General features: G+C 49.7%; 1 protein-coding gene across 3 annotated transcripts; it reads right to left on the bottom strand.

The window, feature by feature from the left end:
* Positions 1–46584: 46584 nt before the first annotated feature.
* Positions 46585–101827, bottom strand: ADCYAP1R1 (ADCYAP receptor type I). Of its 3 annotated transcripts, XM_058527800.1 has the most exons (18): positions 101553–101827; positions 89963–90102; positions 88300–88405; positions 74399–74509; positions 72957–72977; positions 71874–71915; positions 69365–69474; positions 68636–68733; positions 68023–68155; positions 66969–67122; positions 66496–66556; positions 65838–65907; positions 62025–62116; positions 58998–59081; positions 54610–54693; positions 51248–51377; positions 49881–49922; positions 46585–47752 (listed from the first exon to the last, which is right to left on the bottom strand). In XM_058527800.1, exons 2-18 carry the CDS (start codon positions 90011–90013, stop codon positions 47564–47566), a joined length of 1578 nt encoding a protein of 525 aa, XP_058383783.1. In that variant the 5' UTR covers positions 90014–90102; positions 101553–101827; the 3' UTR covers positions 46585–47563. The 3 variants fall into 3 exon arrangements, with proteins under 3 accessions (XP_058383783.1, XP_058383764.1, XP_058383773.1); XM_058527781.1 differs by lacking the exon at positions 54610–54693; XM_058527790.1 differs by lacking the exons at positions 54610–54693; positions 58998–59081.
* Between the last annotated feature and the right edge of the window lie 41999 nt (positions 101828–143826).

Below are 143826 nucleotides of genomic sequence, written 5' to 3'. Positions count from 1 at the left end.
GAGTTGAGCAACATTATCTTCAGTGGTCCTGATGACCATTTGGTAGTACTTAATGAAATTAGGGATACGAATACAGTAAGTCCCATCAATGCCATTTATTTGTATATAACCCAGAGAAGCTCTTTCATAGTCACATAGTGACATAGGATTTTCATTGTAGCAAAGTTTATGGAAACAAGGAATTGGAAACCACTTTGAGGTCTAACAACAGGAAAATAGATAAAGTAGGATTATGAACAGGATGGAATACAATGGAGTAGTCATAATAGACTAAATTATGTACAACAATTTGGACAGATTTAAAAAATAACATTGAGTGAAAATAAGATAAGAAAAAAGTTTTAAAAAGTAAAAAACAGTAAGATTTCTAGCATGGTACTATTATATAAATTTTATAACTACAAAATCAAACAACCCTACATTAGGAAGGTGGATCGAAAGGATATAACTTGAATATATCAGAGTGGGTGCATGTGAGGTAAAGAGAATGGGACTGGGGAAAATGGTGAATGGGTGGAAAAATAAAATAAAACCAAACAAAAGAGATGTCTCGCCTGGACCAGTGATGTTCATTGCCATGAACTCAGGAGTACGATTAACTCAATTCTGTTCACCTGAGGTCCTTACCGCACATCCTTGCAACAAGAGATAACGAAGCTAAGAAACAAAGGGGCAGAGTGAGAGAGTGGGCAATTTGTCACAAACTCTTTCCCTCTACAGGCCTCACCATCCCTCATCTCCCTCCTGTCCTCCTCTTCAAGGTCAACTTGATCTTTCTATAAGCACTTCTGGTCAACCACACCACCCTGGTGTGTCCTTCCACCTTTGTCCACTTCAGACCTCCTTAGACTGTCCCCCAGGGGAGGTTATTCTCTCTCTCTGAGGGCCCCCAAAGCACGCTCTGTGTACTGTACTTTTGTTATCAGTCTTTATCAGAGTGTATGTGACTATCTGTTTATTCCTCCACCTGCCTGCTTTAGAGCTGCACCAGAGATTTCAGACCCCATTTAGGAATTTTCCCAAAGATTCTTCCAACATTTCTGTACTAATTAGGAATGCCATAGGCTGTTTATCCTTCAGCTTTTTGCACAATGCCTGGCATATCTGTAGCCATAATTGAATTTTAGGTTTATGGAGTGAATGTTTGAATGAGGCAAAATATATGCCTCAGATGGACAAATTAATAACATTGTAGAGAAATGAGATTATATCTTCCTTTTAAAAGGTTTTATACTGTCGTGTTTAATAACTTTTAAAAAGTGATTTCTGAGGGGAAAGAGACAAATTTCCCATACAGAAGAATTCCAAATAATATAAAAAGACACCTCTGCCCGGAGGCAGGGGGAGCATAACTTCCCCTCCTTAGGTTACACTGCACATAGAGGTTTGGGGAAAAAGAGGAACTTTACAGTGGTGGAATCCGACAAACACTACATCATCAAAGTTATCAAGGTCAACATCAACAGTCACAAATCGTGTCGATAGTATGTACCTTTGAAATGGTGTAATGAAAATGGCACTTCACCCCTGTGAACTTCCTCCCCAAAACACATAGCCCCGGTCTCATCAAGAGAAAAACATCAGATAAATCCCAGTAGTGGGTCATTCTACAAAACACCTCGCAACTACTCCTCAAAACTCTCAAGGCCGTCAAAAACTAGGAAAGTCTTAGAAAATTGTCACAGCAAAGAGGAGCCTAAAGAGACATGATAACTCAATGTAATATGGTACCCTGGATGAGATCCTGGAATAGAAAAAGGACATTAGGTAAAAACTAAGGAAATTTGAATAAGCTATGGACTTTAGTTAATAATAACACACCAATATTGGCTCATTAGTTAGAACAAATACACCATACTGATATAAGGTGTTACTAATAGGGGAAACTGTGTGTGTGTGTGTTGGGGGGCATATATGGGAACTCTCTGTACTATATTGTTGAGTTTTCCATAAATGTAAAATGGCTTTAAAAAACAAAGTCTATTAAAAACAAATTGGATTAAAAAAAAAAAAAAAAACTAATTGCCAATACTGTAAGAGCAGTGGCTTATGTGTTTTCTATTATTCTTAGCATTATTGGCCCATGGAGCAAACCATAGGCTACCCCCTCCCCACCCCCACCCCCCATCAAACTAGTTAAGCCCACAAACTAGTAAAACTGGAAAAACCTAAAAAAATGTCAAGAATTAGGTGCTGAGGAGACAAGCCGACCCTCTGGCTCATAGAACGTAGAGCAGAATTAGGCCTTGGAAGTGCCCCCGTCTCCAGTGAGTGTGTGAGGTGAGTTGCTTCTCAATGGAAGAAGAGGTCCCACTTACTTTACACACTAGTAGCAAGGGAGATGCAGTCCCAAAGAGAGAAGCTGTGAGAGAGAGACGGAGAGACAGAGATAGGGGTAGAGATAGAGAGAATGTATTAACCAGGGTTCCCCAGAGAAACAGAACCAATAGAATATATGTATATGGTCATTTTTTGCACATTTTTGCAAGACAATCACCTAATGCAATATTTTGCTGAGAAAAATAAGACATTTTTTCCGAGCAAAAACATGTTTCATTAGGATTAGAAGAGATCTGAAAATGAGAGCAGTTTATACACTGTGATAAACTGTTCATGTATCAGTTTTATCTTTCTACCTTATTAGCCCCTTGATGTAATCAACAGAACCAATGTACATTGATCAACAGCCTCATAGCTAACAAATCAAGAACTATTGCTGGTAACAACTAAGAAACCTCAATTTGCAAAATTGAGGAAATATTGCATATTGGGAAACCCAAAGCAGGTTACATAAGGGAGCTTTCAGCAAGTTAATGTAGAGCAGTGATGGACACTTAGGCAAAGGGGCCATCCTTCCCAAAGGGATGTGAGAATTCAGCAAGAGGAAAAAGCTGAGTCAGAAGAAAAGTGATCTTTTTCATTAGTTAAAAGTATTTGATTTCATTTCTTTTTCCTGGGTCGTTTCCTGCAAGAGAATGGACTGTTAATAAAAAGGCAAAATGGGATTGGTATTTTATGTAGTGTTACTAGAAATATGGAAGTGTTAATAGAAAGTGTTAATAGAAATAATGATTCCATTAAATGCTTAATCATTTAATGCTTAATACAAGACTAGTTAATAAAACGAAATCCTCTTTCTCCATAGCTTTTGCAAAAGTTTTGTTCCAAAGAACAATCTCAACAGATAGCACAAATGAACATGTGGTTGGGCTGGCCCCATGGCTTAGCGGTTAAGTGCGCACGCTCCGCTGCTGGTGGCCCGAGTTCGGATCCTGGGCGTGCACCGACGCACCGCTTCTCTGGCCATGCTGAGGCCACGTCCCACATACAGCAACTAGAAGGATGTGCAGCTATGACATACAGCTATCTACTGGGGCTTTAGGGGGGAAAATAAATAAATAAAATCTTAAAAAAAAAATGAACATGTGGTTATTATGCAAGGAGAGTTTTATTCTCCTGCAGTCATCTGGCATCAAAAGCATTCAGCGAGAATGGTGAGAGCGTATTTGGATGCTCAGAGACAGAGATGAATTTTCCTACTTGGAAATCTGAATGCTTTTGATCTATGCGGTTTCCATTTTGTTGCCTGTGTTTCTGCTGCTGTGTGATGCTTGAGTGTGTTAGGCAAGGATTGAAGGTCGGAAAAATGAAGTTTTGTGGAAACAAAATGATCATTCAGAGACTCCACTGTTGAATATTGCAAAACCCTAGGGGAGGGGTACTTAAGAAAAGCCAGTGAGTAATCCTCATTCCCCCATCCAAGCCAGTTCCTGTTCTCTTCCTGTATCCCCAACCTCCTTTAGGGAAAAAGAAACATTTGTTAAATGCCTCTCACAGAGTCTGAAACACCCAGTAAAGCGAATCCCAAAGGTTAAATCTAGAGGGTTCCTACAATCAGAATGAATTGCTTTAATAACTTCAGTTGTGGGAGATTTTGTTTTGTTTTGCTTTGCTTTTTTAAACTAGCTGATTCCTGTTTGTGAATGAAAGTTTCTATCCGGATGAGCTCTCTTTTCTGCACAGAAGCTATAGAAGGCCTTAAAGCAATATTTCTTAAACTTTTGTGAGGTTATGGGTCATCCTTTTAAGAACATAATTAAAGCTACAGGATCTCTTCATATAGAGTGATACATGCGCATGAACACACACACGCACACATACACGCACACACAGACACATAGATGTCATGCAAAAAAACCCTTGCTCTAAATGATATTCTGCAGTTCCTCACATTCCTACAGTTTCATATGTTTGGTGTGCATTCACATGAGCTTATGCAAGTTGTAGCAAAATTAACTCATTCCCCAGAATCCTTGCAGGTCTCATTCCTGGCAGGCACTCTAGTGCAGGTTTGAATTGTGCATTAAGAAGTGACATAAAGTGTCGGTGAGCGAGGCAGCACATGAGCCCTGGTTCCCATGCTAGTTGACTGCTGTGGTACTTTGGGCAAGTTACTTAGCTGTCTTCTAAGCAGTGAAAAGGAGATAAAATAGTACTACCTCCTAGGACAGATACTTCCCAGCACTGCCACGCACTTGGTAAACTCTCAATAAAAATTAGCGATTATTACTTATGCTTTAATACAAACCATGCTTCCTTTATTACTTGGCTACTCTGTCCTCTTTCTTCTCCCGAATCTTATGATTCAGAAACTCACAGATTCACTAGAGGTGGAAGGGAACAGAGAATCCAGTCCAAGGACAGCCCAAACAGGTGGTCATTCTGTCTCTACCGGAATCCTTCCCATAGGACGTCTAAGACCCCGTCATGCTAAACTCTCGTGAGCCACTGCAACAGGAAGCCTTGCTGTCTCTTGAGCAGCCCCTTCTATCTAGGGACTGGTCTGTTTATAAAGACTCTTCTCCTTTTATTAAACTGAAACCATCCTGTCTTATAGCTGCCACCATTATTCCTAATTTGCTCTTTAGAAGCATGCAGAATCCGTTTCCTTTTCCTTCTCACATGAGAAGGGTCCAGAAGGCAGGACATATCGTTATTCATCTTCTACACATCCCGGGGTCCATGCACAGTACCTGGCCCTGAGTTCATGCTCAGTTTGTTATTTAATTCATTAAGGCTTTAATTATTTGGAAGCACTATGAGACACCTCCACAACCTTAAATGTCCCCTCTTGAAAGCTAATTTTCCCCTATTTCTTCCAAATTCTTCATATAACATGGCTCCCAGATAGTCACGATCTCAGTGGTCATTCAGTTTGAGCACAATATTCCAGATGCAGTCTGACCAGGTCAGAGAGGGAACATCATCATCCTTGTTCTGTTCACTTCATTCATTCATTCACTCTTTAACTCGTTCAACAAACAGCACCTTCTATTCTTTGTTTTTTTGTGTGAGGAAGATCAGCCCTGAACTAACAGGCGTTGCCAATCTTCCTCTTTTTGCTGATGAAGATTAGCCCTGAGCTAACACCTGTGCCCATCTTCCTCTATTTTGTACACAGGATGCTGCCACAGCATGGCTTGATGAGTGGTACATAGCTGCGCACCCGGGATCCGAACCTGCAAACCCCAGGCCGCCAAAGCGGAGTGTGTAAACTTAACCACTATGCCACTAGGCAGGCCCAGCACCTTCTATTCTTGATCCTAGGAAATTCTTGGAGATTTAAAAATGGGAATTGCATCTAACACACACTCAATACACTTGACCATTGACAGATTATTACATTTTCCTTTAGGGAAAAGCTATGCTGGGCCGGGCCCATGGCTTAGCGGTTAAGGGTGCACGCTCCACTACTGGCGGCCCGGGGTTCAGATCCCAGGCGCGCACCAACGCACCGCTTCTCCAGCGATGCTGAGGCCGCGTCCCACATACAGCAACTAGAAGGACATGCAACTATGACATAGAACTATCTACTGGGGCTTTGGGGAAAAAAAAAAAAGGAGGAGGATTGGCTGTTAGCTCAGAGCCGGTCCTCCTCAGCAAAAAGAGGAGGATTGGCATGGATGTTAGCTCAGGGCTGATCTTCCTCACAAAGAAAAAAAAAAAAGCCATGCTAGTTTTTTCCAAATCTGTTGTGGCCCTAATTTCAGCTCACATGGACCATCGGAATATTTGCTGCTCCTCGCTTTGGATACTGAGCTTCTTTAACTTTCCTGATTGACCTAATCTTTCTCCAAAATTAATTTTAAGAAAAGAAAGTTTATTTTTTCTTCCTCTCACAGTTGTAAGTTTCTTATTCCTTCTAGCAGCTTCCAGTGACTGTTAACATTTCTGTTTCTCCCTTCACTCAGTGGCCAACATACATCTCTTTCTCCCTTTGGACCTATGTACTTGTAGAAGAACATTTTGGACATTCTCAGATGCCAATCACCAGGAAGCACAGGGGCAGGGGAAATAAAAGAAGAAATATTTTGCTAAGTAGAGATTTGAAAAAACAAAACATTGCTTCCACACTTCTTCAAGCAAGTCAGCTACACAAATGTCTTAAACTTTGTGATTCTCCCAAGGAAGAGCCGACAGGTTTAATTTTAGCACAATCCTTGAAAGAGCTTAGGGATTCCAGGATAACTGATTGTACTATAAATTCATGATACAACAGGACAAGAGGGGTGTGCGTCCCTTAATAAACATTGATACTGGCTCTCAGATTTTCATATGATAACTGTTTTCAAAGGGAGAGTCTTTTATCTGAAGGATCAGATTGACAGGTAATGATTTGAAAGCTCTTTCATCAACAAAATGGGTGGAGAAACACTAGCATAATTAACTCTTCTAGCTGCTATTTTTTTTTTAAGACCTGTGATTTCACAACTCTCAATTCACTATTCTCTTTCTGAAGGAAGTTCCATCTCCCAGGTGGTCAAGGATGGTCTAAGAACTTCTTCAAAGTCAAGGTCCAAACCGGTGGGTGAGTTGAGGTCAGGCTGCCCCTGTGTGACTGTGGCTGAGTTAGAGAGAAGCACCAAGTGTGGCGAGCGTGACCCTCTGCGGGGCAGGTGAAGACCCAAGAGAGTCACAAGAGGGGCCCGTGTGGCGACCCAGAGGAGATGAAAATGGTTGTTCTACAGCAGGTTCCTAGTCGTTTGTGAGGAAAATGCTACCAAAGCACCTCAAACCACGGACTGTTCCCACTAACACAGTTTCACAGAGAACAAACACAAAGCTGGGAGAAACCTGGAGAGCAACCCCAGGGACCTGACTAGAAAACAGAAGGGAGTTCAGATGGTGTTTTCGTCTCTTCTTCCCTAGAAAGTTTTGACTCTGGAAGAGAAAGGAGGCTGGAGTAAGTGGCCAGATTACTGGGTTGGATTTTTAAGGTACGTGTTACAACGCCAACATGATGACCACTGGCATGAGGCAGAGCCAACGAGAACTGAGAAGAAATTTCTGACAAGACACTTCTGAATAAAGCAAGAGGGCTTTAAAGCGCACAAGAGAGAAAAGTGCCCACATGAAATGGTAAAAACAGAATATGACAGAAGACAAATCAACATTAATATATAAAAAGAAGAGCATTTGGCTTCTTCAGAGCACATAAAAATCCTAAACTCTTAATATTATTATTCTTATTAAATCTTTGTATAAACCATTGATAGTATGAAATTCATGACTTGAATTCAGCATTGGAACAGTATACATTGTCCCTCTCAAATGAACTTTATTTTAACAGAAAAATGAGATAATGCATACAAAGGCCTGTCAGTTAAAACTCTATTTATTCATTTATTGATTCTATGAAGATTTACAGATGAGCAAGTCGATGTCAGATCTTGTGCTACAGGCATTGCAGCTGTGTAAGTCAATATAACCACTTCTTGCTCTTAAAAAACTTATTAGCTAGTGAGCTCCCCATAGTACACATTATATCAGAAAGAGCTATGATTAAAGTTGAAGAGGGGGGAGAAATATTCTAATAAAACATCATGTGGAGAAAAAACCACAATGAACAGAGCTAAAGTGAGCAAGCTTACAAGCAAGAATTAAATGCAGTCCAGTACAATGATTAAGAAAGTGGGTTTACCACTACCTGGTAGACCTAGAAAGATTATTTAATCTGTGTGCCTCATTTTCATTATCTGCAAAATAGGAATAATAATGCCCATTCATAAAGTTGTTGAAAGAAATGAATGAGAGTATGTATATAAAGCATATGGAACACGATAAGTACCTGATCAATAGTGGTTTTTTTTTAAATGAAAGAAATTTTTCCTTTCTGTTTTATGTATTTCTGTATTATTTGTATTTTTACAATAAACACGCATTATGATAATAATCAGAAAAAAGGAGGGAAAAGGGCCCTACCAAAATACAGAAAGTATGCAAATTAACCCCGGAGATGAAGGGGAGGCCTGTGCCACAGAGAGAGGAATGGAGCTTCAGAAGACAGTCCTTCAACTCAACCAGCACAGACTGGTCCGTGTGAATCATTCAGAGCTTTAGATGTTTTATACATGCCATGCATTTGAGTTTTCCAAATACTCTGTATCTTGTAGTGGAAAGAGTAGGGCTTGGATTCAGACAGACCTACTTCCAATCCTCTCTATCACGTATTAATGTGTGGTCATCTGTAGTTTACTTCACTATCTGCCTCTCTGTACTTGACCATAGAGGCAGGGGTAATACTACTTGCTTTGCAAACATCTTGTGATAAATAAATAATCTTTCAGTCTGTGAAATGTCCTAACCAAATGTGATTGAAATAGTAAATGCTTAATAAAATGTGGCTATTAATACCTGGCTTTCTGGATTATGATTACTTGATAAATCAAGTATATTGAAAATTTGCCCAATCTTTACTTAAATTTGATTGTGTGAATTGAATCAGAGATAGTGGTATGGACAAAATATTGGATGTGGCATTTTATGGCCCCAGAATAATAACCACTGATTATTAAGAACTGCTGGCCTGACTTCTTTACACCTCTTTATACAGACTTTATTCATATTTCTTTTTTCACAAATGCAGATGATTAAATAGTAGTAGCTCCCAAATAGTTTTTGTACATGGACCACTTTAGCAAAAGTGATGAAATTAGAATGCTCTAATTGCTTCCATCTCTTGTCACCAGAAAATTCACTTCCTTACAAAGGTCATTGTATAGACATAAGCTATCTCCCGTGGGTGAAGATGAAAGAGGAAAAAGGGGTCTTTTCAACTTAACAGAAATCTTTCTATGTGCCCAGCATTATCCAGAATCACAAGAATTACAAGCATAAGCGAGATGTAATTCATGCTTTTGCACACCTTATTATAATGCAGTGGTAGAAGCATATATGCTCACAACTAATAATTTAAGACAAAACTGAGGTCTGATAAGAGTACCTTGGTGGAGCACCACCGTGTTTACTAATAGCACTCAAATTTTTAGGAGTATATTTCCTAGGTTTGTCCCTTGAAAGGGTCTAGAAGCAATGACATCTCAATGACAGTGAGTATACCCAATTAGTTACCCAGATCTTGGATTCTAATATCAGGGCTCCTTGAAGAATAGCTTTTCTCACATCTGGGGCAAGGAAAGTAGAAAGTGAGAATGGAATAACTTGTGCTATAAGGTAAGGAAAATGCACAAAAAGAGTGGGGACATATCAGCAGGACACAGGAGCCAGCTTCAAGGGGCTTCCACAGGTCAAAACTGGGACAATTTGAACATCACAAAGGATGATACTGATGACTTATAATGCATTTAATTTTAAAAATAATAATAACTCCAATAAATTCATGATGACACTCAAAAGAAGGGGGAAGGTGGAAGAAGAGAAAAGAGAAAGCTTGTCTTTACAAAGGAATTCAAACTATTAAATGTAGAAAGAATGGCAGACTTTTAAAACGATCATTTTGCTTCCATCCTATAATAACTGATTCACATAAGGATCATCAATGGATGAGAAATCCCTTAGGCGAAAGCGTAGTGGGGAACCGGATATTCACGCAGACTCTAAGTATCATCTTTCAGTTTTAATTCACCACAAAGAGGAAAGAAGTAATTTTACAATGAAGAAATCTGCCGAACACCACTCTAGCCGAGCGATCACAGTTAACGTTAGCAATAATGGGCAAACTGACATCGCGTGACTCCTGAGACGATGCACTGAGAAAGTTATCTATGTAACATTCTTGCCAAAAATGTTTAACACTGAATTATATGACGAGAAACAATTTAGCAAATCCAAATCGAGGTGAAAACAAGTGGCCTGGACTCTTTAAAAACGTCGATGTCATGAAAGAAAAGATAAAGTTAGGGAACAGCATCAGTACAGGGTACATCTCATTGGTCTATTGTAACTCCGTGCTTGTCTCCAGACATGGTTGGAGCAATGGTTCTATGACAGATTCCAAGATAGACCAGGGGAGAACCTGTATCAGCTTGGCACCATTGTTTTTAGAAAATGTGAAGAGTACCCGTTTACAACTGGTTTTATTATGTTCTCTTGGCTTCTGCTGTTGGGCCTGGTCATGCAGACTGGTTTTGGCTGTATGATCACAGAGCTATAAAAGACCCCCGTCAGATAGACTGTGGCACATGAGACCAGGTGTCTCGCACGTAACTGGTGATTTATGATTGGAACATGAAGCACGCACTATGACTACGAAGGGGGCCTGGGAGCTATGCCTGCAAGTCTTGCACCCCTTTGATGTTCACCTGTGCTTTCTCTCTCGTGCTGCACTATATCCTCTACTTTATTAAAGTCTTAAGAGAGCATACCCTATGGAGTTTTGTAAGTCCTCTCAATGATTCAACCTTGCGTAATTGATGCAGGAACTGTTCTAAAGAAAATTTAAGAAATGCAACAACTAAATGCAATGTGTAATCTTTTGTTGGTACCCAGATTGAAAAAAAAACTATTAAGAACATTCTTGGACAATTGAGGAAATTTGAATATGATGACTATATTAGAATACAGTATTTTATGAATGTGTAGCATAATCATTGTTTTGTGCTAATGTATGAGAATGTCCTCATTCTTAGGTGATACATGGTGAAATATTCGAGGATGAGATATCACCATATCAGCAACTTGCAAAAGTTTGGGCAAATATAAATAAATAATATATACACACTTATAGACAGAGATACAGAGCAAATGTAGAAACATGTTAACAATTGGTAAATATAGATGAAGTGTACATGCACATTCACGTTAATATTCTTTCAATTTCTCTGGACGTTTGAATTTTCTTAAAATAAAAAGTTGGGGAAAACTTTACTGAAACAGTAAATTAAAAAATGTAAAATTCCAGGGGCTGTCCCAGTGGTGTAGTTGTTAAGTTTGCGCACCCCACCTCGGCAGCCTGGGGTTCGTGGGTTCGGATCCCTGGCACGGACCTACACACCACTCATCAAGCCATGCTGTGGCAGAATCCCACATACAAAAAATGGAGGAAGGTTGGCACAGTTGTTAGCTCAGGGCCAATCTTCCTCACTAAAAAAATTTAAAAAAATTCCATAATGAAAGGACACACTAAATATTGGGAAAATTTATCCAGAATGGCCAACACCAAGACATAGTCTAGTAATTTTACCAAACTTTTAACAAAAATGAATTATCTTTTGGATATCTAGACAAAAAGACTAAGTCACTGGTAGGGGAAAGAAAACCAGTTTGTCATTTTATTTTTGACAGTAATGTGATATGCCAGAAGATAATAGAGAAACAATTTACATACTTCAGAAAATAAAATACGAGCAACAACAAACAAACACATGGAGACAGAGATTAGATTGGTGGTTACCAGAGGGGAAGGAGGGAGCGGGGAGGGTGAAAGGGATAATTAAGCACATGTGTGTGGTGGTGGATTGTAATTAGTATTTGGGTAGTGAGCATGAGAACGTGATGTAATCCATGCAGAAATAGAAGTATAATGATGTACACTTGAAATTTATACAATGTTATAAACCAATGTGATCACAATAAAAATTAAAAAAGAAAATAATGCAATGTGGGATCCTGGATTCAATCTCAGAATATAGAAAGGACATTTGTAGAAGAACTGGTGAAGTCTGAATAAGGGCTATAGCTTGGTTCATAGTATTGTATCAATGTTAACTTGCTGTTTTGATAATTGCACTGTGGCTGTGGAAAATGAGAACATTAGGGAGACCTGGGTGCCAGATATACAGAAACTCTCTCTATTATTTTTTTTGCAAGTGTTATGTAACTGTAAAATCATTTCCAAATAAAAGTTGAAATTTCTGTGCACTAGAAAGATAACAGCATCACTTCTCTGTATTCTTGCCAAAAATGCATAACCTCAATGTAATCATGAGAAAGCATCAGACTAACCCAAACTGGGAGACTTTGTATGAAACGACTGACCAGTACTTTTCAAGAGTGCCAGAGTCATGGAAAAAAAGAAAAGATTGAGGAATTGTCACAAATTGGGGGACACAAGGGGTACGTAACAACTAAAGGCAGTGTGGGATCTAGTGGTCTCTACTGGGTTTCTCCACTATGAAGTTATTCTTTTTCCCTTTGTAATTAATAAACATCTTGGGGAAAATACTTTGAAACTAAGCAAATATCCTGTGTTTCCTCGAAGTTTTGTTCACTGATTTTAGCATCCATTGGAGGATCTTGCCTACAACAAATAGTAGTGGAGTGTTTGCCTATTGGTGACTTTGTATTTCCTCATATCTTCTATATGTTTAACTTAATATTCTTCTATAAGCAATAGCTATCCCTCCTTCTACCTTTTTAATTTGCTCAATGATTTATTTATATATGTATAGGTTCATAGATATTTATTTTTTCCTGTGGGTTATAATCCCAATATTTTCATTATTTATTTTGTTGCTCAAATTGTTTTAGTTGTGGATATTGGGAACACCTTCTGATTGGCTCATGTGTCCTAGAAAAAGACTTCTTAAAAGAGATATAAACATCACTATTAAAGAAAAGATTTAAACACTTACCATTACAATAAGAAACAAAAACCCTGATGGCCTAGCAGTTCAAGCTCGGCACACTCTGCTTTGGCAGCCTGGGTTCGGTTCCCAGGCGCAGAACCACATCACTCCTCTGTCAGTAGCCATGCTGTGGCGGTGACCCACATAGAAGAACTAGAAGGACTTACAACTAGAATATACAACTATGTACTGAGGCTTTGGGGAGGGAAAAAAAAAGAAAAAAAATGCTTAATGTTATCAAAAGAAATCATTAAGAGAATGAAAGGTAAGCTACAGAGTAGCAGAATATTTTTGCAATATGTATAATATCCAAAATAAGTAAAGTACTCCTAAGTCAATAAGAAAATGTCAGCTGACCAAGACTAAAAGACTTGAATAGACATTTCATGAAGGAGGAAATTTAAATGACTAATAAACATATGAAAAGGAGCTCATCCTCATTAGTAATCAGGGCAGGGCAAACTAAAAACACAATGAGATGTCGCTATGCACCTGCTGGATTGCTTTCAAGTGGAGTATAACCATTTTGGAAAACAGGTTGAATTTTTCCAGTATAGTTGAAGATATCTGTAAACTGTTATCTATCGATTTTATTCCTAGGTATTTACCTCATGCAAATGCATGCTTATGCATACCCATATACATATATAATAAGATTCATAGAAGCATTATTCATAATAGCCACAATAATTGGAAATAACCCAAATGTTATCCATGTAGAATAGATAAATTATGGTATCTTTATTTAATGGAACATTGCATAGTAATGAAAATGGATAAACTATTACTATACACAACAACACAGGTGAATTTTAAAAACAAAGCATTAAGCAAAAGAAACACAAATAAATATATATCAGTGGTGATAAGTGCTATGAAGAAAAAAATGAGATAAATCACAAAACAAACTTTAGAAAATAATAAAGATGTAGAAAAAATAGATCAGCAGTGAGCCCTGAAATCAGTTAAAATTAAAATGTTTAGTGAATTATACATTATAAATATGGTAGAAAACAGAATATAAATTCAAATGATGTTCTTAAAAGAGAAGATATATATTGCAAAAAATTAATAATCGTATACTGAGTGTAACATACCCTACAGTAATAACAGACCCAGTAATTCCCATATAAGTATATTTTACTTACTATGATTTTATATTTTAATAACAAGTTGAGAAAGCCATTCCCCTCTATTTCTCTTTTTTTTTATTTTTTAAATTTTTTTGTGAGGATGATCAGCCCTGAGCTAACATCCGTGCTAATCCTCCTCTTTTTTTGCTGAGGGAGACCCACTCTGAGCTAACATCTATTGTCAATCCTCCTCTTTTTTTCTCCCCAAAGCCCCAGTAGATAGTTGTATGTCATAGTTGTACATCCTTCTCGTTGCTGTATGTGGGACGCCGCCTCATCGTGGCCAGAGAAGGGGTGTGTCGGTGCGTGCCCCGGATCCGAAGCCGGGCCGCCAGCAGCGGAGTGCACGCACTTCACTGCTAAGCCACGGGGCCGGCCTCCTATTTCTCTTTATCAAAACTTTCTCAGTTAATTTCCTTCCATTTATTATTATAAATGACTTTCAGCATCATTTTGTCACATCTAAAAATGGCATACATTTCATAAAGTTTTCCAAATATATTGGCATAAATCTGCTCCTTGAATCTGGTGGCCAATATCCTTTTTCTTATTTGTAATTCTGTGTCTGTGTTTTCTTTTTTTCTTGACAAAATCAGCCAGAGACTCATCTACTTTATTTTCTCTTTCAATGAAAGAATTATTGGGCTTATTTCTTGGTTTTCCTTATTTTCACTAAAAAATGCTAGACACACAAATACGTATCACAAGATTTAAGTGATATGAAAAAAGATAATAAAGCTAGGTAATAAAGAAAAGAAATTAACAGTGAGCTCTATTTTATGTGATGATCAGATAAGACTCATTGGCAAGGAGCTCTTTGGACAGAGACCTTACAGCTGTGGCTCTGTGATGGCAAGGTGCCCCAGAGACAGAGAATAGCCACTGCAAAGGCCCTGACATGGAGTATGCTTGATGCCGGAGATCCAGTAAGGCGGCCAGCGTGGCTGGAGTGCAATACACAAAGGTGAAGATTGTTAGGAGAAAATGTTGGAGAGACAGTATTGAACCAGTTATATGGGGCCTTGTAGGCCCTTTTAAGGACTTTGGAGAGTTTTAAGGAGAGAAGTATTACGGACTGAATTGTGTTCTCCCCAAATTCATATGTTGAAGCACTAAATGTGATTGTATTTGGAGATAGGGCCTTTAAAGAGGTAATTACAGTCAAACAAGATCATAAGGGTGGGACCCTAATCCAATATGACTGGCGTCCTTATAAGAAGAGGAAGAGACACCAGAGATGCACACACACACAGAGAATGCCACGTGAGGATATAGCGAGAAGCAGCCATCTGCAAGCCAAGGAGGTCTCAGGAGAAACCAATCCTCCTGGTGCTTTAATCTTGAAATTCCACCCTGTAGAACTCTGAGAAAATAAATTAATTTGAGCCACCCAGTCTGTGGTATTTTGATACGGCAGCCCTAGCAACTAATACAAAGAGCGACATGATCTGCTTTCCATTTTTCCTTCAGGCAGTCCTTTCTTCCCAGCCTCTCTCCTTCAACTTAGGATGTCTTACTATAACTCTGCCAGAATCTTCATCTCTTGCACCCAAGGATCTTGGGTTCCTTGGAATGGTCCAAATATGGACTGATTCTTTGTTATCTCCTTTCAATCTGGCATTTTAAATCTTGCATAAAATTCCTTCACGTTTCTGGCATGGGGAGGCATCTTCTCTAGTTTCCAGTTCTGTCGTATTTTTGCCCTATTCTATGTTCAAATAGCCATTTCACTGAGAATCTGCAACTATGGTATTATATACACATACTTCTTCAGCTCTCTAGGAAGTCTGGTGAACAGCCTTCTTAAATGAATATTGGCTACAGTAACAGATTTGTTAAAGATTTCTTGATGTAGCAAGGTTATGCATTTAATAGTCTTTCTAGTTTATGAAAATCTTTTAACCGACCTGGTAATGAAGCAGCAGACAAACAACATCTGGGCAGATATTTATCTTGTTAAGTTAAACATGCACCTGGCCCCTTAATTATCAACTGTAATTGACAACTTCATCATTGCAGAGCACTTTTCTGTCCATGCCACAGTGGTGCAAGTAATTAGGTAATAATTAATGATTCTTTAAGTGCATTATTTCCTATGAGTTCAGTTTTCACTGTATGTATATTTAAAGAGCAACAACTCTGTTTGTTTTACCCATATAGACAAATGTTAGAATGAATGAAAATCACTGTACTTTTCATGGGTATCTCAAAGGATCATCTATAATCATTTCTGACCTTTCTTCTACTCCATGCTTATTTTATTTTCATTCAGCCTTACCAAAGAACTATAAAGTTTTAGAGCTAATTATAGAGACCAAATGAATATACATTCACAAAGATACTCATCATCATGTTACACATAATAAGGAGATATATAAATGTATGTGATCAACATTAGGGAAAGGATAAGTAGATTATGGTACATGAACTAAACAAAATATTATGCAAAATCTTAAAATAACTTTGAAGATTATGAAAATATTAAAAAGTTATATTAATAAAAATAACACAAAAATTCTCTGATTATAAGCATATAAAATATATATATTGATAGACAAATAATAGAAGGAAATAGGTAGTTAAGTAATGCCTACAAATGAAAATTATTTCATTAGCGTACAGTAAAATGTATGTTTTCTTTTTAAAAATATTTCCTTTACATTTTTGAATAGGTAACTCATGCCCACAGTACAACATCCAAAAGAAGGATATGCACTGACAAGTTCATATCCATCTTGGACCTGTCTCCCAGCGACCTTGTTCCACTCCCTAGGAATAACTTCTTTAGAAAGTAGTAACTTTCCCTAGTTTTTATATATTATTCCAAAGGCAGTTCACGCATTTATAAAACTATGTATACATAATTTTCTTCCCATAAATGGTAGCAGTAACAGCACACACATTGTTCCACACCTTGTTTTTCTCACTCAATACGTCTTGGAATAGTTCCATGTCATTACATAGAAAGCTACCTAATTATTTTTAATGGTTATGATGTTTTATTATATGAATTTATCATAATTTATTTAACCATCCTGTATTCCTCTACATTTAGGGTCATTCCAACTTTTGCTCTTTGAAATAACGTCCCAGACAATAGCCAGAGTGATACATTTAAAATGAAAATGAGATCAGACATCCAATATGAAGATGGCATTATAAAGTTAGAATTTTTCCCTTTATTTCCCTGAAAGTCTTTGTAAGGTAAAAAGAAGAATGGGAAATATAAACACAGAAATGATAAACATTTTCTTTGAAGCAGCAAGGAAGAAGAAAAATTCCACTGGATATGTCTATGCAGTTCATAGAAGAGAAAAAAAGTTAAATGAACTTACATTGGGAATATGTTTTTAAAATACATATTTGAAGATATTGGAGAACTACAAAGGTAGTGAGAATTTGAGGCAACAAGAGCCTGAAGAGAAGGAATTTACAAACAGGTGAGCTTGGCATGAATTTCATACTGCTTTTCTCATCAAGGTATTTGATGATTCACAAGTGGTAGCTAAGCGACAGAGAGGCGGAGCAAAGATTTCCTACACTCTTACAAGACTTCAGGGAAATAGTTGGAGGAGGGGCCCTAGTAAACACCCCAGGATTTCAGTTGAGAGCCCTAAAGGACCTATACTGTAGGAAGAGGGATGAATCAGAAATAGATCATCCCTTACAAAGACTGAAGCCCAACTTTAAATTAACTCAATATCTTATTAGATTAAAACGACTGTATCCTACCCTAACTGCCTACCACAGGCATAATAAACCCTCTCTAGGAGTACATAACACCATTCATAGCATCTCTAAAATGTTTTATATTCGATATAGAGATTTAGTCAAAAATTACTGTCACATCAGGAAATAAAACCAAGTGGTTTAAATCAGGAGGAAAAAAAAACAGATAACAGACATAGAGCTAGAGGTAATTCAATACTGGTTTTATCAGACATGGTCATTAAAATACAGTTGGCCCTCCATATCTGCATTCCATATCCAAGGATTCAACCAACCACGGATCAAAAGCCCTGTGATAGTTGCATCTGTACTGAACATATACAGACTTTTTTCTTGTTATTATTCCCTAAACAATACAGTATAACAACTATCTACATAGCATTTATATTGTATTGGGTACTATAAGTAATCTAGAGATGATTTAAAGTATATGGGAGGATGTGCATAAGTTATATGCAAATATGATGTCATTTTATATAAGGGACTTGAGCATCCTAGGATTGTGGTATCTGTGGGGGGTCCTGGAACAATCCCCCAAAGATACCGAGTGATGGCAGTGACTGATTATTATTCAAGAAATTAAATTACAAGATGGTAGATTTCATTAGAGAATTGTAAACTGTACCATAGAAAAAATAGAATTTAAATGGCAAAGCTGAGTTAAAAAACTCAACAGATGTGTCTAACAGCAATATACATATATATTATGTATATATGTATATGTAGAGATTTCTATCTCTATCTATCTATTGATATCTATTGATAGATAGAGATAGAAAGAGAGAAAATTAGTTAACTGGGAATAGATCAGAAGAAAATATCAAAAGTGAGGCATAAAAAAGAAGGAAGGATGGAGTAAAAGACATATAAGACATAGCAAAAAAAGTCAAATATATATAATTGTATTCCAGGAGAGAATGTAGAGAATGAATGGAATGAAGCAATATTTTAAGTGATATTAGATAGAAATTCTCTAAAACTGATGAAAGACATAAAGCCACAAGTTTAAGAAACACTATGAACCCCAAGCAGGAAAATACAAAGAAAAAACACACCTGGATTTATCACAGGAAAACTACTGAAAATATAAACAAGGAAAATGTGTTAAAAGTAACTAGAGATAAAAGGAGACATTTCCTTCAAAGCAGCAAGATAAGAATTACAGCTTACTTCTCAATTAAAATAATAGAATCCGGAAGACAATGGAATAACATCTTAAAAGTACTGAAAGAAAATAACTGCTAAACTCGAATTCTTCCCCAGCAAAAATGTCCTTCAACAACAACAAAAATGACATTTCAAAGCATGAAAGGCTGAGAGAATTCATCAGCAGCCAATCTATAGTAAATGGAGTAACAAAGGCAAATGGAAAATAATCCCAGATCAATCATGGAAATGCAGAAAAGAATAAAGAGTAAAAGAAAGACCAATACGAGAGTAAATCTAAATAAATATTAATTGTATGAAAATAATAATTATTTATAGGGATTAATAGGTGTGTAAAATTAAAATACATGATAACAATTTTAGGGTCTTTGCATTAACAGAGAAGTGGTTAAAGTACTAATTTACATTCCACTTTAATAAGTCAGCATTTGCAGATGACATGATTGTGTATAGAAAATTTAAAAATTTACAGATAACTTATAGTGCTTAATAAATAAACTTAACAAGATTGTTTAATGCAAAAATTAACTGTATTTCTTTAAACAAGCAACAAAAAATTAGAAAACAAAATTTTAAAATATTAAAATATTCCATTTTCAAATATATCAAAAAGTTAAATATCAGAAATAAATATAAGAAAAGATGTTATCTCTTCACAGAAAACTATAAAATATTACTGAAAAATATTTTTTAAAAAAATAAATGGATGAATATTACCATGTTTATAGATTGGAAGACTCAATATTGTTGAAGATGTCAGTTACCCCAAAATGGATTCATAGATGCAAAAGAATTTAAGTCAAAATCTTAGCTTGTGTTTTTGAGGAAACTGACAAGCTGATTCCAGAATTTATAAAGAAATGTAAAAGGGGGTAAAAAGCCAAGACAACCTTGGGGGAAAAAAACATTATTGGGAGAATTACACTACCCAATATCAAGATATATAATAAAATCACTACATAAAATCACAATAATATGACAATGGCACAAAGAGAGACAAATAGACCAACGGAATTAGATAGAAAATCCAGACTCATATATATGGACATTTAATCTATGATAGTTGGTGACGATGGTAGGCTGAAAAATGCCTCCCCAGAGATATCAAGGCTTAATCCCTAGAACCTGTGACTGTTACCTCATGTGTTGAAGGCTTTGCAGATGTGATTAAGAACACTGAGATGAGGAGATTATCCTGGATAATCCAGGTAGGCCCTGAATGCCGTCACAAGTGTCTTTTTAAGAGAGAGGCAGAGGGAGATACACACACACAGGAGAAGGTGACACGAAGATGGAGGCAGAGATTAGAGTGATGTGGCTGCAAGCAGGAATGCTGGCAACCGCCTGAAGCTGCAAGAGGCAAGGAATGGATTCTCCCTTAGAACCTCTGGAGGGAGTGCAGCCCTGCCAACACCTTGATTTCAGCACAGTGATACCGATTTTGGATTTCTGGCTTCCAGAACTGTGAGAGAATAACTTTGTCTCTTGGTGCCTTAAGTCACCAAGTTTGTGGAAATTTGTTACAGTAGCCACAGGAAACTAATACAGTGGCACTGTGGAACGCTGAGGAAAGGATGGTTTTGTCAATAAATGGCACGGGGTCAACAGAATAGCTGTAGGGAAAACAATGAATGTTGATCTTGACTTCACATTATACACAAGAATAAACTTGAGATGAATCAAAAATGTAAATGTAAATCATTTTTAAAAGAACATCAAAAAGATAACATCGGGGAACATATTCACAAACTTGAGGTAGGCTAAGACTTCTTAAGTAGAACCCCAATAGTACTAACCACAAGGGAAAGATTGATAAGTTGGACTACATTAACATTAAAAACTTATATTCATCAGAAGATTACACTAAGAGAGTGAAATTGGAAGCCAGATAGTGGGAGAAGATATTAACAAATATATGACTCTCAAGAGATTTGTATTCAGAAAATATTTTTAAACACCTCCAAATCAATACAAGAATGACTGTCAACTCAATAGAAGAATAGACAAGAGACTTGAGCAGACATTTGACGAAAGAGAATATCCAAGTGTTCAAGTAAATATATGAAAAGATGCTCAATGTCATTATTTAACAGAGGAATGAATATTAAAACCATAATGAAATAAACTATTACATACACAGGAATAACTAAGACTTAAAAGGTTGATAATATTAAGTTTGGTGAGTAAATAAAGCAATTTTAAATTTCATATACTGCTGATGGAAGTGTAAAGCTGTACAGTCAACCACTTTGGAAAAGTATCTGGCAGTGTCTCCTAAAGCTTAACATATACATGCCTTATGACCAACTGTCTGGGCCCTGTGGTCCAGCCAAGTTGACACATAAATTAATCACACTTTCTAATAGTGAAAAATCCTAACATTATTAGAATAAACACACATTAGTTGTGGAATATTATTTGCATTAATCTGCTACTGAATTGTGTCCACTATTTTTTACACCAATATTCAAAATAAAGATCAGTTTACAATTTTCTATTTTCTCTTTGACAGGCATGATATTAACATGTTTTTCACATCATAAAATAAATGTGGAAGATTTCCTTTTTTTCCTATTCTATGCTCTAGAAGATTAAAAAGCACTGGAGTTGTAAGTTCATCAAAGATATGGAAAATATTTCCATGAAACCATCTGGGTCTGGTGCCTTTTGTAGGAACTGACGGTAGCTCTTTGGCAATTTCTCTATTTCTTCTCTTATATTTGGTTTATGTATTTTCTAACTCTTCTAGGATTGGTTTTGTTGCTTCATATTTTCCTAGAATATCAACCAATTTCATATAACTGCTCAAATGTATCTGCATAATGTTGAGCAAAAATAGTGTTTTTCTGATTCTTTTAATTTCCTCTGATTTTGCAATTACTTCTACCTTATTCCTAATATGTGATTTTGTGTTTCCTTTTTAAAAATTAGATTATGTAACAGTTTATCTACTTTTCTAATTTTTCAAACAACAAACTGATGGATTCATTTAGACTTTCTAAATTTTTGTTTTCCAATTTATTAATTTCTTCTTTTAATTCTTTTTATTCTGCTTTTCTTGGGTTCATTTTATTCTTTTCTTCTAACTTTTGAAACAATGCTTAGGTCATTTGTTTTCATTATTTATTTTTTATGACCATAAGTATCTGGGGGGTAGGAAGTTTTTTCAATTTCTCTCAAAATATTATTGGATTATACTATTTAAAAATAAACACACATGGCAAAGTTTTCCAAGAAAGTACATGAAATCCATGGTCTATTTTCAAGGATACTGCAAATAGAGAAAAGGTGGATGATTATGACTTCCCATTACTCTTTGAAAATATGGCAAAATAGTATAATGACAGTATAGCTGATGGTTAAGAACTTGGGCTCTGCGTCTTGCAGCTCTGGGTAAAATCTTGACCTGATTACTTACCTTCTGTGTGATATTTGGGAGGTGACTTATCCTCTCTCAGCTTCTGTGTCATTTTCTGAGAAAAAACAAGGATTTAAAAACAAAAACCAAAAAGTCCCTATTACATACGGTTGGTAAATGGATGAAAGGTAAAAATCTTTATGAAAAGCTTAGAACAGTGCTTTGGTATGTAAATGCAATTAATCTGTTTATTTTTCTAATCAAATAAATGAGTATGATTACTTTTAGTTTACTTCAGAAGGATCATAGCATACCAATATTTCTTCTACAGAGATCTAGACAAGAAGGCCTGGCTGAAACCAGTGACTGAAATTGTGCCTGTTCATTCACTAAATATTTCCAAGCCTCCACAGCTCTCACCAGTGACTCTCAGTGACCCTTAGAATAAAGTCTCCAGTGGCTCCCAGGGCCTCAAGAACTCTCCATCGGCCTTAGGAGACAGTCTGAACTCCTGAGCACAACTCTGCACACTGGGGTCTGCAGCCTCATCCCCCCATCACTTCTTCCCACCATAATAAAACTCTTCTAGTTCCTCAAAAAACCCGTGTTCTCTCACCCTCTGCTGCTTCCTCGATCACAGGGTTTCTCAACCTTAGCACTGTTGACAATTTTGGCTGAATAATTCTTGGTTGTGGGGGCTGTTCTGTGTGTTGTGGGATGTTTAGCAGCATCCCCAGCCTGTACCCACTAGATGCCAGTACCACCTCTCCCTCTCTCCAAGTTGTGACAACCGAAAATATCTGCAAACCTTGCCAAAAGTCCTCTGTGGGGCAAATCACCCCTAGCTGGGAAGCACTGCTCTGTCGAGAATGCTTTTACCCTCATTTGCCTGGCTAACTTCAACTCATTCTTGAGACTTCAGGTTAGATGTCACTGTTGCATCCCAGTGTCAATACCACTGCTGTATCCAAACACAGAGGAAATCATCAAACAGCAGCAGCATCCAGTGCAAATGGTGAGGAATGGAAGGATGGAGGAGGTAGACATGAAGTGGAGCAACACTAACTGGTAGCAGGTTGGCTAGGAGGGTGAGAGTCGTGTAAGAAAGTAGGCTGGCTTTTAGGTGCCTGAAATGATTGGGTCACAAGAGTGTGATAAATGAGGAAGGAACTATACAAAGAAGAGTAGATTGGGGTGGGAGAGGATGGAGAGAAGGGATTCATGAGTTCCGTCTTTGAAGTGGTAGTTTGAGGTGCCTGCGGAACAGCCCAGAGGGGATGCTCAAGAGAGGAGAGGGCTCTAGATATGAGAATAGGAAGCAGTTGCTGTTCCTACTTTCTCACCCAGAGTTAAATCTGCGCCTTTCGAAGGGCCATCCAAAGCTGCTTTGGAACCTTCAAATTCCCTCTCCCTCCGCCGCCACCACCACCATTCCATACCACACCCCACCCCCCAACACACACACAGGCACACACACACACACATCTCCTCTGCCTTCAAAATTCTGCAAAAACTGCTGCTAGAAGAAAGCACATTTTTAAATGGGGTGGGGATGGGGCGAGAAGATGGAAAGAGAAGTGGGAGAAAGAGAAGGACAGCGGCAGAGCGGAGAAGCAATCTTCAGACCCTGCCTTCGCTCACCAGGGAAGGACCTACGGAGCTAGCTCAGTGAAGCGCTTATAGCTGAACAGCTGGTGCCATCTAGTGGCTGATCCCTACCACTAGTGGAAGTGTTACCTACCGTGAGGACCAAAGCCCGCAGAGGCAGCCAGCGGGGAGGGACGGGGGAGTTAGGGAGGCAGGGAAGGAGACAGGTAATGATTGGAAAGGCAGATATGGGCTGTTCTTCTGGGACCCGGGATTCATACATCCAGCTTGGACCAGAGCGCCCTGAACTACATTCAGGCGGCCTGTTGGCGGCCCTCCATCTGCAGCGGCCCCTCTCCTGGGAGGCGGGCGTCTCAGAGCCGTTATCACTGCGCCTCAATCCCTCCCAGACCCCTGGTCTCTTTCCGTTGCTTGATCAGAACATCCCTCGTGCCTGGTTGATGTTGTCCCTTGCTGATGTTTTTTTCCTGGTTATTAGCAGGCTTTATTACTTGTCCTGGATATAGTATTTCTTATTTGGAAATCCAACAAGCTTTTAATTAGAGAAACAACAGGAAGAGATATTAAGCTATATTAATGCATCTGAAAACCCAGCACAGCTAAAAGAAAAATAATCTCATAGATAACAGCACTGTTGAAAATTACAGAAACAGCTTCCAGTAAATAACAAAATGGAAAATCCCAGAGAGAGTCAATTGTTGTTAGTTAATATTTGTAGCAAAGTACAGCACTTAATAATGTGGCTGTTTCTTATCTTGGTGGGAGGCAAATAACAAGAGTTGGGATTTCCACTTTAGATCATAATTCTGCTTCATTTTTAAGGGCCCCAGATGCTACAATAATGAATCTAATGAAAGTTTGTCTCAGAAATAATTCCTTCACCATCAACTCCCAGAAGAAGGGTCTCTAGGATGCTTCTCTTTCCAAGAAATGTCACAAAATGACTTTATATCAGGTCATAAGATAGACCTTGAAATAGATTGTAAAAATGGCCACAATTATTCCCTTCCCTGTATTTACTCCTTGAGTCTGGGCTGGCTCTGCCTTGTTTTGTCCAATAAAATACAGTGGAAAACATTTGCAAGTTCTGAGTCTGGGCCTCAAGAGGCCTTGCAAACTTCAGCTCAATCTCTTGGAACCCTGCCAGCTGCCAAGCAAACAATTCAGGCCTGCGTGATGGAGCAGGCAGGACACACAGAGCAGAGACAGGTCATCCTAGCTAGGCACAGAGACATGCGAGAGAGCCCGGCCAAGATGCGCAAAGCCATCCACAGATGCATGAGATGGCCCAGCAGAAACCAGAAGAACCACCCAGCTGATCCCAGCTCACATTGCCGATCTTCAGAATCATGAGCTAAATAAACGGTGATTGTTGTAAAGCTCTAAGTTTTGGGGTGATTTGTAACAGAGCAATAGCTAACTGACATAAGCATTATGGCCAGATTACATCTTAGAAAATTTAAATTTCCTGACTGAATAGGAAATCACGATACAAAAAGAGGGGGCACATTTAAGGGACAGACCAGATGCAATTAAAGAGATTGGGCCTTCTCATGTTGCGGGTCAGAGGACTCCTGATCTGCCTTTGAAGTCATCTCAGCCTGGCCTTAAGTAACTCTAGTCAATCCTTAGTATGTTCTAGTTAAGCAGAGATGAAATTTTAACAAACTGCAATTCCTGTTGTTACCACACTTACCTAAATCCTCAATTATTTCACACCTAATTTATCGTTACAGTTGATTTTTCTTACTCTAGATTTATTTCTCCTTCCATTGATATTGTTGTCTACAATCGGACCAAGTTTTTTTTTTTAATGTCTCTTTCAATATGTTGCTCCCCTGCTCGAAATTCTTTAAAATCTCTCAATTTCCTATTGCATAAAAATCCTCTGAAAATAAAAGTAGCAAACTAAATTTTAGAATTGATAAATTGGACTTTATAAAAATTTTAAAAGTCTGTTCTTCTAAAGATATTAAGAAATGGAAGACAAGCCATAGACTGGAGGAAAATATTTGTAAATCACACATCCGATGGGTTGATATGAAGAATTTTTTTAACTCTCACTACTCAATAAGAAGAAAACAAATAACCCAATTTTTTGAGAAATAGGTAAAAGTTGTGACAGACATTTAACCAAAGGAAAGCTCTGAGCAACAAATATACATGAAAATATATTCATCAGTATAATTCATTAGGGAAATACAGATTAAAGCTACAATGGATATCATTACACATCTATTAGAAAGGCTTAAAAAAAAAAACTAACACCAAGTGTGGGTAAGGACGCAGAGCAACGGGAACTGTCATACGGTGCTGGTGGATATGCAAAATGGCATAGCTACTTTGGAAAACAGTTTGACAATTTCTTACAGAGAGTAGGGAGAATTATTACCTAAACTTTAGTGCATTCAGACCTTAAAATTGTATACTGCCTTTTAAAGTAGCTAATTACAAAAGCTAAATTGAAATATTAAAAAAATACTGAAGACAGATTAAATATAAAAGATAGAATCTATTCTATGATAGTGTTTATTTGCATAAAAACAAGTGCAATTTAAGTTGAATAAAGATAAGGAAAACTAAACTTTTAATGTTTACATTTATTGTTGTTATTACTGTTATTATTAGTTAAGCCTGAATTTACAGATCCTCCCAAATATGTCTGTCTCAAATGTATTCAAAGCTACTCATAACAATGTTTTTCTTTTTCAGTGGTGTTTCATTTTTTAACTTTTTAAAAAACAACTTTATTGAGATATAATCCACATACCAAACAATTCGTCTATTTAAAGTATACAATTCAATGGTTTTTAGTATATTCACAGACATTTTCAACCATCACCACAGTCAATTTTAGAACATTTTCATCATCTCAAAAAGAAACGCCACACCTTTTAGCTATCATCCCTCTATGCCTCACAAACCTCCCCCAGCCTTAAGTAACCTCTAATCTACTTTCTGTTTCCGTAGATTCCCCTGTCCTGGACATTTGGTATGAATGGAACCGTATAATATGCGGACTTTTGTGACTGGCTTCCTTCACTTAGCATACTGTTTTCAAGTTCATCCATGTTGTAGCAAGTATCAGTACTTCATTCCTTTTTATGGCTGAATAGTATTCTATTGTATGGATATACCGCATTTGTTTATCTATTCATCAATTGATGGACATTGGGTTGTTTCTACCTTTGGCTCTTATGAATAATGCTGCTAGAAACATTCAAGTACAAGTTTTTGATCATTATTCTATCTTAATATAGACATTTACAGCTATAAATTCTCCTCTAAGGACTGCTTTAGCCACATCCTATAAGTTTGTGATATGTTGTATCTTCATTTTCATTCATCTCAAACTAGTTTCTGACTTCTCTTTTGATTTCTTTTTTGACCCAAAGGTTATATAGGAGTATGTTGTTGAATTTCCACAAATTTCCCCATCTTTTTCCTGCTATTGGTTTCTAATTTCATTCCGTTGTGACTGGAGAGCATACTTTATCTTATTTCTGTCCTTTTAAATTTATTGAGGTTTATTTTGTAACCTAGCATATGGTCTATCCTGAAGAGCATTCCATGTGCACTTGAGAAGAATGTATATTCTGTTGTTTTGTTCTATAGATGTTGTTAGGTCTAGTTTGGTTTATAGTGTTGTCCAAGTCTTCCATTTCCTTATTGATCTTCTGTCTAGTTGTTCTATCCATTATTGAAAGTGGGGTATTGAAATCTCTCACTAATACTGAATTGTCTCTTTCTCCCTGCATTTCCATCAGTTTTGCTTCATGTACTTTGGTGCTCTGTTATTAGGTGCATATGTGTTTATAATTGTTATATCTTCCTGATTGATTGACCCATTTATCATTATTTATCATCATTATCTTTATGTCTATTTTTTCTGATGTCTGTACAGGGACTCCAGCTATTTGCAGGATATATCTTCCTTCACCCTTTTACTTTCAATCTACTTGTTTCTTAGAATCTAAAGTGTGTCTCCTATAGGGAGAATATAGTTGGATCATGTTTTTTAATCCAGTCTGACAATCTCTGCCTTCTGATGAAATTGTTTGCTCTAACTTTTTATTGTAAGATACAGATGTAGACTAAAAAAAAAATGTACAGCTTTAATAAATTATGATAAGGTAAATACCCTCATAGCCAGAACCCAAATCAATGGAACTTTCCCAAGCCACTTCAGAAGCCCCTCTATGTGGCATCCCAATCACAGCCCTGTCCCTGTCCCCAAATTAACAATCATCCTCACTTATAGTCATCACTTCCTAGGTTTCTTTAAAGTTGTATTACACCAGTATATATCCCGAGATACTTAGTTTATATATATCCCTTATAGTTTATACATCCCTAGATAGTTTAGCCTCTCCCATTTCTTTTTATTGTGTAAGTTTCTTTACGAAAGTGATATGGTTGGGCTCAAGCTGGCCTATCTGAGATGAGAATGGAAACAGGAATTACCCTTGTTAAGAAGGTCTATAAAGTCTAGAATCAGAGAATCAAACATTGTACAGAACTGCAAAAGCTAAATTTCTGCCGAGTACTAAAGCCTGTATGAACAGAGGCAGAAAGTGGAAACAGGGCAGGAAATAAGATTCAGGCTAGAGAGGAGTCAAAGAAATTAGAGAAATGAGATCGCCAGTCTCCTCCCACCCTCTGCTGTCTGCCAGAGATAATGCCTGTTGCCATCATGGAGTGCTAGCCAGAAATGGAGTCCGGAGGCAGGGAACAGATGAGTTCTACCCTCCACCACCAAACACAAGTCTGTTGTTTAACTTTGGGAAGCAGAGGTCAGGAAAGTAGCCACCCAGCTGAGACCCAGGATAGATCAAGAGCCTGCTGCTAAGAGACAGGTACTGTAAGGGCAGGATGCCAATTCAAAGGCCACAATCCAACACAATTTCTGAAGTTGGAGAGCAGAGCACAGAGTTTTTAAGTATCAGATTATCAATCAGCCTTTCAGAGAATCCCAAAACTGGCAAATGGGGGTCAGGGATTACTTATCCCCAACAGCATCCTCTGGTTCCCAAAACAATGGCAACAGGAAGTGAGCTGCTGAAGCATAGCAGCACCTGGTGGAGGAGAATCCTCCTGAATCTTGCTCTCAAATGTAGCCATGGAAAACAAGGCATGAGGGAAATCCCTCCAAGGTAAAGCTGGAGGTCAGCCAGGTATGGTGAATGATGGGTTGGGGGAGGAGGAGAGCACAGAAGGCCACAAGAATCTGGGAACACCGTCCTTTCCAGAAGCAGCTAAGAACATGTGCTGCCTGCAATGTGCTCCTGTTCCCCATGGACAGCTAGCCTCAGCTTAGCCAGCCCAGCCCAGGTATCACTATCTCTTGAACCAAGTTCTGGCCATCTAAAACTGGGAGTAACAGGGGCTGGCCCCATGGTGTAGCGGTTAAGTGCACGCGCTCCACTGCTGGTGGTCCAGGTTTGGATCCCAGGCGCGCACCAACACACCGCTTGTCAGGCCATGCTGTGGCGGCATCCCACATAAAGTGGAGGAAGATGGGCACAGATTTTAGCTCAGGGCCAGTCTTTCTCAGCAAAAAGAGGAGGATTGGCACGGATGTTAGCTCAGGGCTGATCTTCCTCACAAAAAAAAAAAATTATAATAAAAAAAATAAAACTGGGAATAGCGGGAAGGCACTGAGATGGGGTGGAAACCCCAGAGATCATCATGGGGATGGGAAAAGGAATTGTGTGATGAGTTCCAACAACCAAATGAGGAAAAGTTAGGGATGATTGGGAAATATCCATGGCGTTTGAGAGTGCTGGCCTAGAGGGTATCTGCCTATCCAGCCCTCTGGGCACCACTGTGCTGCCCTGTATCACACGTCCTGGTGCCACCATCAGTGATAGAGTCTTGGAGGATCAGACCATAGGAGCAATCGTTCAGCATGTGCTAATGAAGAAAAATCAGCTTCACAGAATCAAGTTTAAAAAATCAGCTCAAGAGAGTTAGGAAGCTACTTTTAACCAACTTAGTGCTGGGTGGTGTTAGGCAGCCTGAAGAAGAGTAGAGCAGCATCCTTCTTCAGAAAGACTTCAGTGCTTCTCAAGGAGGGAAAAACCAGCCTCTGAGGGCCACTTTGGAAATTTTGAGGTGGCCTGTTTGATCATCACAGCAATTGGAGCTGGAGTGCAACTAGCATTTACTAGCAGGGGCCAGGGATGGTATCCAGCCTGCAGTCTACAGGGCAGGTCCACACTATAAAGAATTGTCCCACCTCCTGCACGACTTGCCAATATCCTAACAGATCTTCATGTAGGTAAAAACATGTAGGATTTTACTTAAAACCTGGGCCAAGTGTAGGTTACATTTAAACCTGGACCACGAACACAACTCCTGTTTATAGTTAAATGCAAAGTATTTGGGGCATAGTTTCAAAATACATTGCATTTTCCCAGGAATGCAAATCTTTGTTAATCAAGGGAGGATTAAACTCTCATCAAAAACTTGATGAAGATTTGTTCCTATTTTTAGACAATTGTGTCAGTGATAACAGCACTGTTAGTGGTGTCTGGGTTCCTAGCACGTCTCTAAGGGTCTTCACTTGCAGCTGCTGTATTTATGTGATCAGATGTATAGGAATAAGCACCTACTTCTTTATATCTGCTCGTGTTGTCAGCTGAGAGCATTTACTTACTGAATATATATCATTACAATTTACTGCCCCTTTCTTTCCCCTTTATATTTTAGTTAGACCATTATGTCACTTTTAAAACAAAATTAAGTAAATATATATGCATGTGCATATAGACACATACACGCACATACATACTATAAATTTCATTTTAGGAGACTAAAATGGGTGCATCGGTCATAATGAGCTACATTATGTTGCAGAAATTAACAACTCTGTGATTTAAAATAACCAAAGTTTATTTCTGGCACAAATTACATGTCCACATTGTTCTTTGCTCCAGCAGAGGGAACGAGAACATGACAGATCTTACATGGCTCTTTAAGGCTTCAACACAAAGTGGCCTGGCTCACTTCTGTTCACAGTTCATTGGCCAGTGCATGTCACACGGCCACACCTGACTTCAAGGACCTTGGGTAAATGCCATCCAAGTCTGTTCCCAGAAAGAGATGGATCAGAATATTTAGAAAAGCCCTAATGACAACCAAAAGTGTGATGTAAAGGGAATGTTGAATCTCATAGGATTATTAACTGCTGCATTAGGAAGATCCTATCCCACACAAATCAGAGAAAAATGACGTTGGCTATAAGGTCAGTCTGTATCACAGTGATCATGGGATACTTTGTGAAGGAGGCGAGATTTAAAAGGTGGATGCTGTTTGGTTATGGAAATAGAGGAAGACATTTCAAATGTGGACTGACTGGGTGGAAGATGGGAGAGCTGGAGAATGAACTACGTTGAGCACCTACTGTGTACAGGCAGGAGCTGTGCACTGTATGCAAGATTTTTATGTAGAAGCCATTTGCCCTAAGTCACACATTTTGGGATTCCAATGCAGGGCTGGGATCCCGAAAGCCCAGGGGTTTCTTTCAGTGACCCAAGCAGCCACTGAGCAGGAGAACAGGCTGAGCAAAAGCACGGCAGCTGGAAAGAGCTTGAGGCTTGTTGATGGAGAGAGGACTATGGACTGGCTGCAGGGGATCACGAAGAATAAAGCAGGCAAGTAGGGATTAAAAAGGGCCCTGAGATTCTCTTATTTCCACAAGTGTCACTGGCTAACTCCTGTGCGATAAGATTTGTTTTGTGTCCATGGGGCATAGGAAGATGCATAAAACACACCCCTGCCTGGGAGAGCTTGCAGGCCAGTGAGAGGAGGTTTTAACTCCTAAGGCGATAGGCCTTGGGAAGGCGTATTGCACCAAAGGACACTGTGGTTCTGGGACATCAGCATGGAGAACGGGATTGATAGCCATGCAGAGCCAGTGGAGCCTGGGATCCCAGAAAGGCCCACTTACCCTTGTCCCCTGGGCCATCTGTCAGGTGGCCACAGGTATTCACCGCCAGCAATGGAGGGGCTTTCCTCCTACCCATTTACAGCATTCCTGGTCCTCTAGAGGGACTCTCTGCTCTGAATACAGAGACTAAATGAAATACTTTAGTGCTTTAAATATTATTTGGAAAATCTAGAGAATGTTTCAAGATCCCAAACACAGACTTTGCAAGTGTTTGAAAAATGTTTGGTGATCAATGCCATGGTTTAAAATGACCATCCACAACAGGAAATGAATAGGAGTTAACACTGACTGAAATCTGAATCCTTAGATGTAAAGAATTAGAACTATTGGGAGAAAGATTGAACTGAATCCCCTGTCCCCATGGGTAAGTTTTTGGAGACTTGTAGGAAAGAAAACTGGTGACATTAACTAGTTACCATGTTTTATTTTCATTATAGAACTTACCTGAATTCATCTCATTTCCATCATTTGTTTTCTTGTTTCTTTCCCTCCCCACTAGAATGTAAGTGCCAATGATAACAAGACTGTCATATTCTGTGCTGTGCCCCCAAGGCCTGGAAGAGTGCCCGGATCATAGGAGGCCCTTGTCAATGTGTGTTTGTGGAATGAATGAATAGCTCTAATGTGCTCAAATGTAACCTAACCTTCAAAGCCAGCTTTCCCTGATCCAGAAACTAGACGTCATCTTTCCTGGGCCTCTTCGATGGCTCCTGTTTTTGTCTGGATTCCCTAGAAGCAGATCTCAAATGGAGAATCTTGAGCAAGTAACTCATCGAGGAGATGCCCTTGGGAGAAACTGTAGGGGGGGTGAGGAAAGCAGGGAGGGGCAGAGGAAGCAGCTGGGCAAACATGTCCTTTCAGCAGAATCAGCCTCCTCCTGACCCTGCCGGGGGCTCTGGAGTGTATGCTCACCACAGAGGTTGTCCCACCCAGACGCAAGGGGGCTGGGCTGTCGTACCCCTGCACCCGTCAGGCACTGGCCACAGACCACTCGGGAGGGGAAGTGTGGAGGGAGTGGGGGTGTTAGTTACCCCTCAGGCATCCCATCAGCAATCTTCTGGAGAAGGGGGCAGGTGGACGCCATTAGCAGCTCACCCCTGCAGCAGCTGGGCTGGTGAAGGAGCCCGGCGCAGGCACCAACAGCATCTGCTAGAACACAACTCCCTGTTTGCCTTCTTTTAGCATATTTATTAACTTCCCTACAAACAACAAGCTCCTTGAGTCAGGATCCTCATCTCTCTCACCTTCATGTCCCCCAAAGCATGGGAAGGAGGACATCGCAAACATCTCAATGAAAATCTGAGGAATGAATGAATGGACAAATGAGTATACTCTTGTTTACAATTAAGTGCAAAAGTTCTTAGACACATATTCACTTCCTAAGTGATGCCAAACATATGCTTCTTATATCTATGTGGTCTTCAGAAATAAATTTTCTGTGTGATCAGAAAAAATTGTCAGTGTATGCTCCATCAACAGGAGACGCGAAGGGTCATACTCACTGCAAAACCCTCTCTAGGCCACAGTCTTCCCACAGCGATTTAAGATGTTAAGTTTTTCCTCCCCATGTTAATTATAGTAAATATTTCAACTTGCTCTTGCCCAGCATTATCTCACGTATGAGTCACTGTGTGGAAACAAGCCTGGCTGGCAGAAAACGCCGTGCTAGAAGAGCTATGATTTCCAGGAGGGAGTACAGGACTGTTGATAATTGAGTGACCAACAGAGGGCGGTGCAGACCCACACACTGATTTTCCTCCAAAAGAAATCAACAGCAGGGAACTTGCCCAGAGACGTTTTGGCTGGGGAAGAATTGGCTATCAGTCCCCGGGCTTTTTATATTTGCTGCTGCCTCACTTGCTGCCTTTCAGGTTAAATGACTGGTTGTGTCACGACCTGTTTTAAGCATGTCTCTGCTTGTGGTGCAAATGAATGACAGGCAGGGCCACTCACAGGCCATTGCAGAGCCCACGCGGCCTCTCTTCTGCACTCTATCTTTGTGCTTCCATGCTGCCTGCCCTGTGGGCCAGGGCCCAACCTCAGGCCGTGGTGTCGCTGGAGGCTCAGTGCAGCCTGGGTCTCCCGCAGGCCCACAAAGCATTGAGACCTCTCTCCTCAGAACTCCATGTGTGGCTCCATTCAGGGATGAGGCTCTAGTGGATCGTGGAGGTCAAGTCAAAGCCAAGGATGTGGACATTCGGGGGCCAGGGCTGGGTCCAACATTTTGATTGCTTGAGTGGGCCATGTAAGGCAGTGTTTCCTTAAATGTGACTAAAGATAAAATTCACACCGTCTTTGGCCTCGCCCCTTCCACTGCATCCTTTTCACTCCAGCAAAGTTCTTTCCTGGGGGCAAATAAGGACTGAAACATGGTGGGTCCCTTTCTCAGGCAGGGCCCTCTCTACCACCACCCCATTGCCTCCAGGGCCTTATTCTCATGCCTGGTATTCACCCCTCCTGCCTCCAAGAGGTAGGGGTGTGGATTGGGCTCTCAAAGGAGAAGTCTTCGTGGTTTCTGCCATCACAAGGGCCCACCGCAACCGATCCTGGAGGCAAGAGAAGACTCTCAGCTGAGCCACCCTGCCCAGGCCAGCTGCCACTTCTCCTCCACCCAGTCCCTTCTGTAGCCTGGTGTCAGCTCTGGAACCACGGGCAGCCTGGGGTGAAGCCAGGATTTTGGCAAGAGAGGCCTGTGGTTCCTAAAGGTGCTGGGGCCTGCCCCTAATAACCAGGGTCAATAAGGACAGCAAAGTGACCAATCCCCTTTCATGCCAGCTGCCTGTCCTGCCACCATCAGGTGACTTCTAGGTCTCGAATCCCTGGGGAGGCGGGGATGAGTCCTGGGCTGTCATGGGGGTAAGCCACTCTGGTTCCTACAAGCACTGGGGCCTATCCCTATGGAGCCTGGGGGTGACTCCTAACAGACCCATTCTCCCCCAAGCCGGCTGCTGGTTTCTATCCTCAACTTTATACGTCAGGAATAGCACTTGATACAGACAACCATTCCTTCCCTCTTGGAAGCCTTTTTTTGGCTTCCATGTCACTACATCCCCTGGTCTTCCTCCTATGTCAATGTCCTGGGTTTTCCTATGTCAACCAGAATCATCGTCGCCTCCTCGGTGGTCTCCACCACATCACAGAGAAGCCCTGAACTGCTTTCTCAGGCTGTGTTTCCCCATAAGGCAGGAGTTAGACATGCCAACAAGAGGCTCGTGCATGAAATCTGGGGGCTAGAGACGGGGAGAGGCCTTCTTTCCCCAGAGGCCCTGCAGGAAAGTGAGGGGCGGGGGCAGAGCATGAGCAGGACCTGAGAGTCTCCCGGGCAGCTCCTGTGAAAAGCCCACTTCTGCACTACGGACCACTGAAGAGAGCCAGGGGCCACTTTTCGGGACCCCCACTTTACTGCTGCAGCCTAAGACAGTCCGTGGCACTTCCCAGAGTCCCATGAAATTCGAACGTGCTTCCAGGTGAGCTCTGGGAAACCACCCATGCTGGCGCTAAGGGCTGAGGGTGTCAGGAATGTTTCCTTCATCTTTTCCAGTAGTTCTGTGAGCCTCTAACGCCCCCTATTAAAATCCCTCATATTTGGAATACCCAGAATGGGTTCTCTTTTCCTGACTCCTGACTGACAGAATCAATGACAATAAAAGTTGACCTTCATATAACAGAACACTTTGAGTTTCCTCTGCAGTCTGCTCAGCTATCCTCTGCATCTTCATTAATGTCACCACCATCCCCCGTTGCTCAAGCCAAGAACCTGAGCATCATCTTCTCTCCCTCACCATCCCCAACCCAAGAGCAACTCCTGTTGGCTTGAGCTCCAAATACCCCAAATCCAGTCATTTCTCACCATCTCCCTGCTACAGCTCCACTCTAATCTAAGAGATCATCCTTCTCATCTGGACGATGGCAGCAGCCTCTGGACCAGCCTACACTCTACAAGGCAGCCAGAGTGATTTGAACATATAAACTGCACTACTTCACTCTCCAGCTTAAAACTCTCCCAAGACTCGCCATTGCACTTGAGAAATATTCCAGATTTCTTATCATGGCCTATAAGACACTACATGATCTGCTCTCTGCCTACTTCTCAAACATTATGATCCTCTCCTTGACTTGCTACACTCATTGCTTTATCTTTGAGATCTCTCCTTATTTCCATCACCTGGAGATTTCCCTTTCTTGTGTTAGTTCAGCTATATTTCTAAATATATACATATGTATATACGTCATAATTCACCCAGCATTTGTGCGTGTTGGGAGTTGAAGGTTGCTTACCAGCCTTGTCCACCAAACATTCCATCCACACTGGTCTTTTTTTCTGTTTCTAGAAACACCAAGTTTGTTCCTACCTCAGGATCTTTGCACTTTCCAGATCCTTGCTCTTTTGATCCTCACATGCCCATCTCCTTGTCTTTCAGGTATCAATTCAAATGTCACCTTCTTGAGAGGCCTGCCCTGAGCACCCTGTTAAAATCTGCTCTATTCCCCTACTCTCTACCCCATTATCCTGTTTCGTTTTATACATAGCACTACCTGAAATCATCTTATTATTTGTTTGCCTGTGTATCTTCTGCATTCCTGATTAGAACATATTCCCTATAAAAAGACAAAATCTTACCCTTAACTCATGATTTTAGTCCCAGGCACCTAAAGCACATAGAACTTAATAGATGTGCCATTACTATTTCTTGGATGAGTGCTCAAAACTCAGTGTGGCTTTGGTACAGAATTTTATGAGAAAATATCAGAAGCATTTAACCAGATTTGGACTCATGGAAAGCATTTCAGAAGAAAGTGAAGAAGTCCTTGCTACCACTACTTTCTCTGCCTCTAATGTTGTTTCTTTCCTTTCTTCTTATCATTAATACTCAGGCTCAAGAGCAATTCTCTTGGAAAAGTTTACTTACCAAACCCCTCCCCCAGGTATATCCGATGCCTCTAACAGTCAAGACCCTGTAGGTTACAAGAGACTGAACACCAAATACTGTCTCACATGTTGGGTCACGTTGAACTATGAGCATTTTGGGGATCTGGCTAAGGGGGAGTTAAGCTAGAGATGTGTTCACTTTGGGTTACAATTAAGTAGTGCACTGCTGCTTCGTTATATAGTCAGACTGTTACTATCCATCCAGGAATACTCCTATATTCCACTCAGCATTACAGACAAAGGCAGAGGGCCAGAGATCATATCATAGTATGAAAATGTCATACAGTGTCTGCACTGTGAGAAATGATGGAGAAACAAAGTTTGACATGTATGGAGCCAGGCACTAGTCTGTGAAAAAAATCTTCCAATAATCAGATATATAAAATATTAAGTGGAAGATTCTGTTCTCATTGGTGCTGAGTCCAAACTATCAATAATAAAACACCTATTTTGATTAATTATGTAACTGAGTTATGTTTCAATTATGTGTGTAGAAAATGATATAAAAATTGTTGTCCAATAAAAATATTATCAAAGAATACACAGCCAAAAAAGTGGGCAAAAAGTATCATAGAGTAATTAATACAAATATTGTTATTTTTCTGGATTTTGTAATATTTATGACGGTTGTCAACTCTTCTCATTCTAAACCCAAAACTCATTTTTATACTTAACTTTAAATTTAAATATTTGCATTTTTTTAATTAAAGAGGACCCCCTCCCCCCTGCTTCCCGCCAGCTTATATGAGTTTCAAGCCCCATACAACATAGATCTGCCTTTGTTCATGTCAGATAAATTGGCCACTCAGAGATTCGACTCTCAAGTAGGTGCAGAATCACGGAACTGTCTGTGGTGCTGGATCTGAAGTTCTCTCGGCTCTCTCCATGGTACTTACTGCACAAGCCCCTGCCTGTGCCAGTAGGTTGTGATCGGAGATGAAGAGTTGGGAGTACCAACGGAGGTCATGGTTAATGCATAGGAATGGATGCTTTTGCCCATGGAGAGAATGTCTAAAGAGAAGAGGATTGAGGAGAAAACCACAGATGACTCCCAAGTGTCAGGGAAACCCAAAAGACAGGGGCACCAAGAGTGCATTACCTCAAGCAAAACATTGACCACCAAGCTGTTTCTGAGTCTACATCAAGGTCAGAGAGGATGGGCCAGAGGTGAAGGAGGGGAGGTAGCAAGAATAGAATAGACTGAGGTAGGGGCTGTCTGGAAGGGGAAGAGAGAGGAGAGTGACTGAGATAGGTGGGCTGAGAGAGAGCCCTGAGGGCCAGAACAAAGACTCTTCCCAGTAAGTTCATGGGGGATAAGCTGACTAACATGGAGGCTTCACTCCCAAATCCCCATGTGACAGTCTATATGAGTTGAAATAGATGTGAATGATGGTTTTTATGAGTCTTCCAGCATCCATGAGTAAGTGTGGCTGACTATCACAATATTGTTTTGGTTTGCTTTTGTTGCTGCTTTGAAATGGGCACTCAGTTTCTTTGAAAGTTGGGGTTGTTTGGACAGTGAGAGGAAGTAAGTTTCCAGCCCACTTGAATGAATTGCATCCAGTTTCACTGGCTGAGACTGGGCCCCCTAAGGACTTGGATGCTGCTGCGGGTGTTGTGATCTGGCAGGCAATGGAATCCTAGGAGTCAGTCAACTTCCCTGAGAAATATGAGCAATGCTCAAAAAGGAACATACCAGGGCCAGGGTTGGTCAGAGCTGATACATATTTTTTACTGAAACACGTTGGTGGTGCCAAGATGCAACGGTGGGTGAGAGGAGGCTGTAAGCCCCTCTTGCCCTACAATTCCATTATCAACCCCCACCTCTTCCAAATAATCTAAGTCAAAGCAATGTGCCAGCTCAGACCAGGGAAGCTTCAAACTTTCTTGCCCTTTGATGTGTATTGAATTGTGTGCCCTAAAAGACAAGTTGAAGTCCTAACTCCAGTACCTATCAGTGTGACTTTATTTGGAAATAAGGTCTTTGCAGATGTAATTAGTTAATATGAGGTCACCCCGGATTAGGGTGGGTCCTAAGTCCAATATGACTGGTGTTCTTATAGGAAAAGTAGAAGACAGAGAGACATGGACATACATATAGGGAGAAAGCCATGTGGTGACTGAGGAAAAGACTGGAGTGATGCGTCTACAGGCCAAGGAATGCCAAAAAGTGCCAGCAACACTAGAAGCAAAGAGAAAGGCATGGAACAGATTCTCCTCTAGTGCCTCTGGAGAGCATTGCCCTGCCAACACCTTAATTTTAGACTTCTGGCCATCAGAACTGTGAGAGAATTAACTTCTGTTGTTTTAAGGCACCCAGTTTATGGTAATTGTTAGGCAGCCCTAGGAAAGCAGTACACCCTTCCTTGAACATGTTCATTTATTTCATACCTCAGCACATTTATTCTTGCTGGGCCCTCTACGTGGAATGCTCTTCTCCTGGGTGTTTGCAGGGATCCACAGGACATGGGCTAACGAGGCTGGGAGGAGCAGAGTGTTCAGGCGCTCGAATGTCTGCATCTTAGACAGGCCTTCCCTGGCTTCCCTATCGAAAATAACCACACCCCCAGTACTCCCTACTTATCAATGGCTTTATTTTCTTCATAACACTTTCCTCTTTCTGAAGTCATCTCACTTCTTTCCTTCTTTCCTTAGAATGTAAGCTCTGGAGAGCAGGGCCCTTATCTGTGATGCTCACCAGTGACAGAACAGATCCTGGCACATAGTAGGCACTCCAGAAATATTTGTTAAATGAAGAGTTAGATGCTCAACAAATATTCGTTGAATAAATGAAAGGCATATACCATCCTCCTTCTAAAAAGACTGACACCCTTAAGCCTCTCCTTTATAGAAATTTAAGAAAGAATTATTTCAGAGGCCTGGACAATTATCTCTACCTGAGCATTTACAAGACCACATCCTAAAAGTTAGAAGAGCTCTTGGTGACTGAGTTTCATACGTCAAATTCATAATCGTGCATCCAGGACAGGGGAAGAAGCCATCTCTATATTCAGACTAGAAGAACAGCTGCAATGGGCATCCACCAGGGGGCAGTCTAACAAAGTCGGGAGGCTCAGAAGCACTTAAATTGAGTCCACTTGAGGGCAACTGGCAGAAATTAAAAGACCAAAAAAACAAGTGAACTACATAACTACATCACTGCTCTGATGATCCCTCAAGTTAAAAAGAGATTAAATACATTAGAAGCCATGAGGAAGCAGAATCCACTCAGGAAATGCGGTCATGAGAAAGCAAGAAGGATGGAGGAAACCAGAATTGATGCAGACATGTCCTCACACCTCACACCAGAGTAGGTTCCTATGGGTGGGCATAAGCAGTTCCTTCGATCTTGACCGGGGACCCTCTAGAGTCATTGTACGGTCCAGGTTGGAGAATGCATACCCTAGTTTGTCCCCAGTGTAGCAGAGTGGGACGTCAATGGAATCACTCAGCCTCTGGTTTTTCATAGGTGTGGATGAGCTCAGTGACCACACTACCTGAACTCCTGAAGATTTGGGGGTTTGAGACTATGGCTCAAACTACTATTTGCAGGCCAGTATCCATTCTCTCCTTCCAATTTTATTAGGGGTGCATACATTGCCTGCCTTGCAGTGAAGTGTGGCCTTGTGATTAACTGTTGGCCAGTGAGATGTAAGCAGATATAAGGCATCGTAAAAGAAAATGACAAAACTAGGAGGAGGGCTCTTTTGTCTTCTCTCACTTCTTCCTGAGCCTGGGGACATCTAGACCTCCAGGAGCCATCTTGGACCATGAGGTGACTTGAGACTGAAAGTCATATGCTAAGGACGGAGGAGCAGAAAGGGAGAAGCTTGAGTCCTTAGGGAGACCACACAGCCACCATACCAATTCCAGAGTGCCTAGCTCTGGACCTCTTTCATGTGAGAAAAATAAACTTCTATCTTCTTTAAGCCACTTTTTATAGGAGTTTTTCTTTTCTAGTCCACTGAACTCAATCCTAGTTGATTTAGAGATGGTCAGATACCTCCTTTGATTGAGACTAAATGGACATCTATGGGCTGATTTCCTCTTGGACCTTTCTGCCTCCTGTTCCTAAGACAGTGGCCTGGGAAGAAAAGTCAATTAAAGCTCATGCTGCTATGTCCGTGCTTGTCGTCCCCCTCCTGGGAAATTAATCACTGTCCAGCCCCAAGTTTCACAAAAAGGGACTGTGGTGCCCAGCAGGTGTCCTCAGGTAGAATGTCTAGAGCAGTGGTTCCTAAAGTATTGTCTCCACACCAGCAGCAGCAGCAGCACTGGGAACTTTTTAGAAAAGCACAGTATCAGGCCCCACCTCAGACCTACTGGATCAGAGAATCTTGGGGTGGATCCAGCAATCTGTGTTTTAACAACCCCTTGGGTGATTCTGATGCATGCTAAAGCTTGAGAACCACTGTGCACCCAAGAGAAATTGCTCACACTCGCAGGTGCAAAGAGCATCATCAGGAATATCCAGGGTCGAAGACATTCTTTTAAGGGGCTTGGGAGAAAAGAGGGCTAGAATAGTTGACTGATTTGGGGGAATAAATAAAGAAAACAGAATTTAATAAGTGCTGATAAGGACTAAGTAGTTTGATGACCTTCACAGTTGCCAAGAAATTCAAGTCTAATATGGAATTCAAGACTTCCTATTCATTTTTGGCTCTTTATATTTGCTTCTTGAATGTGACCTCTCTCTTAAGAATGAAACACATAGAACCTCAATTTATCATGTCACACTGGTGAGAATATTTTTCTAAACACTAGGGAAGTCTTCTGTGTGAGCAGTCAGCATAGTCAGACACACAAGAAGATTAATTTTCACCCTTTGAGGGTAGGTTCCATTTTGGAAGCAGCTCAAGATATCTGCTAAATGGGTCATATGACAAAGCCTGGTAATTTCCTTTAGGATTGAAAGAAGAGGTGAACCTGGAAAGGAAAGAGCAGGGGCAATATCAGGAAGCAGAACTAGCTAGCCTCCCAGCTGGGTAACACCCCCACAAGGCACCTGGGTGCATTTGGTGAGTGTCCTATCTTCGTAGGGCTCACATGTTATATTGGGTTGGTATTCATCTTTTCATTGGCTTGACTTCTTCAGAGTGGCCCACCTGATCACTGGAGGGAGCTGGCCTGCAACTGCTGTAGACCTTAGGTCTGCTATGGTGGGCATTTATTATTTCAGGACTTTTTAATACTATTGTCAAATTGAGAAAATTTCCAGACTTATGAGCCCAACCTCCCAAAGGTAGAATCCAGAAAAGTCAAATTTCCAGCCTCCCTTTCAGCTAGAACACAGCCATCCCAAGAGACTCTTGAGAGACTTTGATTCAGAAGTGAGCAACTTGAGGAAAGAGACTGCGTGTGGGATCTGATTTTCTGGCGAGAATGGCAGGAAAGTCATCTGCTTTCAAAAATGGTAATTGTAAAGTTGGCCCAGAAAAGACATCAGTGGACTGGGAGCAGCAGTAATCCAAAGCTTCCTCATCAGTTCCACAGCATAATATGGCTTGAGACAGCTTTTCTGGTTTCTCCAGCCTCACAATAATTCTACGAGCTACACAATATCTTTCTCCTAAATTCCTTTTCTGATTTATCAACCAAATTATCTTCTGTTGCTAGCAACTAAAAAATCCGACTAATGTAAAAATGGGCACCGGAGGGTATGACAATCAACAGAACCTCAAGGAAATGGGGATTACCTGGAATTGGTTATCTGGTCTGGCAGGAGCTGATGGCTCTGAATATCCAGAAGCCTTAGGGGTGGGGCTCTGGCAGCCAATGATGTACCTGTCGTTAGCTGGAATGAAATGCTTACCGTAGGCAAGCTTTGGGGATATCTAGTGGCCACTCTCATAAAATAATATGAAGGCCATGAGACATCAAAGACTGCGGGGTGAGTTGCTTCCATTTCTAGGAACCCAAAACATCCAAATGACCTTGGTTCCACTCAAGTTGCATGACCCTTGCAGGTCCTTTTGAGGTCAGGACTTGGAATACTTTTGCAAGTCTATTCTAACCTCATTCAGGCCCATTCTCAAACCTCTCCCTTGGAATCTAAAAGGCCACATGACCTTGTAGACTAGATTCCTCTGGGTGATCAGATTTCCTCCCCTTCCACCTCCTTTCCTCCCTCTATTTATGACAAGTTACAGTCACCAGGAAAAATGATAAGACATTTATTGAGTCATCTACAGCAGTTTGACATCCTTAAAATCCCGGACAGGTTGTGAGCACAGCATTGACGGCGGCAGCAGTAGCAGTGAGGTCTGTGGAGCTTATCTTTACGGTGGGAGACGAAGCCCAGGCAGGCCTGGCTCCCACAAGCGAGCCTGCAGCCATGTCTGGGATGCCAGGGGCTTCCCCACTCCAGCCCTCACGGAGGCAAAGCTACAGAAAACAGGCATAAGACAAGACACACGTGGCCAAGCAGACATGTCCCAGGACCTCAAGTTCAGGGAAAAGAGAAGGAATGGGCACACGGCCCACTTGAGGGATGTCCCAGATCCTTGAAGGATTCCCATGGGGGTGGCATGGAAACGCTGACATCACCCACGTGGAAGCCTCCCCATCTTAACTGCAAGAACTAACTAATCAGCTGACGGAGATAAACCTGGAATTCTGCATCCATCAGAGCCCCCTGGCCTCCCTCGTGCCCCCAGTGCTGGTGGTTTTACAAATGGGGCAAAGGTTAACCCAGGAAGGCTCAAAGCAGTTGACAAACAGCACAGAGTCCCTTTCAGAGGCCTTCACCCCAGTAACCAGCCCACACTCGTGTAGTTTCCAAAGCCCTTTCACACACAAAGGCATCTCCCTTCAACCTCATCTCTGTGGGGCAGGCCACCAATCGTGTCTTCTCATTTCTCTAGATTAGGAAGCAGAGGCGCAGAGAGGTTCAGCCTTGTAGCACAGAGCAGGTGGCGAGGCCCAGGCTAGAACGCAGGTCACCCCGCGCCACACTGACTCCACTGCTCCTCTGCAGGCAGGAGTCCTAACGACTTCTGTAGCCAGAACCCCTCTCCTGCGCAAGACTGAATGTTTTCCGTATGGAAGCTTTATTGCGAGTCTCCTTCTGGCTCATGTGCAGGGCTGGGCACACAGTGGTGGGCTCACTTCCTCATTCAGGTGTGTAAAGCACACTGGATTGCCCATCTCCAAGTAGTTTTTCATCAGCCCAATGAGGAGGTTTGACCTGCAGATCTCCAAATCTCCTCCCAGCTCTAGTACTTTGACAGTCTCCCCAAGGATACACGGGGAAGGAGTCAAGGCCAAGCAGACCAAGGCAAAGCTGGGAGAAGCCCAGGTCCCCCGCTCCCTGCTCAGGGTCTTCCAGTGCGCTTCCAGTCTCTGGGCTCAGGTAGGAATTAATGACGACAAAGCACTCACTGCTTTCACTTGGGAGTGGCCTTGAAGGGGTCAAGGGTATTCACAGAATTACAAAGAAAGCCTCTTCTGGCTTTCCTTCTGGGAAGGGAAAAGGTCAGATGAACGAGGAGAGCCAGCGCCCTTGGTGGGTGATGATGGACTCGGGTATATTTCCAGCTCCCTGGCCCCACTCCCCAGAGAAGTCGACTTGGGAAGTGGTAGGGGTTAGAGAAGGAATCACTGCAGACAACTGCATGTGTCAAGGAGGGTCATGGAGCTGCCCACTGAGACAGAATGTGGCCTGGCCTGACGCACAGTGGGGAGTCATGAAGCCCATCATGCTGGGTGCCACCGAACCCTCAAATCCCACACTCTGACCCCTCACAGGCTCCCTGACAGCCTCAGCATCCCTGATTTGGAGTCTCATTTCCCCGGGATGGAGACTTTCTTGTCACTGCCTGTTCCATGGCGCGGCAGTCATGATAGAAGATGAGATTTCTTCATTCCAAGGAGAACTCAGCCTCCCCTGGGTGAGTTCTGTCCTTTAGGATTGCATAGAACACGAAGAACCCCCTTCCTGGTAGTCATCTCCTAGAGACATGGAGCCTAACCAATCCCAAGGTCTTCGACCCTTCCCTCCTCCCTCTACAAGATTTATCCTTTCCTGGTCCAGACAACCCTTGCCTGAGGCCCACTCCCAGGAGATGGCTGGTGTTTAGACAGATAATTCCAGAGATGCAATGGGCTATACAAATCACCTAGTCTTATTGCCCATTTCACAGATTTGAAAACAAAGGGTCGGGGAGGGAAGGGTTTTGCCAGGACCTCCTGCTGTCCCTCCACTGCCTGTGGTCCTGAAGGCCAGCTGCCTAACCTCTTGGAACCTTCAGAATACATCGGGTACATCGGGTCACAAGACTGCCAATAATTCGTTCGGAGAGAAAAACAAACCCACAAACCACCAGGAACCTGGAACCTCTACGAGGCAGCAGGCCCAGGGCTCAGACGGCAACACAGTACATGGAGCTTGGAGTTGATTTTGTTTTTGCTGTTTTGCAACGATATATGTATAAAGTCAAAGCCTCTTCTTCCACAGTGAAGCAGACTTGCTGGTGGGGGCGAGGACGAGGAAACAGGGCCCGTAATACTCAGAGGATGGCTCCTAGGATCTGGAGGTGGCCACTGCCCACTCAGTCGTGGCACCCTGTCCCGGCCAGTGACACGGCTGGCTCTGCATATCATGCCCACGGCACCTGTCCAGTTGTCCCCGGCCTGATCCTTCCCTCCGGCCCAGCAACTTCCACCGTGGCGTCCAAATGGAAGAGACAGACGTTCCACATCTAAGAAAGGGATAATAAACAGCATTCCCCCTCCCTCGACACATACACAAACATACACACTTTCATACTTTCGGTGATACATATAATAAGAATGCATGTCCTTTCCCTGCCTGTCTTGAACTGGAGAATTGCTGAAATACAGAGCCTACAGAAGCATTAGCAGTCGCCTCATCTCACGAATGGGGAAACTGAGGCCCAGATCAGGGAGACCTGTGTCCACAGCCTCAGCAGTCTGAGCCCGACTGGAGCAGATTTCATGTCTCTGAATCCCAGCCTGTGGCTCCTTCCAAGCAGTTCAGGCCCCCCAAGGGTGTCTAAAACGCAAGGTGGCCAGTGGACACCTGCTTGGGTAACACACATGGATCCCAGACAAGGGGTAGGGGATCACACGGCCAGGTGCAGGATGGAGGGGCCATAGCCAGCCTGAGTCACCAAACATGCCGGGAAAGGACCGATAGCTCCCTTCCTCTCTCTGGCTTTGCCAAAGACACGGGGTCCACAGTCCTTCACTGGCCAAGGACACAGGACTCTAAACTAAGCAGCTAAGCCCTTCTCCAGTCACTTCAAAGGCCTCTCCAGAAACAGTTCCCCAAGTGCCCCAGGCCCTTCCTCTTTATAAATCTAAGCAAAGCAATATCCCCCTCGATCCAAACTCCCCAAGGATTCCAGAAGATGACCACGAGTCTGCAAACACACTTGGACAGAATGCAGAAAGCTGACATGGAATGAAGTGGGCCCCACACATGGGCCATGGCACTCTAGAACTTTCCTCCGCCTTCTCCGAACCTGGTTCTGCCCCATTTTAAATTCTTAGGCTGTGGTCTTGCAACTTGTGTCGTGGAGCCAGGACAGGCGTTGGGGTGCAGCCACTCCTCCCATCAGCGGCATCTGCTAACGGGCATGGTGGGCGTGGCTCCCCTCCCGACACCCCAGGACACCCTAGCATCTGTGGTGATTCAACATCAAGAGCACACAGAGGTGAGTCTTCACAGAGGTCTCAGAGAGATTTCAGGAGCTGGTGGCTGGGGCTCCTCATCGTCCATGGGGTTTGGGGGTGAGGGGGAGCCCTGGGCCCTGGACTTGGGCACATGGAGGTGTAAGGTGCTTCAGGATTCACTGACGTCACAGGAAGGCGGCTGGTTCATCCTAGTCATGGCTTTGACTTGAGGGGAGATGGGGAGGGGAGGGTTAGGGGCTCCATGTGGTAGGCATGGTTGGGGAGCAGTCTTTGTGGAGCATCCATCTCTCACCTTCTGCAGCTGATGCCTGAGGGTGGGAGGGGCAGAAGGGAAGCTCCCAGATGAACCCCATCCACCTTGAGTCAGGGGTAAAATAATGTGGATGATGAAGGTCTTCTTCCATAAGTCACCCTAAACTCTTCCCATCTCCTTTCCAAGCACATCCACATTTCTGGCTCTCAGTAATTTTTCTTGGGCCAAATGAAAAGCACCAGAACTTTCCCTGACCCTTAGCCCCACACTCAAACTGAAGTCTCTGATTGGAAGAGCCCTAGAGCTGCCCCACTGCCCTGATACCCAGGAGCTGGGCACCTGGACACCAAGATGTTGGGTGAGCATGAGGGAGCCTCAGATCTGGCCTGTGCTGAAGGACACTGGCCATCCAGGCTGGACCTCTGGCAGGCCTCAGGGACTGGGTCAGGCCTGAGAAGGGCCCCAGGGTGGTGAGCAGATTCAAGGAGTCCACATGGAGAGTCACATACTGTGGGGGGCTGTCAGGCAGGCCCCACCCCAAGCCCTCCAAAGCAAGGTCATCAGCTCAGCTCACAAGGCCTCACACACAGGGTCAGGCGATCACTGAGGCTGGTGGAGACGGGGTGGGGTGGAGCTGGGGAGCTGCATCAGGTGAACAGGGACACTGGGTGAAGGGGTAGAGATGGGATGACTTTTCCAAATTTGAGGAGTATTTACATGTGTGGGGTCAGAGCCCAAGGGCCCATGGTGGGTGGGGATGGGGCCAGCGCCCTGCACCCTTCTCCCCCCTCGGGGAGCCCAGCTTCTAGCCCAGGGCCTGCCCGAAGGGAGAGAAAAGGCGCAGCACGTGTGGGCCGACGCCCACCTGCAGCCCCAACCTGTGTATGGAGGAGAGGAGGGGGGACGTGGGCTCAGGTGGCCAGGTTGTCGGCCGGGAGGCCGGACATGCGGATCTGGGAGCTGCTCTTGCTCAGGATGGAGAGCTGCGTGCCGCCATTCACCCCGCTGCTGGCCAGGGACGGGTGTCGGTGCTTGAAGTCCATGGTGAAGTAGCGGTTCACCTTCCAGCTCCGCCACTTGCGCTTGATCTCCGCCTGCACCTGCGGGGAGCAACTGGGGCCGTTACTCCGGACGGACATCCTCTCCAACCTCATCCACCCACCTGCCCTGTCCAGGGGCCCTTCCCAGGCTGGCACTGGCCCCTCCAGCAGCACCTGGCTGACTCCCAAATTGCAGCTTGCAGCCCTGGAGGTCACCAATGGGAAAGGAATGCCTGGAGGAGCTGCCCTTGGTCCTTTTCCCAGGTCACCGTCTGAGCAAGGCCCTCAATGGCTTCTAGTGGTCTGTGGGCCTCTGCTCCTGGCCGTTAGTGTTCCACAGTCAAAGACCAGCCCAGAGGGTCTTCTTTAAAAAGCAGCCCTTAGAGACAGATCAGGGCAAGGATCTCCACTGTCACTGACTATTAACAGTGGGCTGCACATTAGAATCACCTGGAGAGCTTTAAAAATCCAGACGCCCGGGAGGGAGGGGGAAAGGGGTGAAGGGACACGTGTAAGGTGACAGATAGCAACTAGACTTTTGATGGTGAACACGATGCAATCTACACAGAAGTCAAGATATGATGTACATCTGAAATTTATACAATGTTATAAAAGAATGTGACCTCAATAAAAAAATAGATAAATGGAAAAACAATGCGGTATATACATATAATGGAATATTATTCAGCCTTAAAAAGGAATGGAATTCTGATACATGCTACAACATGGATGAACCTTGAAGACACTATGCTAAGTGAAATGTCAGATACAAAAGTCCACATATTGCATGATTCCACTTATATGAGATACCTAGAGTAGGCAAATTCATAGAGACATAATATAAAACAGTGGTTCCCAGGGGATGGGGGAAGGGAGAATGCGGAGTGATTGTTTACTGGGCACAGAGTTTCAGTTTGACGTGATGAAAAAGTTCCGGTCATGTACAGTGGTGATGGTTGCTCAACAATGTGAATGTACTTAAGGCCACTGCACCGCACACATTAAAGTGGTTAAAATGGCAAATTTTATGTTATGTATATTTTATCACAATAAAAAAATCATTTGGAAAAAATCATGGAAAAAAAATCGAGATGCCCAGACCATACCCCAGAACAATTACATGAAAATCTCTGGGGCAAGGCATCCATGTTTTAAAGCTTCCCCAGGATTCCAATATGCAATCAGGGCTGAGATGCACCCCTCTGGGAAAACACACCCCCATGCTGCTCTTAGCACAGTGTGTGCGGGGCATGCCCAGTTTCAGCTCCCACACGCCCCCGCAGTCCAGCACTTTGTGCAGTGCACAACTGTACGACTGGAGGCAGTAGGGGTACCCACCCCCTCCAGTTCTAGCTCCCACATCCACCGCAGGCCCTTGACGAACTCCATGTACTCCCACTTCTTGTCTCTCCCAGCCACTCCCTGCAGGGCCCCGTCTGTCTCTCCTTATCTGTCCTTATGGGACCCTCTATAGGTTGTCGTGGTGATCACTGACCTCATCTTTTCGTTTCTCACAGCCAAGACCCAAGCACTGGTGCAAGGACCCCTGCCCACCCTCTAAACCCATCCACCCATCCAGCTCCCTTCTTAGCGCCTCTATTCTGGGCTCTGCTCAAAAGCATCACGCTAACAGGCTAGAGCAGGAGGCCCCAAGACCATGGCTCTGGAGATGGAGCATTACTAGAAGGTTCCAGGCCTCACCCCAGGGTCTCTCCAAATCCCCATAATCCCCACTCTACAGGGGATGGGTTTGGGCAGGCAGGCTGGACTACTGGGGCAGTGCTGAACTTTGGCAGCTCCCCACTCAGCACCCCTGCCCATCACAGCCTCATGATCTGTAGGTACCACTCCCTGGGCCCTGCTCTTCCTCACTTTCTGTTCATGTTTACTAAGGTGTGTCTTATGGTGAGAGCCCTCCCAGGTGGGTCTGCACTCAGCAGTTGATGCCTTCATGGGTGGAGCTCTACTCCAGAGGCCGCGCCTCAGCTGCACAGCCGGCAAAATGGGAGAAATTCTGGCACAGGGAAGAGGCCGTCAGACCACTGCTGTCCCCCACATACAGGTGCTGGGGGCCTGGCAGGGCCCTGGTCTGGAGGCTAAGTCCTGTGCGGCCAGCAGGCTGCACCCCTGTCTGCTCCCCAGCATGCCCCACCTCCATCACTAAGAAGCCAGAGGGCCAGGGTCTTACCTCTCCATTCAGAAAACAGTAGAGCACAGCCACCACAAAGCCCTAGGGAGAGAGAGCAAACAACATGAGGATGCCAGCAAGGGACCTTCCACGCAGGGGCTGGGAGGGGGCAGGAGTGAGGAGGGACACCAAGAAGCAGAAAAATAGGATGACCTGGATGGGGGCCACCTGCCCAGGAATCCGGGGTAAGACAGGACAAGTTCTGCTCCACCAAGGTGGCCACACCCATGAAGCCAAGCGGCTGGTGGGAGAGTCCCCTCCCACTGACACACCTGGCTTTGCATCTCACGTTCTCTTGGTCCTTCCCATTCCCAAGGGCCAGCTCTATCCCACTTTCTACAAAAAGCCTTCCCTGAATGCCCCTGTGTCTTTATCCCCACCACCTCCCCACACTGCCCTCCCTCAGCCCAACACTCTCATACACAGCACACATAAAACACCATATGAGTAAGTGCTTGGCACAGAGTAGGTGTTTGGCTACTCTACACATATTCTTTATATGCATTCTTTGCATTTAGAATTCTTGTGCTGAGACAGGAACCCAGGCTCTGACTCCCAGGCTGGAGGTTTGTCTATAAAACTCCCAGCCTCACCAGGCTAAGAACCACAATAGATAAAATGACCTTGAGTTCAATCGAGAGGAGGGAGAGACTGAAGTCAGATACACAGAGTAACTTTCTGACCACCAAGGTCAAATACCTGTTTAAACAGTTAGGTTAGAAAGGCGCTCTACCCTGGGGATGCTCAAGGGAGCCACTGCCTTCACTGACCCACTGGTGCTCCCCTCTGTTCACTTACTCACCACGCACCAAGTCACTCGCTCCTTCACTCACTCGTCCACGACCCCATCTGCTTATTCCTTCATGCACCCACTCTCTCATTCCTCGGATCACTTATTTATTATCCCTTCGCTCATCCAGCTGTTCAGCTCATTCAGCTCTCTGCAGCCAGGTTCTGAGCTAGGGACCTCGACTTGGGTAGGACAGAGCTCCAGCACTCATGCAGTGCATGATCTACAGGCTGAAGTCAGGAAGTAGACACAGGTCTCTTGGGGACACTCCGCCCACACCCAGGCCAATAGTGAGGGATGCAGAGCTGCCGTCTTAGATCACCCAAGGGGGGCCTGGCTCAGGATGTCAGATGCAGCGACAAGAAGACAGCAGTGTCTCCTCATAGGAGCCCAGAGGGTAGACAGCAGAGGGGCTCTCCCAGCTCCCTTCTATTTTAGTACTCTTATTTCAGAGACAGAAACATGGAGGCTGAGTCTGGGTTAAAGAAATTTAAAGAAGTTTCTAGAACCACCAGCAAGTTAGGGGTCAGGGCCCTAGCTCCCTGTGGGTTCTGCCCTCCACACGTGCCACACCTACCTGGAAGGAGCCCAGCCCCAGCTCAAACACGAGTCTCTCCCTCTTGCTGACGTTCTCCGGGGAGAAGGCGAATACTGTATAGTGGATGCCAAACAGCGGGATGAGCAGCAGAGTGGACCGGGCCAGCCGTCTGTCGGGAGAAAGACTTCTGCTCCAGGGGCTGTGGGGACTTCATGCCACAGCCATGGAGGGCAGAGAACCCCAGTCCCAGCCCCCTGCTCTCTCCCAGAGCTGGAGGCCCTATTCACGGACCCCCCTCAGGATTCTCTTCCAGTGCATGGGGCCTGGGAAAGATGGTGGCTGACAGAGCCCGGACTTTCAGAACTCCCTGGGAGGTTCCGGGGGCACATCTCCCAGGCTGCAGGGTGCCTACCCCTCTAGGCCATGACAGTACCACCTGGAACCACTAAACATGTACATGTGAGTATGTGATATACAGAGTCCCCTTGTGGGAGATGCAAAACCCTTGGGAAAAATGAAGTCAGGGCAAAAAACGGGGAAGGGATTTGGAAGGCTTGAGCGATGTGAGGGTCCTCAAGCAGAGCAAAAATTCTCTTGCTCTGGAGGGAAGCTCCATGTGCCTGAAAAGAGCAGCCCCTAAGAGGCCACAGAGACAATGGAGGTGATGATGACAGGGAGGCGGGGTGGCGGGCACAGTGGGTGGACCACAGAAGGAGAGACTTGGGAGGGATCCTGGGAAGGACTTACTGACCCTGGGCATAAACAATCACCATCCAAGCAGGAGGAACCTGCCGCCCGTGAAATTGAGTCAAAGAAAGAGAAGGCTGTCTGCTCAGTGGTGCGGCGGGCAGGGGAGAAAGGGCCAAAGAGACCTCTGCATCTCCTGAGGCCAGCTCTTCTGGGGTTCTTCCGCCTGCAACTGGCTCCTAGGCCCAGTGGGGTGGGGTTCTGTTCTGAGGGGGTGGGGGCACAGATGGTAAGACGCCAAGAGTAGGCACAGCGTGTGTACTTGCGGGTCCTGCTCTGCCTGGAGGGTTGCTCCCAGAGGGTCTCCATGAGTGGGACCCCATCTCTGCCCACCCCAGAACAACAGCTCCCTCTGGATCTCCTTGAAGAGCCAGCCCTGCTCTGCAGGTGCGGTCTGTCCCCCGGGCCCTCTGAGTGGGGGGGCGGGCGAGAGATGCAGCTTCACCCTCTCCTGGCAGAGCTCAGTCCACAGGGGTGAACAGCTCGGTGTGGGGGAGACCATTTGATTTGGGGCAGTTACACCACGTGCCCCTCCCTCTTCCCCATCCTAGCCCTTCTGGGAGAGAATGTTCTGTTGAATGTGGGGGCTCCAGATTTCACGAGAAGCCAAATCCATAGAATCTAAGTGAGGCCCTTGGCTTCCCAGAGTCTACTGAGGGGGCAGGAACGAGGGAGGGGGAAGGGGAAGAAAGAGAAGCAGGGAAGGAGACAGAGAGGAAGGCAGAGGAGTAGCCTGGGGACACCTTCAGGTGAACCAAGACTCAGCTGGACCAAGAAAGAAGCTGGGTGCCCACCCATTCTCCCCCTGCTCACAGGCAGCCCATTCTGCAGGAGCCAGGGTCCCTGGATCAGAGCTGGTGCCCACTGGATCTAAGCAGGTCCCCACTCCAAGCCCAGGTGCGGTCCTGGCGTGGCCTGTCCTCCCATCCTTCCCTCATCTGTCTGTCCTCCCTCAGACCGTGGCTCCCTGAAGGCAGGCGTGGTGCCTTGTTGAGCTCTGTTATCTCCCGTGGCCAGCATGTGCTAGACACGGGGCTCACGCTCAGAACACACCTGTCCATGAAGGAATAAATGGGCCACGCAGGCCAAGCGTAAAAGCTTCGGAGTCCTGAAAACTGAACACGACCTGGGAGCTTGGGTCCCGCTCATCTCTGGGCACCCAGGGCCCAGCACCAGAAGACCAGCAGGGAGTGTTGACTGAAGAATGAAAGCCCAAAAAGAAGAGGAAAGTGGCCTGGAAATGTAGGCACGTGGACATCTTGGGGGCCCCTCGGTGACCATGCCTAAAGGGGTTACTTCGCAAGAGCAGCGTAACTGAAGGGGCTCAGGAGAGAAGGCGGCCCTGGGACACGCCTGTGGTCCCTGCCCTCCTCCCTCCCTGCCTCCTCTCCACAAATGGCCCATTTCCAGGGACTTGTCCTTGCAGTTTGAAAAGTGCCCTGGAGACCAAAAGGTCAACTCTCCCAGCTTTCGTGGTGGCAGTGGATGGGATGGGCTCAGTGTGTGAGAAACAGCGACCTTTCAGGTGTGGGCTCAGGCCCTTGCTGCCCCCAGGAGGATGTGGCGATGGCAGCAGGGGAACACCTGCTGTAGTCCCAGGGCAACACCTTCCCTCCCCGGCAGCCCTGTGGCAGCCTGGACAGTCAGGACTTCTGCTGAGGACCCAGGGCATCCAATGACCCCTTTAGTAGACAAGGCAGTGGAGGCAGATGAGGAGGTCACTAGAGCCCAGAGCTCTGGGACCTCTGTACTTCAGAGCTGACCAGAGGCCTTGGAACAGGGACATGTGAGTCTTGGGAACCCTCTTTGAGGACAATAACAAAATCACCCTGTTATCTGATTAACCCAGAGAGACAATGACACAGGGCCTTGGCCTCTGTCCTCCTGCCCCGAGAAAGCATCAACGGGCAGAAGAGTTCTCAAAAATACCAAGAAGAGCTTCCAACAGTCAGAGCTGCCCAATGACGGGGGCTCCCCCACTTAAAGGGATGTCCAAATTGAGGCAGATGCTCCAGTCAGAGACACCCTGGGACCTAGTGACAGGACTCCTGGGTTCAAATCCTCACCCTGCCAATTGTGTGACCTTGAGTGAGTCACTTCACCAATCTGCGCGTCAGTTTTCTCATCTGTAAAACGGGGATAACACAAGTACCCACCTCATAGGGTCATTGTGGGGATTAAGCCACATGACACGTGAAGTGTGAGTGAAGTTCAGTGGGCTGAGGGTCCTGTCCCGTGCAGGGGGACAGTGTACATGAACTCAAGCTCCAAGGCTCTTAGAAATAATCTGGCAGTTGCAGAGACAGAAGCCCAGAGAAGTGAGAGATTTGGGGAAGGCCACACACGGCGGCAGCAGCGGCACGGGCTTCAGAACAACTTCCTCCTCAGCACCTGCCAAGCCTCAGCTGCTCCCACAATGGCCGCAGCTCCATTCCCGCAACCTCCCCGCCCGCCCCGTGACCCCAAGGTTGCAGAGAACTCACAAGACACACAGACGTCAACATGCAACAGCCAGGAAAGGGCTCGGGGCTGGAGGCACAGGCCTGCTCTCGCTGTCCTCCAGCCCGGCGGGACGCAAGCTCCAGGCGGCAGCGGCAGCATGCGTCGCCCTCCCCTCCAGGACACCCGGCCACAGCCACGCCACGCACACTTACAGAGTAATGGTGGACAGTTCTGACATCTTGCAAGAGTGCTGCTGAGCCCGCTGTGGCTTGCAGTAGCATTTCTGCACGCAGCTGCTGGGTGTGACAAGATCAGCACTTCTGTCAGCCGGGGGCATCGGGCAACGAAGAAACTGAGGTGGGACTTAGAGCAAGATGGCTTATGGGAGGGGCGCGGGCAGAGGGGCCGAGGGTGTGGAGACAGGGCGGGCAGTGACACGGAGGAGAATGAGGAAGCCAAGGGCCAAGACGCGGTCAGCTCTGGACATAGAACTGCATGCCCATACAAGTGCACGTGTGTGCACCAACACAGATGCACACGAGCGCTCACACTGGGACCACCGACAGGTGGGGGGGTTCGAGGAGATGTATGTGTGTGGAAGGTGGGGCCAGGGCTGGGTCTCACGCAGGGGGCCAGAAGCGTCTCCAGAGTCAGCTCCAGGCTCAGAGCATGGCCTGGCTGGAGGTCACTCAGCGAGATGGGCCGCTAGAAACTCACGCCGTGGACCTCATGCTGCCTAGCCCGGGTGGACCAAGCCTGGACTCAGGCCACTTCTGGGCTTGGCTGTGAAGACCAACTTGAGTCCACTGGTCTTCCTCATCTACATTTCTCACTCTCCTGCCCGTACCTTCCTCTCTCTGACTCCCAGGCACCTCAGCGTAGGCACACAAGGGGAGCAGAGGTAGGACGGATGGAGCAGACTGTTAATTAGTCTAGATCTGTGCTATCCAATATGATAGCCACTACCTATTTGCAGCTATATGAATTAAAATTAAGTCAAATTAAAAATCCACTTCCTAGGGGCTGGTCCCGTGGCGTAGTGGTTAAGTCTGGTGTGCTCTGCTTCAGTGGCACAGGTTCACGAGTTCAGAACCCAGGGTGAGGACCTACACCACTCATCAAGCCATGCTGTGGCAGCAACCCACATACAAAATAGACGAAGATGGGCACAGATGTTAGCTCAGGGCCAATCTTCCTCACCGGAAAAAAAAAAAAAAAACACTTCCTCAGTTGCCCATAGCCACACTGCATGGGCTTGACAGCCACATGCAGCTAGTAGTTCCCATACCGGATAGCACAGATCTAGGGCACTCCCATCACTGCTGAGAGCTCTATTGCATAGCACCGGCCTAGACTTCTTCAAAGAAGTTCAATGGGCAGGGGTTGAAGGCTGAGTTGGGCACCTTTCGGGCGCTGCCCCAAGGCCTGCAGAAACAGAGCATCTGAAGCAGGCATCCACAGGTGGACCCAGGGTGCCAGCCTAGCCCTACATTCCACTGGGTGGCACACAGAGCTTCCACCTCCTCAGAGAGGTCTCAGGCTGAATTTCCACCTCTTCTAGCCCCGCATGGTCCTGCTTATGCTTGGGTTGGCACAAGCCAAGGACACTTCCTTCTCTGACAAACATGAAAGAGATGGATTAAGAGCTGTGTCATCTCGTCAGACTGCAGATGAATTGCCTACTTCACAAACCCTCCTCAGGCACCGCATGGTGCTGAGCTCCTGGCATCTGCCGGTGAACTGACTGATCTGAGAGGGATCTGATGCAAATGAGAACAGAGACACACAAAGAGACCAGACCTTTGGCATTCACTGATTCGTTACTAGTGATTCCAGCCCTTTGTGAGCAAGTCTGAAGGTTCCTGACATGTGGTGATGTGTCATTTTGCTGAGCTACCAGTTGAATCACACACTTCAAAGACGGGACCAGCCAAGGTCGGCCTAGCATCTGTGCCTCATCGGGTCTGCGGTTCTCATGTAATAAATAGCCTCCTTCAATTCATACTGCACTGTGAGGCGGGTGCTACTGACCCAGTTTACAGATGAGGGACGTGAGATAAGTTATGACACTCTGCTGCCCAGAGTGGGCTCCCCAGACCAACAGCATCAGCACCACCTGAGAGCTTCTTAGAAATGCAGAATCTCAGGGGCCACTCCAGACCTGCTGGCTCAGACCTGCATTTTAACAAGATCCCTAAGTGACATGCATGCAAATCAAGTTCGAGAAGCAACGTGGCAAGGAAGTCATGTACTTGAGAAGTTTCCTCACGTGTCCTCAATGAGTGTCAAAGGTCTGCTTCATGTACATACAAATAGACAAATGGACACATATAAGTATGTTTGTCTCAGCAATTAAAAGAGCTTAATTGGATATTCAGAAATGGAAGCTGTTCTAATCTTCAAATTTCTTCTCCACCTTGCCCAGATTGAAAGGGCGGCTATTCTCCCTATAGCCAATGGGCTGATAACTCAACCTCGACCTGAGTGAACCACAGGAATCAGGGTCCAGGAGCCCGAGAGCCCGAACCTCAGATGTCACCTCCGACACACCAGGCTTAACCCCTCACCCCAAATTCTAAAGCTTCAGCTGTTTTCCTCTGAGACCTCTCCTCCTTGAGCTCCCAAATTGTCCCTGCCCTTCCTGGGCCCTGGATATAGTACATACAGACTCTGATTTCTTTCAAAGTACACTAAAGGCCATTTAGTGTAAAGTTAGCTGGGAAATCAGGCCCCTGGTAAAGATGTGTGCCTCTGACAGGGGTGGGGAGGGACAAAGGGGGACACCTGACACCTGGGAAGGCTTCCCTGCCCCCAAACCTTCAATGACTCTGTGCAAAAGGAACACAGAAAGAGGGGTGCAGAAAAGCCAGAGACGAGGGTGAGAAAGAAAGAGATGTCAGAATCTCTGAAAAGTCACTACTATTAATGAAAAACAGAAAAGGAATTTAATCAAGAGGAAGAGATATACCAGGCTGGCCCATGAGCTCAGTTCAGATTTGGATCCAAGGGAGGATTAGAAACTCAGAGAAGGGTGCTGGGTGGGCACTGCTTGGAGAGCAGTGTCAGCCTGAATCAGAAGACTGGAGACCCCCACAGCAGGTGCAGGGCCCACGCCCACACCTGGAAGTCAGGGAGCCTGGCTCCCAGGCACGGTTCTGCCAAGGCTTTGCTGTGTGTCTCCAGGAAGGTCAAAGCCACTTCCAGGTCTCGGCACTCCCATCTATAACCCAGGGATGCAGCATGCAGTTTGTTGGGCCCCTGCTTTGGTCTCAGGCCAAACTCCATGAATGCTTCTGTGTGTAGCACTGCCTGGTCTGCTGCCCCAGGAAACACCTGACAGGATGCCAGATGCAGACCCCTGGGGGGCAACCCTTGTGGTAGCAGCCCTATTTCACTCTGATCCTAGTGAGCAGCATAGCCTCGGACAGTCTGCAGGCCCACAGAATGTCGTGGACTAAGCTGAACATTGTCCACAGGGTCCCTCTGGTGCTAAAAGGCTATGCATCCCCAGAACCCCAGCCCAGTCCCCAGGGAAGCACTCCACATCACACTGGTACCCCAGCCAGAAGCCCAGCTCAGCAGACCTTGGAGTTTCCCTGCCCACCCCTACCTCCTCGCCTACCACTGAGGATGAGCAGCCCTCTGCCCCCTGCCCAGCCTGGGGGTCAGGGCACCTGAGCTCAAGGCATTGTTTGGCCACTGGCTTGCTGGGTGATCTTAGGCGGTGACCATTCCTTCTCTGGGCCTGTGTCTCTATCTGCAAAATGGAGGTAACCATTCCCTGCTGCCAATCCCTAACAGGAGTTGTGAGGATGGGGTGCTCCTAGACAGAGGAGAGAGTGCTCTGGAAGTGGAAGATGGAGCCCCATGTGAACTGGAAGCCTTAGGCTGTGGGCTGAGTTCCTAGACTGAAAGCTTCCTGGCTGCACCCCTGCCTCACCAAGGAAGAACGTGTCTTTGGAGGTGAATGTCGTCCTTCCGACACTGGGTATGTCACAGCCCTGCTGTGTGCCTATGGCATCATGGCGTCTGTTCTCTTCTCCTTCCTTTACCCCACGGGGCCATGGAGACCTACTCTGTGGGGTCCCTGAGGGGGATACAGGTTGGGTTTCCCTCCCCCACCCCAGACCCAAGAGGCAGCTTCTAATGCCATTGCAGTGAGGAGACCTGGGAATAAAGCCAGCTCCCCGCAGGGCTGGGCCTGGGATGCTCTCAGCACAAGGGGTGTTTTCCCTGAAAACTCACCATCCCCTTTCGGAGCCAGCTGGCTTTGCACAGAGGCAAACTCTGGCCCCCAGGAAAAGGCACGCTAACCCTGACCCCAGACTCAAGCTGAGCCCTAACCCCTGCCCCAGAAAAGTCGAGCCTGAGCAAAGCTGAGCCCTGACCCAGGCCCACGCTCCATGCCTGGCCACTGCTCAAGTCCTGACCCCAGCCACTCACTCCCCAGAAGCACCAGGTGAGAGAGTGTGGGTGCTCAGTGCCACCATTCCCTGCAGGGGCCCAGCCCCCGATAGGTCCTTCTGAGGCTGGGTCAGGAGCGCCGTCTCGGTCTACGGAGGACAAACCCTTATCATCTGAGCAGCTGGAACCAACCTACAGGAAAGGGAGTGAATGCTGGTCTGAGGGCACAGGCAGGGGGTCCTCTCGGGCTTTCTTGGGGACTCTCAGGCTTAAATTTGTTCTGGAAATAGAGGAAAAAACCGGAAAGCTGTTGTGGGCAGACCTGAAGGGTCTTCTCAGCACAACATATAACTCTGGTGGCCCCAGGGGACTCAGGCACAGCCCTGAAATCTCCCTCTCCCACCATGTCCTGCCCTTTCCAATCCCCCCACAGCCTCCCCTCCCTCATAGTAGACACCTCCCAGCTCAAAGCACTCCAGGTGGGGCTGGAACCCACCAGGGCCTCTTCTCCCAGGAAGCTTTGTTTATATACTTGTTTAACACCATCTTCTCGCCTGTAAATTCCTCATGGACAGGAATGGTGGGTAGTCAAGCCTGGAGTCAAGGGCCTGCCTGCATTGTAGCTACAGCTTCACTCTCTCCTACTGGATTCATCTCACTTCACTAGTTAGATAGCTGGTTCCCTCAGCTGTGAAATGGGGATTATATGTAACAGTTGGTTACCTATCGCCCCAGATTTGCTGGGTGTCTGAAGCATTAACTATGCCTGGACTGAGTTGTGAGTGTTTTTTCAATGCTCTGTAGTTCTCAGCAGCACTGCCACTTTGATTTTCCCTCACTTCTGCCAACAGGGTCTCCTTGACCCTGGAAACACCCAAACACGTTGCTGAATTTAATGGGATCAAGTGGATCCCTTGTCCTGCATCAGCCCTTCCACCTGGCTTGCAGACCACATCCATCTAAGTTGTTAATCTTTAGGGCTTAAGACTAGCAGAGATTTAGCTTTCTCTGATAAAAAAAGATCTGCTGATATTACAAGGGGATTTTTACACAGTAGAAGCAAACCAACTAGCTGGTTCTTTAAAAGTTTGTACTTAAATGTATAAACCATGTGCTAATTACAAATGGTTCTTATCTATGCATTACGAAGGCCTGACAGGACCCTACAGCTCTCAGTCTTCAAGTGATAACTTGAAAACCCTGGCCCCGCACTTCTCTGCCACCAGACCCTGGGGGTCCTCACTGCCTGGGGCAGGATGTTTGAGCTGGTAAAGTGTGTTCCAGGGTCAGTAGAGTGTCCTTATTTAGGGTGCCGCTGAGCCCACGTGTGTCCCTGCACAGGGAGAGTGAGGGGAAGCTGGGAGAGCCCCCCAGAGAAGAGGTCCCGGGAACCTCAGAAGAAGAAACAGATCCTACCGGGAAGCAGGGGGTGGGACCAAGGCTGCTAGAGCTCAAAGGAGAGATGAGGCCGACTTAGCTACCTGCCGGCTTCAGACGTCCCAGACAACTGAGAGTGTGGCAGCCAATCCACCCTCGAGCAGGAGAAACTGGGGCCAAACACAGGGACACGGTTTCTGACACTGGATAGGGAGGCGAGGGGAACAGCAGGGCCCTGTCTTGTGGGTCCCTGAGACGAAGGCAGGGATGATGTCTCTAGGGCAGTTAGCTAGTTGCAGAGAGTGGGAACCACTGGCTCCCCAGTGCAGGGCCTCGGAGACTACGTGACTTACATGGATGAACAATTTTCAACCACATGACATACACATGTAAGCAGAGGTTGGTAAAAACTTGCAAAAACATGAAAAAACTAAGACAGTAAATGGACAAAAAAAAAAGGAGAGGGCTCTTTTCCAACGTAATGTCATCATCCTACATGTAGGGAAAACAAGGCTGACCACGTCAGGCCCTGGGCCGACCCCCCACCCCTGGGGAAGGGCGTCCAAAAGGGAGGTGCCCAGCCTGGAGAGACAGATGAAGAGCAAGCTCCCCCTCCCTGCGGAAGCCCCAAGGAGCCCAAGGGAAGGATCTGGGACTGGTCTCTGAGCAGTTGCTGCCTCTCCCTCTCCCTCTCCCTCTCCAGGAGAACGGCCAGGTGGAAGGAGCCCTCTGCTGGGGTCTCTGCTGTCCCACCTGTCCGCTGGGCAGATGATCAAGGTTCTGAGCCCCAGATGGGGGTCTCTGATGAAGGAAGGACCAAGCCCCCACTGAAGCCATGAGAACAGCTCAGCTCCTTCTAACCTGCTCTCCTCTCACTCCGAGGAAGCAACACATATGGTTTCTACCTTGCCCACGGATGGACCCCAGAGACTGCCCTCAGATTCTCTGTGCCCATCTGACCCCTCCAGCCAACCACAGACACCAACCTTCCTCCTCAGCATCAGAAGTGTCCCTACACCCTACACACCCAGCTGGTGATGCTCCTGATCACAGGGCAAGAAGGGTGGGATGGAAGGTGCTTGGTCTCATTCGGCACAGGTCGAGGGCTGGGAGAGGGGTGGGACAGAGCAAACAGGGACGAGCTGTTAGGGATGTGACTGCAAAAACTCTCGTAGGAAACAAACCAAATGGCCATGGAAGTGGACAAAACCCTACACTTAATGGTAAAAGGCTGCCCACAAACCCCATCAATCCCAAACATAGCAGATGTTCCTCTGCCCAGGGAGGAGGGAGTTTCACAAGGAGGACCAGACCCAGAAGTAGAGCTGCCTTGAGGGAAGGCAGAGAAGAGAAAGAATCCTCCCTTCCAATACCCTGACCAAGGAGAATGTCCACCCACTTGCTAGTGGGGGCTGAGCAACCTGCACACACTGGGCTGAGGGTGGGGATATCAGGCAACAGTGTATCCAGTGGTGATCAAGAGCTTCCCACAGAACCAAGATCCCCAAGGGAAATCCGACTTCTAAACAAGCAAGACCCTAACTACCCTAGGGAATCTGGTGTTTTCCATCTTGATTTTTCTAGTATGACACGGGATCTGTCAGTCTCTTCCTCTCTCCTGCTTTTCCCTTCCATGTAATGACCATAAAGATTAGGAGCTCCTGGGTTGGCTGAAGGATGGGAGGGCAACTATATTTTAAAGGCACTTTAATCAGAAAGTAATCTTGCAAATGCCCACGCTAGGTTACCCTCTCAGCAAAGCCCAGGCCTTCTCCTGCCCGTGACCTGAGGGCAGGGCCCACACAGCTGTTAGGCGTGCCTATGGCACTCACACAGAGGTACTTACAAGTAGATGCTGGACTCACTGCCTCCCATGTCTGGAGACTGAAGCTTCTGCACAAGGATGACGATGATGCCGATGAAAAGCACAAAGTTAACCTGAGGAGCAAAGGAAAAGCAGATGGAAATGATTCTGGGCAAAGACTTTCCACACTCCTGCCTCTGTTATTCCCCCAACAGGGCCCTCCCCCCCTGCTCAAGATCCATCTAGACTCATAATCCAAGATGGCGGCATGAGAACACTCGTTTATCTCCCAGCCTCCTACAACATCACTGAAATGACAGGAGAGATAGAGGAAGAAGAATTCCATAGGAGTACTGAGAAACAGGAAAGACTGTTATGAGTGAGCCAGAAAAGCAAGCAATTTCTGGAAGAGAAAGGGCAAAGAGGATCAGGGTGATGGAAACACTACAGTGCCAAACAGAAAAAAGGCTACTGCAGAGGGGAGAGCTGTCCTCTGGAGAAACTCCAAGTTCACAGTCACTGAGTGTGGGGAACCAGAATGGACAACATAAGCATTATTAATTAAAGGACGCCTGGGACTAGTAACAGCAGCATTTACCTCCAGATGAAGATAGGGACAAAAGCTCTCTAAACCAAGTGGGAAGCTGTGTGTGTGGTGAGAAAGGAGGCGGGAGGGGAGCAGATACACAGAAACGGGGCAGAATGAGAGGACCACACAGCAACATCTTCCCGATGGAGCCAGAGCAGCGCTCGGGGAAAAAGTAATAAATATCGAAAATAAAATAATCAAGCATTCAAATCAAAAGCCAGGGAAAGAGTACCACAAATTTAACTTATACAAGAAGGAAATTAATAAAGACAAAAATTCATTACAAAAAAATAGGAAAAGAAAGTAGACTTGATCAATAAAAATAAATTTTATTTTTTGGTTTTGTTTGTTTTCACAGATCAATAAGAATGATGCAGTGTGCTCCATAAGGGCAGGGGTCTGCCGATCGTGTCCTCTACTACCTGCCCGGTGTCTAATCAGTTCCTGGACCCGAGCACAGGCAATACTGCTAACTGCATGTGTTAGTCCATCCAAAAGGAGAAAATGCAATTAAGCAAATTTAGGGATGAGGAAGAAGACAAGATAACAGATATATAGGATATTTTAAATGTTAAGAGAAAATCAAACAAAATGGGAAAATATAAATTAACAAAATCAAATCAAGAAGATGTAGACCATCTGAGTACAGCAATGACCTCAGAAGAAATTTAAGAAGTAACCAAAGATATAGGCAGTAAAAGGCACTAGGCCCACACAATTTTTCAGACTGGTTTCATAATACCCATAAGGAAGACGTAACTTACATACTATAGTCATGCGTCGCTTATCAACAGAGATACGTTCTGAGAAATACATCATTAGGTGATTTCGTTGTTGTTGTGCAAACATCACAGAGTGTACTCACACAAACCTAGATGGTATAGCCTACTACACACCTAGGCTATATGGTACTAACTTCACGGTATGAAGTGTGCAGTCCATCACTGACTGAAATGTTATGCAGCACATGACTGCACTTAACTGTTCAAAAGCGAATAAGAAGAAAAGCTCCCAGGTTACCTATGAGGCTAACAAAACTCTGCTACAAAACCCAGACGAGGACAGAAAGCACACACATAGACACACACACAGGCACACACCTAAAACCAGGGAACTTACAAAGAACAATGCAAAAACTATAAACAAAATATTAACAAATAGAATTTAGCAATGTATTAAAAGAATGAACAGATCATGGCCATAAAGGTCTTATGCCAGGATTGCAAAAAAAAAAAATCTACTATTATTTGTTACATTAATAGATTAAAATAAGCTACTATTATCCCCCATAAGATTGGTGAATAGTTCAGTAATCAAAATACCAACAAAGACATGAGAAAGGGGCACTCTTGTACACTGCTCATGGAGGGCAATTTGATACCCATGAAAAAGTTAAATGTACACACACTTTGTCCCAGAAATTCCACTCCCAGAGATTTGTTCTCAAGACATATTCACACATGCTCAAAGATATGTACAAACACATCCATTTTGGCATTGTTCATAATGAAGGAATATTGGAATACTATTATTGTCCATCATCAAGGGAATGATTGCTTCAATAACTGTCTCCAAACACATTTGATAAAATTCTACACCTATTCCTGACTTTAAAAAAACACAGACTGAAATCAGCCAAGAATAGAAACTTTCCTAATTCATTGAAGGGGAACTTCCTAAAACTATAGCAAACATCATCCTAACAAAACCAAGAAATTAATGGTAGAAATACTGGTAAGGAAGAGTACAAACTGTTTTCATTCACAGATTGTGTAATTTTCTACCTAGAAAACCCATGATAAGCAATCGAAAAAGGATGAAACTAACAAGAAAGTTTAGAAAAGTAGCCAAGAAAAGAAAAAATAGAAACTAATAGCTTCCCTCTGCACCAGTCGTAACCCACTAGAAAATATATGAAAGCATGATTCCAGACATGATAAAAGCACAGACTGGAAAACACCTTCGAGGTAAATTCAACAAGACAACTAAAAAACTGTACCAAATGACACCATGAGAAAGACTATTCAAATGGACAATCATGCCATGTTCTTGAAGAGGAAGACTCAATATTTTAAGAAAATCAATTACCTTCCAAATTAGTTTATAAATTCAATGCAATTCCTACGAAAATCTCAACCAGACTTTTTTTTGCAACTTGACAAGGGTATTTGAAAGTCTACCTGAAAAAGTACACGTGCAAGAAAATTTTGAAGAAAAAAAGAATAAAAAAGGCGAAATTAGCATACCAGATATCAAAACATGCTACCAAGTTACAGTAACTAGCACAATGGGGTGTTCGCCATGGGAACAGCCAATAGATTAGTAACATAGGATAGAGCCTGGAACCAAACACAAGTAGAGGACATTGAGTGTTTATGATAAAACGACATTTCAACATAATGAAGAAAGGATGATCTATTAGACAACAAAAAAAAAAAAACTCACATGGTGGAATGTCTATCCATTGAAAAAATAAAATTAGATAAAATTAAGTATCATTTCAGATCAAAGAAATAAAATTTCAGCTGGATTAAACACATACACATAATAACCCAATCCACAAAAATGTTACAATACAAGTAAGAATATTTTTAGATCTTAGGTTGGGAAAGGCCTCCATAAACAGAAAATAAGTCTCAGAATTCGTAAAGAGAAAGCCCAATGGTTTGACTGTGTAAGAGCTATGTCACCTTGGAAAAACACTTACGACATGGATATCAGATGAAGCCTTACTAGCCTTCAAATGGTAAGAAAGACAAGAACTGGGCTAGAAAAATGAGCAAAAGAAATAAATGGGTAATAACCAGAACAAAAACAAATTGTCAATAACGGTTTGAAAAAAAATGCTCTGCTACACTAGCAGATACAGAGAAATGCACATTAAGACACTGAGCTACCACTAGCCCCCACAAGACTGTGCAAAAGTTTAAATGATTGACATCATAAGTGCAGACAATCATACGGGGTACCCCTTTTGACCCAGCAATTCCACTTCAAGGGATTTATTCTAAAGAAGTATTCACATGTGCTCAAAATTATGCAGAGAGTTGTTCCTAATAGCATCTTTCGTAATGAGGAAAAATGGGATGATATAAATGTCCAACACTAGCAGGACAGCTAAATGACATGTACACCATGTTGCAGAATATAATGCAGCCATGAAAAAAGGAGGTTGGTTTGCATGGTGACCTCTTTATTTCCCCTCTGTCATGCTTTTGTGCCCAGGCCCCTGTCTCCTCTGCATTCCTTGTCCCAAGGACACTCACCATTATGGAGCCAACCACAGGGCCTTTGATTACCCACCACAGAGCTGTGTTGTCATTCATGTCCCAGCAGCTGAAAGACAGAGAAAGAAGAGAGATTATGCTCAGGGCCCTAGCTCCACGGGTGGCACTCTCCCCTACTGCAGCTCTCTGAGGAGGGGCTGGTTGGGAGAACGCCCTGGCAGGTTGCAGACCCGAGCCCAGCCTGGTTCTTCAAATGCCTTGGTCCTTCCCTCTGCTCCCCTGTCAAAGCAGGGATTGGAACCCAAGAGTCAGGGTTGCCAACGGGCTCCTGAGCAAGGGCCACGTTCCCCCTTCACTTCTAGGGCTCTTGGGGGTGCCACCTCATCCTCGACATTCTTCCTCCCCTCCCTAAAAGGAAAACAGACACTCAGAGCCGGGCTCTGGAGCAGAGCCAGGCTCCGAAATGTTGCACATTCCCTCGCCGGCTTCCAGCTGAGATGTGGCTGTGTGGGCCCACCTGCAGTGGGGTCAGGGCTCAGTCGGCGCCCAGGGCTGGAGATGCAGTCCAGGCCCGGCGTTGAATGGTTTGTCTGGGGCAGTTAACACGAAGTCAGGGCCGCCACTGAGAACCCATCCGTAAGAACCTACTAACCTACTAGTACGGGACTCCGGCCCTGGCTCTCAGGGACGTACTCACCCAGTGTCATCGAAATAGAGCCTGAGCACAGCCCACACCGACACACACACAGTTGGGGTTCCTGAGAGAGCGAGAAAAGGAGCCCCATGATAACAGGAAAACCAACAGGCCAGTGCCCCCTTCAGATTTGGGGTTCCCAGGAGCCATCGTTCCCACTCAGACGTGGAGGTTCTGACCCATGGGGCATGTCTCCTCTCAGACTCTAACTGTCCCTCGCACCCAGGCCTCCTGGGGGTCCATGTCTCCTCCAGACCCAGGCTATCTCACCTCTAACGACTCCTGAGCACATCCTCCCTCAGTCTGTGGGCTTCCCACAAGCAGGAAGAGTAAGAAAGGGCCCAAGAAACAGGGATGCGCCACCAGCTGGGGCAGGGAACGCCTCCCTCCTCTGACCCGGCACTCTCTGATGGCGGAACCAAGAACATACCTGGCCACAAGGCCTGAGCCTGCCCAGGCCACAGCCAGCGACCTACCCCAGCCAATAATGGTGTACCAGTAGAAGTATCTCCTCTCGGGGAAGAAGGTCTCCACCAGCAGGGTGAAGAGGTACAGGCCCTCAATGAACAGCCAGAAGTAGTTGGACACGACGCAGTAGTGGAAGAAAACCATTACGGCCTTGCATTCCACCTGCAGGGAGAGCCACGAGGGTGGAAACGTGAGCGCCCCTTCCCAGCCCCGACTGAGACCTGAAAATCCAGCCACGGAGGACCAGGGAGAATCCTGAGGGCCCTTCAGCTCCGGCGTGCTCGGCCTCAAACACCCCGTGGGTCTTAAAGACTCAACATTCCTGGATTCGAAGAGTTTAAAACTGCAGCATCCTACAGTTCTGAGTCGAAGCTGCCCGTGGAGGCAACTCTGCACATGTTGGAAGAGGACGGGGTGGGGGTGTGAGCATACAGCCCCCACCCAGGCTCACGCTCCCCCACTTTCCTGTCCCTTCCCCAGCCCCCACAGGTGAGCTGAGGAGGGAGGTCCCTGCTGGAGGCTCCTTGGTAAAATGAGGGTTTTAACATCACAAGGGTGGGGGGATACCCGTGGCCCCCCAGAAATCTCATAGAGACCCCCACTAAGTGTGCCCCTCCCAGGTCAAGGCCCTGTGCTCTGCACTGTTCTTTCCATCCTACCCCATCAATTCCTATCTTCTCTGCTTACCTCCAAAGGTATGAGAATTGGGGATGGTCTGGGAAGAACATCAGCCAATCAGCCCCTCGGCTCTGTCGCAGGAGAGTTAAATGACCAGGGCCAGGCATGCCCTCGCTCTGACCCTAGTTTCCCCCTCAGTCAAGTGGACTCGACATTTCCACCTGACCTTCCGCTACTGCTCTGCCAGGTACACGCGCTGGCCGAGGGACGGAAGTGACATCATACAGGGGTCTCACTGGCTACTAGTAACCTGGTGGTCACTCCTGGATTTCCATGTTCACTGGGGACAATGCCTTAACCTGCAGGAAAACACCCGGGTGGCGGGGTGTCGCAGGGAGGGCGAGTCCTGGCAGGGGGGCTTTCAGCGGGGTCCGGCTCACTCACGGTGGAGACGAAGCAGTGGTTGCTGTCCTGCTCCGCATAGAGGATCCAGTCTTTGATGAAGACAGAGATGGCCCTCAGCATGAACGACACGAACAGGTTCATGTGGATGAAGTTGCGGGTGCAGTGCAGCTTCCTACACCAGGGGGCCGGCGCGGGGAGAGGCCTTAAGGCAATGAGCCCCACGGCACTCCAACCCTCCACTCCAGGCTCTGCTCTGGGCCAACCCCACGGCATCTCCACGGGGTCTCCCATCTAGACCACCCTCCTCTTCCCACCTCTCTAAGTCCTCACTCACTTCCAGGCCCTGCTGCCTGGCCCCACTATCCACGTGGCCAGACTCTCCCTCCTGTGACCTTTCTTCTATCTAGACCAGGAAGATAAAAGCGAAGAATGTAGGTCTCCTGCCCAGGGCCTGCCTTGCTGTGCGGCCCTGGACAAGCCAGTTGCCCTCTCTGGGGTCAAGTTTCCCATCTGCTATCCTAGGAGTAGAGGAAATGCCATCCTAGGGAGCTCCAGGGCTGGCATCCAGGGGAAGGAGTGGGATGGGAGGGACAGAGCAAGGGCTCTGAGCTGGGATGGGCTGCGCTCATTTGAACACTGCTGGGGTTCTCACCGGAAGCGACACAGGATGACCATGGCAGTGGTGAGGGTCACGAGGGATGTGCTGTAGCCAACTGTGTACAGGGCCTTCACCGACAGGTAGTAATAATCCTGGAGCAGAGCACAGACATGTGGGCTCCACATGGGACCTGCGCCCAGCCCCACTCGAAAGTGTCCCGGGCCAGGGCCTGCCCACGTCTGGGGCCGCCACTCAACTCCTCCTTCCTCTCTTCTCCTCCTACTGATCTCACCTCCTCCACTCCCCCATCAATGTCTCCACCATCCAGACCCCCCAAACTGAACTGCTTACTCCCCTCTGCACACCTGCAGATGCTCAATGAATGCTTGCTAAAGGTAGGAGCACTGACCAATCAGAGCAGGCACCAGCCTTGGCCTGGAGAAGGGTCCAGGAGGCCCCTCACCGGGCCCAGTATTCACCCTTCAGTTGCTGGGCCACAGGAAGGCTGGGGGTCCTGGAAAAGCAGCCAGGGAGGTGGGGGACATGTGGTGGGGGCTGGAGGAGCTCAGGCAGCAAACCCCTGCTTCTCAGCCCAGAATGAGTGAATGAAAGTCTTGCCCTCCGTGCATCTGGCTTGGGTACACAGCAGGTGCCCATGAATGCTGCCTAGGGACCTGAGTGTCCTGTAGTCCCATCAGGAGTCAAAGCCCCTGGTGGGAACACCCTTCCACCCACACCCTCAGCCCCACCCTCACCGCCTCCAGGTAGGGGGCAGACACTCACCTGGTCCCCAGTCTCAGATTCATATTCATCAAACCCACAAGCATCAAAATAATGAGGGAAGGGCTCCGACCAGCCATCCTCCGTGCAGTTCCGGCTCACCACCCTCATGTCTGCAGCAGAATGAAAACTTGGTGAGACACGGAAATGATTAAAGAAGGCTCTGAAATTCTTACTCGAAAATTACTTCTTAAGTGGGGTTTCCTGAAAACCCACATGCCCATCTGGGAAGCGTGGCGACCGAAGGTTCATGAAATCCTTCACTGTCTGAGGGAAAATAGTGACTGTTGGTGACCTCAAGCTGGGCCTTTACAAAGGACGCGGTGGGGGTAGGGGACAAGGAGCAAGCTGATCTCTTAACAAGGGGTGAGGGGATGAGCCAGGCTGAATGCAGCCTCCTTCCTTCTGGAACTGGCAAACACTCACCAGAGAAAGGCCCCCGCCCCAACCCGAGGCCCTAGGTTAGCACTTGTCAAACTTCAGTGAGCAGAATGACGACCTAGGATCACAAATGCAGATCCCAGCCCCCACCCCCACCCAGGGATACTGGTCCTCAGGTGACTGTGGGGCAGGAGGTCCCATCACACCTTGAGAAGCTCAGCTCCAGGTAATGCTTTCCTGGGAGCTCTCCCAGCAGCTGTAACATCCAGCACCAAGGGGCCACACAGCTTGCTTAATTAACAAGGACCAGATCTCCACTAACCCAGCACCAGATCTCATTAAGATATATATTTAGGTTTTGTTAAAATAACTTTTGCCTTTCCAGGTTTAGAGGGCCGTTTCCTGTCACTAATGTACTTTAATTTTCTTTTGATCAACTTTAAAGGCCATTTTGTGGGGCACTGGAGGGGGTGGGAATCATTTGCCGGCTGCAGAGCGGAGTCCAGGCTGGTCTTCACCCCGCCTAGGGCTGTTTTAGTCTTTAATGATTGCTCATTTCATCCTCCCCTCTCCTGATTGTCTGTAAGGGTGCGGATGTCCAGGGGTAGGAAGAAGGCAAGAAGCCCCCTCTGCCTCCAGGGCAGCATCTGAGTGTGGCCCCAGACTGACCTCTGTTCCAAGACTGGCTTCCTGGGAGTTTACCTGGTGTATTAGGACACATGGGGATGGTTCTTCCTCTCACAGGATTCAGGGGTCAGGAAACTGTACAAGAGGCATCTGCAGAAAAGGGGCTCCAGCATCTGTGTTGCTAGAAGAATGCCCCCTGGGACCAGGCCACCTCTGGGGAGCTCAGGAAGGAGGCAAAGGCAGAGGCCAAGACAGGGAACCCCTCCACTTTTCCAATCTCATGTCCTTGCCAGTTGAGTTGGAAGATCTAAGGCCAGTTCTTTTTAGCCAAGAGAGTCAAAAACCTCTTCCTGGGGCTTTGGAAGCAGCAGGGGTGAGTGATCCTGCCATAAAGAGAGCTCTGCCCAGGGCAGGGACACCGGTCTCCACCACTTCTCGGATTCTGAGTCCTGTGACACAGGACAAGCAGGACGTCTGGCAGGCCCAGGGAGAGAAGGAGTCACTTCTGTCCCACAGTTTGATGCCAAACTGCTCCTTCCAGCAAACCCATCTCAGGCTGCTACTGGCAACCTCCTTCCAAGTCCCTCTGAACACTTCTTTCAGAAAGTCTGCACGTCCCAGGGGATCACAGCCTCGGCCAAGCCTCATCCCTCCCTGGGCCTCATCTCCTCTCAGCTTTGCCCACATCAGGGTGGTGAAAAGAGGAAAGGAAGCTGTTTTGAAAGACAATTTTTAAAAAAGTGTTCTAGAGGTAGAAGCCATTTCCTTTCTTTTATTTTCCTTCCTTCTCTTTTCCTTTATCTAACACAGTGTGGGCTCAGAGAAGTATAAACCTTTTTGTTCAGAACTATTCCATGAATTTGCCACTCTATTGTTCAGATAGAAACCTCCGGAAGATGGAGTGCTCTCCAGATTGTCAAAACCCTGCAGTGACTGCGCCTACTTCACTAGGCTGTTCCTGCCCCAACGGCTTCCCGGGAGCACAGAATCTTAGGGCAGTGGTTCTCAGCGTGGGCGCCCTCCCTAGACCAGCCCATCAGCATCACCTGGGAGACTGGCTAGAAATGCACATTCTCAGGCCCCACCCCAGTGCTACAAAACCAGAGGCTCTGGAGGTGGGGCCCAGAAATCTAAGTTTTAACAAGCCCCCTAGGTGACTGTCATCACAATTAAAGTTTGAGAACCACTACTCTACAACATGGGAGTTCAAATCTATCACGGCCATCTAACCCAGGAGTTCTTTACTTGGAGTCCACTTCAAGTAAAGATGGGGCTTCAAGAGATCTGCACTCCCCTAAAATTGTATGCACGATGTGCTGTTTGTGCCCTTGAGTGAGATTTTCTGTAGAGAAAATCTGCCGCTTTATCAGAGGAGAGCGACCTGCCAGAGCTCACACAGCCGCAGAGAGGCATAGCCATCCTGGAAGTGGGGTCTCCAACCCCACCCGTCAGCTGATGCCCTCCCTCCAGCCAACCCACGGCCAACCTCAGCTTGGCCCCTTACCTGAGAGATCCAAAGAGTTACTGTCAGTGAAATCAAACTCTCCTGCAAAACACAGACGTGGGCATGAGTCAGAACGCTCACTCGTACATCGGCTGGCATCCATCCACTGTTTACTTCTCACCCCGGAAAGCCAAGGCTGCCCCTGGTCTGGAGGACAGCCAAGAGGCAGCACTGCCCACAGCAGCCGCACACCTTTCTGACACATGCCCCTTCTGGCGCCAATGTCATTTGAATTTCTGTGATGCCAATGATGGCCCATGACTCAGTTCTCCCCCTGGACCACAGGAAGTAGAAATGGGGCATCGTCAGGAGGATGGGAGGGCCTCGGGAGAGGGAGAGGAAGGGAAAAGGATGATTGGGCCTTTTCAAGAAAAGGGCAAGGAACAGCAACATGAGTCCTGGGCTTGGGTTTCTTCTTTGGTATTCAACCCTCCATCTCAGCCCCCGAACTGCTCTCATCAAAGAGAACCCAGAACTCCAAAGACTTGATCTTCAGACATTTTTCTTTCTCTCCTGACTCTTTATTCTCATCTCCACCCTTTTCTTAAGCCAAATACCCTGCTAGCAATGAACCCCCATTTCCCCTCTACTTCTCAAAATCCTGTTTCCAAGGTCCAGCTGACATGTCACCTCCTCCAGGAAGCCTCCCTTAACCTCTTCACTATTCTGCCTGCATGCTGCATAGTTTGGTCTCCTCTGCTCCTGAGCTTCCTGTACATTCCAACTTCACGGTCACCGGGACGTCAGTATCTGTCTGGGCTCACATACACGTTCAGGCCTGCACGTTTGCACATGCGTGTGCCTGTGCACACGGGTGGGCTTGTTTTCTAACCCTCATGGGTGAGTCTCGTCCTCCCAAACAAGCCCAGGAGCACCCTGAGGCCAAGGGCTGTGTCCTCCATCTTCCTGTGTCCCCCAACCTCCAGGATGGCCAAGGTGGGGAGGCGGGAAGAGGGAAGAACCTGGTCCCTGATGAGCCTCTCATTCCACCCCCACCCATTCCCAGCAATTAGAGATGGGCTCCCGCTGGACGGACAGAAGGACAGGCGAGCAGCAGTGTGTCCTCTCCAAGGTTCCTCTTACCAATGGTTTCTGTCTCCCAGGCTGAAACAGAGAAAGAGAGAGAAGGAAGAAGTGAGCAAGGGGGCTGAAGTTGGGTCTGCTCACACTGGGCCCTGCTGACTTCCTTCCCCTCCCCCTCCCCACTCCCAAACTCTGGAGAGGCTCTGCTGGGGGCCCAGAGGCATGAGGACTGCAAGGGGGGGACCCGCCAGACAGTGGAGGCTTCTACCTCTTCCTCCAGCACTGGACACAGTTAAAGAGAAACGAGCAGGGGCATCTGAGAGGAAGAGAGAGATCAGGGCTCCTGTATCTCCAATAACCTGCAAAGCATCAACTTTTACAATGGACACCAGCTTCAGCCCTGGGAACCAAGAGACGAAAGGAGAAATGCCATTCTCAACTTTCTAAGTATTTAAGGCAAGTCTCACTAACCCAGCTTTGTGAACAGAGATGCTAAAAGGCCCTGCCTCAATGAGCCATTAAGAATCAGGTGTAAATAACACGTTCATTGTGCAGTTGCCAGAGGAGGGATGGAGTCTGAAGGCAAGTTAATCTTAAGAAAACCTCATTTTACTACTGATTCATTTCGCCTTTTTTTGTTGTTGAAAAGAAGCAGTCTTGCCATGGTGCTGACCTAGAGGAGATGCTCAATAAACTTTAAATATGTGACTGAATAAAAGGAGCACATGCATGGAGGAAGTGATTAAGCTGGTTTCTACAGGAGTGAATTCGAGATCGGGCTGAGTCACTGGGCGCCGCCGTGCCTGACGCCCCACCGTTCACACTGTCTTGCTGCAGCACTTGCCTCGTAGGTCTCCTCTTTCAAAATTCACTTCCTGTCCTCCTCTGGGTCCCACCCAGTCCCCAAGTTGTCAGATGGGAGAGTTTAACTGCCACCCTCCTCCTGGGCTGGCAGGAGGTCTGGAGGTGGGCGGTGCAGCTAACAGACCCCAGAAGAAGAAGAGGGGAGGTGAGGTGGGCTGCATCGTAGCTAAACCCTGCCTTCTCTGGTCTCAGGATGGGAGCCGGAGACAGGGGCCTGGCACCCCAACATCCTGCCACCATCTCCCTCTGCCACCTCCTGCAAGCACCTTCCCCCCCAGGCAGAGCCAAGGTTGACGGAGTTCCAGGTGAAAGAGAATTTGCCTTCGGCCTCTCACAGTGGAGTGAAGCGTGGAAATTCTCCACTTCTAGAAGGACATGGGCCGAAGCCTTAGGCAAGTGAAGGAAGAAGCTGAGAACCGGGTCTCCACGGATCTGTGTATGGCCATACACGCGACTCAGGTCCCTCAGGAGTCCGCCCTCCATCCTCCTCGAATCAAGGCCCCAACCCAGCAGGGGGGAACCTCTGCCTGCAGGGTGCCCCGTGTCCTTGGTGCTCGTCTCCAGCAAGGCCTGGGGCCCGAGTGTGGGGAGCAGGCTGGACCTAAGCATGGCCTGAAGAGGCCCCAGGGGAAACCCACCTTGGTCCGGGTTGAAGATTCGGAAGAGTTCGGCGGGGCAGCTAACAAGGACCATCTCACCCACGTGGGCGGGCTTCCAACACGTGATGTTGTCCCACATCCCGGGGCAGCCTGTGGGGAAGAGAACCATGCTGAGAGGGGCCCCAGCCCTTACACACTCACACACACACACATGCAGGCATGCACACGTGCACACATACACATACATGAGCATGCGTGAACACACTCATGAGCCAGGCCCTTGCAGGAGGAGGGAGCAGTTTAAGGGGAGAGAAGGTGTTTGAGGCAGGGCTCAGCCCTGCCCCTGGAAGATCCTCAAAGAGGAGACATTTCAGGAGCTCCTGGGGTGGGAAGGGGGCCCTCATCTGATTTTACGTCAGCCCTACAGTCCCGGCAGGATTGTGGGGAAGGAAGAAGCAGGCCCAGCCCCCAGGCCAGGGCAGGATTCCTAAGAATGAGATACTGGGGGTCTTTGTGGCACTCCCCCCCACATCACCACACACCAGCTCCTCGGCATCTCCAGGCTGCAACATCACTGTGGGGTCCAGCATCAGATCCACCTCTTCTGTGGGCCCTCCTTCCCCCTAGGTGGAGGGGCAGGAACTGGCTGGCCTGACGGAGCTGCCCATGGCCCCACCCACCTCTCAGGGCAGGCCTGGGACAGGGATGGCGTGGAGCTGGGACTTCAAGGAATAGCACAAATTGGCCAGTTGGGGAAAAGGGGAAAGCCATCCAGGCAGACGCCTGCAGGGCCAAGGCCCGGAACTGTGGAAGGACTCGGAGCACGAAGAGACAGGAGGCAAGGACCACTTGGGAGCCCAGTGCAGTGGGGAGGCACAGGCCCCAGTCAGGTGAATGCCAAGGGAGGCGGAGGGAGCAAGGACAAACTGAGAGGTATTCAGGGAGTATCAAGACTGGAGCCTCATTGGATGCAAGCCATGAGGAGGAGGAAGATGCTGAGCTTGACGACCAGATTTTCAGACATGGGGGCTCCATGGACCCTCCGACCGCCATGCACTCTCTCTCCTTCAGGCCCATTCCAGCCTCTCTGTGGAGCTCTGCATCCCTCGTCGCCACCTCCTCACCTCCCCTTCATGCTTCACTCCTTCCTCTGACTCTGTCCCTTCCTCTGACTCTGTCCCTCCTCTCCACTGAAACGCTTCTCTCCTGGGCCACCAGTGACCTTGCTCTTCACCCTCACTGACGTGGCCCCGCCCTGCCCACCCTGACTGAACGCAGGTGCTGGGGGCTGCCCTGCCCTCGGCCCCTTGCCGCACTCACCTTGAACGAAATCACTCAGCCCATGGACGTAAGGACAGAATGACACACAGACAACTCCAATCCCATGGCCAGCTGCCTGCCAGATATCCGTGCCTTTAAGGGCCAAAGACAGTCCCAACACAGCGTGTCCAAGACTCGACTCAGCATCTCCTACTAAAACCCAGTTTCCTGTCTCAGCCCAGCTAGAAACCTGGAGTCACCCTTGCTTTGTCTCCACCTCCTCCACGCTCCATATCCAATCAGCCACCAAGTCCTGCTGGTGTGACCTCCAAGTATTTGTGAAACCCATGCCCTGCTGTCCATCCCGCACCCCCACCTAGCTCAAGGCTAACCATCTTTCACCGGGAACATGGTTGCAGCCTCCCCAGTGGTCTCCTCACTCAACCCCACACAGCTGTGACCATGATCTCTTCAAAAGGAAGACCTGGCCAGGTTGTACAGCCCACCACCCCCAGTGAACACCTTGCAGTGGTCCTGTCACCTCAATTTCTTAAAATGGTCCCCAGGGCCCGGCCCTCACCTTAAACTCAGGCACATGGGGAGCGGGTAAGGCCACAGGATGAGAGTTCACCCAGGGAAAGGAAATGAAGTGAGAAGAGGATGGAGGAGGGAACCCCGGGGACCCCCATATTTATGGGGTGGGCAGAGGAAGTGCATGTCGTGATGGAATCGAGAGAAAGGGGCCAAGGGGTAGGAGGGGGGCAGCAGTGTGAGTGTCCGACAGCAGAGTGCAGTTTCAGGAAAGCCACCACACCCTGCTGAGCCATCTACAAAGACGAGCTTCAGAGAGGGCCTCTCTGCCAGAGAAGAGACAGCCAGCGGGTGACCGACAGCCTCCCACCACACGGGGCTGCGGTGAGGATTAATGAGTTCATACATGTAAAGCTCTCAGAAGAACGCTGGGCTCTCTCAACTCATGTTCGCTGTTGTATTAAAATTAATTTCATCATTTCAATTAGGTGTCCCTGGGAATCATTCCCCTGAGAGAAGCCCAGGCGGGAGACGAAACAGAGCCCCGCAAGGTGAGAAGGAAGGCCAGTGGGGGCCGCCGACGGGTCACGAGGGGAAGCCTGGGCAGGTGCCAGGGAAGGGGACCTGGGGCAGCCTTATGAGCTCACAGCCTCTCTGCTGGGGTCCATGACCCACTTGTGGGTGCTGTCTGGACCAGAAGGCACCCACGGCTTCTGGGTGCAGAAAACCTTGTCTCTCAGAATTCAGACCTGGCTATTCTGGAATTCACACCCAGTTACATTGGCCTTTAGCATCCTGCTCCCAAGATGACCGAGTTTGGGAGCTGGAAGCACCATAGAAAGCTCTGAAGACAACAAATCAAGAAGGTGAGGACCCTGGGGGCCACAAGGGGGGAGCCAAGTCCCAGGTCTCACGGCAACAGGCCTGTTATTGATGATCCCTGTCCATCCATCACAGCAGGATATCCAGCCAGCACACGACTGGTTATGACATCACGGACTTGAAAGAGACCCAGCCACACATCTTTAGCTGCCGTGGCCGCGGTGACTGTGGAACGGTGTGCAGTGTGGCCGTGCCTGGCCCATGCCCTGGGAGCCCCAGCCAACAGCTGTTCCCTTAATGTGGAACATTAGGCCCTGGCACAGCCAGCTGCTACCACCAGCTGATGTTCCTGAGGTCTCAGGGCACGTCAGATAGAGGGAGCACAGTCACGAGGGCTGAGGGACGGGAGGGACACAGGGCTCAGGTGGGATGGCACGAAGGGAGAAGGGGCTCCCAGGTGTGAGGCCAGAGGCACAGAGGCAGGGCAGGGGCTTCATCCTCTTAACAACTGTTTACTGAGCGTCAACCCACCAGGCCCAGGGCTACAGTGGTGGAGAAAACACACTGAGAAGGGCAGAGGGAGGGAAAGGCAGGGTGTCCCCTCAGCACCTGCATGGCAGCCACAAGACTTGAGTTTTGTTGACTTCTGCACGCCTCTGCCAAGTCTCTACCCCTCCGCCCTGACTCAGTTTCCCTATGCGCACAGTGAGGGTTGGGTGTCTCCGGGGTTACTCCCGATTCCGAGCGACCAGAGCTCAAATCTGGAACAGAGATTCACTCAGGACCTGCTGGTGCCCAGGAGGATGGCTGGGGAGGCTGGAGCTGCCTTCCCTGTCCCCACTGCCAAGACCAACATCTCTCCAGGGGCATCTGCCAAGGTCCCACCACCCCACCCCCATGGCCTGCCACACTCTGGAAGCTCTCCTGGTGCCTCCTTAGGTTCCCAGCCAGGGTCCCCTCCAGAGACTAAGGGTCCTGGGGCAATTCTTGCAGCACCAGGGCAGGTGGAAAGCCGAGAACTAGAAGCCCCAACTCCAGGGCCCAATCCCAGTGTCTGGGTTTAGGAACTGGGACAGTGTAATATAATAAGAATTACATATTTGGTCTTCGTCCCATGTTCCAGACGCAGAGATCCTAAAAGCCTTGAAATTTCCTGAGTGATGGAGTGAGAGCAGCATCTTCTGTTATTCATAAGCCCCTTTCGGCCTACCTGAGTTTACACCAATGAAGTGACTCTGGAGGATGGGACTGGTTCCCAGAGGAACCAATCATGTGATTAGAGGGTGGGAACTTTCAGCCCCACCCCTCAACCTACGGTATGGGAGGCAGGCTGGAAATCGAGTTAATCTTTAACGGCCAATAATTTAATCAATCACTCCTACATAACGGAACCTCCAAAATAAACCTAAACAATGGGGTTCAGAGAGCTTCTGGGTTGGTGAACACATGCACGTGCCAGGAGGGTGGTGCACCCCACTCCACGGAGACAGAAGCTCCTGCACTTGGGATCCGTCTGGACCTCACCTTATGTACCTCTTCATCTGGCTGTTCATTTATATCATTTATGATATCCTTTATTGTAAACTGGTAAATGTGTTTCCCTGAGTTCTGTGAGCCATTATAGCAAATTATTAAAGATGAGGAGGAGGTCATGGGAACCTCTGATTTGTAGCCAAGTCAGACAGAAGTGTGGGTAACCTGGGGACCCACGACTTGCGACTGGCATCTGAAGTAGGAGGCCAGTCTTGTGAGACTGAGCCCTTAATCTGTAGGGTCTGTGCTAACTCCAGGTAGTGTCAGAATTGAATTAAATTGTAGGGACATCCAGTTGGTGTCCGCAGAAAATTGGACTATTGTTTGGTGTTGTGAGTAAAGAAGCAGTTTGCCTTTAGGGAACAATGTCCCTGACTCCGTGGGGAGCTCACACCCTCCACCCACCCCTCTGGCCTGCATCACGGGGGTCACAGGAGACTCAGGCCACCTCCTCAAGGCTTCCCAGAATGCCTCTCACACATCTCTCCTGCAGTTATCACCTCCCAGCCTGACCCGCACAGGAAGAGCCACGCGCTCTCTCCTTTCTCATTCTTGATGGGGCCTGCTCTGGCCTCAGGGGCCTGGGAGCCGAATCCTCCCAGGGACCCTTTCCAGAGAGACGAGGACAGGATTTGGGCTCCTGAGAGAGCCTGCAGTTTGTCTAACTAAGGACAGCAACTCATTTTCCTTCCACACCCACGGAATACGTCCAGCTTCTCTGTCCCCACCTGTTCCAGACTCCAGGCCCAACAAAGCTGAGTTTCGTTGGGACTAAAGATTTCAAGACGCCTTTTCTCCCTCTCCTCCCTGTCCTCCTTTACCTTTCTTTTCTTCTCACTTTCCCCTTCCATCCCTCTTATTCACTCATTTATTCTAGAAATATTAAGTGTCTATTTGAGTCAGACGCTGCAGAGCAATACTAGAGTGAATACAACAGCCCAGTCTCTGCCTGCACAGAGCTTATCGTCCCAGGGTCGCGTGACAGATTTTGGATTTTCTGCTAAATGCTGAGAAGCCCTGGGATGGTGTATTACTTTCCTATTGCTGCTGTAACAAAGCAAACTTAGCAGCTTAAAATGACACAATTTCTTATCTTACAGTCCTGGAGGTCAGAAGTCAGAAACGGGTCCCGCTGGCTAAAATCAAGACGTCAACAGGGCTGCGTTTCTTATGGAGGCTCTGGGGAAGAATCTGTTTCCTTGTTGTTTCCAGATTCAAGAGGCTGCCCACATTCCTTGCCTTGTGGCCCCTTTCTCCATCTTCAAAGCCAGTAGCATAGCATCCTCAAACCCCTCTCCTTCTCTGACTCTCCTGCCTCTTCTTTCACTTCTAAGGGCCCTCGTGTTTAGCAGGATCCACCTGAATCATCCAGGATACTCTCTTCATCTTAAAATCCTTAATTATACCTGCCAAGTCCCTTTTGCCATGTAAGGCAACACATTCCCAGGCTTTGAGGATTAGGATGTGGGTATCTTCGGTGGGGGCATTATTCTGCCTCCCACAGATGGATTTAAGACAAGGAGTCACATGATCTGAGTCAGCTGTGTGGAAAGGTAATATATTTCAAGAGCAGAAAAGCAAACACGGGACGTGTGTTAGGACATGGCAGCAGTCCAGGGGAGGGGGGAGAGGCCTGAGTGGAGCCATGGCAGCTGAGATGGAAAGAAGTTCTGTGTAGGAGAGTCTGGAAGCAGGACTGACAGGGCTTGGTGACAGACTGGCTGGACATGGCCTGTACGTGTGCCAGGGACTGTTGGCGCTCACTCATCTCATGCGACTGAGTTCTCACCAATTGTAAGTGGGTAGGAGTGACTGGTCTCAATTCATCCCTCACAGGCTCCACAGCCCTTGTCTCTCCCCTCTGTGCTGCACCCTTGGAGGCCACGTGTTGAGGGTGGCAGTGTTCCTAGATGGAAGGAGCCTGGATCCCTGAAGGACCACACGGAGTCGAGCTCCACCCCCACCTCTACTGACCACACTGGCCTGTGCCACGTGCAAATAATAAATGTTACCATGCTAAGTCGCTGAGATTTTAAGATTTATTTGTTACTGCAATGTAGTCTAGGCTGCTCTAATGTAGTGAAGGGGAGAGAGGTACCAAGGATGGCACCTGGGTTTCTGGCTTGAGTGTCTGGATGGATGAGCCATTTGCCACAATGGGACAGAGGACTGGACGAGAAGCAAATGGTGGAGGGAATCAGGCAAGCTGGAACTCAAGGGTTTAGTCTGCGACAGGTTTAGTTTGAGATGGTGCGAAGAGCCACGTGCAGCTAGATTTCAAATAGGCAGTTAGATAAAGTCTGGAATCTAGAGGGGAGGTCAGAACCGGAGAAAGAGAATGGGAAGTGGTCAGCACAGGGATGCCACGTAGGGCCATGGACCTGGATGATATGTCTAGTGAGAGAGTGTAGATCCGAGAAGAAAAGAGAAGAGAACAGGGCCTGGCCCCAACAGAAGAAGGAATGTCAACATTCAGAAGAGGAGCTGACAAAGGAGACTGAGGAGGAGTAGCCAGAAACACAAGGAAAACCAGCAGAGGTTAGTGACACAGCCAGGAAAGCACACTTCAAGGAGATGGTCAAGTGCATCAGACACTCTTGAGAGGTCGAGAAAGTTCTCCTCCTCTTCTTCCCCCTGCAGAGGAGGTCAAGAATCAGAACCGGTCCTAGTCCTGGGAGAACTCTCCACTTTGACACCCCCAAGCCTCCCACTTGTGCCCCAACTCTACACTGAGTCCTCCTGTGCCCTCCTGGCTCAGTCTGTCCCACCGGAAGCCTCTAGGGAATTGGTCAGAGAATTCAGGCACCGGGGGATTCCTGCGCGGTAGGAGAACGCTGTGCACACCCTCCGGGGCTGCTCCCACTCAGACACTACACACAAAGCAGCCAAGGAGAGGCAGTGCCTTCTGACGGCAGGAGGGAAAAAGACCACTGGGGCAAGTTGAACAGAGAGAGAACGCAAGAGCCATTGGCCTCGACTGGAACAAAACAAGGAGCTAACCTCGGGTTGTCACGGCGATGATTTTGTCCAGTTCAAAACCCGTGAGACCAGGGCACCAAAGGGACTCAGACAAAGGCACGGTCCTCCCTTTCTGAAGCCACCCCAGGATGCTTGAGTATTGTTAGAACAAAGCCCTCATTTTAGCATACAATTCTAGGGTAAAAAATGATTTCATTTACTGAAATTCCCTTTATAGCCAATGTTTCTGATCCCTAAAATGAGGACCAGCTGCGAGCTCAGAGCTGGGGGCGGGGGAGGACTAAAGATGCAGCCTACCCAACCAGAAGTCAGTGGTTCTCAAAGTGTGGACCCCAGACCAGGAACACAATGGGAACTGCCAGAGATGCAGATGCTCAGGCCCCACCCAGACCCACTGAGTCAGAAACTCTGGTGCTGGCCCAGCAATCCGTGTTTTAACAAGCCTTCCAGAAAAGTTCTAACACAGGCCTAAATCTGAGAACTATGGGACTAAAGGAAAACAGGTTTGGACAGAAATGGAACCCTCTGTCAGATCTGGAAAGTGAGCTCCTCAGAGTGAGGGTCCCAGCAGACCCCACCCTTCTCCACTCTGGGTGCCTGTTCAGTCTCAGAGCAGCTGGGAGAGAGCAGAGCAGCTGAGAGAAGCTGATCTTGCTCCAAGGATGGGGAGCCCGGGCCCAGCCCTGCAGTGGCTCCCCCTCCTCCAGGCCTCTCCCCTTCTGGTGAGGTTGGGGGTGGAGGCTGGGACGAGGCACTCTGCACCTCAGACAGGCCTCAGAGGCCGGATCAGATTAGCAACGAGCAGGCTTTCTAGTCTCCCTCCAAGCCGTCTCCCTCCTGTCCCCGCCAAGGCCACTGCAGGCCTGCCTGCTCCATCCTCTCCAGAGTATGCGGAGCCCCTAAGGAGGACTACACCCCACCAGCCCTGCTTAAATGCAGGCAAGGCCTCCAGGCTGACGGAAGCCCGCAGCCTGGCAAAGAGAAGTGCCGGCTGGGCTCACCCTGGGCAGGCAGGCCGCCCGGGCTGCACAGAGAACAAAGCAGCCGGCCCAGCAGGCGGTGCCTGTGACCCGCATGGGCCTGGGATGCTCAAGAGCAAGACGCTGGTTCCCACGCACAGGAGTCCTCTCTCCTGCTCTCTGGGCACAAGAGCCGCACAGCACAAAGGGCGCTCCCTGCTGGGACGGCGGATCTGGGTCCTGTCCCAGAGCTGGCTCCAGCCCTCGGTATGACTCAGCCAGTGACTGCCACCTCTGGCCTCAGCCTCTCTGCGTGTCACGTGACAGACCTGGACTTGGTGTTGTCTCAAGTCCCATTTAGCATTCAGGGGTTTGGAATGAGGGACAAAACCACTTAATTTATCTCCTCAATAACCGCCCCAATAAACATCTTTAAAACACGCCAAGGATGTTGTGGACCAAAACACCCAGTCAGAAGACTGGCTTTGACTCTCCACTACCTTACCTACCCTACCCTTCGGCTGCCTGCGGAGTGTTGGTGCCTCTGAAGGCCACTATATGCATTACCATCCCATGTTCTTTTTGGAATGGGAGACCCAGGACCAGTGAGGGACAAGAATTTGAGGGGATGTGGGTACCTTCCTGGGAGCCCCCCACCATCCCCTAGACCACACACACAGTGCCACAGACACACCTCACCTCTAACAGATCAGGGTCCTCATTCCAATGCACTCACTTTATTGGATTTAAAAGATTACGGGGAGACACAAAATATATATAAATACACACAAAAAAATAAAAACATTGCTGTGAGTTCACACAGTCTCTGAAACAAGCTGACAGATTTTCTTTTTGCATTTTGAAGTGCATTTCAGGGACATCGGCTGACCTCTGGCCAGCGTTCTGTGTACTGTGTGTGTGCTTAGGGACAGAAGGGGCAGGGGAGGTGCAGAGAAGGGGTGTAGTGGAAGGGTCTCTCAATTCCCCCCACGCACAGGTTGACAGCATAACACACAACTGCCGATTTTCCATTACACTCAAATTTGACTCCTGGCTCCTAGGAGTGAGGTCCCAGCCTGCTCTACCTGTGCCCTGGGGGTTGCTCTCTGGCTCCAGATGGCATGAGCAGCCTTGTAGATGCTATTCTTTGGCCACATCAGTGGTTCTCAAACTTGGATACACTTCAGAATCATCTGGAAGCTATTAACACATACCCTCCACAAGGCCCCACCCAAATGCTGATCACACTGGTTGGGGAGGGCCCGGACATCTGCATCTGTAAGTGCTCCCGGGGGTTCTAATGCACTGCACAGTGCAATGAGATGGATTGCTGCCTGTATTTCACAAGCAGGTTTAATCGGAAGCCAAGAAGCCTAGCTCAGCTGCAATGACAAGGATGCCCCAAGGATCTGGCCTGAGGCTCGTACGGAGCACACGGGAAAATTAAAGGCCCTAGCAAACCCTCCCCTGGTTGCTGACTGCAGGGTCAACGCTCTCCCAGAACTTCAGCATTGGAAAGGTGCCAGGGGCCACCTGCTCTCAAGTCCCTTAAGGAGGGGCAACTCCAACGTCAGCTTGCAGAGAAAGGCCCCTGCCAACCACAGCCTGAAGAGAGCCAGGCTGGACACTCCTCGGCCTCCCCTCGCTGGAGCTGGGGCCTGGGCGACCCAGCCAAGCAGGTCACTAGAGGCTGAGGCCTCATGCTGTCCTGGTCCTTAGAAATACAAACGCCCTTTGGCCTTTTCAGAGCCAAGAAAAGTGCAGATCTCTGGGGGCACACTTAAGGCCCTCCCCTCCCAGCTCCTCTCTCCAGACTCATTCCAACTTCCTCTGCCCTATGACCTTTCACTGCAGCCAGGCGGAAAGCTGGGGGCGAGGGTGTCTCCTCACTCCTCTTCTGAGCCGAAAAGCAGTGTGGTGGTTAAGAGCAAGAACTCTGGAACCATCGAACGCACATCCTGGCCCCAGCCTTCCTGGCTGCCTGTCTTATCGGGTACCAGGCTAGTAACCTAACCGCGAGTATGCAGAGCCTCATCTGAAAAATGGGAGGGAAACTCTACCCAGCCCATAGCCTGGTGAGGTTTAAAGGAGCTATATTGTGCGACTGTACGTGTGCAAAGATTTGGAACCTGGTCCCTGGTACTTAAGTGTTGGCTGTTACAATTCCCGCCCATCATACTCACTGCTCCTTTACCCTGACTCAGGTCATCCCCACCTGGAGCTTTCTCTCCTGTCTTCCCATGCCTCTCCATCTGCCCTCTGAAGCCCAGATCTGGCCCCCAACCCTTCCTCTGCTCTTCCAGAAAGTCTTTCCAGATTGTTCCAAACTGCACTGACCTTTTCCTAGAGATGCCTCCACCCTTCCCCAGAAGAACTCGGATCCAGCAGAAGAGAGGAGACCCTGGAGGCAGTCCACACTATGAGATGACAACTCTAAATAACGGCAATGTCTCAGCTGAGCACTTAGCAAATGCCACACACCCTCCTTAGCACTTCTCACAACTGTCATTTAATGCAGTGATCCTGTGTGGTAGATACTATTTTTTCCTCCATTTTGCATCAAGAAAATGAAGGTGTTAAGTGCTCTTCATACAGTTGCATGGCTGGTGACAGGGGGCTCAGAGAGTATCATATCATTCCTCTGAGGCAGTGTATCCCAGTGGCTGAGGGCACAGGCTGCCCCAATACAAGTTCCACCTCTGTCTCATACTGGACTGGCTTTAGCAAGGTACATAAGCTCCTTGTGCTTCAGTTTCCTCGTCTATAAACAGGGGTAATAATAGACCCGACCCCCTAGGTTGCTGCAGTGGGAGTAAAAAGCACTAGTAGAGTGCTGGCACCTGGTAAGTCCATATAAAAAGTGGCTGTTAACATGATCCATGGCACCCCCTCATTTTAATTGAGGAGGTTCTGAGGCACAGAGCAGGAAAGAACCATGGAGGTAGTGGTCCAGCTGGGCCCACAGTCTCATCTTCTTTTCCACCTGATGGCTGCCTTTTGACTCTACTTAATTAGGTCTCAGCTCTGTCCTATGGAGCCCCACCCCATGACTCAAAGTAGGGGATAGGGAGAGGTAGCAGAACCTCTCTTTAGGCCACGGGAGGGTGCAGCCTCCTGTCTCCTCTGAGTACTTGGGGTTAGAGGAGGGCCATTCCCTTGCCACCAGGAGACTCCCTCACACCCTGCCCTCTTCCATGCCCAGCCTGAATGCCCCTTCCTCCTTGAAGGCCTCCCTGATCCCACTACCTACACTCAGCCTGCCCAGCAGGAAGTGCTTTCTCTCTCCACTGAATTCGCACAGCACCAGCTCCACCTCTCCCCACTGGCACGACCTCTCTGAACTGCAATCCAGGCTATCAGAGTGCACATCTCTCTCGAGTGCACATCTCTCTCTCTGCAGTCCCCTACCCCTGGCCCTGCCCTCACTCCACCCAGGCCAGACACCTAAGACTCCAGCTCATCATGTGAGTTGAATAAGTAAGTGAGAGGGTGAGAGAATGAATGAGTGAGGGAATGAATGAATGAGTGAATGAATGAGTGGGTGGGTGAGTGAATCTCTCCCACAGGCTTGGGGTCCCTCAGACAAGTTCAGGTTTGGGGGGTGACCTGTGGTTGGCTCTGACTCACAGGACCCCCAAGGCAGGGCCAGAGGAGGGCCAGGTGGGGTCCTGAGGGAAGTTGGAGGGGTGCCACCTCGGTGGAAGCCACATACTGCTGTCCCCTCCTACCTCCAACTCCAGTGGAGACGGACATGGAACATACAGATACCTGCTCGTGGGGCCCTCAGCCATACCCTCTCTCTTGCCTACCCCACCCACTCCAATTCAGGGCTCCAGACAGAGACAGTCACTCACTCCCCTCCTCCCCCACCTCTGCCTCTTGCTGCTGTGGCTCCCTCAGTCTAGAATGTTCTCTCCATTCATCCATCCCTCAGCTCTCACCTGACGTCAAGTGTCTACTAGTCCCTAGGGCCTAGCTCAGGGGTTCTCAGCCTAGCTTCTCAGCAGAATCGCCTGGGGAGCCTTTAAAAATCATGGTGACTATTATAACTAACTCAGGTACTGATTTAATTGGTTGGGATGGTGGCTTTTCTAAAAGCTCCTTGGTGATTCTGATGTGCAGCCAGGTTTGAGAACCAAGAACCTAGTTTGAATACCACCTTCTCCGTGAATCCTTGCCCACTTTCCCCACAGGGAACGCCTTTCTTCCTCTCCTGAGCATGCCTGGGGGTGAGACCCCCTCCCCAGCACTGGCCTGCCCCCTCCTGAGAGGGTGTCCACCCTTACATCTGTCCGGCTCACCCTCCTGCCAGGATGCCCCTGTGGGCAAGCCTTCTTGTCCTCCCCCAGCCCAGGGCTTCACAGGTGGCGGTGCAATTAACCTGCGTGCAGCTCACCTGCACACCAGGTCCCCACCCCACCTCCCTCCTCTGCTCTTCCCTCCCGGATGCTTCTCACTGCTCAGCCTCAAAAGCCTCTGAGACCTACGATACAGGAACAGCAGCCGTGGACTAGGAGGCAGGACACCTGGGTCCAGGGCCACCTCAGCCTGGGACCCCTCTCCCTCCACGTGGTCTGAAGAGTCACTGCCCTCAGGGCTCCATCTTCCCATCCCCTAGTCTAGAGGCATGGACCTGATATTCTTTGGGTTTCCTGAAACTGTGCGCCCATCTGGGCCGCCTGCCTTGGTTTCCTTGGCTGGTGGGGCCTAAAATCCACTTTCGGCCTCTGTTAGGGCTGAGCAAGAGCTCGGCTGAGGGAAGGCCAGCACGGCCGGGAGCGGCGCCATTAACAGTTCATGTTCACGGACTGGCCAGAGAGCTCGGCCCAGGGGGACCGTTACATTGAACTGGGCTGCCAACTAATCAAGTATTTAAACAGACGGTGCTCAGAGGAGCTCCTGTAAGAGAGAGGATCTAGAAGAAAAGTGGATCCTCGAGTCTGGGCAGAGAGCCCCACCCTCCAGCAACTGAAGCGTAAGTGAGGCTGGCGAGCCTCCAAGGAGGCCCCCAGCCCCAAATCCCCAACCGCCCACGCGGAGCCTCTCTCTGGCCCCGCCAGGCATCAGGAAGCTGACGGTGCCTTTGCCTTCTGGGCCTCGGTGTCCTGTCTGCACAGCAGGGAAGTCAGGAGGGGAGGCGTTACACAGGGCCACTGGTTCTCAGCCAGGGGCCATGCCACTCCCTTGGGACATTGGGAATGTTGCGAGGCATTTGTGGCTGCCAGTGGGATCAGAGGAGTTATGGGCATCTACTGGGGAGAGCTAAGGCTGCTACGTGTCCTGCGGTGCACAGCCCCCTCCAGCACGAGGAAGCAGGATCCCTCCCCAGTGCTAACAGCAGCCCCGGGAAGCGCTGCCCCAGCTGGGCTCAGGACTGGGGCTCCTGCTGCTGCCTGCTCTCTGGCTTCTGATGAGTGAGCAAAGCAGGTGGGAAATGACCCCACCCCTCCTGCCTTGGGCTGACCAGGTGCTCTCCAGCTCGGCTACAGGCAACAGCTGTGTCCCTGCTGCCACCAGGCCCAGGCTGCCTGCTAACAAGCTCTCTGACAGCCGCTGCCCAGCCCAGACACCAGCTCTATCCCAGCCCCCATGGGATCGGAGGCAGCCACATCCAGCCACCCAGGACAACCCCTTCCAGAAGGAGGCATCCAGGGCAGGCCGACCCCAAGGAGGGCAACCCCAGTATCACCGTCCAGAACAAATTCAGCCCTCCATCACCCCAAAGGGCTTTCTCAAGGACCCAGGGACCTATACCTTCCACCGCTCTCTAGAAGGTGGCCGGATGCTGGGACACCAGTTCTCAAGGCTGGCCTGGGTGTGCTGGGGATGCCGTGCCCTCCCTGCCACCCCACTCACCTGGGGAGGAGTCGTTCAAGCCCAACAGGTCATTCGCCCTCTGGATCTTCTCCAGGCACATCGCTTGCTCCTTCTTGAGGATGCAGCTAGAGTGCATGGCGGTGGCCTGCAGGGAACACATGGTGAGAGGGAGCAGGGAGGTTCACCTACAAGCCTGCCACCTAAGCCCCAGGGGCAGTAGGGTGCAGGGTGGGAGGCAGGCTGGGGGGGGGTGCGGGGGTGTGGAGGCAGAAGCAGGAAGGGGATAGTGACAAAGAGATTTCGGGGCCAGCAGGGGCCCTGACATCCACTTTGTCACAGATACCATGAGGGCTCTTCTCCTTCACCAACTCAATGTGCGGCCTTGGGCAGATCGACCCCCTCCCTGGGTCTCAGTTGCCACATTTTTAATAATATTAGCAAACACATATGTAGCACTTTACTATGTGTATGCATTATTCTGTCACACATATATATATATGTACATCTCAAGAGTACTACAAAGTAGGTACTATTTTCACCATTTCATTTTACAGATGTGAAACTTAAGCACAGAGACATTAAGTAACTTGCTCCAAGTTACATGGCTTAGGAGATGTACAGCCTGGATTCAAACCCAGGCGGTCTGGCTCCAGAGACACAAGGCTAGTACTGCCCTTCATGGGAGCAAGCAGAGGAAGGAAGAAAGGAGGCGCTAAACGAGCTCATTCATCCTCTCTCTCCTCTGGGGCCTCAGGAAGGAGGCACGCCCCCGGTAGCTGCAGGAGAAGGAGCTGCAGTAGCATTCAGTGGGGCCCGCTAGCCCCTCTCATTTACTCCTGTCCCATTTGACCAAAGAGGAAACCAAGGCTCAGAGCCATTAAGAAACTCGCGCCCGAGGTCACACAGCGGGTTAGTGGCAGATACTGGATTAAAGCGCAGGACCAAGTAACTGCAAAGCCCATGCAGTGCTACCATGACAGCTGCATCCTAACACTGTCACTTTAATCAAAACTCCAGGGCAGGGGTGGTTCCGTAAAGGGATGTGGTAAGGATGGAGGCAGGCATTGGGCATCTGAGCTGCCAAGGGCAGTGTTCAGGGATCCAGTCTAGCTCTTGACTGTTCTCAGATGTACAGGTGGCCTCCAGGGAGAGGGACGGGTTTGTCTGCGCTCAGACAGTAAGGCAGAACTGGCATCCAGGGCTCTCAAGACAGCTGCATCCATTGAAGGTCAGAATTCCAAGGTTGAGGGGAAGGGGTCAGCGCCTGGGAACACCCCCATCCCCCTTGCTGGGGGAAAGACATGAGCAGAGAGCAGGCTTCTGAGCTCTCACCTAGCAAGACTTGTGGGCAGGGGACTGGAATCAAAAGAGCCTTCTGCAGCCCTGACCAGGGCTCCTGTATACAGTTGAGCAGGTTGTGTACTGCATAACTCGAAAGGTTGCCACACATGTCACCATCACAATAGGTTTGTAAACTATGTTATAATTTCTGGTCAAATCAGTACAGGGTCTTGAGGAAGGGGCACCCTTTCTAATTCACACAAAGGCACTGTGAATGGTCCAGTGGGGGTGCTGGCAGAGAAACCAGCCAGGTGAATTGAGCTTGGCTGAGGGCACACAAAAGATACATGTTCTCTGGGGTGGGGGCTCAGGTGAGTCTGGGGCTCCGCTGGTCACAGAGGGGAGGGTCCTGGGCCCTTACCATAGGCAGCAGGAGGAGAGCAGCCAGGGAGGCCTGCACGATCCTGGCCATGACACTTCTCAGCCTGGAAGGAGGCTCAGGCCAGCACCGCTCGCCTCCCACTCAGAGCAGCCACTGGTCAGCCCCAAGGTGTCTGCAGGCTAGAGAGAAAGGCAAGGCATGAATCCTGTGGGTCCAGGGGCAGAGGAGGGGCAGGGACCCCTCCCCTCCTGCAGGAAGGCTCTCAGCCTCTGAGGGTAACCTCCTCCATGCCTTCTTCCGTGCTGTTCTTTATTCTTCTATCCTGCAAACAGCAGCTGAGCACCTACTGAGTGCTGGGCGCTGGGGGTGCAGTGGGGAACACACCAGCTCAGCCCCCATCGGACTCCTGGAATGGTCCGGATGGCTTTCTCCTCTGCAGCAGATGACTATCTCCCCAACTCTCCCCCACAGTGATGGTTTTAGCTGGCCCCTGCATGCCCGCCTGGAGAGGACAGATCCCGGTCCCTCAGGTGTAGGCATAGGATGAAGGTCTCCCAATGAACATGGCTGGAGTGACATGTGCCACTTCCGCACCACCTGTGCCTGAGGCATCGCATGCCCTCCACTTCTACTCTTTCACCCTTCCCAAATGCTGGACCAGCTCTGACGGCGCAGCGAGGACAACACGAGGGGCAGGGAGCGGCACTCGGAAAGGAACTCGGATGGCTGAGCGAGCTAGTGGAGCCGAGCCAGCCCACCAGCCCCAGAAGGCCTACCCAGCCCCAGACTGCTAGGTGAGAAAGAACGGTGCTGCTGTCCAACTCGCCCTCACTCATAGGGCCGCTGTGTTCCACTGCTGAGCCTGCTCCCCTAACCAACATAACCTCCTGTCACTCTGCCTCAGCCCACCCAGCCTTCAGGATAAAGCCTTTACCATCATGACACACAAAACAGTGACTGCTGAAGACTGTGCTCACGCCTCAGAGCTGCAGGAGCTCCAAGACGGAACGTCTTGGAGGATGGGGGCCACCAGTGGGGACCAGACAGGGTACGAGGAGCTGAGGGAGGAGGCTGTGGGAGCCCCAGCACATTCCCAGGGGAAGAGTCTGCTCTGCTTCTAAAATTGATCATTAACGCATATTCCCTACAACCCCACAATTCCGCATCTGGGTATCTTTCCTAGAGAAACGTGCACCATACAAAAAGAAGCATATGCAAGATGTTTACCGCAGCATCATTTAAAATAGCATCAACAGCAAAACCTGGGGCAACAAAGCATCCATCAGGGAGGCAGTGTTAATGGGCCCCAGCATAGCTATACAATGGAATACTACATAGTAATTTTAAAATTATTACTTTTATTACTATTAAATTCTTATTAAAGAGATTGAGTAGGCCCGGCTCAGGGCCACCATAACCCATAGGTGTCTGGTTCAGGAGGCCCATGGGCGGCTGCATCCCAACCATTGGTCCTTGCACACCTCCTACCAGCGGGCAGAGGGGCCATTACCCCGGGGTCCGCTGTGCCCCCGGCTCTCTGTCTACCCACGCCTCCCTCCCCCCTCCTTGGGGAGCTCCCCTTGGCCTCTTCAAGCTCAATCTGGTGACAAGCAAGCACCTAAAAAGGAGAAAGGAAACCAGTCACAGGAAGGCTCAATGAAAGGGGGCCCCCTCCCACCCACCCACTGCTCTGCCTGCTCAGGGACCACTCAGAGATGCTGAGAGAGGCCTTGAGTATCCCCAAGAGATGCTCTGAGATGCCCAGGGGCCCATGGGGATGCTGGCCCAGCCTCTCCCCTGCAGGTCAGAAAGGACTGGGCAGGCGCGGGAAGCAATGGCCCCAGCATCCCTGGGCACCTCAAGATACCAGCTGTGCTGGACACTCAGGCTTTAGTCTCTGTACCCCCTCCCAGGGCCCTCCACACCCCTGATGGGCACAGCCTGCCTCTGGCATGACCTGGCGCTGGTGGCCCCCAGGGGGCTTGGTCACCTCCACTATCCCTGGGGAGCCCAAGGCCCAGTCTGCAGAGAACTGACACTCCTGACCGGCCTGGCTGGAAGAGAGCAGTGCCCGGCCCACTGACCCTCAGCAAATGCTGGAGGCCGTCTCTCCGGGCCAGCAGAGGGCTTAGAGAAGCTCCCACAAGGCAGAAGGCCTCTGATATCTGGAGCCCATTCGCCCACACCTACGACAACTTCAGGCCAAAGGCTGGTGGGGGGGAGGGCTCCACACAGCCCCTTCTGGCGGGGTGCCAGAGCCTCAGCCTACAGCCTGGGCCTGGCTTCTGGCCCCAGCACTGGGCCCCAATCTAGACCCTTTGCTTCTGCGGGTCTCAGCTTTCTTAGCCAAGAGGAAGGTGGCTGCTCATCTCAGCTCCCTCCTTGGCCTGCCGCACAGCCAGCAGGGCCCAGACAAGAGCCACGGGAGGGAAATGGATGCACAGCCTGTGTTACCAAGGGGACACACAGTGCTCCTTCCGGAGGGGCTGTCTCCCTTGGACTCCCAGCAAGATGCCACCAGAAACATCAAGCCAGCCACTGTTTCTGTCTCTTGGGAGAGACCTCGGCCCTGGGGCACAGAGCAAGCTTCCTGGAGGAGGAGGCCTGGGAAGAGCGAGGAGCACCGGAGATGAAATCAGAGCTCCCTGCTCCCAGCGACACGCTGAGACGGCAATAGCACTACCCCCTTCCTTCAAGACCGGGCTCCCACAAATGAAGACTCGTGCCTCCTCCCCAAGCCCTGACCCTGGTCCCAAGATGCGCTCTGACCTCTCAGCCCAGCGCTCCACCCAGGCTGCCCGTCAGAACCACTGAGGAGCGTTTAAAAAGACCCTTGCCAACTGAGTCGGCCTCTCTGGGGCCGGGCCCGGGCATGGGTGTTATTTAAAGCACTCCAGGTGACTCTCACCTGGATTGGATTCGGATTATAAAGCCTCTGTTTTATTTTTTATTATTATTATTTTTTTGTGAGGGAGATCAGCCCTGAGATAACATCCGTGCTAATCCTCCTCTTTTTGCTGAGGAAGACAGGCTCTGAGCTAACATCTATTGCCAATCCTCCTCCCTTTTTTTCTTCTCCAAAGCCCCAGTAGATAGTTGTATGTCATAGCTGCACATCCTTCTAGTTGCTGTATGTGGGACGCGGCCTCAGCATGGCCGGAGAAGCAGTGCATCGGTGCGCCCCCGGGATCTGAACCCGGGCCGCCAGTAGTGGAGCGCACGCACTTAACCGCTAAGCCACCGGGCTGGCCCATAAAGCCTCTGTTTTAACCTTTATTAGAACCAGGAGAGCCGGCCCAGAAGAGCTGGTGGCTTCCCCGGCTCTGCCTACTCAGGAGGGCAGGTGGGCAGCGGGCAAGCCAAGAACGAGTTTGTGTTTCGAGAGCTGGCTGATTTCTGATTTTCTCTCTCTCTGTCTCTCCCACTCTCTCTCTCTCTCTCTCTCTCTCACACACACACACACTACACAGAAACAAGTCCAAAGAGAAGAGCAACCCCACAGAGACAAACACAGACATTTATCCCCAGGGCACCCACCTGATGGCATCATACAAATGCCATGTGTGGAACACACGAGGATGGAGAATCCTTCAGGGACCGGCAGACGACTCCACACACACAGATACACACAGACACACTCTCCTCCCCAGAAATGCAGAAGCACACAGAACAAAGATACATGCAGGTGCAATCACACAGCTTTTAGATATTCAGGTACGTTTACCAGATTACTGATATATATAACAATACGGACACACTTATTCTGCAAAGGCATTCAGATATACAGAGGCAGTTATATATACATGGATTCGGAGGCAGGTGCAGGTACACACACAAACACATGCACTCAAACGGGGATGCCAGTCTTGCAGGATGCTCGTCCCTGCTCCAGGCAGGGCAGCTCCTCGGCCACCGCTGCACTGGATTAAAAACAAGCTGGAGCAGAGGCCCCCAGCCCCATCAGCCCCCAGCTCCCCGCTCTGGCCTGCTTAGGCAACGATGTGAACCAGGGGAGAGGTGTGCCCCCCGCCCGGTGACGCGGGGTGGAGGGGCTGGGGAACTCTCAACATGGCACCTCCTCTGGAACTAGACCCGGGGTCTTGATTCCCCCTGTTACCCTCTCTTTTATTTATTGAGATATAATTGACATGTAACATTATGTTAGTTTCAGGTGTAGAACATAGTGATTCGATATTTGTATGTACTGTGAAATGATCACCCCAGTAAGTGTAGCTAACATCCACCACCACACAGTTACAACTTTTTTTTCTTGTGATGAGAACTTGTGAGATCTACTCTCTTAGCCCGCTGTTGTCCTGTCTTGTTAACCTCCCCCCACTTCAGTCCACCTCTGCCCAACTAGACACAGACACTCACCAGCGAGAGAGCACCTGAGAGCTGCCCGGGCTTGACCTTCCCACTCCACCGCCTCAGCTGGGGATCACCTGCTCTGGCCTCTCTCAGAGCAATAATCTCCTCAGCCCCTCCTGGCACTTCTGCCCCCCTCCCAGCCCTGCCCCGGGGCCACCCTGCACCACCCTCGATGGACAGCACTCAGAGTTCACAGTCTTAGGCCACCTGCCCCAAACCTGGTACCCCTCAGGACCACATGCTGGCTCCTCTGCCCTCTGAGATGCATGCCCTGAGCCTGCCACCTGCAGCCCTGTCAGCGGCTCCTCCTCCTCATCCTCATCCTAGCTGCCTCCCTCCTCTGGACTTCCCCAAGCTGCCGATGTCCCCCTCACAGGACAGGGCCAGGCCTGGCCACTGCAGCCTGGGGTTGGACTCTCCTCTCCCTGGGGATGACACTGGGCTCTGCCGGCCCAGCCACACAAGTGGCTCAGGATGACCTGATCACTGATACTCTGAGGATGTCTCTCTTGGGTCCAGGCTCTGCTGGGGCAATTCGCTTTTGCAACTGATCTGAGGACAACTAACCTCTATCTCCTGGCATTTATTGTGGTAAAGTTGGGGACAATTTTGCCAGAGTTTTTAGCCTTAGGGACTCAGGAAAGCCACTTGGCTCTTCTGGGCCTCAATATGATTACCTGTAAAATGAGAATAATAGTAAAACCTATCTCACAGATATTACCGTGAGGCATCAACAAATTTATATAAGTAAACTATAGAGCATAGCCGGGCCCCCAGTAAGGGCTACACATATGGTAACTATTATTATCATCTTACCACTGATTTTCAGGTTTTTGCACCCTGTTGCTGTCACGTCTACCCCGATAGCCTGTGTCACATTCAAAATGGGAATAGCAGGCCTGCTGTGACTTTCTTTGCTAATGACTAACATTTATTAAACACTCAGTACGTGCCAGGCGCTCTTCCAATCAATAAATATGCATTAACTATAAAACCTATAAAGTAGTTACTAGCATTATTCTCATTCTACAGCTGAGATAACTGAGGCACAGAGAGGCTAAGCAACTTCCCCAAGGTCACATAGCAAATACATGGTAGAGCTGGGAAGTGATCCCAGGCAGCCTGGCTCCAAAACTTGTGTGCTCCATCCCTATGCTCCTGCCAATCTCTGTCACTGGTACAAGGAAGATCAGCTCAGAAGCTGATTTGTACCCCTTTGCATTGGTACCCCATTAATGATCCCTCTCACACCCTGGGGACTGGTCAGGCCTCTGCTACTCCCTGTCCGTATTCCTATATCTGACGCACCCTCCTTAGGAAGGGTTAATTACAGACACGGCATTTCAGACCTTAAATGGACTTTAAAAGCCACTTCCCTGTGGTACTGAGTTACCTGTGAGGAAACTGAGGCCAGAGAGGTGAGACACTTCCCAAGGTCACACCGTGGAGAGTCCTGGAGCCCTGCCTGGCAGAAATGGATGTGACAGATACCTGAACTGGAGGGGAGCCTGCTCCCCCTTCCAGACTCGAGGGGGCCTGCCCTCCTCATCGGCCCAGTGAGCAACCAAGAGTAGGAACTGACAAGAGCAGCCGCACGGCCTGTCCTCCGGTGAGCCACTGCGCCAGGCACACAGGAAGACGGCGTCATCACCCAGCACACGGGAGCCAGCGGTGAGTCACCGGGCTCGTAACTTTCCGCACAGAGTGAGAGGGGACTCAGAGACCCTCAAGCCATGCCCCTACTGCCCCACACCCTGCAGGACCCTCTCTGCAGCACCGCGGCTGAGGATGGCCCGGCGCCTGGGATGGGGCACTCGCCCCCTCCAGCGCTGGCCCAGGGCCCTCAGGGGCAAGCTCTGATGTCTTTCCACCATGTCCTTCCAGGCCATCCTTTGCCTCATGAAGCCCCCACAGCGGGCGGGCAGCACCTCGCCCTCCCTCTCCATTGGACCACACAGCCTGGGGTCCCTCTCCTGCCCTCATAGAGCTGGAGCCATCTGCCATCTCCTATTGGACTCCTCTGGCCGCTCAGCATCCCTCCCCGTCACAGGGCAGTGCCAAGCCTGGACACCAGACAGAAGATGACCCAGGAGAAGTAGATCACTGGCCTCCCTTGCTGGCCACATGCTCCCTTTAATGAAACCTGAGCAGGACTGCCCCCCATTCCTCCTCTCCCTCCCGGTGCAGGGACCCAGGGAGGGCGGCTGAATGATGGAACAGTGCTCCCCCTCAGCTCACCTCTCAAAGGGAGGGAACTGCACTTGCTTCTGGGAAGGAAGGGGAAACCTCCAAAACCTCTTTCCTCCTCAGTGAGGTCAGAGCTGATAAAAGCAGAGCCGGGCTCCTGGGCGAGGAGCATCCTGGAAATTGCAGGATTAATCACTAATGCTGATGCTCCTCTTGGTGTTCAAACCTTCCCCTTTCAGAGCCTGGCCCCCGGGGGCCTGTGCACAGCTGGTGACAGAAGCCAGGTCCCTGGAAGGGCCCCCAGGGATGATTCCCCCCAAGCCCTGCATTTTACACTCAGGGAACCCGGGATCAGGGCAGGGGAGGGCCAGGCCGGAGCACACACGTGCACACTGGTGTGTTATCCCATTTCACTCGTGAGGGTGTGAGGCCCCAAGAGACAGGGAGACTTTCCCAGGGTCATGCTGCACAGCCCTTCCACACTGGACAGGGCAGGCACATCCCCCATCCTCAAGGGGTTCTGGGAGTTCTCTGCCAGGGAGAGTGCCCGCCCCCCACCAGGCAAGAGGAAGAGGGGAGAAGACGGGGAAGGAAGAAGCAGAAGATAAAAGGAGGAAGAGGAAGGTGGGAAGAGGCAGTGGGAGGTGGGGAGGGAGAGGGAGCAGGAAGCCAGGAGCAGGCACTGTTTCTGGATAGTTCACTGAGCACCTCCCAGCAAGGGTGTGGCTCAGGGGAGGTGGGACTGTCCCCTGTTAACCAGCAGTCGCTCCTGAGTGGGTGTGAGGCCCTGGGAGAGAGGGCCAGCTCTGCCTCACATGTGCCCCGGGCACACAGCATGGCACAGGCACGGGCAGGGCAGGTGGTGGGGGGGGCAGGAAACTCTGCTGAGTGGCGGGGTGGGTCTGGGAAGGTGACTCGGGGTGTTGAGGGACACAGCAAGATATCAGGCGGTGGAGGTGGACGAGAGGGCGAAGGCTGGTGCCAGTCTGCGGACGCCAGGGACACCGCCTTGATCCACGGGACAGGGCTGGGGGCAGTGAAGAGTGTGAAGCGGGAAAGAGATGAATTCTCGGTTAGGGAATCTTCCTCAGAAGGCTGGTGTGCTGAGTAGAAGGGAAAGTGCAGGCAGAAAACCCACCCTGAGGCCGTTTTCTGCATTCAGGTTAGAGGTGATGGGGGCCTGCAGCTGGAACGGAAAGAGGGGGACACAATCCAGAGACTTGGGAAAACGGGAGAGGGGAGTCTCCCAGGCCTACCTCCAGGGAAACAGCGGGAAGGAAATGTCAGAAGGGGACAGAAGGGATAGGAAGAAACTGAAGGCAGGACCCGGTTCACCACACAGCCTTAAATCAGAAGCTGGGAAGTTCCGAGGCGTCTACAAAGGAGCTGCATATTTTTTTTCTCAGCCAACCCTCTGTGGTGCCCACTTGTCAGGGTGGAACGATGAGGACAGCTAAGGCAATGCATGGAGCTAAGATGAGAGCGTCCACGTATTCCTCAAGGCCAACCTGACCTCCTACCACCACCTCCAGGAAGCCCATCCTGGATGCACCCACCTCCACTGACCTCACCCTCCTCCTAGACGAGGAGCCCCTCACTCCTGCCTGGGCTGTTTCAGGACTCAGGCTGCTCATTGTCAGTTGCAAGTCTTGTCTGGAAACAAGGGGCATGTCCAGATTTCCCTACAGTCTCCCTCCTGGTGGAGGTGGGCATGGACGTGGGCACAGAGGGTGAATGGGAAAGGGGACTCAGGACCTGTTTGGTGAGCTCAAGTGCTGTAATGTCATTTCATGAATGTTGTCTCCAGGTGTCCTTAGAGTGGGAGATTCATCATACGGACACAGGGGAGGCTATCTGGGGTGGGGTGCAGAGGCCAGGCAGGGAGCCTCTCCTGGCACTGACCCATGTAGCAGATGCGCACTCCATGCTCAAGCAGACTGGAGGGAAGCATCCGAAGCCCCCTGGGGCAGCTCGGGCTCTCAGCACTGAGCTCCTCCCTCCTTCAACCTCTTAAACCACTTCTCTGCTCTAACCTTACAGCCCAGGAGTTGGCAAACCATTCCCGCAGGTCAGATCCAGCCTGTCACCTATTTTTGTACAGCCGGTGAGCCAAGAACGGTTTTTACATTTTTAAATGGTCGGGAAAAAATGAAAAGACTCATATTTCAGGACACATGAAAATTGTATGAATATCAATTTCAGTGTCCATTAATAAAGTTTATTAGAACAGAGCCATGCTCATTTGTTTATGTGTCATCTATGGTTGCTTTTACACTACAACAGCAGAATGAAGTACAAGAGTGTACCGCCAGCAAAGCCTAAAATATTTACTCTCTGGCCCTTTACAGAAAGTTTGCCACACTTGTTCTGGTCTCAGGCAACACACACACATTTTCCTCATTCAATTCAACGCGTATCTGGCCTTTCATTAACGCAGACTTTGGTGATCGTCCTTGTGCAAATGTCCAAGTCCCCAAGTGTGACCAGATCTGTGTGAGAGGGTGTGTCCCCATGTCCGTTTGTCTTCCTGCTGCTGCACGTTTTGCCCCAGCTCTCTCGCAGTTGTCACGGGAAGTCTATATGCCTCCCCAGCAGTGTGTCACTCCCTTTCTGTGTGTCACTATGGGAGTGGCTGTCACCGTGTGCCTCTGACGGCATCCAGGGCTCGGTACAAACACGTCGCAGCCGAGGAGTTTCCAGCCTGCATGTTGCCAGGTAGCTAGACCACTAGGCCCAGCCTGTTCAGACCATGGACTTTAGATTCCTCTGGCCAGAGGCAGTCGGAGCTTCCAGGACCTCTAGTCCAGTGCAGAAAAACCCCCAGGCAGCCCCTGTCCGGGGCATCAGACCTCTGCTCACATACTCCCCACATAAAAAACTACTGTTACTCCAGGTGTCAGCTCCACGCTGAGTGGCTCTCAGGGAAGCAAGACCTTCCTGGCAGGGAGCCGAGCTCAAGCTCTGTGCCTGGCACACTTTGGTTCTGCCCTCAGCCAGACAGCACAAGGTGTCCTGCACTTAATCAGTGCCAGCCCTCGGTCAAGGAAGTCTTCATCCCTGGGAGGCCAGAGACCTGGGACACTCAACCCGAGGTCATATCCCCAGGAAGAAAGCCACCACGCAGGCTTAGCCCCTGTCTTCCCTAGCCTCTCAGTTGCGTACACTGATCTGTAAACACCCATTTCGTGTGTTTGTTTATTCAACACAAATTGAGCGAGAGTTCCAAAGCAGGAGCAACACAGAGAGGAGTGGCCACATGAAAAAGGATGGGTCCCCCAATGTTTCTCCAATCTACTGCCTGCCAGCCTGAACCTTTCACAAAAGAGGACCTTAATGGATCTTTTAGTCTGATCAATCTTTAGAATGCAGGAAAGGGTCCCTGGAGAGGCTCCCCATGGACACCTCCCCTCACTGCACACAGGGGCAAACAGACTCACCAGGTCTTGTCCCAGACAGGGAATCACCTACCATTGACCTGCAGCACGGGGAGGGAAGGGACCCATCGGCCTTCCTGGTCACCCCACACACACTTGATGGATTGGATGGAAGATCTGGCCCAGGGCCTGCCCCAGTATGTTCTGTCTCTAATTTCTATGGACAAATTTCAGCTTGTGCCCGGTTGACAGCCCTGCTTGCCCTCCCCAAGGTCAGTGGGGAGCAGGAGCCCCAGATTCAGCCTGGGACCGGGGGCTCCGCCAACCCACCTGCACCCAGCACCAAACACAGATTAGGGCCTCCTGAGAAAATCTGGGTGCTGCTGCTGCCTGCCCCTCCCCCCACACCCTGCTCAGACAGTTCTTGATCCCCTTCCGAAGCCCACAGCCACAAAAGCCTCTAGCCTGACCTTCAGGATGCTTGTGTGCTCTGCCCAACAGCAGTCCCCAGGCAAGCTGCCCTTCTTAACCGGTGTGTAGCCCCCTCCCATCCCCCAGCCTCCCCTGACGCTGGGCTGCTCACAGGAAAAGCCAAATGCTGTGTCTCGGTTTTGAGATTTTTTGTTTTGGTTTTGTTTTTTATGGGGCCCTGTGAGGAGCACTGTGAGGCTGGGGGAGATAAAGAAAGTGGAACTGACGCACCTGCCATCAAAGCTTAGAAATGGTCTGGAGAATCAGCAGGGGTATACCACCTCTCCCCCAGGATCTTCCAAAGGGGGCCTGAGCTTCCAGGGGTGAGGCTCTACTTCCCGGCTCCGCGTGAAATACAAGCGGCTTCTGGCTGGGCTCCCCCTCGAGCACCTAGATCCATCCATCAGCGCCCTGGCCCCTTCTGATTCCCCAATCATCCAAGGTCCCGCCAGGATGTGGCCCCTGCCTCCCGCCGCTGCCGCAGGAGCCTGTGCCTTTAAGGTGGCTCGGCAGGGGTCTCGGGCAGGCCCACTTCAGCCCGAGAGACAGGCGCCTCCCTCGCACAGGCCCCCATGGGGCGTCTCCTCGCGGGACCGCTGAAGCCCAGGCATCCCGACCTCAGCCCTTCCGCGCCGCGGGAAACCGAGAAACGACGCTCTTTTGAACAATCTCGAATGTGTCACCATAGGGGGACATTCTACGCTGGCCCCTATCCCCCCTCCCCCCGAGCACATCGCTTGTCCACCCCTCAAACCCGGTGAGGACTGCGGTACCCAGACTCCAGGGACCCTCCAGCGTCGCCTTCCCAATTCGCGTAGGCGCGTCCGTGTGCCTCGGGAGTAGAGGCAGGTCCCTCTGGGTCGCTCCGGCCGCAGCGCCTTCCCAGCCCCTCGTCCTCCCTTCTCAGCACCGGGAGGGGCGAGAGGTAGCTAGGCCGACCCCACCCCCTGGGGCTGCAGGGATCTGTCGCCCCAAGCACGGCCCCCAGACATCTGGCGGGGGGCTCAGACTGTCACGCAGGAAGGGGGCAGCGGCGGGAAGGCGCGTCATTTCGGATTCGGGAGATTGGCCCCGCGCTGGCCCTGGCCCGATCTCCGTCGGTGGAGGACGCGGTGGAGACCGCCGGGCTGGAGGAGAGGGTCCGCGGCCAACGAGGGGCGAAGATTCTAGAGTCGGGGGAGGGCGGCCGAGGCGTGGAGGGGCAAGGGCGGCGGGGCGGCCCTTACCTGCTCGCAGCGGGGCCTCGCCGCGGGGCTGCAGGCTGCCGGCCGGCCCGGGGCACACTCCGCGGGGAGGGCGCGCGGCGACAGTCCGCGCCCCGCGCCGCCCGGGGAAGGGGAGCGTGTGCGCCGAGGAGCGCGCGCCGGGCCCGGGGCTCCGCGTCCGTGTGTCCGCCGGCGCCGGTGTCCGCGGGTCCCTGCGCGGCGGCGTGTGCGTGTGCGCACGCGGGGCCCGCGCTCGCCGAGAGCCGCCGCCGCCGTCAGTCACCGCCCGGAGCCCGAGCGCGGCTTCCCCCGCCTGCCCGCGCCGCGCGCCCGCCCGGCCGGGTCTGCCCTGCGGGAGAGGCGCCGCCTCCGCCGCGAAGCCAGGCCTGGGGCAGGAGGGAGGCGACCGACCACCGCCTCCCCCGCGCACTTCGCAGGCTGGGGGGTGGGGTGCAGGCCAATGGGCGCCCGGGGGAGGGGTTAGGCCGGGGGTGGGAGGGTGAGAGCGGGGTAGGGAGGCCTCGCGGCAGACAAGAGCAGGAACTGAGGCACGGAGACCCTGGGGGCGAGGATGCGGAGGCGACCACCCCCCTCTGTCGCCGGGCTTCCGGGGCTCAGAGTCGGGCCTTCTCCGGGGCTCACTGCCCTCCTTTGCACCTTCCCCAAGATACCCAGAGCGAGAAAGCCCTCGTCCTTCTCCCTCCCACGTCCTCTTGACTCCCTCTCTGTAGAGCCTGTTCTTCCTCCTCCCAGAAGCCTTCCTTACCGGGCAAGTCCTAGACTCTCTTCGGGTTCTCCTTTGCCCCCACAGCCTGGTCCTGGGAAGGTCAGCTAGCTTTGGGGTGCTGCCTGGATGTCCTCGGTCGTGATCTCCTGGAGAACGCCTCTATGGCCAGAAAAGGGTTGCGGGGGAGGCTTACAGCAACTTAAAATGATGCTGCTCTGGAGTCAGGCTGTCTGGGCTCCAGTCCTGGCTGTGCCAGGGCGAACTCGGTGAACTCGGGCAGGTGACTTGACCTCTCTGAACCTCGGCTTCTTCTCCCTACACCCACCCCTCCCTCTTGACAGCAGCATTAAATAAGAATGGACCACACACCCCGTGGTAGGTTTTCACTGATGAATAAATTGCTATTGCTTCTGTTATTGTGGTCCTGCTGAACCTCCTAGTACAGATGGGTAAATTGAGGCTTAATGAGGGAAACTAAACAGGTCACGGTCAGTAGACCGTCAGCGGTGGAGCCAAAGCCTAGCTGAAAACAGTTAGTTACCCTCTGCCCACCCCCACCCGCCATCCCACTGCTCCTGCCTGCCCCTGCTCTCACTGTCTGGTCACTACCAGGAGCATCAGTATCCCAAGAGCTCCCTCCGTGTCCCCATCCACAGGTCTACAACCAGGTTCTGTCCTTCCCCACTCAAGTAAATTATTGTCCAGCCTCCCTGTGGGCCCAAGTCTTGGGTGTGGCCACCTTGTTGGGGAAGCCTCAAGGAGGAAGAGGAGGAGGAGGGAGGAGAAAGAGACTTGAGCCTTTCCTTGGCCATTCCAGGCCAACTGAGGAGAGAGGACTGGAGGGTGGAGCGGGAGTCCATAATGGAAACTTGAAGGAAGTATCTGAGGCCCCATAAAGAAGCAAGGAGTCCCCGAGGTCTGCATAGCGAGTTGATGATTTCTCTTTACCGCACAGCAAACGCTGGTCCCCGCTGGTACACCACACTGTTGGTCTACATGACTCACATTCCTTTCAGTCCAGGAAAGCTTCCTGAAGGAGGAGAATGTTAGTCCTTCTCTGTATCAGTAAGGAGTTGGACCCCTTTGGAGAGAAGAGGGCCAGGTGCTATGCTAGAGTCAGACAGACAAACAGACAGGACCTCTCTCTGGACCTGGCCACACTCCTTCCTAGCTTATTGCCCTAACCCCTGGATGCCTGCTTCCTTGGTCTGCCTCCAACCCAGGTGTTGTGAAGATCAAATGAGATGCTGTGTGTGAAAGTGCTCTGTAAACTGTGAAATGTCATGACAGGGAAGGAAGGGCTGCTAGGAGTCTCAGAGTCGGGAGGGAAGCACAGAGTGCGGGATGCTGGGGGCCCGGGCGTGTGATGAAGAGTGGAAACCGGAGTCACCCAGGGCAGGCCAGTCACTCTGGAAACGTCAATGGTCAGGCCCCAGGTGAGGTTCCCTTGGCCCTGAGGTTCTGCATTCAGTTCCAGGTTTATTCCCTTTTCCATACTCTTCATTCTTAAGGTCCCACCCTGGGTTCTGGATCCCCTGCTCTCTGTTCTGTGTCACCAGATATATGTCTTGGTGTGGGCAGTGGGCAGGTAGCACAGTGCACGCAACTTGGACACACCTTCCTCTGCCTGGGCAGCCAGCTGGACACAGGAGGAACCCACTCATCCTCTGCTCACACTCATTCCCTTCACCTGCTTTCCCTTTGCTTCAAGGCCCCTGGGCCAGAGGGTGCTCCTAGCTGACCACAGCCAGGGGTCAGTCAGGGCTCCGGGTATCACTGTGCAATTCATGCCCTGCACAAAGGGACCTGGCCAAAGGGCGAGTGGGGCCAGAAATCCAGCTCCTGCTCTGCCCACTGCCCACAAAGCCACGCACACAGGGTCTGCCCAAAAGGGTCTACCTTTATTCTAGTTGGTCCTGGAGGGAGCTCCTCTAATTTTCACCAAGGTGCTATATGGGCTAGCAGTCCTCGTAGATAGATTCTAATCCCAGCCCTACCTAGTAGCATCAGCCTGGGGGTGACGGGAAATGGACAACAGAGCTGGGATCCAGGAGGGCTGCCTAGTGCCCTTCTCTATGAATAAAGTGCCTGAGCCCAGAGGGCTAGCCTGAGGACACACAGGTAACTTACTTGTCAGACTGGGGCCTAAAGCCCATGCCCTGGTGCCCAACTTAGTGTTGCTCTACCTGGTGGGCTGCCCACATCATGCTGGAGGCCCAGGCTGGGCTTTCGTGTCCTAGACTGTTCTCTGCCCCTCTAGGCATATGGCTCTGGTCTCTCCAAACGCTCTTGGTTCTCCTCAAGCAAGAGCTACGCCAATTCTGTTCCCCCAGACTAGGCCTCCTCAAGGACAAAGCCAGGCCTCCCTCTTCTTCCAAGCCGGCCGGCCCATTCTCACCCTGCCTGCCTGGCTTCGGGAAGACTGGAGGCCCAGGAACCACCCTTGGGAATGGTCTTCTCCCAGAGGACCCCTTGCGTTGGCGTCTCTCCCTCAGGAGGGAGGCTGGGGGTCTCCTCAACAGCTTTTCCCTCCCCTGAGGTGCTCATTGCCTCAGCTCCCTTCCATAAGCCAGCCAGCCAGGCGGGCAGCAGCTGAAAAATATGGGTTTTAATTCAATTTTCTGAGACGTGGCTGAGGGAGATGGATGCCAGGCTGCCCTACCCAGCATTCATCTCTCCTGAACAGCAGTTCCCTCCCTGACTCCTGGCCCCCCAACCCACCCCACCCTACCCCACCCTGGCCTTACGTTGCTCAGGCAGGGAGAACAGCACGTTCGGGGACACCGAGCAGTTTATATTGTAGATAGCTGACATGTGCTGAATGCTCACCTTGTCTTGGACCAGTGCTCCTCAGCCCTCCTGGTGCTACAGAATCCCTGGGGAGCAGTAAAAATAAACCTGTGCCCGGGCCTCATCACCCGAGATCATTGGACAATTGGTCTGTGGTGAGGCCTGGACAAAAGTATTTTTTTTTTAAAGCTCTCCAGGGGATTTTAATGTGCAGCCAAGGTTCAGAACCACTGTCCTAGGCCCTCTGCTAAAGGCTTTTCATGTGAGTGTCCCAGGGTGGCATGCTCACATGTCCAGAACCGGTTAGAGATGTGCTGAGATACCGTCCCTCAGCTCCCTGGGCAACCATAAGCAGCCTGTTCTGTTTTCCCCAGGAGCTAGATAAATGTTTTTGTTTTCTACATGCTCCGAGACATGAAATGAATGGGAAGTAACTGCCTTACCTGCGTTAGCCCATTGAATTCGTATTTGGGGAATGTCATGGGCCTTGAATGCCAGGCTGTGGAGTATGTGTTTCTTTCTGTGGAGGAACAAAGTGCTGATCCTGGGTCACTTCTCACTCCAGCCAGTGGAGCTAGAGGCCTAGGCTGTGCAGCTCTGGGGAAAGTCTGATCCAGAAGGCCCTCTGATCATCTCCTGCATCTGTGCTGGAGTCAGATGGCCACGGAGACTCTGAGAAGCCCCAGGTCCCTCAGGGAGTACCTGCTAGAAGGCCTGGAGACACAATAGAGCAAGCAGCAGGCAGGCTGCAGAGTGCTCAGCCCCGTGAAGCTGTGTAAGCCATGCCCGTTGCCCCATAAAAATCCCCTCTCCCCCGGATACACAGGCTGCAGGGGCGATACAGGTGACAGGGCCTGGGCTCCCCTGGAGAGCACGCATTGCAGAAGCAGGCCCCCGTAGGTCAGGTGCACTCTTACCCGCTGCCCTCTCATCCAGGAGGCAACATCCTCATCAGATGATCAGTGCCATCTAGAGCCTTTTCAGTTACCCCAGGGACACTGGTCCTCAGGACCCTTGGGATTCTCTGAGAAACCAAGGCAATGAACGTTAGGCTGCTTAGATCCTTGGTATTCAAACCATGCTCCAGGAGCTCTAGAAATCCTTGAAGCTGCCTCACCAGAAGCCTAGAGTACAGGATGAAGGGAGACTCATCTTCAGAGCTGCCTGGGAAATCCTCAGAGCTGAGGAGTCCTGAGTCCTCTCTGTCCCACCCCCACAGGGCATGGCGATGGATCAGGATGAGCAAGGGGAGACTGTCCAGAGCAGGGGGAGGCGGGACCAGGGGACCAGGGATTTGGAACCCTAAATTGTAAGTGCAGACTTGACGGGTTAGCACCCCATTTCACAGGTGAAGCAAATGAGGATCAGAGAACAGAAATGATTCGCTCAAAGCTACAAAGCTAACTAGCGGCAGAGCTGGGGCCACATACTCTGGACTTTCAGTCCTGTACTGTCTCCCCTGAGCCATGATAACTCTTAGAAGGGAGGACACACTTCTAGGGAGTTGGAAAGCGTGGGTGTACTGAGAGTAGGGTAGCAAAAGAAATAATCCTTTGAAGACTGGAGTAACAGTGAGAGATTCATGTGAAGAGCCCTCAGTCTCCTTCCCCCATGTACATAAATACTCAAATGCAGCCTCATGCCCAGATAAGCAAAAGCCCAAATATACATACTTACCGCTGCACCGGAACATACTCTACATACATACACATGTGCATTTCCATCCAATACGTATGCGCAGAGGTGCATTCACATAGGATCCAAGCACACACACACCAGGCGCTATCCACAAATAAGCAGTGCGAAAGTACCTCTTCTCTACCAAGATAGGGATGTTTTCTTTGCTGCAGAATTGCATGCGGGCAGTAGGCCTCTCTGCGGAGGCATAGCTTCATCACTGTCAGACAATTCTCATCAGACAGTGACATTTCCCATTCACCTTCCGTAGTCCCCTCCCCAGGGACTCAGGTGTTTACCCATAGGAGCTAACTACCCTGCAGGGGACCCGGGGTGCAGGAGAATGCAGTATTTCCGTTCTCATCTCCAACTCGTCTCTATCCACAGGGCTTTCTTTTCTTATCTCTACGCCCATCCCTTCCTCCATCTTCAGCACGCTGTGGAGTTGCTGTGTAGTATTCTTTTGCTGCAGAAAGGACCCCTCCTGGACCATATCATGTGAGTTCAAGAGCCACATTGCACGTGCCCTGCCCTCTGATTGCTAGGGGCCTGTTCACCGCCCTGGATCTGGCTCCAGCTCCTGTTGGGGTGGAAGCCCGTGCCCCCCATCCCCTAGCACAGTCAAGGCCAGGTCCCACTTGCTGTTGCTCCAGTTTCATCAGAGCCTGACTTGGCTGCCTTGAAAATAACAGTGCGCCCAGCCCAACCGAAGTCCTGGCTTTAACACAGGGCCTCGGCAAGCACGGAGGTGTGGAAATTACAGATAATTCATGTGGGAGGAGGCAGCAAGCATGAGGCATGGAGACAGCTGTTCCCAGAAAAGCAGCTCAGGATAATAGCGGGCCTGTGACAGGCTGAGCCCTGACTCGGTGTCATGCAAACGATGCTGATAATTATATTAAAAGTAGGGCAAATAGAACGTTCTTTGACGACCAACTTTGGGAGCAGGTTGGCAGCTGCTGAAACAATCCTTTGCCGTGGCTGATGGGAGCATCGTCTGCTTGGAATTCACTAGGACATTGGGGCCTCTAGGCCCTGAGCAGGGGCTGGGGGAATAGTTGGAGCTGGCGGGACGGGGCTGACCCAAGGCCTTGCGTGTGCTCAGGGGCAGATTTGTATAATCAGGTTTCTATTGCTGTGTCGGGAGTTGCCACAAACCTAGCTGCTTAAAACGACACACATTGATTATCTCGTAGTCTGCCTGGGGCAAGAGTGCAGGCCGGGTCCCCCATTCAGGGTGTCCCAAGACTGCAATCAAAGCGTCAGCCGGGCCTTGGGTCTCATCTGAGGCTTGGGATCTTCTTCCAAGGTTGTTGGCAGAGTCTGTTCCTCAGAGTTGTAGGACCGGGGCCCTCAGCTTCTAGAGGGTTCCCACCGCGCCCCCCTCCCCCCGCCCCTTATGTAGCCCTCTTCACAACATGGCAGTTTGCTTCTTCAAGGCCAACAGGAGAGAAACTGCTGCCTCTCTGTCTTTGACTTCTAGACCTTCTTTTAAAGGGCTTATCTGATTAGTTCAAGCAGTCTCAGAATAATCTTTTGACAAATTTAAAATCAACTCATTAGGAACTTTAACAAAGGCTGCAAAATCCCTTCCCCTTGGAAGAGGATGGAATGGAAATAGTGCATTCTCCTGCACACAGGGTCCCCTTGGCCACATAACTAGCCTAACTAGGAAAGGAAAATCCCATTATATTTATAGGTCCGTCCACCTTCAAGAGGAGGGACTCGTATGGGCTGGTACACCAGGGGGCAGGCATCTTGGGACTTGACAGTTCTGTCCACCACCATCCCGATCACCTCACCTAGAGGCTGGAATGTGAGGGATGGGGTGGGGACACCCCTTGACCAAAGCTCCCTGAGGTCAGAGCCTGTGTTGTCCTGTTCCGTACTTCAGTGCTCAGGAAATATTTGTTGATTGAATCAGCAAGTCACCAACTCCTGTCTCCTTTGTACTGGTGGGGAAACCATGGCCCAGAGCAAAAGAACTGTTTCAAGTCACCCGAGGCCACAGATGACAAAGTGGAAACAGTGATAAGCGATATGATTTATGGAGCACTTAGTCTATGCTGGGCACCATGTTCAATTATTTCACCAGCTCCTTGAACATCACCAGGCTGCATGATGAGGGTTATGATTACCCCAGGTTTACAGATGAAGAGACCAAGTCTCAGGGGGGTGAAGTCACTGGTCCAAAGATGCTGCTAGCACAATGGCAAAGCCATGTCTCAAGGTCACTCAGCTTGATTCCGACGTCCCTGGCGCTTCCTTTCCTACGCTGCATTGCCTGTGTCTGCAGGCAGGACGGCCTAAGAGCAGCATCAGGAGGCCAGGTGCCCCTGGACAGTCAAGGAGGCTTGGCCACCTTCCCCCATGCCTCTGCCCGCTGCTCCCCCTTCCTTCCCAGGGGGATTAAGTCATCACTCTGCTTCACACCGGGCCACCTAATGCCTGACAAGGGGGTTGGTGTTTCTAATTACTCATAATTAGCCAGCCTGATTAGTCCCATCATGAGGGAATTGTCTCTTTTAGCTCTTTCCTTTGTGTTCTGAGGACACTTCTCTGAAAAGGAGGGGACCCATCTGCATGGCCAAGGAGGAGAGGACACAGAGGAATCTGCTTGGAGTGGGCCAAGGAGTCTCTTATGACCACAGAGCAAGCATCTCTCTGAGCCTTCCCGCTCCCTCCAGATCCCCACGGGAAACCTTCTTCCAGCCCCGGAGCACAGAGAATACAGGTCCCCCATATTGGATGCCAGGACCTGGTTCACTCCCCAGATGTGCACATGCATTACCCCCTCGCCTTCTGTGAGTCTCTGGTCAATCTCCCTGCCCTCCACATTTGATGGCACCATCACTCCATCACTCTCCACTCCCTTACCCTGAATTATAACACAGTAGTTAAGCATAGATTTTGGAGACAGACTGCTGGGTTCAAATCCTGGCTCTGCCACTTGGACAAGTTATTTAAACTTCTGTGCCTCAGTTCCCTCATCTATAAAGTGGAACTAAACGATAGCAGCTACTTTTTAACATTATTATAAAATTTAAATAAGTTAATTTATGTAAAGCATTAGAACAGTGTCTAGCACAAAGTAAGTACAATAAAGTATTAATTGTGCCTTTTTTATTCTTTATCTTTGTGACGCTTTTGCTGTCTGACATGTTGCACATTATTTGTCTATTTGTTTAATGGTCATCTCCCTAAGAGAATAGAAGCTTGTTGAGGGCAGGAGCTGTCTTTGCTCATTGCTCTATTCCAGCATCAAGAGGAGTAGGATGGTATTTGTTGAATCAGTGAGTGAATCCCACTTCCCTCTTCCCAGGCAGCACTTCCGTTTCTCTCTGTACTCTTCAGAAGTTCTAATTTAAAGAGAATAAAAATGCAGCTTCCGTGCCCTCATCTTCTTCTAACCTCTGTCACCCTGATTCATGACCACAGACTCCATTTCTGGAACCACAGACCCCTATGTAATACAATCACCAAATTCTAGAATACAGTCAAATGGTCTGAGATCCGTGTCCTAAAATCCTGGAATTCTAGAATTCATGGATTCCTAGAATGGATTCCAAGACTTGGAGAATTCCAGTATGGAACTCTGGAATCTCACACTGTAATCTGAGAATTGCTGATAGGACCTAGGAATCTTGGAAAGGAGGCCCAGAATTTCAGAAAAGACTCCTGGAATCAGGTCGTTGGGACAGTCTGGTGAGACCAGCTGGCTCTGTTTCGCAGGCTTTTTTGCAGCGATAAAAACACAAGCGGTGCCGGTGCTCAGACGGAGAGGCAGGGAGAGGGGCTCGGATGGCGGTGGGAAAGGGCTCCCCTGTGAGGGTTGCTAGGCGCTGGCACTGCCCAGACAATGAGGCCGGCTGAGTAGGTAGAGCCTAGGGCTGCATCCTAATCAGCATGCGGGGGGAGGAAGGGAGGGAGGGGTCTGGGGCAGCATGCAGGGGGGTGGGCATGGCCAGCCCTAATCCTGTTACAGCTGGTCATCCAGCTGCCAGGGCTGGCTGGGCACCAGGCCTGGCTGTGCCCTCTCCTCCAATTGCAGGCTCAGGCTGCAGAGGGCTTTGCATTCAGAAGGTTCTCCATCTTGATCTAAAGTCCATAACCCAGAGCGGGAGTGTGGCTGTGTCTTGAGCCCCAGGGGACTAAAGATAAAAGGAGGATGGTGGCCAGGGGGTTCTAGGGTGGAGGAATCCCTCAAGAAAATGGATTGACTCAGGGTAAAATGATGGCACTTTGTAAGAAATTTTGGAAATAAGACAGAGGTACAATAAATAGACACTTGACTCTATTTCCACCCTGAGAACTGACTCAGCCGCAGCCAGTACTTTGACCCAGGCTGGACAGTGAACCCTGACCTTGTCTCAAATTAGCCTCTGATCCCAGTCTCAGAGGAAGCCCCTACCCTAGCCACAGACTGACCTCTAACCTCTAGCCCTAACCCAAGACCAAGCCTTGATCCCAGCTACAGATTCCTCCAAACAGTGCTTGATGAGCCCACAGATCTCTGGAAATAGCGTTCACCTCAAGGAATCTGAAAGACCAGTAATTCCTTAAAATGGTAAAATAGAGCCCTCTGAGGTATGCTAGCTTCTGGAAACTCACAGCTACAAAGACCTGGGCTGAACTCCCTCTCAAAGCCTGGAGCAGGCTGACTGCCCTCCTCACTGTGTGGAAGGGTCTTGTGTCCAGAAGTCTCTGCCCCACCCTGAGCTCCTTTCAGTATGGCAAAGAGAATCTGGAAGGAGGTCGGTGGACCAGGGGTTAACCTGACCTAGAATTGAGACACTGTTGGTGGTAAACTGTGGCTTGACTTGACATTTAGAGATGCTGACTGTGGTGAGAGGGTTGGGTGAGTGACCGTGGAGGGGGCCCTGGTGGTGCAGGAGGCGGAGATGGGCGAGGGGACACTGACCTTGATGATTTTGACAGATGGAGATGGCGATGCAGATGAATATCCACAAGCCTGGCGGTAGCCACAAACCCCATGTGGATCTCCCAACTTTCCTTCTCCTCCCTCAACTGTCCTTTCCTCCTTTCTGCCACCCACTGTCTTGGCTTCGGCTTGGCTGGTTTTAGTGTCTTGGAATAGGTCACTGTTTTTCCTTAATGAGCGTGGAGCTTTTTGAGGAGGAACTCTGTAACAATCCAGATAACAAATAAATCTGAGAGTTTCTGTGCTCCCTGCTTCTCCATTTAGCATCTCCAAGGTGGAGGGACAGCTGCCTTCTTCCCATCAACATGGCTGCACAGCAGAACTGAAGACTTCCCCCATAAGCACTTAACACGTCTGCCACACACGCTGCTCACTCCCAGGAGGGTGAAGGGAGCCCTGTCTGGAAAGGGTGGATGGACCCACAGACCCCCCAGCTGCAACCACCTGGACAGAGAAGTGAGAAACTGGAGCCCATATCCGGGTGCTGTGCCAGCTGTTACTACCAAGGGGCAGTGTGGCCAGCCTCACTTGGCCCCTATGACCACAGGATGTGAGGGTCACAGGGAAAGACCCTCGGCCCCTCAGCCGTCCTCCTTGTTCAGAGCCTCACCAAAATCTCTCCACTGTGGCTCATTTTCTTTTGGTGAGAAGGGGAAATATGCAGTGCGGGGAGTTCTTGTCTGATGGGGAGAGGACCTGCATTCTAATCTGGGTCATTCTAATCTGAATGCTGCTTGTAACCACTACTCCTACCACATAACCCCACCTTCATTTCTCAAGGAGGGCAGCACTGTGGGCATTTTGGTTAAGATGCTTCTTCTTTATTGCCAGGCTGTCCTTTGCAATGCAAACCATTTAGCATCCTTAGTCCAGTCTCCAGTTCTGAATGCTAGTGGCATTGTCCGGCCACATGGTGACATTAATAACCCTCCTACGTGTTTCCAATACTGCCCACTCTCTACCCTCTTGAGAACTATTTGGAGTCATGCCCTATGTGAGACTTGCAGAGAGAATGGCCTCAAAACTGTTGAGCCAACATCATCCCACCACTCACCTCCAGAGAAGGTAAGGAGTCGAAATGAAAACCACTGAGGATACATCTGTGAGCAGCTCCCAAGGGAAGGCAGGTAGGAAAGGGGCTTCCCCTCACCTCAATCAAGTGAGAGGAGCTTGGAGAGACTCCCTTGGAGAGCTCATCAATCTTCCCTGATGTTGGGTACCACAGAGACTGACAGCTGACTGCACAGAGACTTGTCCCAGCATGACATGTGGGAAGAACTATACCAGGAGATTGGAGTTGTTCGTGGAGGATGCAGAGTCAGGGAAGGGTTTAAAGCAAGCAATGTTAAATAGAATCATTTAGGCAGCAGGACGGAGGATGTATTGGAGGCAGGGAGACCAGTTAGGAACCTATTGCAACAGTCCTGAGGACAGATGATGAAGGGCTGATCTGAACTAAGGCGGTGACAATAGAGAGAAAAGAGTGGCACTAGATTTGAGAAGAAAATAAGATAAATAAATGGGGACTGTTTTTGAAAACTCCAAGAGGCAGGACCTAGAAGGGGAGTTTTTGTTATTGTTATTATTCAATTAAAAAAATGTAAAACCCTGTGGAGAGGGAATATATTGAGCACCATTATCAGTCATTAGCACTTTAGTGTGAATTAGCTGATTCATCCATGGATCAGTTGAAATTTAGCAAAAGCAGAGTTTTAAAGAATGAAGACTGGATGGGGAGAGGGAAAAAGAAAATATACCACCAGGAAAAAGAAAGACCTACATGGGAACAAATCTGGACACCTTCCAGGAGGAGGTGATGCAGATAGAAGAGATAAGGAGGGATGTCAGGCAGACTGTTTTGCACTGGAAGTCTGGAGATCTGAGTTTAAGTCTCTACCCCATCCATAACCTACCAGCCCTAGGATCCTAGCAAGTCCCTTAACTTCTCAGTCTCTGGCTCCTCATCTGTGACTCGTGGGCGATACTGTTTCTCTTATAGGGTCAAGTTCTGTAAAGGACCTTTTAAACTGCCAAGACCTGTGAAGGGCTACTATTCCATCAGGTTGCTGAGACTTAATCTTGGAAACGGTCACGCATCACCTTTCACCAAAATACAGCCAGCCCATCAGCCCATCAGCTGCCTGTCTTCTTGAATTTAGTTTAGTCAGCTTCCAAGGACAACTTGATTAGTCATAATGGGTACAAAAGGGGAAGGGCAAGAGAAAGGTGGGGAGAATTAGTGCTACTAGGAAGTGTGCTATTCACCCTTTAGGGACATTGGTTTCCCCACCTATCCAACGAAAGTGGCAGTAGCTAGCCTTACTATTACAAGGAGAAAATCCCACACTTCTAAGTTTGTTTAAGCAAAGGGCCTATAGTCTTTCTTCTTTTTGCCATTCGGTGGCTATGATCTCGTTTTTAATTTTTTTGTTGCCTCAGCTTCCCCAGCTGTGAAATGAGAAGAATAATGGCATATTATTATGCCATAGGGTTGCTGTGAAGATTAAATGTGTTTAAATATATAGTGCCTAGGGTAGTGTCTGGTATGAGTGAGTACTCTATAAGCAGTAGCTATTACTACGTCTACTTCTCTGCTACCACCACCGCCATCATTATTGATACCCACAGTGCCTGGCATCAGTAGACATTCCGTATGTGTTTGCTGAACTAGACTGCCGGTGGGTGTGGAGCGTGGTGAGAAGCGGGCCCTGTCACACAGGTTGGTGAGCACAGATTCCAGCCCTCCCATGCTCACTGTGCTTACCACTCAACCTCAGCTCCCCTGACAGTCTAAAGGGCTCCAAACAGGCCCTTCCAAGAATAAAACTCAGTAGGGAGAATTGGAGCAGGAAGTTCTTCTGGTATTTCCTTGCCAGTTCCTCCCTTCTACAGCTGGACACAAGGCCAGGAACCCTCCCCACCAAATGGCTGCCTTTCTGGTGGCCTTGACCCATAATAACCTTGGGCCAGATGGAGAATCCAATGTCGGTTGATTCAAGTGGGACATCTCCCCAGAGGTCCAGAGCCATATATCCAACAGCCTCCTTGACATCCCCAGTCTAGCGTTTCTGATGCTGAATGCAGGAACCTGCCCCAATCTGCATTACCTCCCAGTGCCCCATCTCCACAAATGGTACCATACTCATCTTGGTGAGCCACAAACCTGGGAGTCGTTCTTCACACTTCTCCATCCCTCACGATTCACCCGGGCAACCAGCATGTAGTGAGGGCCTCCTGTGGGCCAGGCACCAGGCCAGGCACTGGGATGTAATGGTCCCTGGCATCCTGGAGTTCGCAGGCAGATGGGGTGCACAGAAGTTAAGCAATGATCACACACATAACATAATCCACTCTGTGATATTGAAATAAAAGAATAGAGTGCTGTAAGCCTATAAACAGGTGGCCTGATCTCATCCACGGGGTCAGGGAGGCCGCTCAGAGAAACAATCTGTTTATCTTTGATCTGAAGGACAAGTGAAGGCGACTGGGAGTAGGGTGGGGGGTGATGGTGGAATACTGCAGCAGAGAAAGCAACAAGAGCAAAGACCATGAACAGAGATGGAGCCCCTTGCACCCAACCCACTGGACCCAGACCAGTGTGGCTGGAGGACAGACAGCAGCGGGGAAAGGCTTGATTTGAGGCCAGAGGACCAGGTCACATCCTGAAGGCCTCTGGGACTTTATCTCAAGAGCAGTGGGAAGTTGCTGAACAGATGATCAGGTCTCATTTGCATTTAAACAGTATCCCCAGGATGCAAAGGAAAAACCAGGTTGGAGGATGTGGGGAGACCCACTAGGAAGCTGTTGCAGTGGATGAGGCAGGAGATCACGGTGTGGACTAAGGGAGTGGTGGAAGAGGAAGAGAGAAGTGGGGGAATGGAGACCATCTGGCAGAGGAAATCAATAGGACTACATTTCCCAGTTTCCCTTGCAGCCAGGTGTGCCTGTGACTACATTCAGGTCAATGAGATGTGAGCAGAAGTGATGTGAATGACATCCAATTTGTGCCCTAAAGGGAGGGGCATGAACTCCCCTTCCTCTTTGCCCTTTCCTACTGTCTGGAATGGGGACATGATGGTGGGAACTAGAGCTAACATCTTGGACAAGGAGAAGAAACCTGCTTATGAAGGAGAGCAAAGGCACAAAGGAGCCTGGTCCCCCATGGTTACAGAGCTGCCATACCAGCCCTGAACTGCCTACCCAAACTTTTATGTGAAAAAGAGGTAAACTTCTATTTTGTTTGGGCACTCCTAGTTGGGATCTCTCTGTTACAGCTGCTGAATCAAATCTTCACAGAGTGACAGATTACATGTGAAGCATACAGACAAGAGAGGCGGGGCTGCCCTCAGGTCTCTAACTTACGCCACTGAACGGTGCTGGTCAAGTTCACTAAGACAGGAAAGCCTGGAGGGGGAACAGGCTTCAAGGTGCAGTAAGGTGGGGGGTGTACAGATTGTGAACTTGACTTGGGCAAGCTGCGTTTGAGGCACTATGAGAGGAAACAAGAAGAGATACCCAGGGAGCAGGTGGGGAGCCTAGAAGAGATGGGAGTTGGAAGACAGTGTGATCAGAGAATGAATCGGTAGTTCGCAACCCTGACTGTACAAGAGCATTTAAAATTTCTCGTACCCGGGCCCAACCCCAGAGAGTCTGATTTATTAGGTCAGGGACAGGGCCTGGCACTGGCATTTTTTAAAGCTCCCTAGGTGATTCTAACATGCAGCCAGGGATGAGAACCACCAGTGTGGATGGTTATTGAATCCATGGGAGTGGACGAGACGGTCTAGGGGAGGAGTATAGAGTGAGAAGAGAATCGATCTTCAGGTCCTGTCGATTTCAGTTCCTCTCACACCTCCAGGGCCCCGCTGGGAGATGAGAGAGAGCAGATGACACTCCCCTCCAATAACAACTGCCCAGCCATCGCCATCCGTCCTCCTATGGAACGTGGGCAGGAGAGCCAAATAGGAAGCACAATAGTCCTCTCAGATGTGGCAGGGCTTTGGGGTGACAAAACTGTTCTCCTCCCTCCTGGGGCCGCCTGCCCTCCACTCAGGAAGCTGCTCTGGCCTTCACAGCTGACCTGGCCAGAGGCCACTGGGGAGGGGGTTCCACCTTCCCTCCTGCCCAGGGCAACTCCACGGGTCTGTCACAGCAGCCGGTGGCCCTGTCTGCCCGTGCCAGGCCAGCCTGCACTGTGAGCACACATACCGTGTACCCTCGGGGCATCTGCCACTTCCTTTCTTTTTGGCCGTTTTGTTTTTCTGGGCCTCAGATTGCTCATCTGTAAAATAGAATAGCTATACTCAACCCTACCAAGATGGTGAGTTTTTTGGTGAGCATCAGAGTGGTCATTAACAGCACTGTGGGAATGTATGAAGCTCTGTTATCTGCCCTACTTCTGCTGTTCTCCTGGTCGGGTGGAAGGAAGAGCCAGGGAGGGAGGCAGAGCGATGAAGGGGACCCACAGCATCCCTGCTGCTTTTGGGGTGCTTACAGAAGAACATGCCTCACATGAGTGAAAGCCTAGAAGGGAAAAACCCCATAGCATTTGGGTCAGAAGGAACCCACAGTTTATGAGGGCAGAGGGCAGGGGGAATGGAAGGGTGCAGGAAGCCACACTAGAAAGTTTCCCTAGCCCCAGCATTTCCTTGAGAACAAACATTTTCTTTGCTCAGTTGGGCCTCCACAGCACGTGGCCAGTGTCTGTTCTGGGAGCCAAGATGGCACGTGGCAATGGTCAACCAGACCCAGCTTGAATGTCGGTGCTGCCAGGTTCTAATTATGTGACACCAGGCAAGTTACAAAGTGTGGTCCTTTCTGAGCCTGTTTCTTCAGCTGCAAATTACTTAGCATGAAGCCTGGAACATAGCAGAAGTCAATCATAAATATTAGCTACTTTTGCTGTTAACAGGATTATACCAAATTCAGAAGGTTATGAGCTAATATGGAAAGGGCCTGATTTCCCCTTCTTCCTTGAAGTTGAATCAAGTGAACCTTCAGGGCAGCACAAGGGTAAAGTCCGACTGCCAATTCTTGGTAATGGAGAGGTTTCTGGCAGTGTTATGGGCTGGCAGGGGAGAGGGCTTTGTGAACCAGCGCCTGTAGTGGCCATCTACAAGGTGAGAAGTCGGGTGCCAGGAGTGATGTGAAAGGTCAGACACAGGGCCAGGAAGAATTGCCTAACCCAGGGATGGTCCACAGGGAATAATATCCACAGCCTCTGGGGTGAGGAAGGGGACCCCTGGGCAAGAGGTCAGTGGGAATAGTGGGGGAGGGGATGAAGGAAAGCCTACTAGGAAACGTTTCTTGAATGGGTGGGTAGATGAATTGCTGGAATCCTGTAGCCTTGTGCCCCTGGCTGGACTAGAAGACCAGGTAGACTTGGGTAATTGGGTGCTGAGTCCCTATCCTGATGCTAACAGGTTCTTCAGCCCCCATCTTTGACTGTTGCTGCATCCCTGGGGCCAGGATGGCCGCTTCTGCCTTGTGGGAGTTGCTCTCCCAATGCCTGGACTGTGGCCACCTCCCAGATCCTTGAGTTGCAGAGTTTTCCCAGGGCCGGCTGCAACCTCAGCGCACAGTCGCCTCGCTGGGGCATGCTGGCAGGGCCTGAGTAACTTGAAGGAGTCCTCCACGCGTCTTACACCAAAGCCCGGCTCTTCCCACCTTCTCCTCTTGTTCCTCCTCTTTCTGCTCCCCTAGATGATAAGTTAGGGCCACAAAAGGAGGCCATGTCTCCTTGTACTCTGCTGCCTCCCTCAAGGGCCTTCCCTGCCTTCCTTCCCCCATCACCTGGCCTGCCTCCTCGGTGGCCCCATCTCCACCTCTGTGTGCAGAGTCCGGCCATGGTGTTGAAGGGCCTTTGGCAGAGTCGGGATTCTCAGAGAAGACCACCCCCCAACCCCTGGTGGTGTGGGGGCCTTCAAAGATCTGGGCCAGGGAGCTTGTTTGCTGGGCTGCAGGCTGAGCCTGATTTCAGCAGTGGCCGGCCTCGGGAGGTAAGGGGAGGCGGCTGCTGCTTGGTCGATTTGGGGCTCTGGACACTCTTAGTTGAGGCTCTGCTCAACTGGATGGATGGAGCTCTACTCACATTTGTTGCATAAATTATACCTGGAAGGGACCTTAAACACCATCAATCCAACCCTCTTCATTTTGCAGACTGAGGAATGGAGTCATCAAGAGCAGCAGTAACCTACTGGGACTAGAACATATGACAGTGGTTCCCTCTCGTCCCTGCAGAAGGCTGTTCCTTTTGCACATAACACTCAGAGTCACAAAGCTCGGCCATCCTTGCCAGCTTCTTCTCCAGCAGGACATGCTCTTTCTCAGCTGACCATCAACAAATCCACCCTAGGTGTTAGCCTCTGACGTTGCCCTAAAGGCTCCCTCCTACCAAGGACACCCTGGTGACCGGGTGGCCAGCCTCACAGCCCCAAAGGCATGAACTGTGGATGGCGGAATCTCAGACAGAGGCCCTCCCTGTCAGCATCACCCCCACTGCCCAGCCCCCGTGGCTGTGAGCAACGGCTAGTAGATCTCAGCCACTCGGGCAGAAGCTGAAGCAATTGGATTGCAGAAATCCATGAAAAAGAATGGATTTTCTTACTGCGCTCAGTCTTTAATTTCCTGTGTTTGCCCCCAAAGGGCCTTTTCATCGACAAAGCACTTGGTTCTGTGGGCAGTGCGGTTGTAGAGAAGCAGCTGATGGAGAGATTAGCGATCGGGGACGTGCAGGGGCTGGTGCCCTGGGAAGACGGCTCCGATGAAGCAATAGGAGAGCCCAAACCAGCCTAGGCCAGGGGTGGGAGTGCCCCAGAGGGCCAAGAGTGGGCAGACTCAGAACAGAAGCCAGGTTGGGCTGTGATCAGGAGCCAGGTGGCAGCAAGCAAATTGTCAAACCAGAAACAAGTGCTCCTGAAAACAGATTCCCAGAGACCTTTCAAGTGAGCTGAGAGAGACAGTGGGAGTTAAGGATGGGGGCCAGCTAGAAGGTTCTAGAGGCAGAGGCAGGACACAAGAAGTTCCAATCAGTCTCTACCCATCCCTCCCCATGTGTCCTGAACTCCAAACTCTGTCAGAGCCCTAAGCTGAATTTGTAAGGAGGAGAGAATTCTCCCCTAGAGGAAGGAACAGGGGCAGCTTGGGGAAGATGGGGCTGATGGGTTTATGAGAGAGCAGGGGGGAAAAAGGAAGATTTTCTGTCTTCAACCATAAGAAGGATGTGTATGAGAGGGTCTCCTCTGCTTAGCTATAGAGAAGCACTGTAGGCTCACTTTGAAGCAGTTAGAATTACAGTAAGACGTAAGGAAGGACTTCCTGACTACAAATGAAATAAGCTGCCTGGGTCGCCCTTCCCATACTCCAGGGGCTTCCTCTCACCTTAGCTAAGGCCACTTGACGTGGCCCTTCCCTGCTCTTTTCAGGAACCAGGGATGCCTAGTTCCAGGGACTCAGCATGAATCTGGCCAGCCTGCCGGGATCTAGCCCAGGCATGAGCCCAGACGTCCTGCCCTGGGCCAGTGAGTTCTGCTGTCTTGCTACAACCAGCCAGAGGCTCTCGGGCTCTCGGGGCAGCCTGAAAACTGACCACACCCTCTTTCTTAAGATACCTTCTTTTCTTGCCTAGTTTTCCTCTTGCCTCACTGACTTCTCCCTCTCGTCCTCTCGTTTTGATCCTTTCCCGTGGCTCACCCTCTAAATGTTGGTGCGCTCCAGGGCTCCAGCCCAAGAGACCTTCTCTCCATGTCTGCGCTCTCTAGGTGATCACATTGCCCCCTGTGGCTTTAAATTCTGTCTATCTGCTGCTGCTGCCAAATGTCTATCTCCTCCCCAGACACCTCCCCACAAACCCAGCTGCCTTCTTGCATCTCCAGTTGGATGTCTACAGTCATCCCAAGCTTAGCAGGACCAACACGCAACACTCAAGCTCCTTGTCCGAGCCTGCGTCCTCCTCTGGCTCCCCATCTCCGTGACCGGCATCACTTTCCGCCTGCTGTTCAAAGCAGTAAATGTTAGTGAGCATTCTTGATTCCTTCCCTTCCCTTCCCATTTCCCCCTGCCCACTCCGTCAGGGAGTCCTGTGGAGGCCCGGTGGATCCCGAATCATCCCACTTCTGTCCGACTCCATTTTTACCACCATGACCTGCCTCCTCATGGGATATGGTTAAGCACCCAGATTCTGGAGCCAGCTCTACATTTACTCGTTGTATGGCCTTGGGCAAGTTACTTAACCTCTCTGGGCCACAGCTTCCTCACATGTAAAGTGAGGATAATAACAACATCTCCCTTATGAAGTGGTTGTGAGAATTAAGTCAAATGACGTATGTAAAAAAGAACAGGGCTTGGCACGTAGGAAGCAGTTTAATCAATAGTATCCCTGTCTAACTCAGCCCCATCCAATAGAAACATGATGTGAGCCACAAACGGAAGAAATATATGTAATTTAAAATTTTCTAGTAGCCACATTAAAAAAAATAAAAAGAAGCAAGCAGAATTGATTTTAATGATACATTGTATTTAAGCCAGTATATCTAAAATATGATTTTAACATGTCAATATAAAAACATGAATATTTTACATTATTTTTATTGCACCAAGTCTGAAATCTAGTGCGTGTTTTACACTCACAGCACATCTCAGTTGGGACTGGTCACATTTCAATGTTCAAAAGCCCCTTGTGGCCAGTGGCTACTGCCTTGGCCAGTGCAGGTCTAGGTAGTCTTGATGCTTCCGTTCTTCCTCTACAGCAGAGTTTCTCAACCTCTGCACCATTGACGTTTTGGGCAAGTGGTGAAGACAGAAGGTGAGCCCAGAGTATATACAGAAAGAGCTAGATGTGAGTACAGTGACCCCAGGTTATCCAAAAAGAACAGCAGCTCTGGGGAACACCAACATTTAGATCAGGGTTTTGCAACCTCAGCACTATTGACGTTTGGGGCCAGATAATTCTCTGCTGTGGGGGCTGTCCTGTGTACTGTCAGATGTTTAGCAGCATCCCTGGCCTCCATCCACTAGATGAGTAGCACTGCCACCCCTACCCCAGTCAGACATTGCCAAATATCCTGGGGGGGGGGAGGGCGTCCCTCCTGGTTGGGATCATTGATCTTGAGTCTCTTCTGTTTAAATTCCTCTAATGGCTTCTCACTGCACAGAGGATGAAGCCCAAACGCCTCACTAGTTGGCAGAGTCCCAAGATCTGGCCCCTGCCTACTGAGCACATCTCCTCCCCTCTCCTCAGCGACCACCACATCCCGGTCCTCCCAGGCTCCTGAGGGGGCCAAGTTTGTTCCCTCTGTGGGGTCTCCACCCAACTGTTCCCTCCACTTGCCATGATTTTCCCCTTGACCTTCACTCTGCTGATTCCTCCTTATTATTCAGGTCTCAGCTTAAGGCTCACTGGGGCCTGCCAGACACCTATACCTGCCCCTGATCTCTCCTCACCCTTCGCTCACTGTCCATCCGCATAGTGCAAGTCTCTGCACGCCACCTGGTATTTATCTAGGTTACTATTGTCTGTCTCTTCCCTCTGAAGCATAAGCTCTGGGACCACAGGGACCTTGTCTATCTTGATTATCACTGTCCTCGCAGCATCCAGAAGAATGCCATGCACAGAATGGGTGCTCTCAGTTAGTATTTGTTGAAGGAGCCACTGCCCTTTCTGCTCTGGCCCCCAGGCCTCAGCTCAGAGTCCCCAAAGCCTCCCCAGGTAGCCATGCCAGGAGTCCTCCTTGGTTCTCCAGTGGGCTGGTCGAAGAACTGCTGCCTTCCCAGTTTCTGCTCAGCAGGCTGCAATGGACGGCAGGTCAGGTTGTGCTCCAGGTTTTGCTCCCTGCAGAGGCAGTCTGTGGAGGAGGTGAAGGACTGAAATCCACTCACTGCCAAGGGCCATGTCTGCCCAGAGAGGGCGTCTTTTTCTAATCCACACAACGGGGCCTTGGGGGCTGACAGTATCCTTACCTATCTGGCTGCCTGCTGCTGCGAGCTGCCCAGTCCCAGTGGAACTCCCCATCACAGCAGTGGGCCCTCAGGTGCCCCAGGCCTGGCCAGGCACTCGTGGGACCCAGCCTGGATGGAAAATGCCTGGATCTTTGCTCTGGGCCTGGGAATCTGCTGGAGGTGGGACAGTACCTCCTGGCCCTGTCCCTGTCCTGTGAGATATCCCTGCCTCCTCAGCTACTCACAAGCAGAAGGAGCAGGCCCCAGGCCTCTCTGCTGTCTGCACACCCCCTTCAGCCCCACCTCCCGCGGCCAGCTCCAGCTTCCGCGTCTCTCAGGACAGGGCTGGAATGGTGGCCTTGATGCAGGAGTGACTGTAACCTAAGAAAGAACTGCCCAGCCGCCAGAGCCTGCAAATCCTGGGAAGTGGCAGAAGGAGAGGCTAAGGGAGCAAAGCCACCTGGGAAGGAGCCTCGCCAGTGGCACGGAGTGAGGAGCAGAGGGTGGATTCAGGAGATTCAAGCAAGTGGTCCTGGAGACCTTGCCTAATAGATGCTCTTGAGAGATGCATCCTCGAGCGTCCTGTTGGGGCAGCTCCCAAAGACTGTTCAGGGCCCATTCCACAGGCCTCTGACATCCTGGCTAGGCTCTTGTCTCAGGCCATTAGAGTCTGGAGGGCTGGAGATCAGCCCGCATCCCTTTGAAATATGGGGAAACGGAGGCTCAGGGCTCTGAAATTCCAAATGGAGTGTTCTGGAAAGCAGGGGTCACTGAGAGGCCAGTGTTAGGAGGATGAGGTAGGGGGAGGGCAGCCAAGGCCTCTGAGCTACTTTCCCAGGCCCCCGGCTCCCATGTTCCCCCATCCTGACCCCACTCAGCCTTTGTCTGATTTGCTCCCTGCGACAGCTGGGGAGGCTGGGCCTTGAGCTGGCCCTGCCATCAGCCATCTCTGTGTGGCACTAAAGATGAGTGCAGACGCCAGGCCTCGGCAGCGAGCTTGGCAGGCAGCTCGGCGTTGCCTGGGAGACCAGGGAGGAGGAAAGATGCTCCACAAGGCGACCGAGGGCCGGTTCGCTGGTGGTCCCAGAGATGCCTCTCCCAGGGGCCACAGCCTCATATACACCTCGCTGGGGTCTCCCAGACACCCACAAGGCAGATGGGAAAACTGAGGTGCCGAGGGGTGGAAGGTCTGACTTGTTGACACACTGAGGGTGAGTGGCGAGGAACCAAGGACAGAGGCAGGGGCCCAGCCTGCCAGCCCTGGGCTCTGCCGACCTCCTGGACCTGCAACCCGGGGACACACAGCCAGGGGGCGTACTCGTCTCCATGGCCAGCTCTCCCACCCCCGCCCCTCTGGAAAGACCTCAGGCTCCATTAAAGGCCACTGCTAAACCTTGTTCTCTGGAGCAGCTGGAATGTGTAGCCACAGAGTCTGAGGAAAATTCCCAGCTCTAGACGCACTGGAAGTGAATAAGCCAAGACAGAGTTGGAAGCTGGGCTCTCTACTGGGACTCGCCTGGGGAGCCAGAAGAGGGGCGCTGAGATGGGGGCGGCGGGGCCTTGCAGCTGGGGAAATCCACCATCTCCCTTCCACACAGGAGGAAATCAAAGTGTGAGTTGGATGGGGGGAGAGTGCCAGTCACTCAGAAAGGCTGTCTGGCCTGGTTCTCCCCCTCGAAGCCGGGTGAAGCAAGCCTGGGGCCTCCCTCAGACCTCCAGCGACCCGCAGGGTGGGGGGACCCATTATCCTCAAGGTGGGTATGGCTGTTTTGCTGAAGGTGATTCTAAAACAGTTTTGCTGTGTTCAGTATGCAAGCCTTCCAGCCAAGTGCTTAGAAATGCTGAGCAGGACAGGCCCTGGGTGCTGACTCTCGAGCAGAAGAGGAGCTCACCTATGGCTTGCCCACGGAGACCCCAAGGCTGGTGAGTGCCTTCCCTGGCCCCACAAGTTCATGAGTTGGTGAAGAGCACATACCTGGCCTGGGCTGGAGTCTAAGGGTGGACCTCTCAGGGTTATGGGGGCTGGTGGGGGTGGGGCCATCAGCCAGAGATGGGGAAGCGTAGAAGTCTTCCCAAAGAAGGGGAGGAGAGAGGACAGCCAGCCCCCTCCTGTGGAAGGTCGGGAAATACCCAGCACACCTCCAAGCACAGATCTTAATGGGTCTCTTCTCAAGGAGCAGGAGGGATGGCTGGAGGCTTTTCAGCACTGACATTCAGGCATAAATTAAAGGGGGAGACAGCCAGGCGGGCTCTCCAGGTTCACATAACTGAGCTAAATTGCCCCACAGCCCTCTCCTCTGTGGCACAAACGGAAATCCCTACCTGCTGGAGGTTGTCGCTCAGGCAGCAGGAGCAGTGTCTGCTCAGAACTGCCTGCAGCCCCGGGGCCTCCCGCCCCCAGCCCCCGCCTGCTGCCTGAGCTGTCAGCCCTACTCCCAAACAGGCTGATTATCCCCATCGAGGGAAAACAAAACATGTCAGCAGCGTGCCTAAGAGGCCTGTCTTCTTAGCGAGAAGTAATCTGAGGAAAACTCCCAGCTCTGATCTGCAGTAGGAAGTGAATGAGAGCACACGGCTTTCTCCTGACACCAGGGCAGCCTCTGCCAACATCACCTCCTCCAGGAAGACTTCCGGGCCTAGGCTAACCCTGCCCAGGCTCACTGCAGACTTCACTGGACCCTCCCAGTGCCTGCGGCGAGTTTTCAATCACTATTTCCCTGTGTAGCCCTAGAGATTTGGTCTGTATTTCAAAAGCAGACTCTTGGTTGTACTGTTTGTTGCTTTGTAGGAATTTTGGAAATGGTTCTGGGCTAGAAGACTTGCTGACTCCTCCAGGAAGAATTCTGTTCCTGGTTGAAAGAGGTGACCTCGGTAAGAGGTAGGGATACAGAGCAGTGTCAGATCTAGCGGCCTCGGTTTGGGAAGAAAAAAATCAGGACTGCGACCTTCGCTGGGTCTACTGGACACCCCTCATGATTTCCTGCCCCTGCACTTGCCCATGGGTTCCCGCCACCTGGGATGCCCTTCAACCCACCCGGTGTGCCTAAATTGCCTCTACCATAGCTGACCTTCAAACCCCAGCGAAACCAGACAAAGTAAAACCCCAACCCTCCCCAGCTTAAAGGGGTCTCAGCCCCCAAGCCAGCCTTTGTACCTCCACTTGGCACAGTGTTCATCCTAGCAGACATCTTCACCCTGCTCTCCTCAGCCTGGGATCTCCCGTGGGCGGGGATTATGTCAGCCGTGTCTGTCTGTCCAGGACCCAGCCCAGAGACTGGACACAGTTCATGTTCAGGAAACGTGCTGAGCGAGTGAAAATCAAAGTTTCTTCTGTCCCAGCCGGGCTTCTCCACCTGCCTCCATCCATGTTAGCTGCCCTTGCTGCTGCTTCCAGCTCCTCCTCAAACTCTAAGGAGGATCCTTGTGTGATATTTACCCAGGGCCCTCCTGCCCATCCTCTTTGGGAGGGAACTGACATTCTCTGAATGCCTCCAACGTGTCGGGTAAAGTGATAAGCGTTTTACACATTGATCTGATCTAATGCTCACAGCATCGTGGTGTGTTCTCCACCTTACAGATGCAAAAACTGAGGCTCAGAGAAGATACAGACCTGCCCCAGGTCCTGGGTGGCAGAGGGAGGATCTGAGTTCCAAAACTCTTGCTTCCGGGCCAGGGGCTCTTTCCTCTACAACAGACAGTTACTCCTCTCACCCAGGGTTCCAATGACCAAACCTCAGGCAAGAAGCACTGCCCCCAGGAGAGCTCACACTGCAGCTCCCCCTTCCAGGGTGGACGCTCCGCCTGATCCCTGATAGCCCAGATAGCCCGGCTATCTGTTAAGGGGCATTTACCATATGCCAGGTGCACTGCTAAGAGTTTTGCACATTGATACCTGATAAATTTCACGACAGCTCTTTGAGGTTTGTCATTTATAGTCTCTACATTGCAGATGAGGAAACTGAGGCACAGAGAGGTTAGCAAACTAACACAGCTATTAAGTGACAGAGTCCATATTCTTGGTAGCATTCAGGCCGGAGACCTAGGAAATGTGGATCCTGTGCCTCTGCCTTGCAGCTAGCCAGAATGATGCTCTGGGGGCATCTAAAATGCTGCCCCCAGCCACCATGTGGCTCACCACGGGGTGCCAGCTCTCCTCCCCAGCCTGCCTGCAGCTCCGGAGAGTGGGCCCAGAGCCTGCCGCCCTCTCTTCTCGACTCCCCCACCCCAACTGTGAGCTCATCAAGGGCAGGGGCCAGATTCATCCTCTTTTATTTCCTCCCACAGGGGAGCAGAGACCAGAGCCCAACAAAAAGGGAGCATAATGATTTTACATACGCATTGACGATGTTTACTCTGCCTGCTTCCAAAGCAGATGTAAGGTGGTTTAGAATATTGAAATGCATAATTAGGACAATATAATTATTCTTTAAAACAGAGCTGTTGGAATCCAATCAGCAGTCAGGAAGATGGAGTTCTGTTGGGCAGCTGGGAGGCCCCAGGCTGGAATGCAGGAACCTGGGTTCATGTCCCTAGCTTTGCCACAAACAACCTTATGTAAGTCGTTCCTCCTCCTTCGGTCTTGGCGTACCTATCTGTAAGACAGGTAGGTCAAATATGTCACGCAGAGATTGAAGCTGGTCGACAGTTTTTCAGACTGTGCTCCCCAGAGTCCTAGGAGTTAATCAAGTACACTCCAGTGGCTGCTGTGGGAGGGCAGGGAGGATAGGGGTCGATAGGTGGGCCCCAGCCTGCCACGGCCACCACAATCAGAGGGGCTACTTTCATCTATTTTAGTCATTGAGCTTCTGCTAAAAATATTTGAAAAACCACACCAGACAAGACGTTCTCTGACAGTCTCTCCAGATTTAAATCCGTCTCTCTCTCTCCATGCTGCTGGCCCACCTACCCACAACAACCCTCCATTCTGGGCATAGCCAGGCGTTCCTGATCTCAAAGGACCTTTTAGCCCAGGGAGTGATGCATGGCTGCCCCTTAGGGAAGTGGCTACAGTTAGGGGCTCACACCTGGCAGGGGTTGCTAAAACAGAAGCTTGGGGTCCCTTCTCTCTCTAGACAGGAGCTCAGCCTGTGCCTCTAAGACCCAAAATGTGTGCATTGGTCCAGGAGCCATGGAATTCAGCGTCCCTCCCTCACCGCTCCTCAGCCAAGCTCCGCAGGGCCTCCGTGCTGCAGGCAGGTGCCCAGGACACTGTCTCCTCTGAGGAGATCACATCAGACACAGGCGGGCAGGCGGATGGCCCAGATAAGCTCCTGTCCACCAGCGGGGACTGGATGTTCCAGCCACCGTGGCTTTGGGGATGACTCAGCCACTGCCCAGACCGCCAGGTGCCCCCTGTGTGGACCTCAGAGGCTGTGCTATCAGCTCCCCAGCACCCAGGTGCTGACTGCCTCCCTCTGTCATCGGCGTGGCTGTGGGCGCTGATCTTGGATCACTGAGGTGGGGTGGGTGGCACAGAGCCATCCTCTCTCCCAGCCAGTGTCCCTATGGCCAACTTGCTGGTATACTTTGTCGCCTTAAAGTCTGGTCCCAGCCTGAGCCTCCCCCAGAAGTCTAACCCCCCAAGCCCTGCCATGAGCAATACATGCAATAGGAGATTTGAGCTGCAGCATAAAATTCAGGTTCAGTCTCCGTGGTACTCCTGCACCGCTGGGAAGGGAGGGTCCTGGGCCCTGGGAGTGGGGTAGGAACAGGTGCACACTCAGGCCTGTGGTGGTCAATCCTCTGGCTCTGTGGTGGGAGGAGGAGAGGAAAGGGGATAGGAGAGCCAGGAGGACAGACAGCCAAGACCCAGGACAAATGGGCCAGGAGAGGGTAGAGATGCTGGGGTAGCAGCTTCCCCATCCCATGAGCACAAGATGGAGGGCCTCCCTGGGGCTTGGGGGCCCAGAGTAGTGCACCCCCCACATTCCTCCAGGACAGTTTGCAGACTCCAATTTACCCAGTGGGTGCCAGCAACGGCAGGTCTGACTTGGCTTCTGGGATCTGGGCTTTTCCACTAGTGGATGCCATGCTGTGACTCGGAGGCCCCATTACCTCCTGCCAGCCTCACGCCACGACACCACCCCCCAGCCCCTGCAACACTGGACCCCTACGACCATGCCCCTCGGCTTCCTTGACCCAGCCATTGCCACTCCTCCTCTGCCTCCCCTTAAATGATGGTGGTTCTCAGAGCTTGGGTCCGGACCCTCTTCTCACTCTTGGCAGCAACTCTTCAGCAGCACTTAGAGCGGGGTCCCAGCACAACATCTGTGGGAAGGGGTAGAGATGTCACCCACGGGCTCTGATACTCCCACCATCCCCCCACACCCACCCAGTTGAGCACCATTCTCTATCCACCAACTATGGGCCAGTGGTGGGTAGAGAAATCCCTCACTTGAGCCCCACCCCTGTCTATACGACCATCTACTGGACTTCCCCACGTTGATGCCTCACAGACACTTTGCAGTCAGCCGTCCAAAATCAAGCTCATCACCATGTTCTCAGTCTTTGTAAAGGGCACCACCATCCCCTCAACTGCCCAAACCAGAAACCTAGGTGAGAATTAGCCTCTTCTGCATAGATCACTCCAGATGATCTAATCCACGCCAGCTTATCCCTTGTCCACACTAGAAAGGTATTTAGTCCCTCCTTTCCAACCACAGGGAAGTGCCCAAGCCAGGGCGTCATTGCAGTTTACCAGTTGCAATATCTTCCCAAACGGTCACCAGACCTCTACTCTCACCCACTCTCCAGCCAGGGGTAGAGTGAATTTCGCCACCTGCTACTCTGACCAAGCCATGCCTTTGCTCTAAAATCCTCAATGGCTCCCTATTTCCCATTGCATCATGTCTAACACCCTCAGCCAAACTCTCTGTGGTCAGCTTCCAGGTCTATGTTTTCTCTTTCCTGACTTACTCTCTACTCCAACCTTACTTGATCTACCCAGGCGGAGTTTTCCTTCACCTCCCCCGTCCTGTCTCAGTTCATTTCTGACTCTGCCCCAGCTAGGGCAAGACAATACCTCCACCTGAGGGCTCTTCTTCCTCAATCCCCATGTCCAGGTCCTCAGGGACCAGTTCTATCCACCCTCCTACAGGAGCCTCCCCAACTGCCTCGGGCCCCACCAACCCCCCTTTTCTGAGCCCCCCTGCCCCAGCTGGCTGAGCCCTCCGCCCCAGCCTGGCTTTCACCTCAGCCTGGGCTCATCTCTGGCTGACCTGCGGGTGAGGCTGGTCTCCCCAACAGCCAGGGGCTTTCCGAGGGCAAGACTCTGGTCTCCTATGCCAGTCTTTCCAATAGGTCAAGCAAGTGAAGGCCGGCATACAGGGGAAGAGTGCAGAGTGGGGCTTCCTTCAACATCTGGAGGGACCACTCCTGCCACGCACACTTACCTGGCCTGAACAACTGCTTTCGTATTTCTCAGGGAAAAACTCTTGGACCCTAGTGGTCCTGGGTGAGTTTTGCACTCAATTTTCTTGGGGGGAGGGATTAGGAGCCTGCATCTTGCAGAGGGAGCCCTGGGTCTGGGCCCCCTGACCCCTGGCATTTACCCCCTCCCCAGGCATTGACCTGGGCCTGGGATGCAGCGCAAACATCCTCGGATGCAGAAGCTGCTCTGGTCCTCCCTGCCCATCATGCTGCTCGTCGCCCTCCCTTCTCCTGAACTGTAAGCTGAAAGCTCCAGGCCATTTTAGTCCAATTTTCTCCTCAAATAGACAGGTGATTGTGGCATTAAGAGCTGGTCTCCGCTGTTCAGAATCAGCAAAGAGCAGTACATGGGACAAATAACGAGGGTTGTTGGACAGGGACTATGCAGGAGCACTTTCTCCTTCTGTCCCACCCTCTACAGCCCTAACCCCTCCCCTGAGCCTGAGTGGAGAGGACCCCTCCCTGGCACGGGGCCTCCTGGCTTCCCCAGCCGGGCATGGGACCCTGGGCAAACCACCCCTCCTCCCAAGCCTCGGTCTCCTCCTCTGTACAGTGGGCATTAATATCTTCCTCAGAGGATTAGACGAAGGTTAGAGATACTTTAAAAAGCCAAGGAGGAGGCCAGTAACTGGAAACTGATGCTGTTCCCGTCCATTATCCGCTTGGACTGTCTCTCCATCCTTGGAAGGCTGTCTGAGCCAGGATCATTCTCCCCACTTCAGTGGATAAGAACACAGGTGTGCAGAAGCTGAATGTTTGCCTGTGGTCCCCCATCCATTCAGAGAGGCCCAAATAACAATAGCACATACTTAAGAGACTTTATGATGTCCCAGACCGGGGCTTCATGTGGATCATCTCACTCAAACCTCATAACACCATCGTGAAATGACCTCATTATTATGCCCAGTTTACTGATGGGCAAACTGAGGCAGAGACTGTTTAAGCAACTGGCCCATAAAGACGCCTCGTGAGCAACCGGCAGGGATTTGAACCCAGGCAATCTGGTCCCTCATGTGCACCATGACACACTCCTTCACCAGCAGGTCACCTGAGCGCAAGGATTGAGGGAGTGAGCCTGGATGGCTCGGGTCGGCCACTCCCGAGGTGTTGGATTGGGCCCCCCTGGGAGCCCACAGACTCAGGACCTCAGTTTGGTGGTCCTCACGCATTTTCAGAGGAGGTGGGCCAGATGGGTGAACCAGGAAGTCAGTCCTAAAGGAGGTATACAAGCAGGTAGATTCTGCTTGTCAGGCCAAGGGATGGGGGGAACCCCCCCCCCACCCTCCATCCCTGCTTCAGTCTCAGTTTCCTCTTCTCCTGCTGTCTTTCTTCTCTTCAGGGCTCCACCCCCACCTTTCTCCCCTCCCATCCTCTTCAACCTGGTCCAGCCTCTGGCTGTCCCTCCAAACCTCCCTGTGTCTCCCCGCCCCTCCCCTCCCAGACAAGGGCAGGATGAGTGTAGGGCACGCTGCTCATTGGAGCTTGCAGATGGCAGCATTCCTCCAAGCCAGTGGGCGGAAGATCTTATCTTGAGCACCTCCACCCCCACCCTCATATTTCCTGCTGAGAGACAGAAATGGACCCAGCTGGCCAGAACTGGCACCCACACCCAGCCTTTCCTCCAATACCCCCACCCCTTCACTCTCACCTCCCCTCTTCCCACCCCCAGTTCCTCCTGGAAACAGTCAGCCATTCACTCAGCAAACATTGGTCGAAGGCGTATTCTGTGCCAGGTATGAGGCCCGGTGCTGGGGTCCAGAGGTGAAAAGGACACGGCCTGGGCTCTGGGCCTCAAAGGAGACGGTGGACACAGTGACCGTTTCCCCACAGTGTGCGAAGGGCTGTACCAGAGGCATTAGCAGGGAGGCCGAGGCAGCCTAGGTAATGGGGCTGTTCTCTGGGAGTCAGGGCAAGGGGTCAAGGGGGATTCCTAGACATTTCCTGGTTAACTTGACCTGCCCCATCTCATCTGAAAATTGGGGTGACTTCCCAGCCTGAATGACACAGGTGCTGAGGGCTGAAGGAGGAGTGGAGACTCCAGGTGTTGAGCCCACCCACCACTCAGTCTCTGTCCCGCCCCTACAGCCCTGACCCCAGCCAGCAGGGCTGACCCCAGGGAGGGCAGGGGCCAGACCTGGGGCAGAAAGGAGGCACAGTGTCCCCAGGACCTGATCCCCTTCCCAGCTGGGAGACCTCCACCCACTCCCCTCCCTCCCGTAGGAAATTCTCTGCCACCCAAGACCAGCACCAGGCTCCAGCTGGGCCCCCACCCTGCACCCCTGCACCCCACATCCCAGCACCAACTTGGTCCTCTGGGGTCCTCACCCTCCTCCACGGCCCATTCCCCATCAGCAGGGCCTTGTGCTGGTGACAGGGTGGGGTCAGGAGACGGAGGACAAGGAGGAGGAGAAGGTCCAGAAACCCACCAGGTGTCAACTCCCCTCCACTCCTTGCATCCCCCAGGCCTCCCCCACCCTCACCAGCAGTCAGCTGCTCCTCCTGCCCCGCTGTTGGCGTCAGGGAGGAAGTGCAGGTGAGGGTGGGAGCAAGGACATTCTGACCGCCCTTCCTGTGCATGGAGGGCGGGGGAGACCTCAGGGATTGGGAGGGCGTCTCAGGCAGGCAACAGGGGCTCTAAAGGCTCTGAGGAGGGCAGGAACTCAATATCCTGGAGCAGCTGGAGAGTGGCTCTGCCCTTCTGCTTGGGCCCCAGGTGGCAGCCAGGAGAAAAGGTTTCCGCTCTTGCCTGTGCCCCTGAGACGGCCTGCCTCCTCCTTGCCAGCAGGAAGGCAGCCTACACAAGATACGTAACCTCTTCATTTTACAGATGAGGACAACGAAGACCAAGAGGGGTTACCCAAGGTCCTTGACAAGGTCACACAGCAGGTAAGTAGTCCAGGCATCCGGCATCTGACACAGATCAAGTTCCTCGGGATGGTCCAGTCGATGCGGCGCCCCTGTGACTAGGGCTGTGGGGCGGGTGTTACTACCCGTGATGGGTGCGACCTCCTTCCCCAGACCACAGAATAGAAGTGGCCCCCACCCAGGTGTTGCAGCAGAGGAGCGGCGTTACCCACCTGCCAGGCTCAGAGAGCGCGAAGCTGGCTCAGGATGGTGGCAGCTCCAGCAAGACTTTTCCTGCCCTTGCCAGCCCTCCCCCCGACCTCCCTCCTGCCCCTCACAGACCCAGGAGGGGTCAGAAACTGGCTAGCAAGCTGGGCAGCGGCTAAAGGAGAGAAGAAGCACAAGAAGAACAAAGAAGTCAGCTATGTCCCTCCTTCCCGCTGCAGACCTGAGGGAGGCAGGGGAAAGTGCTGTTAAATCAATTTCAGGCTTTTAATTAATGTCTTCTCTGTGGCCTAAGAGTGGGCAGAAAAGACATGGGACCTGCCCGAGTTTTCGTCTAATAAAGCATGAGAAGACTTCCCCAATAGTGCCTTTCAAAGGGGCTGTGGGATACAAAAATAAAATTGTGTTTTCAATAGACCACCAGCCTGGCTTCTTCAACATATGCATGTCATGCACCAAGACTGTCCCAATAAATGTGAGCTAAAATGGTTGTCATCCCCAAGTCCTCCCAGTCCCATCTGACCTTGATGGCGCAAAGTGCCCATCATGTGGTCCCAGCGGCACATGCATGCTTGGGTTGTCTTTCTGTTTATCTGCCCTGGGTACCTGCAGCTCTGCCTCTAACACATTCAATGCCTTTGGCCAGGCAGGTCTCTGCCTTATCTGGGACCCAGTTTCTCTATTTGGAGCAGGATGAGACAAATGAGATCATTTCTAAAGGATTGGCTCATTTTAACTATTTAGGTGATGGCAGGGACCCCTTCTTCTGTGATCTTGAGAAGTCCTGGGTCCAGATGGGCACAGGACTATATAATAAGGAAAAAGATAAAATTCAGGAACTTTCACATGATCTGGATTTATGGCTTCTCCTTAGCAATTGAACCAGCATGTCCACATGGCAACGGTCAACTTAAGTGGGTAGGAGCAGTGCCCATCATCCAGGAAAAAAAATCTCCATTTGGCCACAGTCCCCACCACTCCCCATTGCCCCCCATTCCAAATGCCAGCTGCCATTTATCACTGGGCATGTGCTGTTGTTTTAGTAGAAAATTATTTCTTTGTCACTGTGTCACGTCGAAAGTGGAAAATTGAACTGGAGGGACATATGTTTTAAGAAAAAATAGCAAAAGGAGACTATTTACTTGGAAAGATGTTTAACTATCAAATCCCTCGTCCTGTGCTCTTATTTGACTTCTTGGCCTGAGACGTGTAGCAGTTGAGTTTGTGTTCTCAGGCCACCCAGAGGACTCCCTGGCCCTGCCCCAACAGGATTAAGGGGTCAGCACAAGTCCCCAGCCCCTAGATATTTCTCTGGTAGGCTCTCCCTCTCCTTTCTTCACCCACACTAAGGCATCCTTCTCCAGACCCAGAACCTCACGTGGCAGCAGTGGAGGCCCACGTCTCCCCTAGAGTGGAGAAGGCTTGCATGGTGCAGAAGCCTGCTTGGAGCCAGGCTGGGCAGGGAGACATGGGGGCCCACAGGGCCTTGCTGGGCCAGGCCTTTCTCTGGACCCTCATTCTCCATCCTCTGCAGATCCTCACTTGGAGAACCAGCTCACAGTGGAATAAATTCACCCCCCTCAGGCCCTCTCCCTCCTTCCCTCTGCTGGAGTTGCCATGACAACCAGAGTTCATCCTCTATGCCAAAAACACCACAAAAACAACTCCGCCCTGGGCTGGGAGGAAAGGGGCAAAGGCCAGGCTTGGGGGCAATGACAAAGAAGGCATGTGGTCCCATGTCTTACCTTCCCCCACAGCCCCCGAAAGAAGTCCAGAGCTGGGAACTGGGAATTTGCAACCAGTCAGAGGCAGAGTGGGGTGGGGCGGTAATGGTCTGAAGGGATTTTTCATTTTCCTCCGTTCTCCACATACTCACAGCTTACATCTGGCCCAGCAGTTTCTCCACAGTATCCATCTAATCTGCCTCCGTTCTTGGGGGGGTGGTCAGAGGACAGAAGGGTGTGGTACAGGGGCCCAGAGGACTGTAGCTTTGGAGGGTAGCCTCAGAAGGAGCCCAGGCTCTCTACCTCTGCCTGGCCCACACTGTGTGACCCCAGACCAAGGCATTTCCCTCTCTGGTGCCCGGAATCCTTGGACTCCATTTCCTACATCCCCAACTCCCATCATTAAAAGCCAACTCAGGAAGGAGTCAGGATCTCATTCACACTGAGGTATATGTGACTGAGAAGGACTTAAGCGGGTCTTCCCAGGGAGCGAGCATTTTAGCATGGCTTTACCCGGAGGCGCAGATCTCTGATGGTAGTATTTCAGGTCTTCAAGACCCAGGCTGGGTTGGGGAGCATTTTCTACTCCTTTGAGCTCCCACAAGATGAGGGGGCAGTGGGTGCTGACTCCTCGACCAACTCTGGGCACCGCCCACACCACTCCCTCCAGGGGAGATTCAGGGCAGCCGTGTTAACCCAACAGCTCTCTCCGGCAGCACAACCAGCCACAGGAAGAGTCACCATTGCAGCTTAAGGACATTCTGCCCTCAGTGCCATCCCCTTAGAGTTGGCAGGTTGTGATGAGCAGTGGTGGTCTGTAGAAGGGGCCCTGAGGGGAGGAAGGGGAGGAAGGGGGGACCGGTGGACAACAAGAGAAGAGCGGAGGCCCGCGTTGGAGACTTCGTACTTGCACATCTGGTCCGAGCTCTGCCCACAGTTCGCCCTGTGTCTTTTAGCAAATCGTTGCCCCACCCTCGGCCTTGGCCTCCTGGTTCTGAGCAGGGGGGGCCCTGGACAGGACAGTCATGGAGGGCACAGTCTGCCTGATGTTCCACCAGCCTGGGAGCTTGATGGGGTGGGACCTCTCCCCTTCACCTCTGACCCCCAGGCCCTCAATTTGGGGGTGTGGAAGGAAGGAAGGGCTAGGAGGATGGTGGGTGTGGAAGTGGTGTGCACAGGCAGGCATGGTCCAGCCTCCCCCTACCCCAACAATGCCGCCAGGGCCTCAGACACCTAGGGCAGGCAAAAGAGGGCCTTCTGTCTGTGGGACCCTATGGTCCCTGCTGCCTGCGCTGGGGTGGGAGGAAGTCACTATGCCTGGGGTGTATACACGGCCCTAAAGCCAGAGTGGAGGAGACTCACAGGCAAGCAGACAATTCCAATTCCAGCAGCCTCTGCGAGGATGGAGGGCTCCTCAGGAAGCCCCGGTGGGAGGACCAAGGTAGGTGAGTGTGAAGAGGGGCACCTCTGTTCCTGAGTTTGAGGCAGCTGAGTGGAAAAGGCTTCCCCGAGAGGGTGATATCAGAGCCCAGGCCGGCACGAGGACCTCAGGGGGCAAAAAGCAGGCCCAGCTGCTTGCAGGAGAGAGCCCAGTGAGCAAAAACCTGGAGAGTGGGCCCAGCCTGGTGCATGGGGCCATAGGAAGGGCGTGTGTGTGCATGTGCACGTGCACGTGTGTGGACTTTGGGGGAGCAGAGAAGTAGGCAGGGCCCAGCCTTAGCCATCCTGCAGTACAGAAGGCAGAGGGCAGAGGGCAGGGGTCAGCCAGGAGGCAGGGAGACCAGCAAGGTGGCTATGGTCATCAGAGAGGAGAGGACAGCCCGCTCTCCAGCACCCCTGACACAATTCTGTTCCTCAAACTTTCTCGAGCACCAGCTTAGCGATAATGGCAACACTGTGTAAGGCCTGTGTGCACCTAGCACTATTCCACGCACTTTACACGAAATGCCCGGTGTAATCTTACAGCAATCCAGTGAGCTAGTGTCACTTTCACACACATTCTGCAGATGAGGAAAGCGAGGCACAGCACAGTGAAGGCCCCTGGTCTGCATCCCTGGGCAGCCCAGCCCAGAGTCTCTGCTCTTAACCATCCCCGCCTCGTGCCCACCAGTGCAGGCAGTGTGCCAGGTGTTGGAGACAAATTAAATACGGTCCCCACAGGTCACTAGGCCAGAGGAGATGAAGCTTGGCCTATGGCAGGCAGTGGTGGTGGAGATAGAGAGAAGGGGGTGTGTTGGGAGATACTGGGAGGTGATGTTTTGTTTAGGGGCTGTGAAGGGAGGAGGAAGGAGTCAGGGAGCAGTGACAGGGGTAGGATGGGAAAGGGGCGAGGGCACTGGGCAGAGACTCTGGTCCCCACTGAAGAGGTCCTGCCTCTCCCCAGCTCCCATTACTTCTCGGAGCTTCTCCCTGAGGTGGAGGTAGAGGAGCTGGCACACACCTGGTGACAGGTCCCACCAACCACCCAGGCCTGGATCTGCTTCCCACCCCTCCTGGGTCTCAACTAGAGCAGCCTCAACTAGAGGCTGTGAGGCAGAGGAGCAGCCCCAGCCTCCGCTCACTGGGGAGGGAGAGGGCTTAGCGGACCCACCTTTCTCCTTGCCCAAACCTCCGACAGACTGGGTCCCACTCCAGCGAGCACAGAATGATGTACAGGGACTTCTCCGGGGTGCCTCACGAACCACAGGCTCCTGAAAACACCTGAGGGGTGCTCTCTTCCTCAGACAGAAGACTGACCCCTGCCCAGACCATGACAGACTTCACTCACTCACAGATTGATTCATTAATAATTTGACAAGTATTTATTTAATTCAACATTAAGTGAATTATAACATTATTTTATAACTTACATAATTTATATAAATATGTAATTTATATAAATATATACATATATAATTTTTATAAATATATAATTTATATAAACATATAATTTATATATACTTATAAGCTAACTATAACATTGGTATATTAATATAAGCAATTCAGCACCTTCTTTCTGCCAGGCACCAGGCTCGGCTCTGCAGACAGGGCAGATAGTATGTCTCCAAACGAGTCAGCTATGACCCCACTTTCACAGAGCTTACAGCCTAATGGGGAGACAGGACAGGTGAAGAGATAAGGACTTGGCAGCAAAATGAAGAGCATAGAGTAGGCCGCATCTAATCAATTTGGGGGAGGTGGGGTTGGGGCAGAGTCATGGAAGGCTTCTTGGAGGCAGTGACATTGAAGATGAAACCTGACAAATAAGAGAGATCAGCCAAAGGGGAAGAGGCAGGGAGAAGGCAGAAGACAAAACAGGCAGGGGAAGGAACAGGGGGAACAGACAGGCCTAACTCCAAGGTCTAGAGGAGAGAAGGCATGGGGTGCAATATTTGGAGCATAGAGCGCTCAGGGTAAGAAGCAAGGGCTGGGGCTGAGGAGGTCGGCAGATGTCAGACAGCAAGACTCATGGTCAAGTGACAGAGTCAGGCTTTGTCTCAAGGACAGTGAGAAACCCTTGGACACGATCAGATCGAGCGAGGTCTCTCTGAGCCAGACGAGGGAAGAGGAGAGCGGTGAGGGGCTGTCGCAGTCCAGGTGAGAAACGACGTGTGGACTAGACTGCTCAAGGTGCTGATGGAGAGACGTGAGTGGGCTCAAGAGGTGGTTAGGGAGGAATCCACGGTGATGGTTGACTGTCTTGATGGGAGGCAGAAGGGCCTGTGGACCCGTTCCCTGGACCACAGGGTAGAGGGTAGGCGTATTCGCTCCTGCAGGACTCAGGAGGAACAGCAGGTTTGGAGGGAGAAACGATGAGTTCAGCTTGAAGTATACTGAATTTGGGGGGCCTGTGGTCCACACCAGGGGACGTGTCCAGAACGCAGCTGAACCTCTGGGTCTAGGCTCGGGGGAGAGAGCTGGGCTGGAGAGTAGAATCAGGGATCGTCAGCATGTAGATGTGCCAGGAGGTCAATGCAGCCTTCAAGGATTGGCCACACCCACTTACACTCCCTTCCCCCACTCCTGCAAAGCCCCACTGAAATGACAGAAAAAGACGAAGATGACTAGAGAAGAGACAATAGGACACAACAAAAGTTTGGAAAAGGGAAAATGAATGGAGGAGCAGTAACTGCCTTGGCAGAGTTGAGACAGCAGAAGCCTAAGTGCCCGTGGAGGGGAAGGCAGCAAGAAGCAAGCCAGATTCTGCCTTGACGCCTGGAAAGACTCGGGAAGGAGAGCTGCCAGGCTCCTCTGAAAGCAGCAGCGAGGCTGAAGACAGAGGAGAGGAGTAAAGAGCAGTTAGACCCACGCTCCCCATCCCCCCTGCAAATTCCTTTCCCACCCGGCTGAGGATGGAAAGTTCACTCTCGAGAGAGGTTAAATCTTGGTGACACGGGAACTGTGAAGTGGGGGGGGTGGGAGACGAGGCACCATACTGAAACGGGCGACTACATACAGAAGGGTGGACCTCCAGCCCCCTTCTGCTACTCCACTTGCAGAAGGCTCAAGACTCCAGTAGGAATTAAGAGATCTCCTCCCTGGAGAAACTACCGAGTTCAAGAGGAAAGACCTAGGGACAGTGGAATTTGGGCTCACAACCTGTTTGCCTCCAGGGAAGCCCATCTGATCATAAGCCCTGTCTGTGCACACAGAGCTTCCAGTCAGATTGGTGGTGCCTCTGTCTGAAATGAGGACTCCTGTCCAGGTCCCCAGACATTTTAGAAATGCCTCCAACATGAAAGACGCCAGACCGGCAGGGGTAAGCAAGAAAGGGATTTGGCAGGCATAGAAAAAAACTTAGAGGAAAGAGAGTCAAGCAGGGAGGAAAAAACTAAAAATATAGCTAACATCCTTGGACAATTAATAAAATATATTGTATATCTGGGGAAACACAAACAGAACGTTATTTCTTAAAGGAACGTTCGAAGCATAAGCAAAAGAACTTGGAAAGCAAAAAGAAGAATATTATAGCTGAAATTAAAAATTCACTGGAAGGGCTGAAAGATTAAGTTGAAAACATCTTTTGGAAAATAAAACAAAATGGCAAGTTAGAAAATAAGAGAGAGAAGAGAAGAAAATGAAGGTTCAAATCATAAGGTCTAACATTCTTACTAATGGGAGTTCTGGAAAGTGCTAACAGAGAGAATAGAGGGGAGAAATTTTTCAAAGAGATGAAACAAGGAGATATTCTAGGATGAAGGACATGACTATCTACTTTGAAAGCACTCATGAGTACCCAGCAGTAATGAATCATAGAACATCCATACCCAGGCACATTATCATGAAATGCAGAGCCTCAGAGACAAAGAAAAAAACTGAAAATTTTAGGGGAAAGGGGGAGGATGGGTCACACATAAAAGATAAAGACTTAGAATGACATCAGACTTCTCAGAAACAAAACTGGAAAATAGAAAACAACTGAGTAATCAAAAATATTTTGAGATTTCAAAATCTTTGAGAGAAATTTATTTGCAACCTAGCATTCCATACCTACCCAAACTATCCGTCATGTAGGCAAAATAAAGGGTAAATAAAAGGTAAAATAAATACATATTCATACATGCAGGAATTCACAAAATTTACCTCCTGTGTACATTTCTTAGGAAATTACTGGAGAATATGCAACACCAAAACAAGGAAGTTAACCAAGAAATAGGAAGGCATTGGGTCCAGCACACAGTGGAGTCAACTAATGAGAGAGAGAAGGAAACCCTCAGGAAGATGGAGAAGGACACTTCCAGAACGACAGCTGGGGAAGAGACGTGGAGAGCAGCCCCTCCAGGTGGGAACAGGAGGCTCTAAGGGATATGTCGCCAAAACAGAAAAAAAAATTCAAATTTAGAGATTATCTGAGGAGGTTGACAGAATTAAGAGCAGTTGTAGGCTTTGTTGGAGAGTGTGGAAAGAATTCGTGGTAGGTACATGAAAACTAGGCAAGCAACAAACAAACCAAAAATTCATAACTTCAGGAAAAAGCAAGTCCTGTGGATTCCACCTCTGACATCTCTCCGGTGAATCCACGCTATGGGAAACTGTCAACCGAGTGTGAGGCTAGATTAAAGACATTTTCAGAATAAAAGGACTGAAAATTTTACCTCCCATGCCTCCTTTCTCAGGAAGCTATTGGAGGATGTATTCCACCAACAGGGGAACAAACCTGGGAAGAGAAAGAAAAGAGGTCCCAGAAATGAAGACTTGAACATAGAAGTGCAGGTGTGTCTCAGCATGAAGGTGGAGAGGGTCCTCAGAGCACAGGTTGAGTATCAGGCCCAGCAGGGCCAGAGTAAAACAAGAGAATGGAGGGGTAAGGGAAACTGATGTGTTTGATTGAATGGAAACACTATTAATAGACGAGTGGCAGAGAAGTTGAACACTTAGAAAAAATTAACAATAGATACTAGACATCAGGCAAATAAAAAAGGCAGTTATTAACTCTAAAAAAAGAAGGGTTATATAAAAAAGAATGCAGGTACAATGTGCAACGGGGCTCAGTGGTGCTTTTGTTCAACGAAAAATTGGAAAATAACCCTGTTGGGAGGATGGAGGGAAAGGAAGCAGGAAGGAGATGGGAGATTTACGTTTTTATTTACCATGGCAGGAAGTCAAAAACTAATGCCCAAGATTGGTAAATCAAAAATTACTGTGTATGCATATACTCAGAAAAATGGAGCTAAATACATCCAGAAGAATTAAGGGTGATTAGAGCCTAGAGGTGACACTGAACTTGGAGAAAGGTGGACTGGAAATTGCTGCGTTTCATTCTAAACCTTCTAGTACAATTTGACTTTAATTACGTGTTGGTATTATTTTGAGTTCCACCAGTACAATTTTATTCAATCCTTGTATATCCATAATCCAGCTGGGCACATAGTAGGTTCTCAAATGTGTGCTTGTGAAACGAATAGAAGGAGAGATCCTGGGACTGCAGGGGTTTCCTGGCAGAGGGAGAAGACGTGAACTGGGCCTAGAAGTGTGGGGCATAGGATCTGAATAAGCAGAGAGAAGGATCCAGGTTATCAGGAGTGAAAATGGTGGAGCAGAGGGTCCTCAAAGACTGAACAAGTTAATGAATTGTATTGCTTAATCATTGTAGGAGTTTCTGAATTCTGAAGGAGAGCCACAGAGAAAGCCCCAAAGGAATGAGGGGGAAAAAGCAGAGGGTCAGTGTCCTTGGCAGATGGGGCTCTATTTGTCCGTTTGCACAAACCCCTAAACAGCTGCAGCCCCTCGTTAAGGGATCACAAAGTAGCCCCTTCCCTCCTCTCTGCAGCCCTCAGACCTGCATTTGTTCCTTCTTTCAGAGCAGGAAGGCTCAACCCTCTACAGCAGAGTTTCCTGCAGAGCTTTCCCCAAATAGCACCTCTGTCTGGACCCTCTTGCCGAGAGTCTGCCTCTCCTGGTCTGGGAAGGGACCTGAGCTGCAGGGCCGGGACTCAGGTGAGGCAAGCGAGGCCCTCGCTCTCAGGCACCTGCAGGGACAGATCCTGTCTTTATTTAAAAGTGTGATATTTTGTTCATCATGGATTTTTAAATTAATTTTAATGTTTTAAACTATTACATTAAAATATCTTTTATCTTGATTATTGAACTTGAGCACCTCAAATTTTGCACCCCAGTCGAGTGCCTTGCTCTCCTCACCCTAGCTCTGGCCCTGGTGAGTATCAGCGTTTTCACTAATGCCTTGCCAGGGCCTGACCGTGGCATAACCATTGCTCCGAAGCCTCCTCAGATGCAGAGCAGAGCGGGGGTTCCCCATTGCACTAGCTATCCTGCTCCAGTGGGGGTGAGCTGTAGGGCAGGGCAGCCCTGGGTTTCTGGAGACCTTCCAGAGAAGAGCCAGCAGCGTCCTGACTCCTGACTACCCGAGTCGGGGGCAGCCTCAAGATGAGCGGAATGACTATTGCCTCTGCTCTGGGCTGGGAGATGTCTATGGAGGGAAAAGCGACATCTGTGCAACCTTCTCTTTCAGAAAGCCATCCAAACAGTCCCCTGACACAGAACCCTTCAATTTTCTGAGGTAGTAAATTAAATGCCTGCTCGTTGCTTGAATAGCTAACGCTCATTATGGTTCACAGTGGTTTTAGGCACATTTGCGATCCAGTGGAGCTGAATGTTGCGTGATAGCTAATTAACACTTACAACGCGCCAGATGCTATGCTGGGGCTTTGAGTGGATTATATCAGTGGCTTTTCACGCCACATCATGAGGCAGAAACCATTGCCATCCCCATTGTACAGATGAGGAAACTGATGCCCAGAGAGGTCAGGTAACTTGCTGGAGGTCACACAGCTGACAGAGGGTGAAGCTGGAACTGGCACTCTATCATCCTGACCCCCCTGCTCGGAAGCACCCCATCATTCTAACTCCACCAGCAGAAGTGTCTAGAGTCCAGATTGGAGTCGGGAAGCCAGGGTCTCAGGATGGAGTCACTGTGAGCCTGGGCAAACACGCCCTCCCTTTCGCTGTCTCTGGGCCTCAATTTCCTTATTTGAACAGAAGGATTGGGCAGTTGTGCTGGCCGTTCTGGCCCTGGCATGCAGGTATCCTGTGACTAGACCATCTGGGCCTGCGTTCCAGCAGGCACATGTCCTGCCAGTGTTGGCTCTGAAAGTGCTGTGGAGAAGAGTGACCTGCAAGGCAGCAGATCAGCAAGTGTGGCCTCAGATTCCGAAGGAAAGGACGGTGGTGTTCCGGGCTGGAGGTGGAAACCACCCTGATCACCTTCTTCAGGAACTCCTGGTCCGAGGGTTCGGCACCCAAGCCGCAGGGGCTCCCTCCCCTTGCCCGAGGATCTCCTGGCTCCACAGGTAGAGAGGGGTGGGGGCAGGGGGCAGAGGCAGAGCCCAGGCTGGGGGGTGGGGGAGCAAGTCTTGGGGAGTGGAGCTGGGGTGGAGTCAGGGAGGCCTGGGGCGGCCTGGCCAGGAGGGGATGGAGCTCCAAGAATCCCCCAGGGTTCAAGAGAGAGGAGCCTCAGGAAATGCTGGATGTGTGCCCTGCCTGTGAGGCAGAAAGGAAAAGAGGGGA

This window comes from Diceros bicornis, chromosome 3, assembly GCF_020826845.1.
Source record: "Diceros bicornis minor isolate mBicDic1 chromosome 3, mDicBic1.mat.cur, whole genome shotgun sequence".
Classification (NCBI taxonomy): Eukaryota; Metazoa; Chordata; class Mammalia; order Perissodactyla; family Rhinocerotidae; genus Diceros; species Diceros bicornis.
The sequence above is the reverse complement of the archived record's forward strand: the minus strand, read 5'-3'. Positions and strand labels throughout refer to the sequence as shown.

Excerpts from the sequence above, each read along its gene's own strand:
- ADCYAP1R1 (XM_058527800.1), bottom strand. The coding sequence starts at position 90,013 with ATGGCCAGGATCGTGCAGGCCTCCCTGGCTGCTCTCCTCCTGCTGCCT. Across the intron at positions 72,978-74,398 it reads AATCTTCAACCCGGACCAAG|CCTGGGAGACAGAAACCATT; the intron begins GTGGGTTTCCCC and ends TCTCTGTTTCAG. Across the intron at positions 65,908-66,495 it reads CTCTATTTCGATGACACTGG|CTGCTGGGACATGAATGACA; the intron begins GTGAGTACGTCC and ends TCTGTCTTTCAG.